We start from the raw sequence: 144,179 nt of genomic DNA on the forward strand, positions 1-144,179 counted from the left end.
GTTTTTTTTTACCAGGGAGGATCTGGAGCCTTGAGCTGCCCATTGAGCCCTGATAATTTCTATATTTTACTACCCCAGCAGCAGTGCTCTTTCAAGTCACAGTAATTGTTTCTAACATGACTCTGTTTAGGTTAGTCTTCTTATGTAACCAGTTATACTTTTTATTAATTAATAATAAACAACTAGTATTCTTATCAGCATGAGGCTCTGTATATTTCAGTGCATTCATTGTGCCGGAGTTCTTATTTAAAGCAGAGTTCAGAATACATCATTGTGATGATTGTACCAAAGCTTTTTTTCTTACTTTAGCTTTTAAGGAAGCATCTTGTAAATTTCTATGGCAAATGTACCTCTAAGTATCCACCCAGTTTCTCAAAATGTTCCTGTTAACACATGGGTAAAAGACATTGTCATTTACAATGCCAATAGCTCTAACTGAAACAATTGTGAGACCTATTGCATTTTTAATGTTTGTTTTCCTTGCCACCAGATATGGATGTAAGGCTACCCTTGCCTCTCAGAGACTTTAGTTGCCACATACCCTCCCAAAATGTTCCAGTGTGCATAAAATGTCACACCCTAAGATGACCAGTTTAAACCCTGTAAGTACTAATCGCAATTAGATGTCTGTGACAGAGCCCCACCACGTTTTCCTGTGCTGTATGGGGTCAGGCCATAACTCCTGTTGGAAAGTGGGTTATTAGTAGTGGCAAATACGCATTTACCACTGGCAACAAGATCACTAACACAATATAGGGCTTAGTACAGGTCTTAATAAATTATTCCCATGCTGAACCCTCGGTAGCTTGGCTGCGAGCAGGCAGGCTTAACTTCAAAGACAGGTATGTAAAGCATTAAAAAACACAAATTCAGTGAATATTTAAGACATCATACACAATAAAAATCCAACACCAATTTATAAAAATAGGAAATAGTTTTATCTTTAAAATAACACCAAAACAAAAACAATCCAATGTCGGCAACTGAATTATTAAAGATTTAGCACTATATAAACCTTATAGCGCCTATTTAGACATTTGGTCGCACTAGGCCAGGACAAAGTCAAAGTTTCAGGCCAACTGCGATGGACCCCTGCGCAGCTACCTCTTGTTGTAGGTTCGGTCAAAGTTTTTACCTTTAGACTTTTCTGGAGCTTTTCTTCCCGGGGTCCCTCGAAGCTCTCGGCCAGTCCGGATTTGGTAAGGGTTCGCCGGCTTGCCTTGTGATGAGTCCCCAGTCAAACATGTGGAATTCGACCTTTGGAGCTTTCAAGGGTGACGAACCAGGGATCCAGACCAGCTCACGGTTGAAGGTGGGCGGCTTAACTCTCCCGGTTGGTCCCAGTCACCTCCTACGTTTAGACTCAGAAACTTTTACGGAGCTTTTTCTTCAGGAGTCCCTCGCTGCTCTTCATCAGGCCAGATTTGATGAGGGTTTGCCAGCTTGGGTTTCAGCTTACTCCTGGTCAAACTCTGGAAGTTGGACCTCTGGTGTTTTTCAGCGGGACGAACCTGGACGGCAGGCTGGCTCACGGTTGAGGGTTGCCGGCTAGGCTAGCCAGGTTGAGTCGGTCCACTTAGGAAACTTTTTTCCAAAGTTGCTCCAAACGTCTGGAACTTCTTCCTGAAGTTCAATGTTTCTGCGCAGGGTTTTTAATAATATCAGGAAGAATGGCGCTCCGACAATGTGTAAACTATTTCGAATGTTTACGGTGCTGCCAGGTCAGGGGAAATACCCTATAAACCCTGTGTGTGTGGGGGTTGGAACCCCCACAGGTAAATTGAAGTAAAGTCCTGGGCACACGTTCTGGAGTCACATGAATGATTTGCAAGTCTCATAAGTATAGAGCATGAATTATCTGTGGTCGACCCCAGTAAGTTTCCTTGTTAAGTTTAATCCATAATACAAAAGAAACAACCAGCCAACACGTGTTTAGTCACAATGGGAAGAATCCCGTGACTTCTTCAGGGCTGTCAGTCAGGGTTTTGAATCCTTGCGTAATCGCGATGCCGTGATAATTACAACCCGGCCAGAATGGGTTAAAAACCGAGGCATCTATCTAACGGTGATCAGTATTGTACAGTGAGGGGATGAACCAGGTAATGGTGATCCCCAGGAGTCCAGTGTCTTACACGAAAAAAAGGGCAGATAAGCTGCCCTTACGTGTTGCCCTCGACCTGGGTCTTAGGACGGAGTAATGACACTGGTTCCGTCTTCCTTTCCAGATGCGGGCATTACCTGGTTCATCCCCTCACTGTACAATTCTGATCACCGTTAGATAGACGCTCCGGTTTTTAACTCATTCTGTCCGGGTTGGAATTATCTCCGGCATTGCGATTAAGCAAGGACTCGAAACCCTGACTGACAGCCCTGAAGAAGTCACAGGATTCTTCCCATTGTGATGAAACATGTGTTGGCTGGTTGTTTCTTTTGTATTATGGAATAAACTTACCAAGGGAACTTACTGGTGTCGTCATGCTCTGTACTTATGAGACTTGCAAATCATCCATCTGACACCAGAACGTGTGCCCATTAGTTTGGTTTCTTCGTGAAGTTCCTTTGAAGGTCCCAAAGTGTCCAAAACATACTCCAAGGGTTTGGAAACTCCAAGATGGTCCTCGAAAGATTGTGACTTCAATTCCCACAAAATTCACTTGGATAAAACCCTTACAAACCCACTGGTAGTACTCCAGGCTGGGCTTTCTTGGTGGTGATATTCCAGGTGAGCTTAGTTAACCTATAGCTTGCAGTGAGTCCACTTTTTAGTCCTTTTGAAGCAAGGTAGATCCACAGGGCTGCAGTTCCAGATTGTGCAACAGGTGCAGTCAGTCAGAGTGCAGGGCCTAGTTGGTGCAAATCCAACTTCCAGTATGGATCCTTCTTTTTCCTTAAGTTTCAAGCAGCTGATCTGAGAGGCTCTGCCCCTCTTAGATACATATTCCAAGTTCTCTGGGTCAAGCAGGAGGGCACTCCTGTCCAATGAGGTGCAGGGCAACATCCCAGGGTATGGCCACATCCTCCAAAGTGTGGTTCTATATTCTCCCAGAGAGCACCATTCCTCAAAAAATCATCATGGCTGATTTTCCAGCAGAAAGAGAAGAGCTGACTAAACCAGCCCACAGGATGCTCATCTACATTTGCTCCCTCCTCTTTGCATCTGCATTTGCATCTGGAAATTCCTGCCTTAAGCCTGCCATCAGGCTGGGTTCAGAGGGTAGGGCTGTAACTGGACCTGACTGTCTGTCCCCTCCTCTCTTTGAAGAAGATGTTTTACGACCCCTACCCCATCTATAGCATTCCTATGTAGCAGAACCCAGTATGGATCCCTGACCCCCTGGGCTACTTATCACCTTATCAAAGGCGCCTGGCTGATCCGCTTAACTCTGACCATCAGGACAGACCACTCTAAGACTGAATTTTGGCTTACAGACAAGAAAGTCTTATAACTTCTTGTCTCTACATTTTAGGATACATTCAACAATAGCATATTGTTGGAATTATCAATACCATTCTAGGCAGTCCGTGAATGATATTTTTATGACCTCCTGATTGTTAGTTATTATTTAGTAACTTCTTGCCATGTTAACCAATGTGGCTGGGAATTTGCAATGGGAACTTTGTAATACCCTGGCTTATAAAACATATTTTATAAGGACCCTGCCTATGTCTACAGGGCCCCATACCCCTGGGATACCTAGGGGAGACTTTAGGTTCTGAATATGTACAAATATGAAAGATCCTCACTCCACAGTGTTCCTAGCGCAAAAGTTGATTTTGGGAAGCACTTTAACACAATGAGGGGAGTGAAATGTGCAATTTCACCGAACCCACGGCATGTAAAAACCATTTTAAGAGGACCATCCTTATAAATACCTGAGCCCTCACCCCAGACCCTGGGGGTACCTAATATGCCCAAACATTGTAGCTTAATGCTTTTTAAGTGTCCCAAACACCAAAGTCGAGTTTGGGCACGATTTGCATTTTAAAAGCAGTCCTGCAACACAGGGCTGCTTTTAAACTGACCTCAGCCTTCGGCAGTGCACACATGCAAGTGCAGAAAGGGCTGCTGGCCTCTAAACTGCAATGCCCTATTATATACTAGGGGCTTAAAGGCCGTTTTTACCCTCTGCCCTATTATGCACTAGGGCCTTATAGGGGAGGTCATGCCAATCATAGGGGTACCCTAACCTATAGAGTATGAATGTTTTTTCACTGAATTCTAAATGGCTTTTTCAGCATAACACTGGCCCTGGTGCCCAAGGTCAGTCCGAGTCAGTTGCCACCAGTACCAGTCAGCAAAAAATGTTGGGGGTGCCCAGCGCACAGGATGACTCCTAAGACCTGTGATAACTGCACGTCAATGAACCCGAAGGCCATTAGGGAGTGCAAGGCAAAACGTTGTCACAAAGCATATGAAGATACAGCATCAAGACCGCTCCAAGTCCCACTCCAAATCCAAAGCTTGATCCTGCTGCCATTCCCAGAGTCGACTGAGCAGCTCTAGAGGCCTGTCTTCGTCACACTCCATGTCTTCGGGTAAGCACAAAAAGCACACTAGAAGCCAAAGCAGAGTTCACTCCTTTGCACCATTTCCTCTCTTCTGACAGTGTTTGGTGGTGCCAACCATCTCTCACCCGCTCTTGAAGTTGGTCAAATTCAGAGCCAATTTCGCAGCTGGTTCCTGCAGAATCCTAGTTTTCTGGGCTTTCAGCCATACTGTGCTAGATCAAAGAGTTAAGCCCAATTCTGCTCCAACTCTTCGGATCTCTGCCAACTCCCCACAGAGCCAAGAGGCATTCCACCTCAACTAATGCTGGTGGGTTTGTCTTCAGTGCCAGCTGGACACTCTGATCCACTTCTGCCCTTGGTGCCAGTTCTAACGTAGACCCTGGTGCCCACAACTATGCCAAGCCCGAGTACTTCAACACTGATACTGACTTCACTGCCCAAAGAGGGGGCACAAATTGGACTCTCCGATGCCAGTCCTACTTTGACCGACGTCACACCCGACTCTGACAGAGGCACCAATTTCTGCTCTTGTATTGCTGCAAGGCAAGCAACATTCTCGGCATTCCCTTTTTGGGACCAACTCCCATAACCACTATGATGAGTTCGCTCACTCCTATGCTGAAACTGAGGCTATGAGGACTTGCAGAACTCTAGTGAGCTAGATACCTCCCCAAAGACAGCCCCTTTTTCTCTTCCCAGCCCTGCCACAGATGAATCTTCCTCCTATGTATGGTTATGTGTAAGACAGCTGAAGTTCTTGACCTCCGCCTCTCAACCTTTGAGGTGAAAATCAGCCTACTGTCCAAGTTTCGACAACCTGGCCAGACTGCTTCTAAGCGCCTTCTCCCTTTTTTATGTGACCCGGACAGATATCCTACCTGGGCCTTCAGCCAAGCCTTGCACTGGTCCTCCAGTTAACACACAAATCTCCAGGTGCCATCGTCCTGCTCCAGGTGATCCGACCTTTTTGTCACAGAACCCTTCACCAGAGAGCCTCATGGTTCAGGCCTCCACCAGCTGAACTGACCCCAACAGTTTCCCCCAATATGTCCCCTCACAGGGAATCAAAGTGTGTGAAGATATTTGGAGAGCACCTCCTATCAGCCAGCTTGGTCCCGCGATGGATCAACACCTCCTGTATATTGGGCTGTCCTTTCGCAGGCAATACAAGAGGGTTGTGATGTGTCCATGTTCACAATTCATTGTGATTTAGATGCCACAACTCTGTTGTCGAGCAATAGGCACTGCCATTTGTCGCTACAGTGTCTTTGATTGAAGGAGTTCTTGGGCGGATGTGCAGTCCACGCTGATGGACATGCCCATTGATGGGACTCACCTGTTCGTGGACAATGCTGACTCTGCCCATGAACATTTTAAGGAGAGTACGGCTACTGCTTGCTCTCTGGGCCTCTCTGTCCAGCATTACCAGCTATAACAATTCTACTGTTTCTTTTGTGGCTTTGGCCGAGGCATCTCTTATCGCCACCTTGTTCTGCCCAGCACACACAAGGAGATGATGGACGGAGCATAGAAACTTTTGAGACACTCACCTCCAATGACAAATCTGGGTTGAATCCATCATCATTCTTTAGTTCACTTCGCCACCCCAGTTCAGACCCAGCCATATGTTAGATTATTTTTATTTGTTATGTTACATTATTTATAAAGCACATGGCTGCTCCAGCATCGGGGCGTACCATCGGGGCGTACCAGCGCTAAAGTTGAACACAGAGTGATAGAACAAAGCAAGAGAGGATTAACAGTGGGAGAAAAGGTAGGTCTTCACCAGCTTTCTGAAGATCAGGTGATCAGGGCTGCTGAGGATGAGAGGAGGGAGGGAGTTCCAAAGGGCAGGAGGCAACAGCTTGAAGGATCGGCCACACTCTATGCAAATCAGTTTCTTCATGGGAACAGTCCAGCCTGAACTGCCAAGCCAGGTCTTCCCTAGACTGGAAACAAGCATCCTGGGACCGGTTTCGGGATAACACCCCTCATCAGCCAGGCTAGCTTGAATCCAGTGGCACAGTGAGCAAAGGACCCATGTCTGGGCATACCCTACCAACTTAGGGCGAGCAAAGCAAACACAAAGAGATGATGGACGGAGTGCTGATACATTACAGGCACTCACCCCTAGTCACAGATCTGGTATGAATCCATCATCATTCTGTAGCTCACTTCGCCACACCAGTTCAGACCCAGCCATATGTTAGATTATTTTTATTTTGTTGCAGGGATTGTGCTCATGCACAGAACTATGCGCAGGAAACCAGAACCTCTGTGTATTGTGGTGTACCAAAAACCCACCTCTGTGCCCCGAACTCCAATCCGACTAGCATTAGTGTCTCATTCGTTCTCCGTACTACAGCAAAGCTACCAATGATTAGACAACCCGGAACAAGCAACTTAGGAACCTCTCAGGAATAGTGGGAATCAAGAACATTCTTTCTCATAAATGTCCACAACGTGAGTAATCAGAGATACGATATAGTTTAAAATGTTTATTTCAACTACGTGCTCTAAGATGCAGTATCTTTGCTAACATAAGTAAGAAGATGCATAAAATCAATACAATCAGCATTGTTACAATTCCATAAAATACGAAAGGAGAAATCATATTATAATGACAGTGGAACCAGGTCTATAGTGCCTCGTGTACCACCCTCCTTTGCTAGGTGCTATGTATTATAATAATAAAAGATCTCTAGGCTAAAACGGGGATTCCCATACCTCCAAGATCAGGTGAAGTGAATCACATCCCAGATCAGCACAGCTCTTCGTCGATGGAAAGATGTTCTTCCAAAGATGCCTCTCTAAAGCATGCAGTGCAATATTAAAAGCATCTGAGTTTCAGAAATGAGCAGCTGTGTGAATGTTGTGTCTAGAGCGTGGGCCGATCACCCTGCATCAACAGCATACATTATTATTTAACCTTGAACACTTTGTGCAGACTTGAGGTCACAGTGTGAGTCTAGCAATGTGAAAAACAGACTGTTCTCATGTGAAGGAAAGCAAGCAGTTTGACTTTATAAAAAATGAGACATTTAGTGTTATGTGCAAAAGCGGCAAAAAGGCGTTTGAGCAACTAACTCACTTATGCTAACATAGCAATGTGAACCGTATCTTCACCACACCCTCCTTTGATCGGCCCAATGCACAAAAGAAAACATAAGAACGCAGAGTTTGTGAAGGACAGAAGTAAGTTCAGTATTGTTACAAGGGGTCACGAGGAGATGAGAGGGACAAAAAGGAAATAACGTCTTTAAAAAGGAAAAAATGCAAGTGGAAAAACTAATTCACTATGGGGAGATGAGAGAGAAAAAAAAACTTGAGTGATGCAAGCAGCGCATGCTGGACCGCTGCCAATTTTAATCCATCAGCGTGTATGCACAGTATGTCGCAACAGCCTCCAAAAGGAAGTCATTGTTATTGTCAGCAAAGAGTTCCGTCATCCAGTTTAGTAACGGAAATGAACATACACGGTCTTCAATAGCAGGAGCCTCTAGCACGATCAGAGGACAACTTGCGTTTTCTTCAAGATAACTTCATGCCATGAAGTCGTGCGCAGCCGACCATATGTCCCAATTCGCCAAAACTCTGTTCGCCGCAGCGCAGGCCATAATCCCGGATCTAGAACAAGCCAACTCATGAGCCACTAAGGGACTCATCAGATGATCAAAATCTGAAGCAGGAGACACTGTATTTGAGAGACAGAGTTCTAATGCCCATTCGAAATGGCAATCCAGGCAATGGAACACGGGCTGTACGCAAGTAAAATGTGAAAAGCAGAAGGATAATTCGTATGCCATGCTCAATGTGGCCAATGGCAGGACTCTATAGTGTTCAAGCATTCGATCACAAAGCTGGGCCAGCCGGGGCCGGTTGTCTCTGGACACAGAAATTGCAGCCATTTCGGAGCAAGCAAAACAGCAGCAGCACACCGGCAGCCAAGGCGAGAATTAGCGGGAAACCACCAAAGATGCTTGAAAAAATAGATTGAAAAAATGCCGGTATCACACCAAATATAGTTTCGAATGAGATCACATGGCCGGAGCTAACAGTTTAAAAAAAATGTGCCAGGCCTGTAGTAGTTAAGGCATTAAAGATAGTATGGATCAAAGCGCCAAAAGAAAGTGGGAGATCCGTATTCAAAAGAGCATGTACTTCGCGTGTTAGCAACGTAAACGACAAATATTTCACGAGAAGAAGTGAGAGGGACTTCTTTTTGGGACAATAAAGCCCTTATTCTGTTTAACTTGTTGAACTCTGCTCTCAGGGATGGAATGGAAGGCCAAATAGAAATATCAAGCCTCCCATGCGGGGGCGAGAAAAGCAAATTAGTACAGCAAACTACTCACTGTGAAACAATGACAATGTATGGATTTCTAGCCAACATCCCGCAACATGCTTCATTATTTAAAAGTAAATAATTACAGTTAGCTAAGAGTGTGAATGTTGGTACGATAGCTGGCACTGGAATTCACTTCAAAATGCAAGCCAAATTCGGAGCCTGTATGTTACAGGCGCCGTGTAACTGAACATTCTTGCATACGAGTGAATGATCAGTTGTGGAAGTGTACTCTTCCCCATTTAAGAAAACCTCCTTGCCATCCCTTAGACATCTGAGAAAGGCAGAGACCAAACTTCATGGAGAAAAGTGGTACCAAGTGGTTCATATCTACCTAGGGCATAGTGTTTCATACATGAACTAAACTTAAACAGATGAAAAGGCAATGTTATTAAACCATGGATGAGCGACACAGCTGAATTCGATTCGGCTACAGAAAACGGTAACGGTTCGAACTTTTCAATATGGAATAGAGAATATGTTGCATCCTTCATGGACATGAATTGTTGTTTTTCTGTTAAATTAAACGGTAAAAACACTGTATAAATATTCATGTAGTCCCAAGGCACTTTCCCTGATTTTAAAGTCTGTAAGGTCCATGCAAACTCCATTATGGACCGCAATTGATTTTTACCATGGAACAAAACAGAAACATCATCTTGCACAATATCCACAACAGATGAAACAATATTATTTAACCCGTTGCATGCTGATGACGGAACCGCTCCGTCATCAGCTGCGGGTGCGCTGTGCTGATGACACAGCGGTTCAGTCATGGCCCGCTCGCCGCTCATGCGCGGCGCGAATTCCGTGCCTGCGCTGAGCGTTCTATTGAGCGGGGCGGGCCATGACGGAACCGCTCCGTCACAAGCACAGCGCAACCGACGCTGGTGACGGAGCGGTTCCGTCACCAGCATGCGCCCGCCGTATTGCCGCCCCGCCCTCTTAGCACTGCGGCGGAATAGCCGCCGCAGTGAAGGGGATAAGGTATAAATCCTGGAGGAGAGTGTGTTAATGCTATTATCAATGACAGCAATCACTTTCTCTAAATTTGCTTGGTCTATTGCTCTTAAACGAGAAGCAGCCTCAACTTGTGACTGTTTCCAAACTTCATTGTAAATAGCATATATATATCTTTTAGATCTGCCACCCACAGGACCTTTAACAAAATCAGTCAAGTCAACATCGTCGTTTAACAAAGATAAATGATGTTTAACGGAAGCAAGGGTGGAATGTTTCAGCCAATTTTGACATAATTTCCCCACAAAATAGGTGGTAAATGAATGGAAATTTTTGAAACGGGGATCGGGTCTGTACCGGGTGAGGCCAGGAGCTAAACCCAGAAAGGGATGTTGACAAGAATCAGAACTAGTTGGCCACACTAGCCAGCTTTCAGGATCCAGGGATGAAATGTTAAATGAGGAGTTCAAAATTAATGATTGTAATTCGTCAAGGGACATATTGGTATGATTGTTCCAGTTAGGGTATGCATATAAATTAGGAATTTTAGGGATATTCATGTGCTTTGAAGTGGTCAAACCAATAAATGTTGTTTGTGAAATCGTACTATTCAAAAACAACATGTGTCCCGGAATAAGACATGCACGGTGCAAAGCTTCAGTGCCGTGTACCTGCCAAGGCTTAGAACCCCAAACAGATTTAAGATCTATTGTATCTTTCCATAGCTCATAGCCATCCACTGCTAACTGATCCATAAAGGATTTGGAGTATAGCAATTTTGTGTGAGTAAGCCTCATTTTCGAATTCGATTTAGAATTTAATTTAAAATAAAATGAGCTCGGGTTAGACCGATCAAAGTCAGTGAAATATGTGAATTTTTTCAATAGGGTAACAGAGCTGCCTTCTATGGGATAAGGACAATGTTCCCATAGGGTGTAATTAACCACATTTCTAAATGTATTAGCCATGTGCAGAGCATAGTTTGCAGAGTCTAAATATAAATCCTCAGCATCAAAAGTAGCATAATATTTCAAATCAGAATACAGAATTTCAGTGGCTTGGACATCCCAATCATCAGAGCATATGTTTTGTTTTATAACATCCCCCATTGAAATACGAAGTACATTTGGAACATTAACCACCTCTGTGGGTCCATGAATTTGAAATGTTACAGCATCCCATACAATCCCATCTAACACAGGCCAGGCTGTGATATTGACAAACGCCTGTTTGCTTTTCATGATGTGTGATGATGAGTATGCGGCCAAAGTTCCATCAATTAACCTGATTTTTAATTGTTCAATTATATAGTGTCCATTTACTAGACAAAAAAATACAATCACAAATCCAATCGTCATGAACAAAAAAATGGAGATGAGAACCAACCAGCTGTACTTACAGCAGTTCCAAGGTGGAACTAAAAAATGCCTTTTAAACCAAGTAACAAAAATAGAAAACCTTGATGGTACACTCGATGTTATGGAGTCAAAGTCAAATGAAAAACGTGACTGGTCAGCTGGACTTGTCTGCACACCAGACAATGACACAACTATGGGATAGGTATTCTCAGTATCTTCATGTGGATCGTCAGCCGGCGGATTTAATAACGGATTAGTAACTGTGGACATCTCTATGGCAATGTCAGGCCTTTTGGTGTTAGCCGAAGCGAAAACAGAATTTCTCAGCATTGCTGGACAAGAGACAGCAGGAGTCATACTAAGAAGAATCGACGACTTTGTAGTTTGACATTGTCAACGATATGTACCTGTTTTCCTTGCGACCAGGAAGTGGTGGTAAAATGACTGTTCTTGTGCCCTGCACACCAAGCACTGGAACTGGTGCACGATAAGAGAGGCCAAACCCCTTCTTGCTTTCCACCTTCTCACAGACCTTGTGGTAGCCAGCCAACTACCGGAATCTGTAGAGCTCCAGATGTGGAGGGCAAGTGTTCCTTTGCAAGACTATCTCGAGTCTCTTGTAGGTTCTGTAACACAGCAGAATGATTATCTACGTCACAGGGAACAGCTGTCGCCGCCCATCTAGACCATCAAGGTCCGGGACAAACATTTTTATGCCAAAGAGCATTTTGTATGGGGTCTGCCCACCCAGAGATCTTCTAGGGAGATTATTAAATGCACGTTGTACGCTATACAAATGGGCGAACCAGTTCCTGCCAGTACCTAAAACCCTAGCTGTCAAGGACTGCTTTAAGTCACAGTTCATTCACTCTACAATAGAATTGCCCTCAGGCCGGTATAGAGTAAAAATGCTCTCCCAAAGACCCCATGGCTTCCTTGTACGCCTTATAGGCGAACTCTGGACCCTGTTCAGAATGGAAGGTGCCACATGAAAAAATTCCCACAAAGACACGCAAATCCCCCATGACAGTTCGAGCATCAGCACTTCTTTGTGGCAAAATCCATAAAAAACGTGTGCACGAATCCACTGCAACTAAGATCTACTTATACGCAGTATCAGAAGAAAAAGGACTACAGTGATCTAAATAAACACAACCAAGTGGTCTATTAGATATTTACAGCTGAGTTTGTGGTGGCCGTGCAGCAGTCGAAGGTTTAATCTGCTGACATACATCACAAGAAAGGACATATTCACGAGTTTGTTTATACAATCCACACCACCAATAATGCTGCTGTAAGATAGATACAGTCGCTGAAACACCGGCATGAGCTGAGGCCATGCCCTTGTGAGCGGCTTTTATCAAGGATAGCCTGCTGTCCGCGTTGGGAATCAGCCTGTCACCAATGTCATTAACTCTCACATAGGGAACTTTATCAAGACTTAAATGATAAGAGTATTCAGAAGAGAAACCTCTAGGGTAATTATCATTCATCTCTGTAACAGCACTAGCTGCCAAGATGTCATCACCATTCTTGACTTTGGACCTCGTAACTGCTACTACTACATATGTTGCTACTGCTGTACTCCTACATGCTGGTGACCAAGAGTATAAATTACATTTACGAGAGGCAGACACTCTTTAAGTTTTGCGACTCAAATCCATAGCATTTTGTGCTTAATTGTGCTACCCTTGGAATCACAATGGTCATTTTGAATCCAAAAGAATAAATTGTCGTTGAAAGACTGGGCACAGTAGTAAGAGTCACTCACTATTAAAGTAGTTACACGAGGGTCAGCAAATTCCTATGCAAGCACAAGAGTCCGTAGCTCTGCCAACTGGGCGGTACAGTCCCCTAATGTCTGTGTGTGCACAACATCGGACTTGAATTCACCATTCACCATGGGACCAGCCACTATTGCGCAGACCGCTGAATAAGAATGCTGAGATTCTATAGCCGGTTGCGCCGATCCGTTGTGTAAATGATACAATGGTAATCCTCAAGTGGACGCATGGACAGAGGGGCAGGATGAACATATTAATACTGTAAAAACTCCTGTGTTTGCAAAGAGGGATCAAAAGTAAATGTGACATCCGGGGATGTCAGCGAAGTGGCCCATTGTATCCAACGAGGCTATAAAGCTTTAGAATTTTGAACTTTCGTCACTGCTTCAAGTGCAGGATAAGGTGCAACAACCAACATGCATTTTCCCTGTGACAGCACTCTCTCTTTAAGAATCGCCATCTGTACAGCTGTCAAAACCTTTTCGACAGAAGATAATCGCATTTCAGCCGAAGTGTACAAGTGTGACTTGTAAGCAATAGGTACTGTGTCTCCTTCATTAAACGTCAAGTATGTGAAACCCACGGCACCTGGAACAATTCTTATCACCAGGGTAGTGTGGTTATCACGAGTCAATAAGTACTTAGATTCTAGAAGATCAGACTGCAAAGTTTGCAGAATAGCTGAATGTTCAGGCAGCCAGCATGACTTGCCAAAAGTTGGTTGTATCAAGGCATATAGCGGCTTGATACGCTGGGCATAATTGGGAATGTAAGTACGCCCAGAAACTCAAAAAGCCCAGCAAAGATTGTAATTGTTTCAGAGTTATGAGAGATCGCAAACGTGTGCATTTCTCCAGGAAGTGAGGTGCAAGACCTCGACCTTCATTGTTGAGCTCATAGCCCAGGAACAACACTGTGTACTTAACAATGTGTGATTTTGCAAAGTTAAACTTGTAACCAAAGTCCGCAAACCTAACAATGATGCGGTCAACACGATAGAGATGCAACCATAATTCGTCGTCCGTGAAATAAATATCATCAACGTACGAGTATGCATCAGGGTGAAAGCCGTCTAACAAAGAGACGTATTTTAGGAAAACAGTGGTTCTAGGTGGCCTAATTAGGTCCTGAAAAGCGTAAGGAGTTACTTAAATTTGATATTGAATCAGTCTGGGAGCAAAACATGTAGGGCAACATGTGAAATTTTAATCATTTCATATTTTCAACATGTACATATACATTCAGGTGCTCATATGAGTGACGGAGTGCATATCGTGACGAGTGAAAAAGTGGAAATGTCACACAAACAACAAGGGGTAAACCACAGAGATATATACAATGGGGTGCGAGATTTTCTTGAGGGGGTCGACGACGTTTCGATCTTTAGTTAGTCAAGTTCATCATCAGGACAGGGTGAGCATCCTGAAACTGGAGTAAGGTAAGTTAAATTAGCACTTAGCTCTATTCAGTATATTCTTAACATAGTGACTTTGTGCTCCCAGTGGCATGATGGGCATAGTTAGCAAGCACATTGTTCACATATTTAAATATTTAATTTAAATGATAACCTGGCAATCGTGTCTGGGGCGCGCAGGGTGCCTTCTCAAAGCTAGGTACTGTGAGCCGAGGGGCGCGCTTTTAGAGTTCATAGATGTTTTAGAACTTACTCTTTTAGAGGCCCAGTTAATGGGGAGTGTAGGAGACACTCAGTTCGGAGAAGTAGTAGCTATTGCTTGGCTTGGATTCAGTCATGGGATAGATCTGTTATGTGGGAGAATGAGGTTAGTCATGTTTGTTCTCCTGGTTAATGCTTGCTAAACTGGTTTTTAAGAAAAAAGGGGGAGTGTTTCTTACATAAAGAGAGACCAGAACAGTTAGGTCTCATCTATACCGCTTTTGTAGTTAAAAGATTATTCGTTCTCTGTGATCTGAGAAAGGGAGATCAATTAGTGTCTGCTTACTGGAGACAATTGATTTAATCAAAAAGGGACTAGCTCGTGATTTATAGTAACAAAGAGGAAAGACTCAAGTATGTTTCGTCATGGGGTGGGAACACCTGGTGAGTGTGTTCATAAAGCCCTCACCCACCAACCTAGTTGGTGGCATGCTTCATCATCGGACCCACCCAGTGACACCTAGCGTGCCCCGGGTGTGCTTCGACGCCTGATTACAGCGGAGCTGGTATATTGCTGAGTGTGCAGTGAAGGGTGTTAAGGAAGTGATGTTAAAACGGCTTGGCGGGGGTCCCAGTACCCGAGGGTAAATTAGACTTTAATACCTGGGCCTCCGTCAGCGGTTAAAAATAAGGCAGTTGGATGTTAGAGGCGAGTTACGACCTCCCACGTCCGATGGGTCAACATGTTTCAGCCAGAGCCTTATGTATATGCTGGCTTTCTTCAGGACCTATATTAAAAAGTGAGTGTAATTAAACTAGTGGGTGTGTGATTCAGACTATGTGTCTACACGCCCTAAAGTGTTCATCTATGTGTGAGAGGGGGCATTCCCTTCTCAAGAACACCTGTACATGTAACATATATGGACAAAGACAAAACATACAGGAAAAAAGAGAGTCACTTGGATGCATGGCATTTATACACATCTAGTAGCCGTCACTACAGCGGTTGGGGTGTAGGCTATAGGCGGCTAGGGTGTAATGGTATTGGTGGTACCATTAGGTGAGAATCGCACATACAATTCGGGAGTGGAGTGGCTAAAACACGGAAATCACATATACAGTGCATATGTGTAGAGCGGCGCAAGAACTCATTCTTACGCTAGTTTTAGCAGGGTCGGGCCTCAAGGTTGAGAGGTGGCAGGGGGTTGACCCTAAGGGGGAATAAAATGTTTGACCACACCGATTAGGGAGACCTGTAGGGAAGAAAGATAGCGCTTACCAGAGGTAGTGGCGGTTGTTTCTCATACTCACAGCTTTTCTGGGCAGAGCCTGCTCTGGACCTGTAGTGCCTCCTTCGCATACCGGTAAGGAATGGCTGTTTTCGCTGGGTGTTAAATACTATGGTTAATTGGATAACCATGTGCACCTGCAAGTTGGAGGTGAGATTAGAAAGACTCGGATAGCCGAGTCATGGTGCCCGGGGGTAGCCCTTGCGTGATGTTTGCGCATGCGCAGTACCCGTGGGTTTGAGTACGCATGCGCGGGTAAATAGTGTCTCAGCCGCGCATGTGCGTCATGGTCCGTAGTGTTTCAGCCGCGCATGCGCGTCATGGTGCGTCTGCTGGGCTCAGCGGTCCATGCGCGGAGCGAGAGTGTTCTGATCGCGCGCACGTGTCTTTGTTTGATTGTGGTGCTAGGGTTACCATGACCACAATGAATGGGGCATTAATAAAGTTGTATGCATGCGCTATGGGAAGGACCCAAGAGAGTGTGACTATAGTGCCTTGTATGGCAATGGTACAGGTTAGAGGGGACAATCATCTTCAAAATACTCAGAACTTAAAGGCTCTACCTCGGGGGAGGGATAGGTGACCGGTTCAGTTGGGTATGACACATAGAGATGGGTCATTGATATGTCAAGGAGTTCCATGGGATGGCATCGTTAAGGCCCTGGGTCGCTGTAGAAAGGCGGTATATCCATCGCTGTTCTTTATTCAGTAGTTTTTTGTCATTGTCCATTGCACTTTCTGGAACTTGCTCAATGACCGTCCAGGTTAGGTCATTGGGTTTGTGACAATGGGTAATGAAGTGGTTGGTCAGTCTGCTGATGTTTTTCTTGCATCTTATGGTGCTTCTATGTTCTGTTATTCTTGTCTTGATTTTCCGTGTCGTCATTCCGACATAGAATAACAGAACATAGAAGCACCATCATTACCCATTGTCACACACCCAATCCAGAAAGTGCAATGGACAATGACAAAAAAGTACTGAATAAAGAACAGCGATGGATATACCGCCTTTCTACAGCGACCCAGGGCCTTAACGATGCCATCCCATGGAACTCGAGGTAGAGCCTTTAAGTTCTGAGTATTTTGAAGATGATTGTCCCCTCTAACCTGTACCATTGCCATACAAGGCACTATAGTCACACTCTCTTGGGTCCTTCCCATAGCGCATGCATACAACTTTATTAATGCCCCATTCATTGTGTTCATGGTAACCCTAGCACCACAATCAAACAAAGACACGTGCGCGCGATCAGAACACTCTCGCTCCGCGCATGGACCGCTGAGCCCAGCAGACGCACCATGACGCGCATGCGCGGCTGAAACACTACGGACCATGACGCACATGCGCGGCTGAGACACTACTTACCCGCGCATGCGTACTCAAACCCACGGGTACTGCGCATGCGCAAACATCACGCAAGGGCTACCCCCGGGCACCATGACTCGGCTATCCGAGTCTTTCTACTCTTTTTTTTTTTTATTAAACAGATCTTTATTGATAGGCAAGCCATCGACAACACCAGCATTATCACATGAGCAGCAGTGAACATCGCACGTGGCACCAGATACACAGAGTCGAATACATGACAATAGTACACAGCCTTAGTGCCAGCATCCCGGAGGCCTGGCGGCAAAGTAGAAAGGAAGTAGTGCACCAGTGTTAAGCAAGCGCCTCCAATGCAAGTAGTATTCTGCGGTGGTGTGTCAACTGGCAATCCGTTTGTCCATTAGCGGAAGTACGATCCAACGTCCAGTTTACCCTAACAAGAAATTGAAACAATCCCAACAAACCCCCCCCTCGCCCGCGTGTGTGTGACTGTGTGCCTGTTTAATCCATCCCGACTATGCTACCACCCAATTGTCCCCACCCCGTGACCCCACCTCGTCCCCTCCACAGACCTACACTAGTGTGGCTACCCATCGGCAGCTCGTCAACATGCACTTACAGCTACCCTCAGACAGCAAGAGACCTCCCCCTACCCACCACCCCCGCGTCCCCGATTTCAGTATGGGCTTCGATCTCAACTACCCTGTCTTGCAGCTCCACCTCCTCAGCGGAGTCAGAGTCTACCTCTTCACTTCTCTGCTTGTACTCTTTGTAGAGAACCCAAAAATTCCTAGGCCTGCTTCTGGGCGGAAGGAGGTCGCTATACAGTTCCGACTGGGTACAACAGTACTGCAGGTCCCTGAGCCATGCAGCTGTGGTGGGGAGGGGCCCCCTCATCCAGCATGTCGCCACCACTCGTCTGGCCAGGAGCAGCGCCAGGTCCACCAATCGACGCAGTCCCGGGGCTAGCGGCTTCGAGTAACCGAGTAGCGCCAGGGCAGGGGCTCGAGTCAATGGCTCCCCTAGCATTCGCCCAAGTTCCGTGAAGACCTCAGCCCAGAATGCCTGTACTCCAGGGCACAGCCAAGCTAGATGGAAAAAATCAGCTGTCGGAGTCCGGCAGCGCTCGCACTCGGCCGATGTGCGAAGGCCATAGCGGTGAAGGCGAGCAGGGGTGTAATACACTCGTTGAAGATATTTGAAATGCACCAGGCGATGCCGACCGTTCAGGGAAATCTTGCGCGTGCTTGTGCAGCAGTAGCGCCACATTCCGTCGTCTATGGGAGTTTGTAGGTCTACCTGCCAGGCCTCCCTGGCCTTCGACGGTTGCAGACACTGCTGTGTCACACCGAGCTTGTTAAGCCGCGTGATGAGTTTCGCTGCAGAGGTGGACTTCAGTATATAAGTCAGTTCCGGGATCTCTTCAGGTTCCTCCAACCCTGGCCCCAGTAGTTCACGAAAGGCCGAGCGGAGCCTATGGTATTGGAATTTTTGTAAAAGAGCGTGTCCCGCCCCGGCGACTGGCAGCTGGTCCCAGGTTCTGAGTACGCCTCCCTCAAATAAGTGTTCCATCTTGGTAACGCCAAGTGAGCACAGCGCTTTGATTACTCCCTTCTCGCCGAGCGGATCGAGCCAAAGGGCCCACTCCACCGGTAACAGTGGGGAGTAAAGTAGTGTACAGCCCCGCGCACGCACCAGGCAATTCCAGGCGTGGTTGGTCGCTTTCAGCGAGACCATCCGGCCAGTCGCGCGGTCCGTAGGCAAGCAGACTGTGGCAGGTAGAGGGAGCGGAGCTGCGAACAGCCGTTCCAGCAGAAGGTGCGGGATCCGCGAGTCACCGTGTACCCAGGAATATAAGTGCGACGCCTGGGCGACTCTGTAATACCGTTCTAGGTCCGGCGCTCCCAGTCCCCCCATTTCACAGGGTAGGGTCAGAGTTTTCCAACTAACCCGAGGCTGTTTCCCCCCCCAAGCCAGTTTCACCAGTACCGAGGTGAGTTGTCGAAAGAAGGCCCTAGTTAAAACCACCGGCAAGTTCAGAAAGAGGAATAAGAACCGGGGGAGCACCACCATTTTCATCAGTGCAACCCTACCCGAGAGGGAGAGTGGGAGACGAATCCACTGATCAACATCGTCCACTAATTTGGTATAGGCAACTCCGTAATTATCTCGAACAAGGACTTCCGGGTCCGAGTGAAGTTGGATGCCCAGGTAGCGAACTGAGTCAGTCGACCATTGCAGTGGGTAGTCCATGTCGAATTGCCGCGTCACCGGAGTGAGCGGGAACGCGATCGACTTGTCCCAGTTCACTTTCAGTCCCGATAGTGAGCCAAATCGGACCACTTCTCGGAGGACCGCAGGCAAATTGACTTCCGGTTCTCTAACATACAGCAGCGTGTCGTCTGCGTAGGTTGAAATCCCTATCTTGTAAGTGGGGAAGCTAACCCCCTTCAGGCTGTGGTACTCCCGCATGGCGCACGCCAGGGGTTCCGCCACCAGAGCGTAGAGTAGCGGCGACAAAGGGCAGCCCTGCCGGGTGCCTCTGCTTATGTCTATCGGGTCCGTTACCCTGTCTCCCATGCGGAGCCTAGCGAAGGGACGATGGTACAGCGCACCAACCTGCTGAAGGAACTGTTCGCCCAGCCCCAACTTGCGCAACACCCGTACCAGGAAGGGCCATTCGACCGAGTCGAACGCCTTCTCCATATCTAAAAATATCGCCAATGCGCTGTTCTCCTGTTTTATATGCTGCATCACGCCCAACACTGTTCTGATATTATAGGTCAGATTCCTGCTTGGGACAAACCCGGACTGCTCCGGGGCGACCAGTCCAGGTACCAATAGGGCCAGACGAGTAGCTAGTACTTTTGCATAGATTTTGGCGTCCACATTTAGTAGACTAAGGGGCCTGTACGAGCCGCAGAGATCGGGGGGTTTACCGGGCTTGGGGATGGTGATAAGCAGCGCCTCGCGCATGGTGGTCGGCATTTCCCCGTTCTCGCATATGGCATCAAACAATGTGATAAAGTGTGGCAACAGTAGGTCCTTAAATGTCTTATAGAACTCGACCGTAAGGCCGTCCGAACCCGGCGCGCTACATGAGCGCATGCTCGCCAGCGCCTCTAATATCTCATCCTGTTGGAAGGGCGCCATTAAGAATTCCCTGTCCGAATCCTTGAGGAACGGCATGGCTAAATGGTCTAGGTAGTCCTCCATCTCACCCTCCACACCCCGAGTTTTCGTACGGTATAGTTCCGCATAGTAACTCCTGAATGTTTGGAGGATCTGCTCCTCGTCCGTCACCGTGTCCCCTTCCGGAGTCTTCAGGCCCTCCACTACCAGTGGCCGTCTGGTGTTACGAGCCATACGTGCGAGGAGCGCTCCAGGCCTCTCACCCTCCCCATATTGCCTCGCCGTGGCGTATTTGCCCATATGAAGGACCTCTCTATCCGCTAGCGCTTGAAACTCAGTCAGGAGTTGGGACAGGGCTCCGGCTCCGGTCGTGCAGCCCGACCGTAGCTGTTCCGCCTCCAGAGCAGCCATCTTCGCCTCCAGGGTGGTGAGGTCCCTACGTATGGATTTCAACACACCAGAATGTTTCGATATGGCCACCCCCCTGATGTACACCTTGAATGCCTCCCACACAGTGAAGAAATCCTCCACTGTGCCTACATTTTCAGTAAAGAACTGTTCTATGGCCTCCGCCAGCTCCCCCCTGAAGGCCCCATCTAGCAGTGCAAAAGGCGGGAACCGCCATGTGAAGGCAGGGATCCCCTTCCTGGGAGTTGTGAGGTGGAGGAGGATAGGAGCGTGATCAGAAAGCGTGCGAGGGAGGACTGTGCATGTGTGTATATTATTTAGGACCAGGGGAGTTGCCAGCCAGTAATCTATCCTAGTATGGATATCGTGGAATGCAGAGTAGTGCGTAAACCCACCCGCCCTCGGACGTTTTTCCCTCCAGACGTCCAATAAGTCAGACTTGACCATCTCAGCTGCCATGGACATAGCCGAGGCAACAGGCCTGCGGACAGGGCCCGCAGAGCGGTCTAGCGACGGATCAAACACAAAGTTAAAGTCCCCGCCCCAGAGTACCCAAGGCTGTGTATGTGTTCTTGCAATAGCTGCCAGGGTCTTGTAGAATTCAGGGAGGTCATAGTTCGGGCCGTAGACGTTCACCAGCAGCATGTCCAACCCCTTACCCACACATCTCGCCAGTACAAATCTACCGTCCGGATCCGAGTGTACCGGAGTGAGCTGCAGCTGTGACTTCGGGTTAACCCAAATTAACACCCCTCGGGCATGTGTCGTGTAGCCCGCCGCCACAGTGTTCCCCGAGAGCCCCCTGTACCCGAACATTCTGCTGGAGAGTGGTAGGTGTGTCTCCTGCAGTAGAGCTACGTCAACATGGTGTCTGTGAAGGTAGTGGAGAACCTTCCGCACCTTGCGGAAGTCATTCAGTCCCCGCACATTCCACGTCATTAAATTCAGCCCATTGCGGGCATGTGCATGCAAAATCGGTGTGGTATCAGCCATTGTCAGGTGAGATCAAAGCGTGAACCAAGGAATAGGATAAAGCTGGACTCAGTGGGACACCCCCACCCAGGCTCGAGTTTCGGCACTCGCAGACAAGAACAGCAAGGCATGTCAGTACACACACATCATCGGCAAACCCCACCACCAACCCCAACCAAACAACCCCTCTCCCCTCCCCAAGAACGTTACCCACCCCAAGAACAGTGACCCACCCACAGCCGACCTCCCCCAACCTGGCCAGACAGAACCCACACACCCCCCTCATGAATCCCCGATCAGTGTGGTGTCAAATAGTCCTACACCCACCTCACAGTGAACCAAAAAAAAAACCAACCAAAAGCTCGGGGGCAGAGCGCACCAATGCAGAGCACCCCTAACTGTGTCAAAAGTTTGCAAGTTCTGCTCCCCCTCAGCTCCATGCAAATGTCAGTGCCCAAGGCCGAATTAAAAGTGTCACTCAGCACCCCGGTGTCCAACTACCCCGGCGCAGTGCACATCGCCGCGTGGTACATACCCCCTTACCAGCACCATAAGGTAACCAGGTTGTCCGTCCCAACTGCGTGGATCAGGAGCAATCTCTAGGTCGGGGTGTCCCCAATGTCCGGGACCGTGACCTGGTCCACATGGGTAGGGTCGATCCCATCCTCTGTCGCCTTTCAGTCCTGTTCCGCCAGGGATACCTCCTCCTCGTCCTCCCGGCTACTCCGGTTCTCTTTCCTCTCCCGCATCCAGTTTTTAAGGGACTTGTGCAGTTCCTTCGGGTCCGTGAAGAAGTACGACTTCCCCCCAGTGTTGATCCGAAGCTTGGCGGGGTACAACATGGCATAGTCCAGGTCTAGCGCTCTGAGTTGCTTCTTGTACGGCGCGAACCGACGCCGTTCCTCTTGCACTTTGGCTGTAAAGTCCGGGTAGAGGGAGATATTCATGCCCTCATGTTGGAGATTGCCCTTCTCACGCGCCACCCTCAGGGCCGTGTCGCGATCGCGGTAGTTGAGCAATTTCGCGATTATGGGGCGAGGTGGCAAGCCAGGCTGGGGCTGCGGGCCTAGCGTGCGGTGGGCGCGTTCCACGATGAACATGGGGGAAAAAACTTCCTCTCCCAGGAGTGCTTTCAGGAGTTTCTCCACATACAGTTCCATGTTCCCCGTTTGCGTGGATTCCGCCACTCCCGTAATTCGTAGGTTGGATCTGCGGGAACGTGCTTCCAGATCCTCCGTCTTGTCCTTGATGACGGTCAGGAGTCTGTCGAATTGCTTGCGCTCCTTGTCCCATACCATCTGGGCTTCCTCCGCCTCCGTGAGGCGACGCTCCGCCATGTCAAGGCGCTCCGCATGTTTGTCCACGCGCTCTGCCATACGGTCCATTCTGTACGACAGAGCGTCTATTTTGGTGCCCACCGCAGCAATACTGTCCTGAATCCCTTTCTCCATGGCTGCCAACATGTCCTTGAGCTCCGTCGGAGCCTGGGTCGGCGCTGCTGCAGCGCCCCTCGGTGATGAGACCGGTGCCGAAGCCTCCGAACCTTTCGGACGGCGCCGTTCAAAGGAGAGCTTCCCCTGGGCCGCGTCATTTTTCCCCATCGTATGCACAGCTCGTGGCAAGACCGTGCCTGGAAGTGCGCCGCACAGGCCGAGCAGGAATCCACCTCCGCACCCGGAACCTCGGCGCTTGCAGTCAGTTGGCCGAGGCGAAGAAAATGGCGGCTACAATGGCCGACAGCGCCTCACCGCCAGCAGTCCCCAGAGCGGCTCAGTGCCAATCGGGAGCCAGTCCTGTTCAATCGTTCCCAATGCTCAGTCTCTCCGCAGAAGGCGAAATCTCCCGTGGTCTGTGCAGGCGAGCAAGGCAGCTACGCTGGGTCCGGTGTCGCCGCACCACGTGGTAAGGCTCCGCAGTGTAGGTGCTCCGCTGCTCCACCGCTTCTCCAGTCCCTCACTCACCAGGGCAGCGCCGTGTAGGAAGGTAGAGGGCTTCACCAACCAGTGCCCGTGCCAGATATGACCCTGCTCGCACAGCGTGCGGTGATCGCCAACGTTGTGGCCGCACGTACAGTGACGTCGCCCGGCCTCCTTACTAGGATAGTCCGCTGCTCACGGCCTAGTCCGCTCCGAGCAAGTCCCCAGTCACTACGCACCAGGATGTATAGGAATTTGCGCTCCGTACCCAGTCGACGGGACCTTCAAAAGCCGCCCGGGGTGCCAGCCGATAGTCCCTAGCCAGTTATAGCCAAAGCGAGCTCATTAAGGATATTTAAGCAGGATAATTCTGGAGCTTTGCGAGGAGCCGAGGGCTCACGCGTCCGCCATCGACGCCGGCTAGCTCCGCCCCCCGAGTCTTTCTACTCTTACCTCCAACTTGCAGGTGCACATGGTTATCCAATTAACCATAGTATTTAACACCCAGCGAAAACAGCCATTCCTTACCGGTATGCGAAGGAGGCACTACAGGTCCAGAGCAGGCTCTGCCCAGAAAAGCTGTGAGTATGAGAAACAACCGCCACTACCTCTGGTAAGCGCTATCTTTCTTCCCTACAGGTCTCCCCAATCGGTGTGGTCAAACATTTTATTCCCCCTTAGGGTCAACCCCCTGCCACCTCTCAACCTTGAGGCCCGACCCTGCTAAAACTAGCGTAAGAATGAGTTCTTGCGCCGCTCTACACATATGCACTGTATATGTGATTTCCGTGTTTTAGCCACTCCACTCCCGAATTGTATGTGCGATTCTCACCTAATGGTACCACCAATACCATTACACCGTAGCCGCCTATAGCCTACACCCCAACCGCTGTAGTGACGGCTACTAGATGTGTATAAATGCCATGCATCCAAGTGACTCTCTTTTTTCCTGTATGTTTTGTCTTTTTCCATATATGTTACATGTACAGGTGTTCTTGAGAAGGGAATCCCCCCTCTCACACATAGATGAACACTTTAGGGCGTGTAGACACATAGTCTGAATCACACACCCACTAGTTTAATTACACTCACTTTTTAATTTAGGTCCTGAAGAAAGCCAGCATATACATAAGGCTCTGGCTGAAACATGTTGACCCATCGGACGTGGGAGATTGTAACTCGCCTCTAACATCCAACTGCCTTATTTTTAACCGCTGACGGAGGCCCAGGTATTAAAGTCTAATTTACCCTCGGGTACTGGGACCCCCGCCAAGCCGTTTTAACATCACTTCCTTAACACCCTTCACTGCACACTCAGCAATATACCAGCTCCGCTGTAATCAGGCGTCGAAGCACACCCGGGACACGCTAGGTGTCACTGGGTGGGCCCGATGATGAAGCATGCCACCAACTAGGTTGGTGGGTGAGGGCTTTATGAACACACTCACCAGGTGTTCCCACCCCATGACGAAACATACTTGAGTCTTTACTCTTTGTTACTATAAATCACGAGCTAGTCCCTTTTTGATTAAATCATATATAACCCCGGGGATAAGGACTAGCTATCTGGTCCTCTCTCTCTCTCTTGATTACGTATTTTTACTGGAGACAATTATCAGGCTTAAAAGTCTCTACAGTGCTTACTTGTGATTCAAGGTAATTATTTCCATGGTGGTCGGGTTAATTAAGGGGATCTTGCTGAGCGCCTCGACTTGTGATTAAAAAACATAATTTAGGCACACTCAACAGCTTCACGAGCGTTTACCATAAAAGTGAGTATTAATTAGGAGCACAATACAATTACCAATGTGCCACACGGAGTCCTGCCGGGAGCTGGGAAAAAGTGGAAAAACGAACTTAGAAGGCAGGGAGAGTCGAGCATTATCTCGCATGGGGCAGAGTACACTTACTTAATCGCGCGGTCCGCGGCCATGATTAGTATCCTGCCTTTCCTCGCTTTACTCGTCTGTTGCTTGGTTAGAGGAAGCCGAGTAGCGTTAGGCAGTGTTTAATTCACTTCCTGTTACGGTGGCGCATGCGCAGGGGACGTGTTTCCCGTGCATGCGCTGTGAGGGCACCCGGTAAAGCTGGTCAGGCAAAACCAGATAGACAGTATTTTTCCTGCGCATGCTCAATATTCAGTGCATGGGCGATGACTCTGGAGTCCATATAGAGAAGGGATGAGCAAGGGGTGATTTCTATCGGTCATATGCACATATGCTATGCTAAGCGTTCCCTGTGCATAATAGTATTAACAACCTAATATATAATTTGGGCCATCAATAAGGGTCGGCATGTAAAGGGGCGCATTTAAAGCAGACTAAAGGGTGTGGCACTTGCTTCGCATATCTTGATTCATACAGAGCCAATTGTTTACAATTCTAAAACATTTACCGGAGATAGTGTGCACATTATTGGGGGCCACCTAATACACAGTATTCATTAGGAGGCGCATTTTAGAGGTCACATTTAAAGAAAAAAGCTCATTATGGCTGTGGCTTTGCATAACATGATTCATACATAGGGTCTGAAGTCCATCGTCGGGTGTTAACAGATATAGCACAACCAATTATTTTACATAGTGTCAAATGCATGTGTTCCACACATCATGAGTGATGAGTCCTCTCTCAATGGTTTTACAGTTATAAATCCATTTGCATTCCAAACGATTCAGTGTGGTTTGTTGGTTGCCGCCCCTTGTGCTGGGCAGCAGCTTGTCTATCACCTGCCACGTTAGATAGTTTTCTGAGTGTCCATGTTCGAGAAAATCTTCCACAAGTGGTGCTGTGACAACCTTGCAGCGGATTCTGCTTCTGTGTTGGGAGATCTGGGTTTTAATCTGCTGGGTTGTCTGGCCAATGTAGAGTAGCTTACTGGGGCATTCAATGCAGTAGATTACGTTTTTAGAATTGCAGTTGGTGAATGATTTTAACACATGTTTACAATTGTCATATTCAAATACTTTGGTATTGGTTGTGAAGTCACATGCCATGCAGTGATTACATTTATAATGCCCAAGAATAGGTGGTAGATTGAAACATGCCTGAATCGTGTTGTTCTTGTTAGTCACAGTGGACGCCCTCACTAGGTGATCTTTTAGGTTGCGCCCTCTCTTGAATGAGAACGGTGGGGTTCCTGTGTTGAGCTACAATGGGCCCAGCACTGACCAATGTCTTTTTATTAACTTGGACAGTTTGTTGCTAACTGTGCTGAATGTAGTGACACAAGTAATCCTAGTTAATGGTTTCTTCTCTTGTGGTTTGAGTAGGTCTCCCAACCAACAAAACACACTGAATCCTTTGGAATGCAAATGGATTTATAATTGCAAAACCATTGAGAGAGGACTCAACACTCTTGATGAGTGGAACACATGCATTTCACACTATGTAGAATAATTGGTTGTGCTATATCTGTTAACACCTGACAATGGACTTCAGACCCTATGTATGAATCACATTATGCGATGCCACAGCCATAATGAGCTTTTTGCTTTAAATGTGACCTTTAACATGCACCTCCTAAGGAATATTATGTATTAGGTGGCCCCCAATAATGTGCACACTCCTGTAAATGTTTCATAATTGTAAACAATTGACTCTGTATGAATCAAGATATGCGAAGCAAGTGCCACAACCCTTTAGTCTTCTTTAAATGTGCCCCTTTAGCATGCCGATCCTTATTGATGGCCCAAAATGTATATTCGGTTATTAATACTATTATGCACAGGGAGCGCTTAGCAATTCATAAGTGCGCTCAGTAGACACAGGTATCTGTGAAGCAGGACGCGACCCTTGTTTCTGTTGCTGCTTCCCCTGTTTTTTATTTTTCCAATTCAGTTTTGGAAATTTTGGTCGGTCGTCTTTTGCAGACTTCGCCATCTGAAGTTGCGACTGAACTGCCGATTTAGCAAAAGGCTTAACACCCAAACTATTGCGGCCAATGTTCTTAAAAGCCTCCATAATAATTTTTGGTTATGCGCGGGGTGTCTCATTGTCGGGTACCACGCACAGAGCATTAGACACCTGAAAGTTAACTGCATCTCCCTTCACATGCGAAAGGATGAGCTTAGCAACTACGTCTAACAGTCCGACAAGCCTCATTCCCAACTCGACAGCTGCCTCTGGACCGTTCTCATCCTGAACACGCTTGATCAATGCAGGACAGTCATAGACGGAGTGCCGAAGCACTTCGCATATATTGCTGCAAATACTTTACCCCAATTCTCACAATCTGTTACCTCTGGCACTAAGTCTTTCTGCAAACTAATTGTGAGGATCCTGTGTTTTTCCACAGGTGTTGTATTAGGAAATACTGCTTACAATTGGTCACATTTCTCGGCAAACCAATAAAGCATATCATCCTTAATCTGGGGGCGCTTGCCCTTTACCGAATTAACCATGACGGGACTAATTGTCATCCCGGCCGGTCCACCTGGTTGCGGCGCAACTCCAGGTACCCCCACTGGGATGTTGCGAGAAACGTATTGTACTAAAGCTCTATGTACCCCAACTAAGGAGGTATAAAGTTGATGCAAATCGTCAGCCGGGACATTAAGATAACGTGGATGTGGTGTGAACCCGGCTAAGACTGGCCAAGTGGCCCCAGGAAAAGACAAGGGACCTAACTGAACTGGAGTTAGGGTGTGGGGGAGGGCGCCATTAAACCAAATATGATGCTGCCATGCCGAAATCGGAATCTCTTGTGTCCTATACAGAGTATAGTTCACAGGTATCACAGTGGGAGTATATGTATGAAATGTATCATCATCCGCATTAACTGCAGGAAACGTCACCCAAGAGTAGAAAAGCTCAAAGGGGAATGCTGCATCAGCACTCGCCAAAAAGATTACTGACATACCATCGCCAGGCACTCCAAGTTGCGTCAGATGATGCCAGAGCGCTGCACGACTATGCTGAGCTATATCAATATCACCCATAATGACAGAGAAGAATTTTTTTAATATTTATTGTAGCACAAAAAGGATAGTAATTCAAAACGTTAACCTTTAAATAAATCTCAAGCTTGAAAGAACCTATAACACATTCATATAGGTAGGTTAATCCGTCACACGTTATGCAGAAACAGCAGTGAGGGTATTGTGGACAAATATAAGAACTAATTAAGTGTCTCAAATATAAGACCAAACGTTAGGTGCACCATGTTGCGGGGATTCTGCTCATGCACAGAACTATGCGTGGGAAACCAGGACCTTTGTGTATTGTAGTGTAAAAAAAAACCCACTTCAGTGCCCAGAACCCCAATCTGACTAGCCTCAGTGTCTCATTCGTTCTCCGTACTACAGCGAAGCTATCAATGATTAGTCAACCCAGAACAAGCGACCTAGGAACCTCTCAGGAATAGTGGAAATCAAGAACACTTTTTGGTTATTATTCTCATAAATGTCCACAACGAAAGTAATCAGAGACACAATATAGTTTAAAATGTTTATTTCAACTACGTGCTCTAAGATGCAGCATCTTTGCTACCATAAGTAAGAAGATGCATAAAATCAATACAATCAGAATTGTTACAATTCGATAAAATACAAAAGGAGAAATCATATTATAATGATAGTGGAACCAGGTCTACAGTGCCTTGTGTACCACCCTCCCTTGATATGTTATGTTATGTTATTTGTATTTATTAAGCGCTAACTAATACCCGAAAGTGCCCTGGCGCTATGGAGCTATGTATTATAATAATAGAAGATCTCTAGGCTAAAACGGGGAACCCCATATCTCCAAGATCAGGTGAAGTGAATCACATCCCAGATCAGCACAGCTCTTCGTCGATCAAACGATGTTCTCCCAAAGATGCCTCTCTAAAGCATGCAGTGCAATAGTAAAAAGCACTGAGTTTCAGAAATGAGCAGCTGTGTGAATGTTGTGTCTAGAGCATGGGCCAATCACCCTGCATCAACAGCATACATTGTGTTTTATAACCTTGAACACTTTATGAAGACTTGAGGTCACAGTGTGAGTCTAGAGATGTGAAAAACAGACCGTTCTCGTGTGAAGGAAAGCAAGGACTTTGACTTGATAAAAAGTGAGACATTTAGTGTTGTGTGCAAAAGCAGCAAATGGAGTTTGAGCAACAAACTCACTTATGCTAACATAGCAATGTGTGCAGGCAGAACTGTATCTTCACCACAATTTGTTATGCTAGAATATTTATGAAGCGCAGTTCAGATGGGTATGCCCAGACGTGCGTTCTGTGCTCTCCATGCCACTGGAGTCAAGCTAGCCTAGTTGATGAGGGGTGATACCCCAAAACCGGTCCTAGGATGCTTGTTTCCAATCCAGGGAGGACCTGGCCTGGCAGTTCGGGTTGGGCTATACCCATGGGGAACAGGGTCAAGACTGATATGCATATGGCTAGCTCTAAACTGGATTGGCATGGGGAGCAAAACAACGATGGATTTAGATCCAGATCTCTGTACTGGGGTGAATGTATGACATTGTTCAGCATTTTGTCCATCAATTATTTTTTTTGCATTTCTCAACCAGAGTGGGACGGGTATGCCCAGACGTGGGTCCCGTGCTCTCCATGCCACTGGAGTCAAGCTAGCCTGGCTGAGAAGGGGTGATATCCCAAAACCGGTCTTAGGATGCATGTTTCCAATCCAGGGAGGACCTGGCCTGGCAGTTCTGGCTGGACTGTACCCCTGGGGAACAAGGTCAAGACTGATTTGCATATGGCTGGGTCTAAACTGGAATTGCATGGAGAGCAAAACACAATGGATTTAGGCCCAGACCTCTCTACTGGGGTGAATGTATGACATTGTTCAGCATTCGGTCCATCAACTTTTCTTTTTGCATTTGTCACTCCGAGTGGGACGGATATGCCAAAACGTGTGTCCCTGTTCTCCTTGCTACTGGAGCCAAGTTCGCCTAGCAGATGTGGGGTGATACCACAAAACCAGTCCTAGGATGCTTGTTTCCAGTCCAGGGAAGACCTGCCCTGGCAGTTCGGGCTGGACTGTTACCATCAGGAACAGGGTCTAGTCTGATTTGCAATTGCTGGGTTTAAAACTGGTATGGCATAGGGTTTAAAACACAGTGAATTTATGCCAAGAGCGCTGTAATAGGGTTAGTGTATGACATTGTTCAGCATTCTGTCCATCAATTGTTATTTTTGCATTTGTCACTCTGAGCGGGACGGATATTCCCAGACGTGTGTCCAGTGTTCTCCATCCCCCTGGAGCCAAGCTAGCCTAGCAGATATAGGGTGATACCGCAAGACGGGTCCTAGGATGTTTGTTTCCAGTCCAGGGTGGAACCTTGCCTGGCAGTTCAGGCTGGACCGTTCCCATGGGGAACAGAGTCAAGTCTGATTTCCATATGGCTGGGTCTAAACTGGAATGGAATGGGGTGCAAAAAACCTATGGATATAGGCCCAGATCTCTGTACTGGGGTGAATGTATGACATTGTTCAGTATTCTGTCCATCAATTGTTTTTTTGACGATGTCACCCCAAGTTGTGTGAGTATGCCCAGATGTGGGTCCCGTGCTCTCCATGTCATTGGAGTCAAGTTAGCCTTGCTGATGAGGGGTGAAACCCTGAAACAGTCCTAGGATGCTTGTTTCCAGTCCAGGGAGGACCTGGCCTGGCAGTTTGGGCTGGACTGTTCCCAAGGGGAACAGGGTCAAGACTGATTTGCATATGGCTGGGTCTAAACTGGAATGGAATGGGGAGCAAATAAAAAGATGGATTTAGGCCCAGATCTCTGTACTGGGGTGAATGTATGATATTGTTCAGCATTCTGTCCATCAATTGTATTTTTTTACTTTGTCACCCCGAGTGAGACGTGTATGCCCAGACATGGGCCCCCTGCTCTCCATGCCACTGGAGTCAAGCAAGCCTGGCTGATAAGGGGTGATACCCCGAAACCGGTCCTTGGATGCTTGTTTCCACTACTGTGAGGACCTGGCCTGGCAGTTAGGCTGGACTGTTCCCATGGGGAACAGGGTCAAGACTGATTTGCATATAGTTGGGTCTAAACTGAAATGGCATGGGTGGCAAAAAAAACTATGGATTTAGGCCCAGATCTCTGTACTGGGGTGAATGTATGTCATTGTTCAGCATTCTGTTCATCAATTGTTATTTTTGCATTTGTCACCCCGAGTGGGACTGATATGCCCAGACGTATGTCCAGTGTTCTCCGTACCCCTGGAGCCAAGCTAGCCTAGCAGATATGGGGTGATACCCCAAGACCGGTCCTAGGATGCTTGTTTCCTGTCCAGGGTGGACCTGGCGTGGCAGTTTGGGCTGGGCCGTTCCCATGGGAACAGGGTCAAGTTTGATTTCCATATGGCTGGGTCTAAACTGGAATGGAATGGGGAGCAAAAAACCTATGGATGTAGGCTCACATCTCTGTACTGGGGTGAATGCATGACATTGTTTAGCTTTCTGTCCATCAATTGTTTTTTTGACGTTGTCACCCCAAGTGGGACGGGTCTGGCTAGTCATCGGTCCCGTCTTACCCATGCCATTGGAGTCAAGTTAGCCTTGCTGATGAGGGGTGATAACCTAAACCTGGTCCTAGGATACTTGCTTCCAGTCCAGAGAGGACCTGGCCTGGCAGTTTGGGCTGGACTGTTCCCAAGGGTAACAGGGTCAAGACTGATTTGCATATGGCGTGGTCTAAACTGAAATGGAATAGGGAGCAAAAAAACTATAGATTTAGGCCCAGATCTCTTTTCTGGTGTGAATGTATGACATTGTTCAGCATTCTGTTCATCAACTGTCCTTTTTGCATTTGTCACCTGAGTGGGACGGGTATCATCAGACGTGGGTCCCGTGCTCTCCATGCCACTGGAGGCAAGCTAGACTGGCTGCTGAGGGGGTGATACCATGAAACCGGTCCTAGGATGCTTGTTTCCAGTTCAGGGAGGACCTTGCCAGGCAGTTTGGGCTGGACTCTTCACAAAACCCTATTTCTGGTGTAGCACTCTAAATTCAATATTGTATACATAAAAACTAGTAAGCTTGGAATACAAGGCCATCTATACAGTGAAACAAAATTCAAACTTTAGTAACATAATGAATCAATACAGATTGGTCTAAGAAACACAGTAAATGGTGCCTTGCATTGATTTCAACCAAGTAAGAAATGCACTATATTTCCTGCTTTCACAATAAAAGACCAATATTAAGAGCAGTCTTGACCAGAGCTTCTATGTTTACAGATTCTGACATGGTTCTTCCTTTTCCAGACAACAAGGTAAGATGCAAATGCTGAGAGAGTGGGACAGATGATGGAGGTGTTTTATAGATTACATGAAGTAAGAAAGTCTTTGTGTTTTGTCTTTCAGAAAAATGTTGGTCCTGAGGAGAATCCCCCTATCGTGGGAGATTCGAAACGTGTAGACCACTGTGTTTCTGTATTGATTTATTTTGTTACTAAAGTTTGAATTTTGTTTCACTGTATAGATGGCCTTGCATTCCAAGCTTACTAGTTTTTGTGTATACAATATTGAATTGAGAGTGCTACACCAGAAATAGGGCTTTGTGAAGCTATCCCAGTGTGGGCATTGTTTGTTTTTATGGTGTGAGAATGCATGGATGGATGTGAGGAATATTGCAATAGGTGTATGATTCTGACACGGTATATATGTTGTATATAAAGTTTGTTTTTTAGAGAATGAATGCGAATTTCAATTCTTAAAGGGGCTCAGAAAAAAGAAAAAAGAAAATCAGATCATATTGTTTTGTAATTGAGAGAAATTCCAACAAAGATTGTGGAAATATGAAAATAAATGGTTTCAGATAGATGCAAATAAAGGTTTTTTGATTAAATTCAAACTGAAAGAGTGGTTTTGGGAGGGCAATTGTTTCATTCATTGTCGCTTGAATTGATGGTCAAATAACAGTGCAGTATTGGCATTTTGCTTTGTTTATTCAGATTTTGGACTCGCCTTGCTGCGCTTAAGCCAACCCCTTGTTGTTTTTTCTATTGGAGCCAAGCTAGCCTGGCTGATGAGGGGTGATACCCTGAAATCGGTCCTAAGATGCATGTGTCCAGTCCAGGGAGGACCTGGGGTGGCAGTTCGGGGTGAGTCAATACTCACTTGCATATGGTTGGGTCTAAACTGGAATGGCATGGGGAGCAAGGCACTGTGGATTTAGACCAGATCTCTGTATTGAGGTGAATGTATGACATTGTTCAGCATTCTGTCCATCAATTGTTATTTTTGCATTTGTCACCCCGACTGGGACGGATATGTCCAGACATGTGTCCAGTGTGCACCATGCCTCTGGAGCCAAACTAGCCTAGCAGATATAAGGTGATTCCGCAAAACCAGTCCTAGGATGCTTGTTTCCAGTCCAGAGAGGACCTAGCCTTGCAGTTCGGCCTGGACTGTTCCCATGGGGAACAGGCTCAAGGCTGATTTGCAAATGGCTGGGTCTAAACTGGAATGGCACGGGGAGCAAAACACAGTGGATTTAGGCCCAGATCTCTGTACTGGGGTGAATGTATGACATTGTTCAGCATTCTGTCCATCAATTGTTATTGTGCATTTGTCAACCCAAGCGGGACGGATATGCCCAGACATGTGTCGCTTGGTCTCCATGTCCCTGGAGCCAAGCTAACCTAGCAGATAAGGGGTGATACCGCGAAACCGTTCCTAGGATGTTTGTTTCCAGTCCAGGGAGGACCTGGCCTGGCAGTTTGGGCTGGACTGTTCTCATGGGGAATAGGGTCAATTCTGATTTGCATATGGCTGGGTCTAAACTGGAATGGAATGGGGAGCAAAAGAATGATGAATTTAGGCACATGTGTCTGTACTGGGGTGAATGTATGACATTGTTCAGCATTCTGTCCATCAATTATTTTTTTTTTACATTTGTCATCCCGAGTGGGACAGGTATTCCCATACGTGGGTCCTGTGCTCTCCATGTCACTTGAGTCAAGCTAGCCTGGCTGGTGAGGGATGTTACCATGAAACTGGTCCTAGGATGCTTGTTTCCAGTCCAGAGTGGACCTGGCCAGGCAGCTTGGGCTGGACTGTTTCCATGGGGAATAGGGTCAAGACTGATTTGCATAAGGTTGGGTCTAAAATAGAATGGCATGGGGAGCAAAACAACAATGGATTTAGATCCAGATCCCTGTACTTGGGTGAATTTATAACATTGCTCAGCATTTTGTCCATTCTTTTTGCACCTTGTCCCACCAGGCAGGGATCCCAGAAGTTTTGTGGGAGAGACCATGGTGCCCACCACCCCTAAGTTTGGAGTGCCTCTAAGTCCACTGCCCCTTCACAGTCTCACCCACCAAACCTCATTAGTGTACCCACTCGGGGTCACAACCACCCGGTCGGAGGCAGAATCCACCGATTTTGTTCGTATTTGCAAGCAATCACATCGAATAGGTGGGTTCTGCAGATTGTTCTACCTTTCCTTTATTCGACGCTGCACCTTCAAATGTTCATCAAGCGACTGACATAGGTCAATCTCTCCATTTTGTGGCAGGAACTGCAATCCCTTTTGTCTAAAGGGGTCTCAGCGCCAGAAGTTGGACATGTTTGTTCTTTCTGTACTTTCTGGTGCCCAAAAGGATGGAGGATTTCAACTTATTCTAGATCTCCGGCCTCTCAACTCCTTCCTCCAGAAAGAGAAATGTAAAATTCTACTCCTGGCCCAGGTCTTGTCTGCTGTCAACCCTGGAGACTGGATGGTGGTGTTTAAACTACAGGAAGCCTATTGCCATATTCCCATCCTTCCGGCCCATTGGTGGTACCTGCAAATTGTGGTGGGAGAGGAGCATTTTCAGTTCACTGTGCTCCCCTTTGGTCTCACCAATGCCCCATAGGTGCACACGAAGGTGATGGCGGTGGTGGCAGTGCGTCTCTGGAGGTCTCGGGTGCCAGTCTTCCCCTACTTAGATGACTGGCTGTTGAGGCAGTCTTGCCCCAGGCAGTCGTCAGCCACTCCAAAACTGCAGTAAACCTGTCATCTTTGGGGTTTGCTATAAATTTGCCGAATTCACAACTGACTCCTTCTCAGACGCTCCCCTTCTTTGGAGCCATGCTAGACATGGTTTTATTTTGCGCCTTTTCCCTGGGTTAAGAATGTCCAGAACATTCAGCCACTGTTTCCCATCTTTCAGCCTCGGTCTTTGATTTCAGCAAGGTTGACTCTGAGGCTGCTGGGCCTGATGGCATCCTGCATTGATCCTTTCACAGCCAACCTCCTATTAGGTACTGCTTTGGTCTATATTCAGAAGGTGAGGAATCCACGGCTAGACGTCTGTCAGAAGAACAAGTTACTTACCTTCAGTAACTCTCTTTCTGGTAGACACTATCTAGCTACAGATTCCTCATCCGCCCTCCCAGTTCTGTGATTGGACTCTACCCCTTAATACGATCCCATGTCTAGGATTCTGTGTACTACTCTATCAATTTGTTGTTGGGGCTCCACGTCTGGGTTTGCGGCCACTCTTGAAAGCAACTGACGTCAGTGCGCCGGAGTAGCGCCTATAAAGGCCCGCACATCACTTACGAAGAGAGTGGCGGCAGTGCGTAGCCGCTTGTTGCCACCTTCAGGTATGAAGAGGTACTATTGAAAACTTTTCTGGATCTAGTCTGACACCTGGGGAATATTCGAAATGCAAACATTTGCAGTTAGATAGTCTCTTGCAGAAAGGTCATTACCAAATGGAAGCAACGTGTTCTTTTGAGCAGAGAGCATCTGAAAACGGGCAGGGGCTAAGATATATTGAATTGCTTCGCAAGGTCATGGCAGCCTGGCTTATTTTCATGCTCTCCTCAGTCCATTTTATTTGACAAAATGTTTGTAGTAAGTGCTAGCAGCTTGTACTAAAGCTATGCATTGCATACATCCTCAACCTTCCTGCAACCATTTACTTTAAGCTTTCATCTGTTTTCTATCACATTTTTAAATACGCCTCTGTTAGGTTTCGATCTGTTCATAACAGTTGCTTATCTACACGTCACAGACATGTTTACGGATTTGAGTTTCTTTATTTATAATAGATGTGATTGTAAATGCGCTCGATACCTGTTCCCAAATTGTGGTGGACGCTGCCATCTGTTGACGAGAAACGGTAATTCATTGTACAGATTCAGGGATTTTTGATCTAGCAAAGTGCGAATGGGGCAAGGTACTTTACTTACCCCATTCAGTATATACGTTTTGCTATTTTTAGGTCTGTATTAGTTAAATGCCAGCCACGTAATAAAAAAATAAATAAATATTGCATACATATATACATAAAGGAGCTTTTAGTTAGGGGTGTGTCAAATTATTCATACTATTTTCTTACATGTAATTTACGGTAAATTACGTGTAAATACTTGAAATTGATAATTTTTGACGTAAGAACTCATTTCGCTCTAAAAACATGGGGCCAGATTTACAAGCCTCTTGTGCCACTTTTGCGTCATTTTTCCCATGTTAAAAATTACGCAAAAGTGGCGCAAGGGGCTTGTAAATCTGCCCTATACTGCCAAAGATAAACGCACTGCAAACCACAACCGCTCACAATCTGCTGTTCCTGTGCGTTTGTGGTAAAATGTGTTATCACAAATGGCGCTTTCGTAGTGAATTTTACAGCGAAACGCAACATGCCTGAAATTATCATTTTCATTTCGCCCAGGCCTACTCTTGGTTAACCCCTTGTCATCTATTGGTCTTTTTGACTGTCATTCACATTTTGATTCGCTCACCACAGCATACGCATAAGGCAGTTGGTCAGCCCATTTTAGTCAGGCGCTCTTACACTGCGAGTGATAGCGTTTCGCTTGATCACATGGACATCCACCTAAAATGAAGTGCACTTCAATGCTAGAATACTGCTTTATTCGTACACTTTTTTGTCATCCTTGTGCGTTTGTACTATATCTTCATGTGATAGTAATTCAAAGCCAATAATACATTTGTCTTTGCATCAGTAAAAATCATTTTTCTCTATGATGTCCACTAAAACTAAAAAAGTTTTCTAAACACCTTTCTTTGTAAGGAAGCACTTTACAATCCCATTAAAATTGTATGCAATTTTTTATATCTTTTTAATTTGCAGTCGTTATAGGAGGCACATGGCGACCACATTTAGAAATCAGCATGGATTTTTTTTGGGTGCCATATGGGTGCAATAAAAATGCAATAAAAACTGACCTCCAAAACAAATGACCGGGGTCAAACCTGTTGACTTTGCAAGTGCTTGTTTTCTGTTTGCTGCAAATGCTTTGCATTCACTTTTGTTTAATAGTCATGCTTACTATTTTTTTAGGGTACCTTTAAATCAGTTATGATCTATGCTGATGCTTATTGCATAGAGCAGGACAAAGGAGTTAAGGCAGTGGTTCCCAGATGTTTTACACCCGCGGCTCCCTTGACCTAGTAGCCATGGCTCCTCAGTATGTTAATTTATTTTGGCAGGTTGGGAGAGGGAGGTGTAAGCTCAACCTCGGGAGTACTTACATTTTTCTCCCTGAAAATAATTGGGATGAAACTGAAGAAAATATTATAATAATAGTTGTAGCAAAATAAAAATATAACAGTTGTTTCATAAAAAAACTTTAATTGGTTACGTCTGAAGCAATACTCTTCACCACTGGGGTCTGCATCTTCGGCTTTGAAGATGACTGAAACATGCAGACCACAAAAGAGATGCTTGAGCAATTGTAGCTGGAAGGCATCATCTCTTGATTTGAATCTTCGGGAAACATCCTTTACGACGCAACATTCACTACGCAGTACCTTTACAACGCAGGTTTTACAACGAAAGTCATTACAACGAATTGCACTGGGGGGCACTGTAGGATAGGGAATAGTTTAATTTACTATCCAAAACCTTTCCTACTATCCACGGGGACTGGAGTTGGAATAGTAAATTAAACTATTCCACTATCCAGCGCCCCCCCCAACGCAAGTCATTGTAACGACTTGCGTTGTAAAACCTGCGTTGTAAAGGCATTCGTAGTAAAAGCATGCATTATGATGACATACATCCGAATCTTCCCATACAGCTTCGTATTAAAGATAAAGACCAGCCCCACCCATTACGCTAGTGCTCCCTCGAGATTTGAGGTAAGAAGCATGCCCCTGATACAGTTTGTATCAGGGAGAGCTCTAGGATGAAGCATACCCCTGTATTGACAGTTGGTGAGAGTTCTTTTACACAAAGGGAGATCTTTTCATGGGTGCATTTGGAAGATTTTCATTGCCTAAACTAGTGGATTTGCTCATTTTTGATTTGTCATGCTAACTCATGGCTAACAATTTGTTTCAGGTAATATTACAGGACATCTCAAAATATGCCAATTAATGAAAGCAGGTGCCTCCCCATCAATAATTTCACCAACAATGTTGTAAATTCAGGAATTTTTGTACTTCAACTGCACATACTAAAATCCAGCAGCTTTGACAAATTCATTAACCTCACCAGACATTTTGGCTTGTATTAGTCAGAATTGCTGTCAGAGGCAGGCAGTTACAGATCTCAACTTCAGAACCTCTTTGATGGACTGACCATGGCATCTCTGTTGGGCACAGGGTATTGCATCTCATGTTGAAATAAGGAGACACTATTTGGACCCAGCAGCGGCCCTTGTGCGTAAGAGCGGTGCAGCCAGAGGGGTGGGGGGCGGGAGAGGGGGAGGAAAAAGAGATTTCTACAGACGATGACGAAAGAAAATTAATTCTTTATTTAACTTCCCCCCCACATCGTCCATTGAAATTCCCCTCTCCCACCCGGCTCAACCACCCCATTGCTCTTACCTGCATGGGCCGGGACTGCTTGGACCCCTGCAATAACCCCTTTGATTTTTCCCTCAACCATCCTCATACATTTAGTATGTTGAGTTTAGGATTTCTGGTAGTACTCACTAAACTTTACTGAATTATTTTCAAACTTGTAGAATTTAAAGAAGGGATGTTTTTGTTTCTAATTTTGAGAAATTGGGTTATTAGTTGAGAGGGATTAGAGCTTCACTTCACATAATAAACATAATCCTTGTCAGAGTGCACCACTAAAGTCGCTAAGTAAACATGCTTGACCCTCTGCAAATTTGTCAGAAAAACAGTCAGGTTTAACTTAGAGGCAATGCGTAAAGTATTTGTGCTGCACTCAAACAGTAATAAAGTTAAAAACATCACAAGAAAAATCCCAACCAAATTCAGAAAAGTGGAGAATATTTTAATAAATAAAATGTCTCCAACACAACAAAATCCAATAAGTATAAACTAGGATTAAAAAGAAACCACCACAACAAAAATCCAATTAATAGAACCAGAGATATGAATTATTAAGGTTTTCAGTAGAAAACATAAAGCACAAATCACGGTGATGGGGTTGCACTGGACTGTGCCAAAGGCAAAAGTTAAGAATGACTGCAGTGGAGCAACGATCATATACAGGGACCAGGTTTATCCCAGTGGAAAGTTTACCATTAGTCCACTTTCGCTCAAGAAGCGCTCATGGACAAGGTTGTCAGGCTGCAGCTGGATCCAGAGAGGGGATCATGATGGTAAGTTGTTGATATCCCAGGCATTGGCAGTGTGGTCATTGTTGTCACAAAAAGTTGGCTGACAATCAGAACTTCACATTCGTGGGAAACTGGGGTTTGTATCCAGGAAGGTCGCATTGGCAGTCGGAAGCAAGTCCTGCATTGGCCTCAACGGAGCCTGCTATTGTTTGATGGAAGACTGAGGACGGTTCATTTGGATGCAAAAAGCCCAGAACCACAGTTTTTTCTCTTGGAGTCCAGCTCTTGCTGTTTTCAAGGTTGGAAGACTACACTCTAACACCAGCCAAGGGTCCAAGACCCTCGGGGGGCACCTCATGGGGTTTAGGACTCATGCTAGCAGAGGCCATTCGCAGGGTTTAGGCAGGTCCAGTTGGTACTGGTCAGCTAGAGAGTTGAAGGAGAAGGCCTCTGGAAGCTTCCCTGTAGCTCAAACTGGAGGTTTGTCAATGGACCCCTGGAGTCACTTCTGGGGTCCTGGGTTCAAGGCAAGCAGGTCCAGGGTACCTACAGGCTTCAGACAGCAGGGCAGTCATCTTTCTGAGTCTACACAGGTCCAGGAGTGCTCTAATGAGAGGTTCTGATGGTGCCACTTTCATACCAGGTGCCAGCTTATGTGTGTGGGGAATGGAGGGAGTGACACCACCTTTGTCTAACCCTAAACTGGTTCTGGGCAGTTCTTCCCTTTTCCCTGAGGCTGGCCGTAATCTGTCTAGGAAAACAAAGAGAAGGCAGGTCCAGGTATAGGCTGCATTTACCAGTGGCAGGCCAGGCATCTTCAGAAGTCAGGAAAGGGCTGAGTACAACCCTCAGGTTACCCTTTGAAGCATAGGATGGGCTGAATAGAATCCATGGACTATCCTGCTTAGGTGAGGAACACTCTTCCCCACACCCAAGGCCTTTTTGTCCCATTTGGAAAGAATATGCGTCACACCGTAGGAGAGCTATTAACAGCCATGTGACCCTGGACACTGGCAGAAAGGCACACATGGCTGAGGTAGAAAAATGGCAACTTTCTAAAAGTGACATTTTTAGAATACTTTTTAAATCTGCAACTGCGCCACACATGAAAAAGGAGCCATCCTTGACCCACTCATCTCTAAAGCAGATTCCATTCAGCTAGATACGATCCATCCATGTGATTGGTCCGACCATCATATCATCACCTTCTTCATCAATGAAACAGTGAAACTTAATTTGGCTCAACCCACAAAATCTAAAGTATGGAAGAGAGATCTGAGAAACATTGCTTCTAACATAATCACAACCTCTAGTTCCAACATCCTTCTTCCCCCAGAAGGGTTATCGGGTGTTCAAGACCTCACCAACCACTACTTCAAATCAAATCAAATCAAAATAAGCTTTATTCGGTTTTTAAATTTAAAACCATAAAAGCAACAAAAAAAATATATACATACATTAATAATATTAAGACAAGTCCCCATCCTTCCCAAAGGAGCAGGTTTGAGTCCTTTCCACAGCAAATCTAAATTCGTACCGTTAATGCCAAAAGACGCAATTGACGTTTTTCATGACTGCGTCACAAATGACATCAAGAAACTGTATACCGAAACCAACAACAAACGATGCAAAAAAGAGACTTACAGAAAAATTGCCTATGATAAGTTAATGAAGAAACTTGACAGCAACCCTGATATAGTGATCAAGAAATCGGACAAGGGGGGTAACCTGGTGATTTGGCCTAAAAAAGATTACATCGCAGAAGCCATGCGCCAACTTGACGACCCCCTTTGTTATGCCAAAAGTACACAAAAAGAATACGAAAAAGCAACATCTCAGCTATACCAGTCTTTAGGCCAATGGAAAAGGGAAGGACTCATATCATCTGAGGAATACAAATTTATGAATGTCAATTTTCCCATCTTGCCTTCCCTTTACCTCATTCCGAAGGTACACAAGGCCGTGCAACCACTTCCAGGCAGGCCAATTGTGTCTGCCATTGGCAGTGCAGGGGAGAAAGTGGGAGAGTACATTGACTTTTTCCTCCAAGACTTTGTTAAACAACTCCCCAGTTTTATCCGTGATACTAGTGATTTCTTAACCAAAATAACTGGTATAGTATGGGAAAGTGACATGTGGCTTATATCGCTTGATGTTGAATCGCTGTACACCAGCATAGATCACGCTAATGGTTTATCAGCTGTACAACACTACCTTTCTGGCAGACCCATCCAATACTATGAACATAATAAGGTGATTGTAGGCCTTATAAAATGGTGCCTTAATAATAATTTCTTTTCCTTCGGCAAGGAGATCTACAGGCAACTAAGGGGTGTAGCGATGGGGGCCTGCTTCTCTCCCAGCTATGCGTGCTTGCACGTTGGTTGGTGGGAGGAGCAGGTCCTCAAAGTACGCCACAAAGCATGGATGGAGATCCATGTTAGGTGTTTTTTAAGGTACATTGATGATGTCTTCATCGTCTGGAAGGGTAGCAAAGAAGAAGCATTGTCGTTTATTCATGATATCAACGACAATGCGCTGAATCTTAACTTTACGGCCCACATCCAGAAAAATCGTATTCAATTTTTGGATGTTGAGGTATATGTCTCCAATGGAATTCTTAATACTACCCTCCACCGGAAACAAACTGCAGGCAATGCTACATTGCATGCAACCAGTATGCATCCTAGGCATACAATCTCTGGAATCCCCTATGGGGAAATCCTCAGGTTAAAGAGAATTTGCAGTTCCCCCTCTGACTTTGATGCCTGCTTAGCAGAACTTTTGGGCAGATTGAGAGCCAGAGGTTATTCTGAGCAGATACTAAATGCAGCGGTTACTAAATCCCTTTCGAGATCTAGGGAGAGTCTTTTTCCAGAGTTTACCTCTACAACTGAACCATCTGTGAACTCAGCATCCCAAACAGAGTGCCCACGTCTCATTACTACTTTCAGTAGGGAAGATAGGAAGATCAGGTCTATACTGAACAAACATTGGCCGGTTGTTCTCAGTGACCATATTCTAAATACCAGATTACCCTCCTCACCCACTGTGACTTTTAGACGGGCTAAAACCACGGGCAGTTATTTGGATAAAGCTGCGCCTGAACTTAAAACTAAAATTCCATGGCTACGCCCGAATATGGGATTCTTCAAATGTTCCAGTTGTAGGGCCTGCAAGTTTGGGGTTTCCACCACCCACTATTCTACCCCGTTTAGCACAGTTGCCAAGACCATTAATGGCAACTTTAATTGCAAATCTGATCATGCCGTGTATGTTCTGGCGTGCACCTGTGGGCTTAGATATGTTGGCAGCACTAAGCTCCAGGTGCACGTCCGAATATTACAACACTTGCGGGCTATCCTCCATAGTGATCCCTCTTACCCGGTCGCCCGACATTTTAAGCGGGTTCACAACAAAGATTTGAACTGCCTCAGTTACTTTGTGATTGGAGCAGTTTCTAGATCTAGAAGAGGAGGTGACCGTGAGGCAGAACTCAGAAAATTGGAATCCAGATTCATACTGGAACTTGACAGCCGTTGGCCTAACGGGCTTAACAATATTGAGGAAATGCATCATTTTCTGTAATTGCATATTAATATAGGTTGCCTTAAAAACCATCACCCCCCTTCCTCCCTTCTCCCTTTTTTTCCCCTTAACAAAAATATATGTGCTTTTAGTTAGGGTCCCTATTAGAAGCACCGTGCGTTGGGGGTATTCCTTGTCTCATGATCTGCCTTTACAACTAGGGACATTTTAATCAATATTCCCTCATGGTGACGTATATGATGCACTTTACTATTATACATAATGATCTACATCCAATTTTCACGTATATTCATACAATTCTATTCCAGGTCTTATTGCAAGAATTTTAGATAATCAGTTATATGACAATTTTTAGAGTGTATAGTGATTGAAATATGAAGATATAATTTGAGTGTTTGTATATATTGACATTGTGCTGAACATCTACATATATGGAATAATTAAGGGGAGATATATAGAATTGATACATATATCTTTGTATATATAGGGTAGATCTGAACTTATATCCGCATGTGTGTATTTATGTATGTTCGCACATATATCTCCATATGTGTGCGTGTGTATATATGTACATAGGTGTAGATATTAGGGTTTAAATTGGGGGTGATTCTCTGTATGTGATCGTTATAACAGTGGGGTTTTCTTTATGATAATCTTATGTTGTTGTTGGTAATTTGTGGGGGTGGGTTTATAAAGGTGGTGGGGGGGTGTGTGTGTATATATATGAAATATGGTCTAATTTATACATATTGTCATTTTTAGCTTCTTGGACAACAATGTCATAACCTACCTGGAACACTTCAAGAGAATTTAGTATAAAACAGGATTGTTTGATGAATTTAATCTTGCATTTCATTGGTTATTGCACATTTGCACATTACTGGTCTATGGGTAGTGGAGTATGTTCCCGCAGCTCTTTTGCACTTCATTTTATCTTTATCACTTATGCACTTTCCAGACTATGCACTTTATAACTTTCGCTGCTACATATAAGAATTGGCATATTTGCACAGGATTGGTTTACATGTCATTTGAACTTCTAATTGATAAACAGAAATTGCTATTGAATGCTTTTTAATATTTTTTACTTATAAATTGTATTATCTGTAGGAATTAGTATTTATTCTGGATTCAACCAGCAATAATTTCTTGTACATATGTCAGTATTTGGAAAAGCAGATTGGCGATAGTGTGTCTTCACTGTTTATTACCACGTGATTATGGTGGACGCCACCAGGGGGTGGTGTCAACATCACTGCATTAAACTATAAAATAGCATAATGATTTGAAACATGTTGCAGCGTGACCAAGGGCTTTTTGGCCCGAAACGCGTCGCTGGTTCTGTTGTTGTTTTAAAATAAATTACCATCTTGCTGACTCTGCTGGTCCGGTCCTCATTCTTTGCTGGCGTGGAGGCGGTGTCTGCGAGCGCAGAGCGAGCTGAGGAGGAGCTTTGTCTTCATACATTAATAACTCAACAATTCATTACAGAATTAAAAGAAGACCAACTATTTAAAACAAACTCAAGCTAAAAACGAGTCAAGTTGTCAGAATAATAACACAGAGTACACACAGTCCCCTTTCACCATGTATTTTGAGCCAGTGGTTGGGGGCTAGGATAAAAGTCATGTAAGTCCCAGATACAAATGGGACCATCTCCAATTTTGGGCTGGGAAGATCGCAAATAAGGGACAATGTTCCTGTGTTTGAATTTAATTAATATCAAGTCCCCCGGGATATCTTTAGGCAACAAGCCTAGCCACCCCACCCTCCTGACGCTCAAGATTCCGCCATCTAGAGTAGGTGGTAACGGTCTGTTGTTTTGGAGCCAAAAGATGGTTTTGTTCAGCAGGTCCTGTTGGGTTTCAAGTTTTCCCTGTTTAAGTGCAGAGACCCCAGAGAGGACAGTCACATATGGGGCGGCCTCAGGGGGTAGATTTATTTGATGCCTTCTTTCTTGAATAATTCTAGGAGCTGTGTGAGGGACATATACAGGGTTAGAAATAACAATGCGGCCACTAGGAGTGGGTTTGGTAAGAAGAGAGTCAAGAGAATGAACTTTGCTGCTTTCGACGGACTTAGCCTTTTCGAGGTTAGTAAGGAGAGTAGGACATGTAGGTATGGCAATATTTTCAGATAATGGATGAATCCTATTTACTGTTTTTTCAATACTGGACAACCTGTCCCCCAGGTCGTTGATTTTAGTGACCAGCGGTAATAATGCAGAGTTTAACAATCGTTCGATTTGAGCCAATAGGGTCAATTGGAGAGGCGACACAAAATCATTTGTTCTAATCTCAACCTTATCCGTCATTAATAAGGTTGGGTTAGGGGATAACGAGGGGCTACAGCACATTTGGTCGTTATTAGGCTCGTCATGGTTCCTTTTACTGTTAGAGCCCCGTGTCAGTGTGTTGGCCTGAGGAAGGATTTTTTCGATGGCTAAAGGTACATCATGGGGGGTGCAGTTTATTTGGTCTGTGTCTCTTCCCTTTTTAGGGGGGGTTAATAACTCTGGTTGATAGTTGATGCCACACAGGGCATTCAAATCCTCCCAGATAGACATGATTATTAAACAACAGAAGTCCAGAAAAGATAATAGGCAACTCAAAAACGAAACAATACGATAAATTTAAAGTCTCTATACCTCCTCCTTCGTTACGGCCAAGTGGGGTGGCCCGTCCCGTCCTCCTCGTGCCTCTGAGGGCCACAGAGGGCCCGCCCTTTGCCCGGGCTTCGCCCGGCGTCCCGCGAAGTGAAGCAGAGCGCTGTTTGTAGGCGCCTCCTGGCGCTTGGTATGCGTGGGAATGCAGCGCCGCCGCTGAGGCAGCCGGGAGTTGGAGTCCCGGGGCGGCGGCGCTGTTTCTGCGGTGAATGGACTCCTGGTGGTGGCGGCAGCAGGTAAGGACTCCCCTCGTCCCCCCTGGTCAGGTATGTGCAGCTCCCCAATGAGAAACATTGCTTCTAACATAATCACAACCTCCAGTTCCAACATCCTTCTTCCCCCAGAAGGGTTATCGGGTGTTCAAGACCTCACCAACCACTACTTCAATTCCATGAACATGATATTAAACAAGGTCGCCCCCCTTCAACTAAAGAGAGTCTCCATAAAAGACTCAAAATCCTGGAATGATGGAAGTCTCAATGAGGACAGATGATCCTTAAGACTAATTGAACGTAGATGGCGATCGGCTCCATCCGCCAACCACCTCAAGATGCTAAGAAGGAAGAGAAACACCTACTACAGAAAGATCAGACGATCTAAAGCAGACTTTTTCATTCATCAATTAGACCAAAAACTTTTCGAGCTAATCAAAACACAATCAAAGGATTCACCTCACCTCCCTCAATCTAACTTAAGCTAACTACCCAACTGTGAAGAGTTTGCCTCCTTCTTCAATCTGAAGACCGAAAACCTAAAGAAGGACCTACTCAATGATTTAATCACACATACTGACACACATATTGACTCTTCATCATCCCTTCTAGGAACCCCGCACCGGAGCTCACCAAAGTTTGACCTACAAAATAATGCATCTTGGTCATTCTTCAATATTTATAATGAAGAAACTATACTCAAAATGCTCACGACTCTGAATCCTTCCAATTACTTCACTGACCCTCTCCCAGCAAACTGCATAAAAGACTTAATTCAGCTGCTACTGCCTTTTTGGACCTCCTTCAAGGAACCATCTCTGATATCCTCAAATCCGAGCAGGTATCCCCCATCCTAAAGAAGCCAACGGTTGACCCCGCAGACTTAAATAACTACCGCCCAATATCCAACATCCATACCCTGGCCAAACTCTTAGAAAAATGTGTAGACCTCCATCTTGTAAGACAAATAAACCATTTCAACCTGCTCAACAAATTCCAATCAGGTTTCCGTGCAAGACACTGCACTGAATCAGCCATGACCCACATTATTGACAATGCGCTACAAATCCTAGACCAGAACGAGCCTGCTTACTTATCCTGCTCGACCTTTCCTCTGCTTTTGATATTGTCAAACACGACAACCTGCTATACCTTCTGAAACACAGAATGGGACTATGCATATTAGTTCTAAACTGGTTTACCTCATTCCTCCAAAACAGATCGCAACAATTTAAGGTTAACCATTCTCTGTCCAAACCCATCCCAGTCACCTTAGGAGTCCCACAAGGATATTCCCTCTCCCACACTTTTTAATCTATTCATGAAACCACTCACAAAAAATTCTTAACTCTTCTAACGTACAATACCATATGTAATGAGACGATACACAACTATACCTAAATATCCATTCAATAAAAGACATCAAATCTCTCAACACAACTCTTGGAAAAACTCAGACCTGGCTGGCCGAAAAGCATCTAAAACTGAATTCCCTCAAAACCGAATTCCTCCTAATCGCTCCTTGCACCTAAGTACCCATAATTCAAGACTGGATCAAACACCTAACAGCACTCAACTGCCAACATCTTATCGCTGACCCAGCGAAATCGCTGGGGGTAACGCTGGACAGAAATCTCAATATGCAGAAACACATCAGATGAATACTTTGAGAAAACTTAAACCTTTCCTGCCTGAAAAGGACTTCAAACTGGCAGTACAAGCTCTAGTTATCCCAAGATTGGAATATGGGAGTGTCTCTCTCTCTCTGCGGCCTTCCCAGATCCTCAACGGCCCCTCTTAGAGGTTCAATCAATGCAGCAGCTAGACTTATTGCTGGCTCCAAAAGAAACTCCACATATCCCCGGACATAAGATCCCTTAACTGGTTACCTTTTGAAGCCAGAATTCAACTAAAAATTACATGCATGACACATAAAGCCATTCATCACAACACTCCCAGCTATCTGGCACAGACACCAGTGCCTTCATGTGGCAACAGAGCTTCCAGAAGTGCCAATAACCTGTTATTGAAACCACAAAGATACAAGAAGAAGAAAACATACAACCGAGTCTTCTCGGGGATGGCGCCCAGGATCTGGAATGCTTTGCCCCCAGAAACTAGACTTAATCACTCTACTGCATACTTAAAAAAAGAAGTGAAATCCCTTCTCATGGCTAAGTTCATTTGAGCATGGGTTACTGTGATTATACGACACTATTCTTGATCTATACGGAACTATATATTATTTACTACTTCTCTGTGTGTCTTTGATACTGTGATTATACCATGCTTGATTTGTATAGAATTATATATCATTTACCATATGCCTATGTATCTTCGATATGTTGATTCTACTATCTGTGATTTTTATGGAACTATATGTTATTTACCATATGCCTATGTATCTGAGATATTTACCTTTTAAAGCGTTCTGATACCCGCAAGGTAAAACCTTCAAATAAATAAATAAATAAATAAATAAAATAAGTCCAACTTTCTGATTATTGAGGATTTTAAAATAAAATTCAAATGAGTGGAAGAAGTATTTCTCTAGCCCAGTGTTAGCCTATGGGAGAGTTAGCTTTGCTGTGGTGAAAAATGAATTAGGACGTTTTCACTGCCATGACATTTAAAACTTAAGTGCACATGTCCTACGTTTTAAAAACCATGCAGTCTACCCTATGGGCTTCCAGGGCCTACATTAAGGTTGACTTATAATATTAAAAAGGAAGTTTTAGGACTGGCAAAAGTTTTATTTTGTCTGGTCAAAATAGCAGTTTAAAACTGCACTATAGTATAGATTTGCAGGCCTGAGACATGTTTTACAGGGCTACTTTAGTGGGTGCCACAATGAGTGCTGCAACTCACTTGTCGAGTTTAATTTATAGACCTTGGGTACATGCAGTATACTTTATTGGTGACTTATAAGTACTTTAGATTTGCCAATCAGGGGTATACCACTTTTACCATGTTTGGAAAGGAGAGCACAAGCACTCTACCACTGGTTAGCAGGAATGAAGTGTGCAGAAACCTAATGCCAACAAAAGCAGGTTCAGCAAAAATTAGGATGGTGAAGGCAAATATCTGGGGGGATACCATGTAAAATATGGTAATTTCCAGCACTAAAGATACTTGATTGTATAGAAATTAAGTAAAATTACAGCTGGTCAGGATGTTGATCTTATACATTGACTAGATACAAATACTACCCAAAGTGACATTGGGGAACTTGCTGGATGTCTATAGGCCAATGCCCAACTTCTTTGTTTCTCTTACACTACACTGCACGATGTTTATGCCTTGCGAAAACTCTTGGCCTAAAGAGTGAAATATAAATCAGCTGTAATTTGTGCTTCTATACAAGTCTGATTTGAGACACATGGTAATTAACCGTGAGAAATTGAGTTGTTGTGTGTGGGGTGTTAACCCTGCTCAACCAACAGCCACAATCCCTGTCAGGGCGAACCACAAAAGTCACCAAATTAATCTGTGCTTAACCCTGAGCTAACTTGGCATAAAAGCAGTCAGGCTTAACTTAGAGGCAATGTGTTAAGTCTTTATACAGCACACAATCAGTGTTAAAGTGAAAACATAAGCATAAAACAAGAACAATTCCACACCAATTTAAAAAATGAAGTAAATATTAATAAAATATTTGATACTAAAATGAAAAAATTCAATTAGTAGAATCAGAGTAATGAATTTTTAAAGTTTAAGGTAAAAATTAGCACCTAAAAGAAAAAAGTGCCTACTGTGTACATCTAGTAGCGTGAGACCAAGTCAAAGTCGATAAATATGGCTGACCGTGATGAAGTGCGAGTCAGATACAAAAAGTGGACTGGGACCGGTTGGTGCCTTTGAACTTTGAAGAAATTTGAAGTAAAAGTCTCTGAAAAGGTAGAATTTCAGGCAAGGCTACAAGCGGTGTCCAAGCAGGAGGAGTCCTCATCGAGGAGCTGTTGGACGAAGCCACTGTGAAGATTTCTACATTTGGACTTGGTGCCTGATTTAGATCTTGGTGGACAGGTTACTCCATCACAACGATGATAGATATTCCATCTGCCAAAATATAAATCCAACAGGATATAATGGGATTTATATTTCAGTGGACGGGATATCCTTCACCATTGTGATGGAGTAACTCATCTGCCAAGATCTAAATCAGGCCCGAAGTCTCTTTTTTGAAAGTCAAAAATCTCCAGCGGGATGAAGGTGAAGGATGTAGTCGATTATAGTTCCACAAGGCCTGTTATCCCCTTGGTGAAGGACCGCTGAACAGGATTTGCTGCTGTGGAGAAGAACATTGCAGGAGCTGCCGCATAGTCAGGCCGACCGACGATGCACCTTGGACAGATAGATGAGCAGGTTGGTCTCGGTCTCCTCTCGCTTCTCAGTGCAGTATTTAGAAAAAACATTTTCAAGTCCCAAGTTTGGGAATTTGAGTATCTGGGCACCTCTAAAACCACCACCATGGATCCAGGACTGAAGGGGCACCACTTGAAGAGTTAGGATGCACTCAGGTTGGGTCCAGGTGCACGTTCAGGATTGTTGGAGCAATTTCTGTCCCAGAGTTTCTGATCAGAGTCCAGCCAAGTAGCCCTGGGAGTCACTCTGGAAGTCTTGGGTTCAAGAAGTGAAACAGGGCTCAAAGGACAGGGCCTGCCACTGAGGGTTCAAGGCAGACCTGCGGCAGCAAAGCAGTCTTCCCAGGTGTAGCAATGTAGTCTAATGAAATACACAGCAGGCCACTGCAGCAGATAGTCCTCTGAGAGTCCTTTTGAGGTCCAGAAAGTGAACTGAAGTGTGAGTATGAGGATCCTATTTTCATACCCAGTGTTGTCTTTAAAATAGGAGACGTTTCTAGAGAATCTCCTTTGAAGGGCATGAAGTTTCCTGCTTCCTCTGCCCTGTCGCCAAGCTGCCTGCATGAACAATGCAGGGGTGACAAGGCCTTTGTATGATGGCTGAGCAAAGCCTAATTTTTGAAAGTAGAGCTCCACTCCTCACCAATGTTCCCTCTATTTTTTTCCTCTGTGTGAGGCAGTGTAGGGTCTCTGTGCGCTGCAGCCATGGCTGTGTGTGCCAGGAACCAGACCGTGCTTGTGCTCAGCGCCAAATATCACTTCAAACTTTTGCTTTAAAAAACTGAAAAGACGGTGAATTTCCACACATACAACCCACGTTAAGGGGCGTAAGGCAGATTTGCAATTTGGATACACATGCCATGACATGAATTGGTTACAAAGGCAAGTACACTTCAGGTTGTAGAAAAGCACAAGACTCCAACGGCTGAGGGTCCATAGACTGCCTGAAGTACTTGCAGTTCTTCAGCTGATGGTTAGAGAGAGAAGGCATTAAACAACTTCCCTAGAATTTAGAAAAGAGCATGGAAGAAAGAGCAGGTAGAGAATTAAATTGAAAACAAGCATTTACAGTGCAACGGTTTCGCATTTGCAAAAGTTAGAGCTATTGGCATTGTAAATGACAACATTTTTATTTATGTGTTGGTTTTGAAAACAGATAAATAAATGGCATTGTCATTTACAATGCCAATAGCTTAATCTCTCGCAAATGCCACACACACACACCCACAGAGAGCCCCCCACACAGAGCCCCCCCACACACACACCCACACAGAGCCCCCCACACAGAGCCCCCCCACACACCCACACAGAGCCCCCCACACACCCACACAGAGCCTCCCCACACACCCACACAGAGCACCCCCACATACCCACACAGAGCAACCCCACACACTGCGAGCCCCCCCAAACACCCACACAGAGCCCCCCAAACACCCACACAGAGCCCCCCCACACAGTGCGAGCCCCCCCCACACCAGATACGTTTCCGCTCTCAGACTTATCATATGAAAGAACAGAAGGGAAGGTTTAATTTGCCCCTGTAATTACCGGCATAATTATAGTCGTACGAGGCTGCGGGGCGGCCGGCGGTGCAGGTTCGGGCTGTTCCCGAGCCAAAAACTGAAGGCTGGTCCCAGAATCCAGATACACAGTGGGAGGAGCAACACGAGCAACAGGCTTCAAGGTGCTATAGCATAGCGATTTTGCTCCGGTTCACCGCGGGATGGACCGGTCTCAGCCGTCTGTGCTGTTGAGCCATCCGAGAGCGGAAGAGCTTCAGAAGTTCTATTTGGCCCGCGGGGACTTCAAGGCGCTGCAGCAAGCGCCTTGTGTTCTGTAGGCAGGCAGTGTCTGCTACAAAGTGCTGCCGCGGCCTGCATTTATTCACAGGGAGGAGTGGAAGAGCTGGAGCGGCCTACCTTCATTGTGTGGCAGCAGCTTCAATGAGATGCGGCGGCCTGAAGCGCTCTAGGCCGCAGGGGGTTCAATGAGCTACGGGGCCTGAGTTTAGAAGGCGGCAACAGGTGTCAATGAGCAGCACAGGGATCAAGGAGCTGCTGCAGCCGGTGCTCACTAGGCCGCTGGGCCTTCAAAGACAGCAGATGGCCTGTGTGCTCTAAGCTACTCGTTGTCCAGCAGCGCTATGTTCTCTAGGCATTCTGGTTTCAAGGAGCTGCAGCATCTTGTACGCTTTGGGCCGCCTTTGCTTCCTTTGCAGCGCGGCTTTAAAGTGTCACAGAGGCCGCTGCTGTTTCTGGCATAAGGTCTAGAAGGGGGTTCAGACCAAAAATTATCTAGGCAGGCAGGACTACAATGAGCTGTTATCGTGTGTGCCCTCCTGGTAGGCTTCAAGGAGCTGCATGGCCTGCGCGGTCCGGCCGGGGCGGGCGATTTCTAGGCGGTAAAGCACTTTAGACAGCAAGGGCTTCAATGAGCTGTAGTGGTTTGTGCTCTCCTGGTCGCAAGAGCTTCAGGGGGCTTCAGCGACCTGTGCTGCCCGGCGGCGGCAGGTGATTTGATTTCTAAGCAGTAATGGATTCAATGAGTAGTAGCTGCCTGTGTTCTCTGTCTGACTTCAAGGCGCTGTACTGTCTGTGCCCTCGGTTAGCATAGGCGTGAATGAGCTGAACGGCCTGTGCACGATCTTCGAGGAGCCTCAGTAGCCTGGGCTATTTCTGCAGCACCGGCTTGAAGGAGCTGCGTGGTATTCGCCCACTAGGAAGAAAGCGCTTCAAGGAGCTTTAGTGGCGCTAGCCACAGTCGGCCTTTGCTTGGATAGGGAGGGCCCTGGGATGATAGAAATGTGTCGCTCTCGTGACTGCTGGTGAATAAAACGAGGCAGAAGGCGGTGTGTTCACAGGTCAGTTATACATCTCGGCAGTGACTGACTGGCCTCTAAGCACAAACTTCTCACCACAAATATCCGTATACATTCGCAGCATAGCTCGATCACACTCATGCCAAGTTGTTAGTGATGTGACTGGCCAGTTTTGGTGTGTCTGGCCACAGGGATGAAATGGAGATGGGAGGGGAAGGAAGGGGGTAATCGGGTATAAAACGGCACCTGCTGCAACTAAAAATGACGAAAAGCAGATTAGTCGGAATAATTTGAGTCTAGTCAGAGGACGCTGCTGTCTACAGGACCTTGTCGCAGACCGTGCGCCCCTCTGAAGATTGGCGCCCTGGGCCTGGACTCAACTCGCCCACCACAAAAGCCGGCCCTGCCTCTCGCCCGCAAGGGCTTCAAGAAGCTTCCACGGCTTATGTTTTATAAGCTGCGAGGGCTTCAAGGAGCTGCAGCGTCTCGTGCTCCCTACTTAAAGTGAGCTCTAGGCATCAAGTGCTTCAAAGCGCTAGCTGCGGCGGCCACTGCTTCCCGAGCCACGTCCTCTTCTGGTTGTCCTCCCAAGGGCTTCAAGGCGCTGCACACTCTCATGGTGCCTCCAAACCTCGGAGATCAACCATTTTAGCTGAATCGAAGGCTGGGGGAATAGGAGAGTCCCAGCAGGTGAGGAGGTATCACTCAGAACTAAGGGGTGGATGTGTGTGTGTGTGGGGGGGGTCGAAACATACATATTCACAAGCCAAGGAAACGTAGTCTCCCACTGTCCCACTACTCGGAGTAACGGGGAGGGAGCGGCCAGGGGAGAAACAGAGAGGCCGGCACCGAGACTGCTACGCGATGAACAAAGCCGGCAGGAAGGAAGGAAGTGTACCCAGCAGCGAAGACTCCTCTCTGACCAGTGTGCCTTGCGGATAGACGGAAAGAAGCCACGGAGATGACAATCGCGCTGATACAGATGCAGTTTGTAAAACACAAGTCGTAAGGGGAGCATGTACGCCACTGGAGAGGGTGAACTGCTGGCTGCCCTAAGAGCCGTGAAGCCACTGCTAGAATCAGTAAAGGCGTCACTGCTACGCGATGAACAAAGCCGGCAGGAAGGAAGGAAGTGTACCCAGCAGCGAAGACTCCTCTCTGACCAGTGTGCCTTGCGGATAGACGGAGAGAAGCCACGGAGACGACAATGGCGCAGCCCACTCCTGCAAAAGACACTTAGAAAAAGACCAAAACATGCCGTAAAAAAAAAAAAAAACATCAGCCCACCACTGCATGACGTTCTAAAAGGGGCGGAATGAGAAAAAAATCTACGGAACGCCCACTAATCTGCTCGGAGAATAACGGACAGATCTCTCTTCCAATGGCTAGCCTCCATTTATGGAGCTAGCCAATGGAAGAGACAGGCGGGACAAAGCCCCGTACTGCTAAACAAAAGATTTCGCCTGCGCGAACACTGCTGCGCAGTGGATGCCAGGCGAAACCTAAAAAGAAGGCACAAGTGGACGATGTGCTCATTCTGAATAACCATCCACGAATATTCCACCTCTTTGTCAAACACTTAGGCTCCGGGGGTTTCAAACACATTCAGCAGTGTGCGTCTCTCTCTGAGTGTGTGCCTATAAAGAAACACATACATACAAACATCCACACAGCCTCCCAGTCAATCCCTTCCTAGCTCTAGGTACATTATTACCATTAACCTCAAACTAGTACCCATCATCTCACCCTCTTCTACTACTACCACTAAAACATTCCTTAAATGCTCGTTACTCAATTGTGGCTCAGCTGTGAAGCATGCGGCTGATAAAGCTGTTCTAATTCTCAACCTCTACCTTGACATCTTTATACTCACTGAAACTTGGCTGAACTAATCCTCATCCCTAAATCTTGACATACTAGTCCTGCCTAGTCATGACATCATCACACTAGACTGTTCAGACTGCTCCGGGTGGCCCAGCTTGTATACACAAGTCCAAGCTATCCATGAAGCAAACACTCTATCACTGCCCTCTTGTGAATATCTTAGTGTTGGACTTGGCCCTTTTTGCAGGGTCATCCCTGAACTTTTTGCCTTCCTCCTGTATTTTTTCTGACCTGTTGCTGGCTGTTTCATGACTCTGAGCACTTTACCACTGCTGATCAGTGCTAAAGTGCATATGCTCTCCCTGTGGTAAATTGATGTATGGATCAGTGATTCCATGATTGGCTGGTTTGGTTAACTTGTCAGATCCTAGTACAGTGCACTGAGTGTGCCAGGGCTTGTAAACCAAATGCTGCTGGTGGGCTTGCCAACTAACACCACTGGGTTTGGGCTCCCAACAGTAGGCCAAGCCACTGACCAAATAGAAAACTAAACAATCGCCAGTACTGTTGAAATCAATCCTGCTCTTTCAACTACGGCACATTGGAATCAAACACAACGTGGGTGTGAGACTTACAGTTCAGTCTGAGTTAATCAATATATTTATTTTTTCTTTGAGTGCATTTGTTGGTCAAATTTCACCAAATTTACATGTTTAAACATCTACAATGAACAAACAAAACTTTTTCACTTTAGATAAAACATTACACTGTACATATTCACAATCACTCAATACTCACAGTCACTCATTAAATCAAACATTCCACCAATTCACACTCACATACACAACCAGCATTCACTATTTACAATTGAATCATAAATACAATAATATACAAAAGCCATAGACAATAATTGTGTTCAAATCACATCAATTTGAAACTATGTTAGAAATTTGAAGATCTTATGGCTGAACAGAATGGTCTACGCGTTTCGAACTCCTATTATCTAGGGAGTTCTGGACTGGGTACAGGACACTCTGCCTTCAGAAGACAAAGGATTTGCTGGTATAAATATTGGGACCCAGCCCAGATCACTTTTAAGTAACAAGAAGAACCTTTGCTGAGGGGAGGAACCAGAGAAACTGAGGAGGAGACTATCCCTAAGCTGAGTGCTGTTTGGGGGATTGGCCTGCAGTGTTTGCCTGACTGCCAAAGAAAGGAGAAAGGACTTTGTGCTACTTTCAAATAAACTTGTAAAGGATTTCCAAGGGCTCGAGATAGAGCTTGCCTTCTGCTGAAGTCTCAGGAACAACAGACTTCACCAACCAGCTCCCCTGCCTTCCCTTGCTGGGAATTAAAGTGCCTGCTGTTGAGCTGGGCCTTCTGAGAGACTGCGTGTCACTGGGATCTGGAAGCGCAACTCAAGACGAAGAAGCATGTCACCGCCGCAGCCGGTGTCATCGCATCACTGGAAAATAGTGTTGCGGTCACAGCAGATGCCGTTGCATCACCGGAGAGGCGTGCCGCCACTGCCCTTGTCGCCATCGCATCACCCGAAGCGCCTCGCATCACTGGAGAAGAGTGTCGCCGTTGCATCAGATGCCGTCGCAACACCGGAGAAGCGTGTCACAGGGCCTGTTGCAGCTCAGAAGAATTGCACGGCCGCCGGGCATGCACGCATCTATGTCGCATCAAGAAGAAGATGCCATTTTGTGTCATTGGACCGGATCTTCAGCAAATCATGACGCTGCTGGTCGCATCGCCATGGAAGCGCAGTAAGAAACCGACGCCTCACCTCCCCACACAGAGAAGAACCGAACCATCCCCTATGCAGCAGTGGGGACCTGACGCATCACGTTCTTGCGTATAAGGAACCGACGCATCACCTTCCCTGCAACACTTCCGTTGTATAGCGTTCGCATTCAAAGTTACATTGAACTCAAAGTGTCACATTTTACATCTAAAGATAACTAAGCGATTTCTATCATTTTTAAGTACAGTATTGTGGATTTTTGTCATTTGTGTCCTTGTGTTAAGTCTATATAAAAATACTTATTTTTACTCTACAACTTGTGTGGTGTCCATCTGTAGTGTTATCACTGGGTTACTGTATGTGTTCACAAATGCTTTACACTCTACCTCTGAGAAAAGCCTATCTGCTCGGGCCAAGCTACCAAGGGGGTGAGCAGGGGTTATTTTAGGTGTGTACCCCCTTACCCTTACCCTGACTAGACGCAAGGGTCCCTATTTGGTCAAAGGTACCTACCTCTGCCAACTTGAAATCTCCAAATCTAACATTGGTGGCAGCAGTGGGATTCTGGACGTGCATTTGTGACTCATATACAGTGATTGGTGAACACTACTAGTGAGTGCAGACCAAACGCGACCACAAACATTTTGGTAGATTGTTTTTCCTGGGATTTTCTATTTTTGCCAAGAACTGCCAAGTTTAACCACCATGGATAAAGCAGCATCCATCGCATCTGTTGATTTTGAATGAGAAGAGGAGAAACTAGAATGCTACTCTTGTGTTGCGTTTTCGGCTCCGATTTCCTTTTCCCCGATTCATGCCCTTATATAGGTACAATTCTCGTTTCCCTTATATAGGCATAGAAATCAAGTCCTTAATTAGGCATAGCCCATGCTATTCAAATACAGGCATGGCTACTTCCATCCGTTCACCAAACGTCACAACGATTTCTTAGAAAACCGGCTTAAGCAGTTAAAGAACTTCCCCTTGCTTGAATATTGATTTCTCCAAGAACTCAGTTACTTTACAATGAACAACTATTCCCCAGGGGTTCATTTATGACTCTCATATGCCTGACTTTACGTCAACTATGGCATTCCTAAACACCTTCAGGGTATAATTATACCATCACTTGCTATAGCAAGATACGGTGGTTCGGAGCAGTTCGAATACCTACTTGCCCAACGCAGCTCGGTACAGCAAGTGCCGAAGGAAGCCGTCTCTCCAGCTGACGCACTGATCAGGAAGCTGCCTTTTTTCCTGCTGAGAATCCAGCTCCAGTGTTTCCGGCTCCCCTTGCGGGGTGTTGAGAAATCAAGTCCCGAGACAGAGATACCAGACCTCCTTCATTCTAACAAGGTATGTAGTTGATAAGAACCTAGAGAAATCTTTGGTATATTCTTGGCAAAACTAAACCTATGCTAAACAACACTTACTTCTTCCTTTGTACTAGACAGGTTAGGTACATTGGGGTAGGCGTATTTTAGAAGCAACATTTGAGTATTTTATTCTTGTTATTTATGTATGTATTTTTATATGGCTTAGGTACCATACAATGCACTTACAGTATTATTTCATATTACTGTTTACGCTGTACGCATTATACTTTGCATTCTGCATAACGATTGTAGCAGTTCACCTCTCTTGCATGAGAAAGAAGACGGTTCAATAAACCCTTTTTATTGAAAACGCCCGTCTCTCTATTTCTCTGCAACTCTGTTGAAATGAAGCATTCACGATTGACTGAGTGAAATACTTATCTATTGTTTACGCGACTTGGAGAGATATATTCTTATTCTTGGAAAACAAAGTTGTCATGTTTATGCGGTTGTCAGAAACTAATCCATTCTTGTGAATTCAAGAAAGTTTCTAGTGACCACTGAGTTAGCTGGCACACACACAATTAAGTTTAGTATATTCGATAGAGACCTAGTTGATGTAAGTCCTATGTCTAATTTATAGGATATATTATTCCAATGCGCAGAGCCTATTGGGAATATAAGAACTACAAAACACTACAATGTGAAACAGCTGAAGCACTTCTGCAGGAGATTTAAAGTTGCTATGACCGGTCTCTCCAAGAAGGAGGAGTTTTAAAAGGTGTTGAGGGCCTGGGTCGAAGCAAGAAATACTCCTGAAAATGAGGAGGGGGCTGACAATGCAGAGGAGCAGCTGGAAGGGCTATTGGGTCCAGGGGGAGGAGAGCACCTTCCCCAGCAGGTAGAAGTGTTTCTGCCAAGGGCCTGTCCCCAGAACAGCTGGAGGACAGGGAGAAGAGTAGGATGCATGAGATGGAGCTTACCAAGCTGAAGTTGCATAGGCAGTTAGAATTGGAGTTGCAAACTAGGAAATTGGCCCTAGAGGAAAAGAGGATGCAGTTTGATCATGAGTTTAGAATGAGGGATCTTGATTAGGAGCTCGAGAGGCTTGAGGCCATGAGTGTCTCAGCCCAGAAAAAAGAAATGTGTGTAGCTCAGGAAGTGAGCTTTGCTGACTGGGGGGTGGAATCCAGCTCAGATGGTGGCAGCAAAATTAGGTTATCTAGTGCTGAGGGAGCAGTACATACACCTAGAGATGTGGCGTCTGACTTAAAAGAGGGGGTTAACATACACCAGGAGGTTCAAGGACATAAGGTAGCTCCAGTAGTGCGCAGTGTCCCTGAGGAGAATGGGGAAACTGACGCAGGGGTTCATGGTCCTAGCGGTGGGAGGGACACTCTACTGACTCTAGATGAGAGGTGCGGGGGTAGGGGTTCCCTCAAGGTTGAAGTCCTGGTATTTGTGTGTGGAGACCGCCCAGAAGAGTGTGGGTTGAGTGACAGAGAGAGTCAGATACTGTCTTGCCAATCTCAAGAGAGTGGTGTGGTGTACGTGTGCAAGGCACTGGATGGAGAGGTGAAGGTTAATTTGGTTAACCCCTGTAGGGGGCTGTGTGATCCAATGGTGGGAGAGCATATTGTAAGTCCCTGTTTTCCAGAGCTATGCCAATACCTGTTGGAGAGTGAGTTCTCTGACCGCAGAAAACTCACATTGGAGGCAGACCCTTTGGTGGATTCCAGAGGGTCTGGAGAGGCATTAGGGAGTGATCCTAAGAGGAGTGTCTCAGTTAACTTCCACACCAGAATGGTGGAAGTGGTTCAGAGTAGCCCAGCTAGGTCCCAGTGTTGTAGGATGGGTATAGGGGCTCACCCCTTGTCTCAGTGGAGACGGAGTGTGTGTGGGGCTGCGTGTCTCAAGGTGCCCAAAACCCAGTCTCAGGGCCTGGATGGTTCTTTAAGGGAACACTAGGTGGGGAGCCTAGTCAGTCCGGATGGGCCACCCGTTGAGGGGAATCCCCTAGTATCTGGTGAACTGGGAGTATCTGTAAGCAGGCCTCCATCAGTTCTAGTGTCTGGCAGTACGACTCTTAAGTGGAGGGTGTGGAAGTCCAGAGTGGGGGCGAGAGGGGGAAAGAGTCCCCAGTGGAAGCACCAGTGGGTCAGGGGCCAGCCAGAAGGGCTGAGTCACCAAGGAGTGATCATGGTGACATCACTTCTGTCCTGGGGGATCTTCACGCACTGTCAGATGGACAGGGGTCGGGAGATCTGCACCAGGCAGACTGTCACGCAACACATGAGTTATGTGTCACCCCTGGGGGGGCATATGTGCTCCAATAAAGTCCTGATGCGCTGGGCAAGTGTTCAACTACAGGGGTTGGTCCCTGGGTTAGGAAGCCAGGTTCAGGTGTTGTCTGACCTGGAGGGTGGGACCACTGTAAACAGTGTCCTGACCGGTTGGTCTTCTAAGCGTACCACTCCTAATGGGAGGGTGCCATACTCTGGTAGGGGGTGCAGAGGGAGGGAGTCCTCGGCTCTGACCCCAGTTCAACTGGAGGGTTTAGACCCTAGGGTGGAGTGCCATGTTCAGGGTATCCCCCCTGACCTGGAAGCCCAGTTGCAGGATAGAACTACTGAACTGGTGGGCGAATTGTGCAGGACACTTGCCACAGGCAACCTGACAATTCTGGAAGGGGGTACCACTCCAAGTGGGAGGGTGCAGAGCCCCGAGGAGGAGGACCTGGTGTGGGAGAGGCCACCCCAGTCTCTTGTCCAGCCACTGGGTACAGGCCCGGGGCTGATGGGTCAGTGTCAGGATGTCATACCTGACCTGACCTGACAGGAAGGAGAGTGGACAAAGGGTGCCAAGCACATGGGGCAACTGCCCCCCGCTCTCTGATGCCACAGAAGCTTGAGAGCCCTGAGAGGCATAAGGCCTGGGTCTCATCACTGACTACTGTCAGTGGCCTATGTGGCTTGCTGTCTATCTGTTGGGACACACCTGTGAGCAAGCTAATGTTAATTGCTGCACAGATGGTGCAAACAGGTGAGGAGAAGGGTTCCCCATGGGTTATCATGGTGGGCCCTCAGAGTATGGACAGAGGGATACAAAAAGGTTCAGATTGGCGTAGAACTGGAATATGCCCCGGCTGTTGTGGGCCAGGGTCCATGTTCTATCGCCCAAAGCAGAGAAGCCCATTAGGGTAGTGATTGGTCTCCTCTGCGTTTTGGCTGGGAGGGGGTTGTGTTGGACTTGGCCCTTTTTGCAGGGTCATCCCTGAACTTTTTGCCTTCCTCCTGTATTTTTTCTCACCTGTTGTTGGCTGTTTTATGACTCTGGACATTTTACCTTTGCTGATCAGTGCTAAAGTGCATATGCTCTCCCTATGGTAAATTGATGTATGGATTAGTGATTCCATGATTGGCTGTTTTAGTTAACTTGTCTAAGCATAGTACAGTGCACTGAGTGTGCCCATGGCTTGTAAATCAAATGCAACTGGTGGGCTTGCAGCACTGGTTGTGTCACCCACAGAAGCATCTTAGGTCTGCCATCGCGGAGCCTATGTGTACTCTGGTACTGCCATTTTGACTGGGCGAGTGCACCCACTTGCCAGTCCCTAAACCTTCCCTTTTCTGCTTATTAGTCACCCCTATGGTAGGCCCAAGGGCACGGTGCATTGTAGGTAAAAGGTAGGACATGCCACACACACCAGGACGTGCCCTGGTGTGTGTGGCATGTTCTAATAGTGAATTACAGCCATTTTCGTTTTTCACTACTGCAAGGCTACCTGTTCCCCCTAAGGCCAGAATGGGCAGTTTGATTATAACATCCTATAATCCTAACTGACTCAGGGAACCAGGTAGAAATTCGAGTTCAGTATGCCTGAACTCAGAATGATCAAATTCATCTTTTAGTGAAGATGCTTTTAACATTCTGTGTTTGAAAATACCACTTTTAGAAAGTAGGTATTTTCTTGCATAACTGTCCAAGCCTGCCTCTGCCAGGTTGTGAATTCCTTGTCTGGAGTTTGAGTGACAGGGAATGGGGGATTCTAGGAGACAGGGTAAGTCAGCACAGGGCTGAATAGACCCATCTGGATGTAGATTGAGGGAGGGGAGGACCTGCGACCTGAATAGGGCTGTGCCTGCCTTCCACTATGCTGGCTCTACCTCCTGTGGTGTTTTTGATGTCCCGGGCCCACACTGTCAAAGGAAAGAAGGAGTCTTGTCAACAAAGTGCTCCAGGCTGCACAGAACTGGTTTGGACTGGGTAGAGGACCCTCTGCCTTCAAAGGACAATGCATTTGCTAGTATAAATATTGGGACCCAGACCCAAGAACTTTTGATCAATTTTGGGAAAAAGAAGAACCTTTGGTGAGGAGAGGAACCAGAGAAACTGAGGAGGAGACTATCCCAAATCTGAGTGCTGTTTCGGGGATTGGCCTGCAGTGGTAGCCTGACTGACAAAGCAAGGAGAAAGGACTTTGTGCTACTTTCACATCAACTTCTAAAGGATCTCCAAGGGCTCGAGATAGAGCTTGCCTCCTGCTGAAGTCTCAGGGACAACAGACTCCACCAACCAGCTCCCCTTCCCTTCCCTTGCTGGGAAATGAAGTGCCTGCTGTTGAGCTTGGCCTTCTGAGAGACTGCGTGTTGCTGGGAGCTGGAAGCGTGACTCAAGACAAAGAAGCATGTCGCAGCTGCAGCCGTTGTCATCGCATCACCGGCGAAGAGTGTCGCCGTCACAGCAGGCGCCGTCGCATCACCGGAAAACCACATCGCAGGGCCTGTTGGGGCTCAGAAGAATCATTGAGCCGCTGCACGGCCGTCGGGCATGCACGCATCGTTGTCGCATCAAAAAGAATATGACATTTTGTTTCATTGCACCGGATCTTCATCATATCACGGCGCTGCTATTCGCATCGCAACAGAAGCGCAGTAAGAAACCGACGCCTCACCGCCCCACGCAGGAAGAACCGACGCATCCCCTACGTAGCAGTAGGGACCCGATGCATCACTGTTCTTAGGTTTAAGGAACCTATGCATCACCGTCCCTGCAACACTTTCGTTGTATAGCGTTACACATTCAAAGGTACATTGAACTCATAGTGTCGCATTTTACATCTAAAGAGAACTAAGTTATTTCTACCATTTTTAAGTACAGTATTGTGGATGTTTGTCGTTTGTCGTCTTGTGTTAAGTCTATATAACAATACTTACTTTTACACTACAAATTGTGTGGTGTCCATCTGTAGTGTTGTCACTGGGTTATTGTATGTGTTCACAAATGCTTTGCACACTTCCTCTGAGATAAGCCTGTCTGCTTGTGCCAAGCTACCAAGAGGGTGAGCAGGGGCAATTTTAGGAGTGTACCCCCTTACCCTGACTAGACGTAAGGGTTCCTATTTGGACAAAAGTAGCTACCTCTGCCAACTAGAGACCCGCAAATCTAACACTTAGGATCAACTTCTCCACCAATTATAAAACTATGTGCTCTCTTCACATGATTTACCACCCTCCTGGAGATAGCTACGCATTAATTGAACACATGATGGAGACCATCTCCTCTATTAATCATGAGAAAAATATCTAGATTTTTCTTGGCAACTTTAACATTCATTGGAGCAATTCCATCGACCCTCTGGTTAACAGTTCTAAATCTTTCCTCCACGACCTCAAACTTATCCAAGCATGCAACAGCCTTATCCATAACAAAGGTGATTTAAACATTGCAAAGAAAACACCATTCAAATCGTATCCATCTTAGCTTGCTACTGGACTGCCCACCCCTGCATCACCTTCTTTATTTCAGAAACAGCAGTTAGTTCTAGGGGCCAACCTATGAAAGCCAAATAATGCGTCAGAGACACCCTCAACATCGAACCATTTATGTTGTAAGCTATCAGTAACCACTACTTTCTCTCCCCTCTAACATGCATGACGCTCATTACCTCACTGATCACTAAATCAACTTGACAAAAATCATGGATATCATTTCTCCCAAACAACTAAAGAGAATCCCATCCAAAAGATCTAACCCTTGGTTCAACTGCAACCTTAACGAGGAACGCTGATCCTCAGGCTTGCTGAAAGACCTTGGAGACATACCCTTTCTCTGACTAACCTTAAACTTCTAAGACAAGGACGGAATGCTTAGACCGGACACATTAGAAGCGCCAAAGCAACATTCTTTCAAGATCAACTTTGTATCAGCACATAATCGTCCCAAAAACAGTTTTAGCTTACCAAAAACCAAATGATCAGAGAAATCAATGCCCCATCCTCTGACACTACCCTTTGATGAAAATGACATTTATAAACTTCTAACTTCCCTAAAATATTCCAACTTCTTCAGTGATCCCCTCCCCTCCAAATTTATCAATGACTCCATTCACCTCTTACTACCGTTATTAAGAAGGACCTATAATGCTTCCGTTACTCAAGGGTCCATACCTGACAGCCTATAAAGTGGTCAGGTCACTTCTATGTTAAAAAAAAAAAAACTACTGCTAGGTGTCCAACATTCCAACTGTGGGCAAACTATTAGAAAAATGTGTGCACCTACTAATTCAGAATCACATTGAGCAAGTCCAATTCCTTGACCAATGTCAATCAGGTTTCAGACCGTCCACAGCATCGAAACTGCCCTGGTACACATTGTTGATGATGCACTGAATCCTCTCGATCAGAGTGAATCATGCTTATTAATACTACTCGACTTGTCAGTGGTGTTTAAAACTGTTAATCATGAAACACTTTTGAACCTATAAAAACTTAGGGCGGTTCTCACCAGCACTGTGTTAAAATGGTTTTCCTATTACTTCACAACAGATCTCAGGGGGTTCTAATTAACCACTCCTTTTCCGATCAGTCACCAGTTATGTTAGGCTTCCCCTTAGGTTCCACTCTCTCTCCAACACTTTTCAGTCTATACATGCATGGAGCCATTGATCAAAATCATCATACTCTCTCACATCCCCTACCATATGTATGCAGATGATAATCAACTCTACATACAAATTGCCTCTCCTGATGACATCAGAACACCTTGACTAAAACACAACATTGGCTGACAAGCAAACACCTCAAATGTAACGCCCTTAAAACAGAATTACTTCTGATCTCTCCACCCAGTAACAACCCTAGTATCAAAGACTGGCTTCCACATCTCACTGCCTTGAACTGTACCCCACACATCATCGATTCAGCTAAATTACTATAAATTATCTTGAATAATGACATATCCATGCAACAGCACCCCTGGTTAACCATTGGAGACTAAATATTCATGCCGAAAAAGACCTGAAATGGATTGTGATTTCAAAAGTTGAACTAGACACTAGAGGTGGAGATTTGGAGTTGAAATTGACCCGCATAGAAGCTCTATTAATTGTCAAATTTAACTCAGCAGTCACTGGATTAAACAAATTATCTGAAATCTATAAGCTAGGATGAGGACTGTTTTCACCCTAATTTGTGTTGCACCCAGTAATTGGCAACCCATTAAGCCACACTGCCATACCAATCCAGAATAGGTAAAAAACAGTTTTTTCTAAAAAGAATCTATACAATCTATGGTCAGCTGTGATCATATAATGTGCTGCACCATGAGCAGTATAATCAAAACATGACTTTCCCAAGCTTTGAGGGAGTGCATGTAAAGATTGGTGCCCAGAAACTATGTTTGAAAGTGTTTTCACTAAACGTTCGTTTCATGTCACAAACTATTTCTAATATTGACTACAAAGCCCAGAATTCCCAGTATGTAAGTCTTTCCACCTTGAAAGAGAACGCGATCACGTGTTGTCTCTGGAGAGTTAGAAAAAGAGCTCCGTCTGTTTATTAACCCGGAAGCAGTTGCCCGCATTGTTTGTTGCGATTCCAGTCGATGAAAGAAAGGATCACCGCCCACCTAAAACGAAGGTATGCTGGGAGAATGGCAAATTGAACACAAAAGGCACGTATTACCTTTCGAACGCTGCAAATGACAGATGTTTTTCTGCCATTTTCTTTGTTACAGTGCGGTGAGGAAGTGATTGATTTCACTGTCTTCAAGGGGCTGCGGCGTGGTTGTGAATATCCCGCAGAGAACCTCTCAAAGTAAGTTTGGTATCTGTTCGTTTAATTATAAGGTGTTTTTGGTGCATCACCTAGATGGGTTTATTCAAAAGCGTTTTTTATTTGTTTTTGGCACAGAGTAAACTACATGTATACAGGCTCCCCGGCGTCATGCTGAAGTTCGTATGGCTATGAGTAAGTGTTATCAAAGAGATACATATTTTATGGTTGGCGGAAGTGGCCAAGTGGAATGGTTTTCTAAGTTTGTCCAATATAATTTGTTATTGCAGATCTTGGATCATGTTCTCAGTAGCTAAAAATAGATCGGCTGATCTATTAAAAGAGAGTTGGGTAAGCCTGAGACCCCTGGTTGGGATGATCGAGGGAGGCAGGAGGGTACACTTTGTCACAAAGAGTAATTCTGAGTTTTGTTCTGTTTGTGTCATTACAGCTTGTCGGTCCTGAGGAGAACACCATTTATTCAGGGTGTGCGAAACGCGTCGACCTGCCAGTTGTGACCTATTGAGTGTTTTTGAATTATTTTTGATGTTTATAATAACTATGCAATTTATGCACCATCGGTCTTGCTATTGCTTTCAACAAGTATGTTTATGTTGAACAAAAAATTGTAATGTTTTGGGTAGTGTGAAAGGATTAATGTGTGTTTTTGCTGTTAAGAGTGGGTAATTTTGAGGGTGAATTCAATATTGAAAGTGTGATTGGGATTTTATGAGAGGTTTTATATGTAAGGATGCAGGATTTATTGTGGAATGTATTTTGTAATGCACAAATTATGGTAAATTTTGTCAAATAATCCATTCAAATGAAATTATGGATCAATACATTTTGAAAAAATAAAAAACTGAGAATCAAAAAGGTTAGGTGGTCACCTCTGTTCAGGTCTATGTGGCTTGTTTGGAAATAAGGTAAACGTAGTTATCAGTAGTGGTGTTCAATTGTTTGTTACTATCCATGCAAAAGCACAGAGGAGCTAACCATCAACTCCATGCTTTAAGTAAACTGTTGTGTAGTTCCTATATACCTTATACAGGATCTGCAAGTTTGGATAACATAAACTGTGGGATTGGTGGCAGACTGGTTCCGTGCACCCCCACCGGGTATGTTAGCCTGTCTGTATCAGCTAGCTCACAGTGCCTCTAGAATCTCCTCTTATCGGGGAGAGAATACTGTTTGGCAACCTCAGAACATAACAACCCTGATCCCTCAGAATCGTGAAAAACAGTATACTACCTTTCGCTCAGTCACTCCTGCTCACTTATTTGGTCTCAGAGATACAAACAATAAACATACTGGGCGTTCTGTCAATAAGAATTTATTGAACAGTTGTTATTCTAGTGTAGAATAAATGATCTGTAACAACCATTAGACAGTAGTAGAGAGATATGATTAGCAGTACTACGAAAGTGAAGGGATGGCACAGTTCTACCATTTTGCAGTAATCATGAATATATACAAGTACATAAAATGATAACAAGTGTGTACTCTTACGATGCCTCCCTAACTAGATGTACCTAAATGTACCTAGCATCTATGTAGGTGTTATGCCAAGAATCCCTCTAGGATCTAGTCAATCCGATTACCTGAGAATGAGAGAATATGGGACCCCATCCTGGTCTCGAGTTGGACACCGCGCGAGGGATGGTATACCACTGCGAGCTGGAGTGTCTGCATGCAGGAACCTCAGCGACTCTGGTTAGTGTGTCAGCCGGGAAGTCACGGTCTCCTCTGTCTTTCTAAGCAAGAACCGATGTATATATACCCAGAGGTCTCCCCAGGGGTCCTACCCTGCTGTTACTGGGTCGGCCTATAGGATGACGTCAGACCTGAACTTTATACAGAGATATTATACAGGAGATTGTAGTCCTGCTGTGCTTCCAAGAAACCACATGCATAATGTATGAGATATGAACCAGGGAAAACCTGCGTTCTGAATGCAGTATAAAAGGTCAGTCTGTAAGAACCTGTTATGTATGTAATGTAGGGAAGAATATAGGTGAAAGGTTGCAATGTTACCTGCGCCTATATAGGGTACCTATATGGAATATAACACCCACTCCTCTTCCGACTGGATGACATATGTAACTTATTAACGTACTACTAGCCTAACTAGATTCAGGGATGTTCAAAAGTTCATAAAACATCAAAAAAAATTCTAAAAAACTTCAAAATGTTCAAAGAAAAATGTTTTGCGAGCCATAGATCTAAATGTCTGTAGTTATTGTCCGAACCACTATAAGCATTAGAAAGCCATGTATGCCCAATAAATGAAAGGAATGTCATTGTTTTTGAGTTCCAAATTTGAGATCGTTTAAAAAAGGGCGAATTTCTTCCAGCACACAATGAGCCTAATGAGTCAATTGTTTATGTGTCCTGGCTGGCAGACGCAACATTTTCATTGCTTGCTTCCATAGTAGACGGCCCCTGTAGCACCTCGCAGAGTACGCAGTTCTGCGGCAGCATGTGGCCCGTCCAAATTCTGGGTGTCTGTGGAGGACCGGTGTCCACACCAACAGGTGCACTTACTACCTGTGGTGGCTCAAGGAATGCTGCCATCAACATTGGAATACGCTGAGGACACTGTGGAGCATTCATGACCAGTTGCGCACATGATGGGAGTGTCAAACAAAGGTCTAACACGCATTTAAAACAGGCATCTGAGGACTGGCAAGATGCAGTCCATCCAGACTGGTCGAAATGACAAGAACCAAGATGCACTCAGTCCTCTTAGGCGAGGCATGCCTAGATGTTGTACCATGCGGTCACGGTATTCACGCTCCAGGAGTGCTTTTTCCATCTCCTTGGTGAATGGGACGTCCATTGCGTAGGAGATAGAAGATAATCAGGATACCAGCTATTAGAAACAAGATTAGCGGAAGTCCTCCAAAGATGCTTCCGAATACGGAGCGTATAAAGTTTGGTATAACTCCAAGTATTTTCTGAAAGGTGCCTAGAGGTCCAGAACCTTTGGTCTTAAATATGTAGACTATGCCTGTCGTATCAGACATGTTAAAGATACGATTTACCATTTCTATGAAATGGAAAGGGCAGTTTGTATGGATAAGCGCCTGTATCTCTGCAGAAGACCTTACAATCTGGAGATCAAAAGTCTCTTGAGCGGAGGTTCAGGGCACAGACTTCTGTAAAAGCATGTCTTTCATTTTGCTTAGAGTATCAAATCATATTAAAGCAACATTAATTGAAGGCCATATGGGCACCTCCCTGACTGTATGTGCAGGTGGAAACAATACTTGCATACAACAAGTAACCCTGGTGTTATGTTTCATATAGGTACCCTAATATAGGCCTGGGTAACATCATACCCCTTCACCTACATTACCTTCCCTACACTACACGGTAAACAAGCCTTTTTAGGATTAAACCTTTCACCTAGTTCTAGTCCTAGGTGCAGAAGGAGGGTTTCTCCAAAACAAGAGATTCCTATAACTCCATCAATAGACTCACACAGTATGAATGAATATTTATAGAGGTTCCTAGAAACCAGGCTGGGGCTACACCACCTTCCTCCCCATATCTACATACACGGGTCATCCCATACATCATCCTCAAATCCAACAATGGCTAATACATGCAACAAGATACAAAGAAGCCCTAGATATTTTCTGTATAAATATAGCACCTCTTGCTAGTGTTACTTAGAGGGAACCAAGACTTCCAGGCCAATACATTGACCAGAGACGCTGAGCCTCCTGCTTGCAGACGCTCCAGCTGACAGTGGTCTGAACATCCCTCGCGGGGTCTCCAGCTCGAGACCTAGAGGGGCTCCTACATTCTCACATTTCAGATAATGGGGTTCGACTAAATCCTAGAGAGATTCTTGGGTTCACACCTACTCACATGCTACGTACACTTAGGTACATATAGATAGGCATCATAGGAGTACACGCACTTTTATCATACATTTCATATTCATGTATTTATTCATGCTTATTGCAAGATGGTAGAACGGTACTATCCTTTTATATTCTCTGTACTGCTAATCATATATCTCTGCTACTGCCTAATGGTTGTTGCAGCTCATATTTTTTACACGAGAATAACAACTGTTCATAAACCCTTATTGAAACTCCAAGACTGTTTATTCTGTGTATCTCTAAGATAAACAAAAATGAGCACGAGTGACTGAGCGAAAAGTAGTACGTTGTTTCCACGATCTTGAGGGATCAGAGTTGTCATGTTCTAAGGTTGCCAGAAACTAATCTCTCCCTGATAAGAGGAGACACTAGTGGCACTGTGAGCTAGCTAAATGCAAATAAGCTAACATTTCTTGGTGGGGTTGTATGGAACCAGTCTGCCATCAATCCCACAGTTTGTTATCCAAACCCACAGGTCCTGCATGGGTACTAAAGGAACTACATGACACTGGAGCTCACAGTTACTAGATATGCGATGCCTGGGAGCATTCCGCAGCAGCCTTAACTGTTCAGCATCAATTAACTCCCATTTGAAAGTAGCTCAAATGCTGGAGTAATCACTGTAGCTGGTGCACCCCTCAGATGACAGGACAAGTTCGCTACAGACTTTTTCAAAAGAGTCACTTTGGCAAAGTGGATAAAAACATATCACAGGCACATCCTATAGAAAGCATATTACTTGTCACAAACACATTTTGGACATCAAGCAATCTACTTAGAACGACCCTATGTTAACCATTTTCAAAAACATGACAACCTTGTATCAAAAATAGTTGCTTTTATTTTCTTATTTACTTTTTTCTTGTTTTCAAATATTCTTTTTGTATTCAATGTAATAGCATTATTCACATGTATACAAAACAAGAATCACAGTTCATAAAGATCAATATTTGTTTTGCTCATGAACAATTCCTTTAAAACAGGTCGTCTTAATACATATTTTTGCAACAACATATATTATTCTCACTTGTCTTCATACATCTGTTGGTCTGATTTTATTTATAATACAACATCTCTCTTAATAAATGTAAACATTAATTTTATCTCCTTTTTCTCAATGATACAACTGGCGTTTTATGTTCTGGCCAGAACATAAACCGCTTTTGGCTGTGTTGGACAATGTTCCCACTGATGGTATGTGAACACATTTCTAGGATTAACAGATTTATGCAAAAGGTGATGACCATAATGTTGAAAACAATACAAAGTTTCATAATCTGCTGTGCTTTCCAATGTTTCACTATTAGAAAATGCAGCAGATTTTTCTAAATCAGACAACATGTTATTTGTAGTTTCAAAGTCCCAATTACCGGAAATGTAAATCCATGGAGGGAGGGGGGGCTACAGAGGCTGCTAAACGCCAACAACAGATCAAAAAGAAGAAAGCAAAGAGAGCGCCTAACCATGCTGGGTTGAACTGCATAATCGATAACATTGACACTATCATTGAGGACTGCCAAGACATTTTATCTGCTGACGTGGGGCTTCCTCAAACTGATGAGGTGGCAAGGGTGGCAGGGGATACAAATTTTAACGCACAAGAGGCGGCTGGTCCAGCTATCGTAATCCCCGAAATGTTTAGAGCGAGTGCTAAGCAAAAGGTGGCTGCTCTCGATCAGTTTGGCCAAGACAGCCGGCCAAAGGGGCGAAGGGGAGACTCGCTCCCAAGTGAAGGGAGTGAGGTGAGTGTGGTTAACCCACAGGTTGTATCCGTTATCTCCATCGATCCAATAGTGTGTGCCAATAGGTTTGCAGTTTTGGCTGAAATCCAGCAGGAGCCAGAAGGAGAAACCATTAACAATGGAATGATGATTCCCAGCCACAAGCTGTAAACCTTAGCGCTATTGGCGATCTGGCCAACTTGGTCTCCCTATTAAGAGATGAGATAGAGGGTATGAAAAAATTAATTCTAAATCTAACTACCATTCCAAATGGCAATTTATATGCCACTTGTCAACAACACTTGCCCTCCCCACACAACCACACTGCATATCCAACCAAATCCCAGGGTACTAAACAAGTAGATAGGAAAAATGGCACTACAAACACTAAGCTGCCCCAGCCTGCTCAGGTTGAAGGGGGAGCAATCATCACAAGCACTGCCCCTACTTCGACTTTGACTGCAAACACCTTGAAGTCCCGGCGAGGGAATCCAAGGTGGCAAGCAGGTACAATGATAGCGCCCAGAGGACCCAGGGGGACCCATAGGGAGGAGAGGGCCCCCCAGGGCTGCAACCACGGAATGGGCCAGGAATACCACCTGGGGCTCTGCTCAATGCTACTCTAACTCCCCTCAAAAGACCAAGAAGTCATAGTATGGAACCATCTGAGCACCATTTACACGCAACGGGTACTTTTGAAACGAACATCATATATATGACTAATGTGCCCAAGTGCCAAATACGAACCAATGGAATGAGGGAGGGGATAGATTCCTTGACGAATAAGGCCATCCATTGGCTAAGGCATGTTCGAGGGTGCCGGTCGATTATTAGAGAAGACATTGTTAGAGCTAGGAGAGTCAGCCACTCCGGGGCCGCGCATGATGTTATCGAACTAACCCTGGTGTCTGATAATTTAGCAGAGAACTTATTCAAGATGGAGTATAGATCAAGTCCCCCAGCCAATTCAGGCATCCAGTTGAGGAAAATCCCCCCATTACCTTTCTCATTAGCAATAGCTATGCCTGTAAGAGAGAATGGGAATGGGCCACTTAGATCCAGGCTTAATTCCATTGATTGACTACCCCTTAGCGGGACAGGAGAGCTGCCAATTGTCCAACAGGGGCCCAAGGGTAGGAATCATCTAAAGACATGTAGAAGGGTAGAGGGGGCTGAACATCCAGGCTCGATAGGCTCTCCCTTGGCAGAAGTCGATGTGGCCACCCTAGATGGGAGGAATGAACTTGGCGTAGCCAATAAGGAGCCAGTAGGAGGTTGTGACCCGCGAAGCGTATGTGGCCCAGGGGTCCAGCCGCTAGCCACCGCAGCATCGGGGGGTGATTCTAGCGGGGTTGGGGGTAGAATAGTCTCGTGGAATGTTGTGGGACTGGCCTCCAGACTGCACTCACCAGAATGGGCGTTGTTTATTAATGGCTTTGACGTCTGTATCTTCCAAGAGACGTGGGCCTGTGAGCCTTTGTATCTCTTGGGTCTCCTTAATTTTTTTGTCCCGGCCGTTAAAGGCCCTAAGGGAAGACCGAAAGGGGGTCTAACCATTTGGGCTCGGCAGGCACTCTTTGACAAGATAGCAGAGCTTCCTACAGGCAATAATGACATTCAGCTCATTAGGCTTAGTATGTCTTCGGGGGAACCCCTAGACATTTATAACCTGTATAGAAGAGGTCCTGATGGGGGGAAATCCCAGGTCTTGGCTGCACTTGACCAACTGATCGGTGCTCAGCCAAGCGTGAACAGCATATTAATTGCCGGGGACATGAATATGACCTTTGAGCCCCTCTCTGTAGAAGATTGGCAATCAGGAGAAGATGCAGATACCCAATGGGGGATTCCTAAGTTGGATCTAAAAGCTGTGAGTAAATGGTCAACAGAAATAATACAGATGAACGCCCTATGTAGCAAAAGGGGGCTTAGAGCTTTGAATGGTAGGACACCGAGTGATTGCCAATCATTGCTGTGGCAATTGCTAAATTCCTGGGTTGGGCATGGGCTATCAGAAGGAAATCTCTTGTACAATAGCAGGCTCGATGAAATGAACATAGGCCATTGTCTGCTCTCCCAGCTAATGAGAACCTGATCTTTTTTTTAGTGTTTATACTGGCTAAATAACTGTATGAATTTTAGGTTTTACTGATGAATCTTAACCTTACTGATGTCATGATGCTTTATCATTTAAAAAAATTTTCTTGAGGTTGTAAATATGTTTTAAAAACTTGTTACTGTGGATGTAATGGTTTTAAATGTTTTATGCTTTTATGAGTTTTTTACCTCGAATAAAGCAAATTTGACGTAAATGAGTTAATGATATCACTCAACAATATTTTAAATAAGTGTGGAAATTTTAAAAATTCTGTAGGGCCAAATATATAGAAATAAACCTTGTCCCAAACGATACCACCCGGTATAGGTACTGCCGTAATGTTTACTGATGACAAGTCTGTTTGTTCTCGATGAGATGATTGATGTGGTTTTAAAATTAAACTCACCTTTTGGGCTGCAGAGCTTTGTCAAAGGTATTTGCCATTAACAAGCATACTAAAAACTATTACTTAGCCTACCCAGAAAAGTATCCCGGTTATTACCCATAGTTCTACCAAAGGTGATACTAAGTACGTTTTTTTAAGAAAGTTCAGAAAGTCTTTAACTTGCTACTCACGTGATTTTTGGGCTGGCATCATTTCATGTTCAATTGGATCAAAAGTTCATGAAGTAGCCAGAAGCAGTTTGATCAATTGTTGGTATTGTATCCGGATTTGTAGAAATTGTAGCTTGCTCTTGTTGAGAGATTTGTCTTTCATTTTGATTCTGAATTTGAACTTCAGTTTCAAGGGAAACTAGTTTCATAGCATATATGCATAGTCCTTCATTCTGTGCAGGGGACTCTTCGAACATTATGAGTCTTTCCGGTTTGAACCTCTTGAATTGTAGCGAGAGGAGGGCGTCTGCCACTTTGGAGTCCACGTGGCCTACTACTCAATATCGGCTACATAGTGTGGTTTGATTTGGTCGATTGAGACAAATCTTTTCTATTTTTTTCCAGCAAGAGGCAGTAGAAGTACAGTTCGTGTTCCTTCAACAGCATGTTTTTTGTAGGATGGCCCAAACTCCTTCTTGTCCACTATTTTCTCTCTGACCAGATCCCCGACTTTTGGGATCCAGACAGGTCTTGCCGTGACTGATTTGACTTCCCCAGTGGCGGTCTGCTTCAGATGGACATTAATTATTTTGTTGTGTCCTGGATTCATTTAGATCCTGTAAAACAGCAAAACGATCATGGATGTCAAAAGGTTTTTCATGTGCAACGGCGTCTTCACAATCAAGATCAGGTACCCACATTCCTGTCCCAAATTGGACCTCATATGGAGTGACCCCCCCCCTAGAGAACTTCTTGGCATATTGTTCACAGCTTGCTGCACTCCATACAGATGTTTTACCCAACTCCCAGACATGCCTAATACTTTAGCTGTTAAAGACTGCTTTAAGTCTGCTTTAAGTCTAGGTTTGTCCTTTGCGCGACCGAATATCTCTCGGGATGGTACGGAGAGGAGTACTGCAATGCTACACCCAATTCTCGCATGGCCTCCTTGTAGGCCCGAGAGCAAAACGCAGGGCCCTGGTCAGAATGTAATGTGGCAATTGCGTATGTCCCTATGAAGACTCACAAATCTTTTATAACAGTAAGAGTGTCAGCTGAGCGTTGAGGTGACACCCATAGGAATCTTGAGCAGGAATCCACCTCAACCATGATATACCTGTAAGCCCCATCTCTTTTCAAGGGGCCACAGTGGTCCAAGTAAACACACGCTAGTGGTATGTCAGATATTAACAATGGTGTTTGCACTGGACGTGTTACGGTGGAACCTTTTGTCTGTTGGCAGATGTCGCATTTCAAGACATAGTCCTTAGGAGAGACAACCATTACAATGCGGAATTAACAACGCGATACCTTTACGACGCGGTCATCACAACGCAAGTCGTTACAATGACTTGCGCTGGATGGCGCTATAGTAAGGAATAGTATGATTTACTATTTCAACACCTTCCCTACTGTTACGTAGGCTGGGGTTGGAATAGTAAAATATACTATTCTTAAGTCCAGTGTCTCTAGCGCAAGTTGTTGTACCGACTTGCGTTGTGATGACCACGTCGTAAAGGTATCGCGGTGTAAAGAAAGCGTTGTAATCGCATACATCCGTCCTTAGTCTGCTTTATTAATCCAGGCCACCAATAGCATTGTTTCAATGAAGAAACTGTCACCGTTACTCCTGCATGTGCAGAACCTATCCCCTCATGTGCTGCTAGAATTAAACCTTACTTACAATCCATGTTTGGAATTACTCTATCTCCCACTCCAGGAAACTGAGCAAATGGAATGTTATTGACATCTAACTTGTAGGAGTATTTGAGTTGAAATCTTTTTGGTACTGCACCACTGTTTTTGTGTGAAGCAATAACAACTACCATATTCTCATAGTCTATTTTCGTTTTAGAACGAGTGATTGCAGCTACGGGAGCCGTGCGTACAGCCCCCTTTGCGGCTTCATCAGCCAATGAATTCCCTTCAACGTGAACGCCATCATGCTGATGACTCAGTGTATGTATCATTTGAGCCATTGGTAGTTCGATTTTCAACTCCACTACCTGTTCCCATAGCATTTTATGCTGAATTTTGCCACCTTGAGCATCTTTGAACCCGTTTTGAATCCAGTGTTGCAAATATTCATTATATGACTGTACACAGTAAAAGGAATTGCACACAATTAGTGTGGGGAATTCTCGAACCATATTTACCAGTGCCAATATCAAGGCTTTTAACTCTGCCAACTGCGCCCTGCAGTCTCCTAGAGATTGCGTTTTCATGCAACTTGGATGGAACTTTCCATCTCGCATGCGACCTTTAACAATTGCACATGCCGCGCTATATTGTTGCTTACTTCCTTTGGCCGGTTGAGCAGATCCATCAGTGTAAATTATATATTCATACTGATCCAGAGGTATTATTTCATTTGGTAGAGAATATTCTTGTTCGTATTGCAGGAATGCTTGTGTCTTTAAATTTGGGTCGTACCTATATTCTACATCTGTTGAAGTGAGAGAATTAGCCCATTGTATCCACCTCGGATGTAAGGCTTTAGCGTTAGGAACGCTTGCCTTTGTTGCAGCCACTAAGGCTGGAACCAGAGTGACTGATATTATTAGTTTCCCCTGTGCCAGTGCTCTTTCTCTTACTACAACAGTCTGTGCTGCTGTCAGAAACTTTTCTGTAGATGCGAAGCGCATCTCAGCACCCTGTTCAAGTGCTCCTTAAGGTCATTGTCATCCACATAGGACAATACCTCTTCATCCACATTTTGAAGTAACTCAGTTACTCTGGCTGAAAACAAAAAAGGTGCTGAGAATGCTGTTAGATGTCTGCTTTCAGGCGCTTTATTTTTGCAGAAAAATCCATTTGAGATATCAAGTGTTTTTTTTTTTCCGTACAATGTTGTTCAATAATGCGGCACTGTGTGCATTTTAGACTGCAAATATCTTAGTGCAAGTGTTTAAATGTCTGTGATCTAAAACTAGACGATATGAATTGTCAGGTTTCATGACTGGAAATAAAGGATTATTCATTGATGAGTTGCAATTTTCGATCACACTTTGGTTTTCAAGTTATTCTAAGATATCCCTGATCCCTGACCTGTTTTTTAGCTTCTTGCTTTATTGGATACTGCCTCTGTGCAGTAGGAGTGTTTTTTTAAAGGGATTATGTGGTGGGTTGAATCCTCATCCTATCCAACATGGTTTTTGTATAATGCTGAATCCTGGGCTACTGCCTACTCCTGCGCATTTGTGTGTTGCAACAGCCTGGGAATATGGTCTGAGAATGCCAGTAGAATTACCGTTTCTCCTTTAGGGCAATCTATGACAAATGCTGGAGGCCAATCTCGTTCAGCTAAAAAAATATCATAGCCAAACATAAGGTTCTTCCAAAAGGGATCTCTCACTGTTCTACATTTGTCCCCCTACATTTGGAGCAGTATTTTATATACTTTAGGTGGGACACTTACCCTAGTATTGGGTGTTTCTACTGTGATATAATCATTCAAGTCCGCTATCACCAGAAATTCCATCAGGTTCTGGCGAACTATTGTAACTTCTGCGCACTGATGAGCATCATCAGAGCCCATTCCAAAGGAAGTGTCCTTTTCAGAACTGCCCATCCGTTGTGGTTTTAAAGCTTTCCCACCCAAACTGTCTCTGCCTAATTCTGCATATGCAGTTTTAATTATTTTTGGTAGTTCATGTTCCTTCTCTAAAGGACTGAACTCCCTTAGGCGTTGGCGGATAGCCACCGATGCTGCTTCTCATTTAATATTAGCTAAAATTATGGCTGATACCTGGGCATTTGTTACCTAGTTACTTCATGCCTAAGTTCAGGGCATGTTCTGCCCACTTACTACCTGTGTTGGCTCAAGGAATGCTGCCATCAACATTGGAAAACGCTGAGGACACTGTAACACATGGGCCGTTATCGGGACCAGTAGAGCATTCACGTCCGGTTGCGCACATGATGGGAGTGTCAAACAAAGATCTAACAGGCATTCAAAACAGGCATCGGAGGACCGGCAAGATGCAATCCATTGGTGGACCCAGTCCGATCGGGACCTCGCTGCCTTCGAGCACTGGCTACTTTTGAACGGGCCTCCGGCTTGCGGCTTAACCCGGCCAAATCCGTCCTTGTTCCCTTACACTTATCGCGCACGTTTTGACTGGCAGTCGTCGATTCTGCTTCGGCGGCTGTTTTTCAAGTATCTGGGGATCTGGGTTTCCCTCTTCCCTGACCTTGCATGGGAACTCAATGTTACCCCGCTGGTTAGACGGGTCCGCGCTGACCTCCTTAAATGGCGCACGTTACCTCTCAACCCTCTAGGCAGTATTGCTCTGTACAAAATGATGATCTTGCCCCGTTTTTTGTACATGCTCCAGAACACTCACCTCTCCTTTGCCAGATCTTGGTTCCGGGACATGGACGGTATGGCCATTAAATTCCTTTGGGGGGGTCGGAGGTCCAGGCTGGCCCTGGCCCAATGCCAAATCCCACCTTTTGATAGAGGTCTCGGAATGACGAACCTTTACCTCTACTACCTAGCGACTCGTCTCCTCGCGATTCATGACTGGTTCAATGGCGGCTGGTCCGACCCGGCGTATCGCTTGGAACTTCACATCTTGGACTTTTCCTCTAGCCAAGGGATGCTTTATGGGACCACAATTCACCAAACTCTTCCCTAGGTCACACGCGGCGTATTCCTGGCCTGGCGTGCATTACTTCGTCATACTCAATGGGCGGGCAGGCTGACTAGCTACACTCCCTTGTGGTGTGGCACTAGGCTTTGTGAAGCCGCTGCCCTGTCAGGGTGCCGGCAGTGGGATCTCATTGGGGTAACCTTGTTGGGCGAAGTCTGGCGTGGTACTCACATCCGATCCTTTCAGGACTTACAGACCAGAAACTCACTCCATCCCTCTCAATTCTTTCGATATTTGCAACTACGTCACGCCCTTCACTCCCACATTACGGATGGCACGTCCTTGCCCGACTATAGCTCCCCCGAGGCGCAAGTTCTGACTGGGGATTTGGGGAGGGGTGGAGTCTCTCGGATTTATCGTTCCCTCACTAACAATACCCCTAATTCCCTTTCCCTACTCCACGAGAAGTGGGAGGGTTGGATTGTGGCTCTGGAGGATGAAGACTGGCAGGATGCCCCGATGGCCCCAAGGATGATTGCGGTATCGGCGAGACTTCGCCTGGTACAAGTCTATTTCCTGCATGCTGCATACCTTACACCACTGCGTATCCACCGCGATGGACTTTGGCCTGACTCCCACTGCCCCCACTGCTCACAACCCCATGCAGATTTTTACCATATGGTTTGGTCGTGTGCTGTGAATCAGAGATATTGGGAATCCTTAACGCAATAGCTGACGGGGGTCCTGGGCTGGGAGGTGCCTCTTGACCCCATCCATGTTCTGCTGGGCGTCTCCGATGGATCGGACGGTTCCAGGGCTGAGACGCTCTTCCTCAATACGGCATTGGTGGTCGCCAAGAGGGACATTGCCGCGCATTGCCTGGTCACAGCTTCTCCCACTCTAGGACGCTGGCGTCGGGGGGGGCGGTGTGGATTGGTGTGCTGCGCAGGAGCGGCCTTTATATGTAGCCAGGAGGTGGCCTGAGAAATTTTGCCACATGTGGGGTAGATGGGTCGGGGTACTTGATGATTGAGATGGCGTGGTCTGCTGTTCGGATTATGTGGATAAGCTATTATTGATTTCTTTATGCAATCTTGCTGTCACTGTGATGTGTTTTCTCCCTATTCTGAAAATGTACAATGTGGCTCTGAATGGTGCTGTTGGTTGTTACATCCAAAACTCAATAAAATTGGTTGTAAAAAAAAAAAAGATGCAGTCCATCTAGACTGGTCAAAATGACAAGAATTAAGATGCACTTAGTCCTCTTAGGCGAGGCATGCCTTGATGTTGTACCATGAGGTCACGGTATTCACACTCCATGAGTGATTTTTCCATCTCCTTGGTGACTGGGACGTCCATTGCGTAGCAGATAGAAGATTTTCAGGATACCTGCTATTAGAAACAGGATTAGCGGAAGTCTTCCAAAGATGCTTCTGAATACGTAGTGTATGAAGTTTGGTATAACTCCAAGTATTGTCTGAAAGGTGCCTAGAGGTCCAGAACCTATGGTCTTAAAAAGGGGGACTATGCCTGTCGTATCAGAAATGTTAAAGATACGATTTACCATTTCTACGAAATGGAAAGGGCAGTTTGTATGGATAAGCGCCTGTATCTCTGCCAAAGACCTTGCGATCTGGAAATCCAAAGTTTCTTGAGCGGAGGTTAAGGGCACAGACGTCTGTAAAAGCATGTCTTTCAATTTGCTTAGAGTATCAAACCGTATTAGGGAAACATTCATGGAAGGCCATATTGGCGCCTCCCTGACTGTATGTGCCGGTGGAAACAATACTTGCATATAACAAGTAACCCTGGTGTTATGTTTCATATAGGTACCCTAATATAGGCCTGGGTAACATCATACCCCTTCGCCTACATTACTTCCCCTACACTACACTGTAAACAAGCCATTTTAGGATTGAACCTTTCACCTAATTCTAGTCCTAGGTGCAGAAGGAGGGTTTCTCCTAAACAATAGAGTCCTATAACTCCATCAATAGGCTCACACAGTATGAATGAATATTCATAGGGGTTCCTAGAAACCAGGCTGGGGCTGCACCACCTTCCTCCCCATATCTACATACACGGTTCTTCGCATACGTCATCCTCAAATCCAACAATGGCTAATACATGCAACAAGATACAAAGGAGCCCTAGATGCTTTCTGTATAAATATAGCACCTCTTGCTAGTGTTACTTAGAGGGAACTGAGACTTCCAGGCCAACCCATTGACCAGAGACTCTGAGTCTCCTGCATGCAGATGCTCCAGCTGACAGTGGTCTGAACATCCCTTGCGGGGTGTCCAGCTCGAGACCAAGAGGGGCTCCTACATTCTCACATTTCAGGTAATGGGGTTCGACTAAATCTTAGAGAGATTCTTGGGTTCACACCTATTCATATGCTACGTACACTTAGGTATCTCTAGATAGGCATCGTACGAGTACACACACTTTTATCATGCATTTCGTATTCATGTATTTATTCATGCTTATTGCAAGATGGTAGAACGGTACTATCCTTTTATATTCATTGTACTGCTAATCATATATCTCTGCTACTGCCTAAGGGTTGTTGCAGCTCATATGTTTTACACAAGAATAACAACTGTTCATAAACCCTTATTGAAAGTCACAGACTGTTTATTCTGTGTATCGCTGAGATAAACAAAAATGAGCACGAGTGACTGAGCGAAAAGTAGTACATTGTTTCCACGATCTTGAGGGAGTTGTCATGTTCTAAGATTTACAGAAACTAATCTCTCCCTGATAAGAGGAGACACTAGTGGCATTGTGAGCTAGCTAAATGCAAATAGACTAACATTTCTCGGTGGGGGTGTACAGAACCAGTCTGCCATCAATCCCATAGTTTGTGTTATCCAAACGCGCAGGTCCTGCATGGGTCCTGAAGGAACTACATGATACTGGAGCTCACAGTTACTAGGTATGCAATGCCTGGGAGCATTCCGCAGCAGCCGTAACTGTTCAGCATCAAGTAACTCCCATTTGAAAGTAGCCCAAATGCTGGAGTAATCACTGCAGCTGGGGCACCCCTCAGATGACAGGACAAGTTCGCTACAGAACCATTACAAGCCTGTGTAGCATTATATGGTGACATATAATTGATCCACTTAAAGCGTTCTCACAGTTTGTCCCGCTTAGAAACACTTCTCGATCCCCACTCCGGCATCGAAAGCTGTATAGTAATTCCCATGTTTCCTTAATGCGAACGCGCATGAGAGAGGCTCACACTACTTCGTTGTGAATTTCAAGAGCACCTGAGGAAGGGCTCCTGATTGCTCCAGTCTGTGTCACTTAGGGCTTTTATTTCTTATTTAATTTGGCGCATTGTTTCTTGTTTGTGAGCCTTTTTAAAATAAAATCGCTGCTACTTGCTTTTAACGCACTATCTGCCTACCTGCACGGAGTCCCCTGTCCACTGCCGATTCTTCGGTTTGTGTGGAGGGACGGTCATGTGCTAGAGGAAGGGGCTGTCACTTCCGGTGCACGCTCCAATCAGCTGCTACCAGCTGATTATCCAGCATCTTTAAAAATAGATGCATAGCGCTACGCGCAGCGGACGTGCATGAGAGAGGCTGACACTACTTCGTTGTGAATTTCAAGAGCGCCTGGATAAGGGCTCCTGATCGCTCCAGTCTGTGTCACTTAGGGCTTTGTTTTCCTATTTAATTTGGCACATTGTTTCTTGTTTATGAGCCTTTTTAAAATAAAATCGTTGCTACTTGCTTTTAACGCACTTTCTGCCTACCTGCACGGAGTCCCCGGTCCACCGCCGATTCTTCTGATGCACACTCCAATCAGCTGCTACCAGCTGATTAGCCAGCATCTTTAAAAATAGATGCATAGCAATACGCGCAGCGGGCGTGCTGGTGGCGCGCCAAAGGCAAACCCGTCTGCGCCCATCCGCACCAGTTCGTCGCCAGATGCCGGACATGCTGCCATTTTCAATAAAGAGGGGCTGCCCTACACTAAGAGAGTTGCTAGCATATGGGAGGGGGGCGAGTTACTGTAGACAGTGCTGTGAGGTTAGGTTGAAGGGGCCTTTTTGCTGCTTGAGTTGTGGATTCAGTACTACTTCCACGCTAACTACAAGCGGTAACCATCTACTGTCCAAGAAGTCCATAAAGATTTTTAACCTCAGTAGTCGATCGTTAGCCAAACACTATGCTGACATTTATGATTTATTGGAGGACTCCTCGCCGGACGCCCTCTTTCTTACCGAGACATGGCTCTCGGAAGACATGACTGAACCTGGTCTCCCATTAGGTTGTAGCATTCTCACCCTCAATAGGGCGACCAGGGGAGGAGGTATTGCGTGATCTATAAATCGGTATACCCCTTTACTTTTACTAGCCAATCTATACCTGGCTGTGAATGTGCCCTTTTTAAGGATACATCCAGTCCTAACTACACAATGTCCAGGCTTTTGATCTATAGGCCCCCTGGTCCATCTGCTGTATTTAGGGCTGCACTTGTGGAGGCGGTCAGCACGCTTGCTGGGAATACTGCCAACTTTACAATCACGGGGGACTTGAATATCCACTTAGTGAAAAGTGACGACCCCGAGGTGGCTAATTTCATTGCAGATGTGGCAGCTTGCCAACTAATACAACTGGTGTCTGGCCCCACCAAGTAGCTGGTCATCTGCTGGATCCAGTCTTCACCAATATACCCTCACTCATTTCCCTGACCACTATGCCCATGGGATGGTCTGATCACTTTTTGGTCCCCATGTCCCTACAGGAGATAACATGTTCACAGAGCCTGGACCAGACATCCTCACTCAAACGCCCTTGGCATAAGCTTGACTGGGACGATTTCCAGGCCCAATTGTCAACTACACGTCCGAGCCTCTCTAATGACTTTCTTTAGGCTTATAGGGACCTAATAGATTGGATAAGTCAGCCCCCAACTGTCCCTGAACTGTAAGACTCGATCTAATCCTTGGTATAATAGCGAGTTGGCTGAACTGCGCAGAGAGCGTAAAAGGCTGGAACGCATTTTGAGAAGAGATTTTAACACCAATGCGAAAGACTTCTATCGTACGGCAGTAAAAGGCTACCACAAGGCCATCCAATCATCACGTGCATCGTTCTATGCCAACCTAATCGGCAATAGCAATAACCCGGCAAAAAGCATATTTTCGATACTTTCCAGCCTTAAACAACAGCAGATTAATGTAGGGCAGAAAGTACAGTCCAATGAGCAATGTGAGGACCTTGCCTCCTTCTTTGTTAAGAAGGTAGATGACATCCTTAAAGGTCCTTCTCTGCCACAGCTACCAACCTACTCGGGGCAGGGGGCGATCGACTTGTTAATACCTTGAAGTTGCTGGCACCCATCTCCACAGATCAACTGCAAGTTCTCTGCAGGAAAAATAAATCTGGCTCACCTGCGGATCCTCTGAAACCAGAGCAATTTAGAAAGGTGCTGCCCATGAACTTGCCCTCCTTGATGCAGATAATTAATAGGTCGCTTTCTACCGCCACCTTGCCCAAGGTGTGGAAACATGCCAAGGTGCTACCCTTACTTAAACAGCCCTCGCTGGACCCAAGCAAGCGGAAAATTATCGGCCCATCTCCCTACTCCCATGGGTAGCTAAGATGACGGAGGCGCACGATAAGTCTCTTCTTTCTGATTTTCTGGCCAAGAATGACCTGTTGGACCCCTCCCAGAATGGTTTTCGACCAAGTCACAGCACAGAGTCAGCTCTCCTGGCTGTGACAGTACACCTCTGGTCTGCTCTGGACGCTGGGCAAACGTCAGCGTTGATCCTTCTGGATCTCAGCGCTGCGTTTGACACAGTGTCCCATGAAGTTTTGCTTCAACGTCTGGCGCAGGCCGGGATTGTCAGCTCAGCATTGAAGTGGTTCACTTCAATCCTCAGCGAGAGGTCGTTTATGGTTAGTGTTTCTCCATTTGTCTCGGGCATCCACCCCATTAAAAAAGGCGTGCTACAAGGTTCCTCCCTCAGTCCACTCTTATTCAATCTCTATGTCTAACCGCTGGCTACGGTGGCAAGAAACGGGACTGACCATGGCTTCCTATGCTGACGACACCCAGCTGGTGGTGGCACTCTAGTAACACCAAAAGCGGCGCCCTGAAATTTCAGGGTGATTTGGCGGTGATCGCTGAATGGATGACCACCAACTGCCTCCAGCTGAATGCCATTAAACCTGAAGTGTTGTTGGTGGGAAAGGACCATGGTCTATGGAGTGACCTTTGGTGGCCAAAAAGCCTGGGTAGTGCAACTTCTCCTAAGCTAGCCGTTAAAAACTTGGGGGTGTGGCTGGACTCTTTGTTCAGCTATCAAGTAGAAACAAAAAAGGTAGCAGGGACCTGCTTTGGCCTTCTACGGGGACTTAGACCCCTATTGGGGTTCTTTGATCCCCCCACGCGCCAGACTATTGTTCAGGCAGCCATCATGTCCGGACTTAATTATGCCTGCTCTCTGTATCTAGGGGCTAATAAGGTCAAGATTGCTCAGCTCCAGCGGGTACAGAACGCAGCAGCCAGATTGTTGATCGGCTTGTGCAGGTCTTGCTCGGTGTCAGCCACCATCCATCGGCTACACTGGCTACTGGTGGCTAGGAGAATTGAATTTAAGACACTTTGCATCACTTTAAAGCCCTGAAGCTCAACACCCCAGGGATTCTGGCTAACTTAGTCATCACCTACGTCTCCACCCGCCAGCTTCGCTCACTGAGCCAGCACTTGGTGAGGGTCCCAAGGTTCCGAAGAGTGAGGGCAGGAGGTCGTTCCTTCCGTAGCAAGGCAGCTCATCTTTGGAATTCACTGCCCGGCCACATTCAAAGCCATACTAACTATCTGGCCATAAAAACATATCTTTTTCCCACAGTGTAGTTTCTGCCTTCTCTCTATGCTTGTGGTTCTGCTCACAGCGCCGGGACGCCCCTGTGCTGGGGCAGCTGTTGCGCTATACAAATGGCAGCAACATAATATAACATATTCCTTACCCATTTTTTCATATCTGCCTGCTTGCTTTTGTTTTAGGCAATACTGGAACTGAAAAGTAGTGACCATAGCGTTCTGTGGCCATGGATTAGCCATTCCGTGGACGGTGATTCAGCCACTGTAAATGGTAATCTATCCAGTTTTTCGATACACAACATTGTATATTTTGCTCACCTTTGTGCCATTTCTATCTGTTAGATTGTATTCAGAAAACAGAGACGTACTGTTGATAAAATGCCAAGGCACGTAGCCTGCATGCAAAGATTGCAGCATCCAGCGTAACAACATAATAGAACATAATTAAGATTGCCCATGTTGTAATATGGCCAAATCTTGTTCTAGTATGTCTATCGCAGAAAATACAATGTTGCTTAAGGAATATATCCTGGAGGTCAATGTTGTTAACCCATTGCCTACCACTGCTAGAAGTATTTCTAGATATATACGGTCTATCTCCCGTAATCTCTCTGAGGCCTCTTGTTGGGATATTTTCCATATTTCATTTGTAGGCAGCATAAATGCCAGCATATATGAAACATTTCTGACGTGGCATCCTGGGACCTAGTAAAAAATCCCTCAGATCCACATCCTTTGACAGTAAGGATAAGTGTTGTTTCACCTGTTTGAGTGTTGATGTTTTTAGCCAATCAAGACACAACTTCCAAACACTGTAGGATGTCACTACCCCTGGATGTTCTCTCTGTACATAGCGTCGATCTGGCATATGGACAGCGAACCCCTCGGTTTTACCCATGAATCTTGCCTGACATCTATTGCTGTCTGTGGGGCAAATCAACCATTTCTTCCAATCAGGGTCTGATCTATTGTATTGTATGATGTCACCTAATGTAACCTCTTTTTGTGATGTGTTGTTACCCTCGGTAAGTGATGGTGTTGGCAGCCGAGGTGTGTTCAAGTCTTTGTTCTTGGCTAGTCCAAGGCAAAATGTCTCTTGCACTGTCTCATTCAAAAACATGATCTGTTGAAGGATAAGGCATGCTCTAAACAAAGCTTCAGTTCCCTGAACTTGCCATTCTCTAGTGTCTATGGTATCGTTCCATAAGTCGTAGCCTTGTTCAGACAACTGGGCAATAAAGGATGCAGAGTAAATCTGTTTAGTGTTTGTTAACATGTGTTTCTGTGCTGTTGTTAGGGAAACTTATAAAAATATGATGCTGGGTAAGACATATTAAACCCTGAATAATATGGAAACTGTTGTGTAAAGGTTTTTGAGCTGCCTTTTGGCTGTGTTGGACAATCTTCCCACTGATGGTATGTGAACACCAATTTCTTGGATTATCAGATTTATGGAAAAGATGATGACCATAATGTTGAAAACAATACATAGTTTTGTAATCTGCTGTGCTTTCCAATGTTTCACTATTAGAAAATGCAGCAGATTTCTCTAAATCAGACAACATGTTACTTATAGTTTCAAAGTCCCAAATATCGGTAAATGTACTTGAGGTAATGATATCACTCAACAATATTTTAAATAAGTGTAGAATTTTTAAAGTTTCTGTTGGGCCAAATATATCGAAATCAACCTTGTCCCAAACTATACCACCTGGTATAGGAACTGCTGTAAAGTTCACTGATGACAAGTCTCTTTGTTCTCGATGAGATGATTGATGTGGTTTTAAAATTCAATTAATCTTTTGGGCTGCAGAGCTTTGTCAAAGGTATTTGCCATTAACAAGCATGCTAAAAACTATTACTAAGCCTACCCAGAAAAGAAAGAAAAGTATCCCGTTTATTACCCATAGTTCTACCCAAGATGATACCAGGTAAGTTTTTTTAAGAAAGTTCAGAAAATCTTTAACTTGTGATTTTTCTGCTGGCATCGTTTCAGGTTCACTTAGATCCAAAAAAAACGTATCAAAGTTTATGAAGTAGCCAGAAGCAGTTCGATCAATTGTTGATATTGTATCCGGATTTGTAGAAATTGTAGCTTGCTCTTGTTGAGAGATTTGTCTTTCATTTTGATTCTGCATTTGAACTTCAGGGTCAAGGGAAACTAGTTCCATAGCATTACTGCATAGTCCTTCATTCCGTGCAGGGAACGCTTCGAATGTGATGAGTCTTTCGGTTTGAACCTCTTGAATTGTAGTAAGATGAGGGCGTCTGCCACTATGGAGTCCACGTGGTCTACTACTCAATATTGGCCACATAGTGTGGTTTGATTTGGTCGATTTGGACAAATCTTTTCTCCTTTTTTCCAGCAAGAGGCGGTAGAAGTACAGTTTGTGTTCCTTCAACTGCTAGGACCTGTACCTGTTTTCTGTAGGATGGCCCAAATTCTTTCTTGTCTGCTATTTTCTCTCTGTCCAGATCCCTGACTTTTGGGATCCAGACAGATCTTGCCATGACTGATTATTCCCCAGTGGCGGTCTGCTTCAGATGGACATTACTTCGTTGTGTCTTGGATTCATTTAGATCCTGTAAAACAGCCAAACGATCATGGATGTCAACAAGTTTTTCATCCGCCACTGCGCCTTCACAATCAAGATCACGTACCCACATTCTTGTCCCAAATAGGACCTCATATGGAGTGACCCCCCTAGAGAATTTCTTGGCATATTGTTCAGAGCTCGCTGCACTCCATACATATGTTTAACCCAACTCTCACACATGCCTAATACTCTAGCAGTTAAAGACTGCTTTAAGTCTCAGTTTGTCCTCTTCGTGACCGAATTTCCCTCATCATGGTACGGAGAGGAGTACCGCAATGCTACACCTAATCCTCGCATGGTCTCCTTGTAGGCCCGAGAACTAAACGCAGGACCCTGGTCAGAATGTAATGTACGAATTGCGTATGTCCCTATGAAGATTCGCAAATCTTTTATAACAGTAAGAGCGTCAGCCGAGAAATGGGGCCACACCCATAGGAATGTTGAGCAGGAATCCACTTCAACCATGATTTAACTGTAAGCCTCATCTCTTTACAAGGGGCCACAGTGGTCCAAGTAGACACACGCTGGTGGTTTGTCAGATATTAACTATGGTGTCTGTGCTGGACGTGTTACGGTGCAACCTTTCATCTGCTGGCAGATGTCGCATTTCAAGACATAGTCCTTAGTCTGCTTTGTTATTCCGAGCCACCAATAGCATTGTTTCAATAAAGAAACTGTCGCCGTAACTCCTGCACGTGCAAAACCTATCCCCTTGTGTGCCGCTATAATTAAACCTAACCTACAATCCATGTTTGGAATTACTCTATCCCCACTCCAGGAATCTGAGCAAATGGAATGCTATTGACATCTAACTTGTAGGAGTACTTGAGTTGCAATCTTTTTGGTACTGCACCGCTGTTTTTGTGTGAAGCCAATAACAACTACCATAATCTCACAGTCTATTTTTGTTTTAGAACGAGTGATTGTAGATACGAAGCTCTGCGTACAGCCCCCTTTGCGGCTTCATCAGCCAATGAATTCCCTTCAAAGTGAACGCCATCATGCTGATGACTCAGTGTATGTATCATTTGAGCCCTTGGTAGTTTGATTTTCAACTCCACTCCCTGTTCCCATAGCATTTTATGCTTAATGGTGCCACCTTCAGCATCTTTGAACCTGTTTTGAATCCAGTGTTGCAAATATTCATTATATGACTGTACACAGTAAAAGAAATTGCACACAATTAGTATGGAGAATTCTCTATCCGTATTTACCAGTGCCAGTATCAAGGCTTTTAACCTGACCCTCCGGGATTTCGCGATTTCGCGATTTCGCGATTTGCAAAATCGGCAGTTTTGTCAAAATGCAGCGATTTTTACAAAACTGCACGTGAAATTTTTCAACCCAGCATGGCAACATTTTGCACTTCCCCGGTCGCTATTTTTCTCTTTACACCACACCCTCCTGTTCAATTTTGTGCAGTTAGAGCTACTAGGCCCGAGTCCGCACAGCCCCCCCCTCATCCCCTTTCCCTTCTATTGACACCCTTTCACACCTCCACTTGCATTTAATTAGCGTCTTTCCATCATCATTAGTTTCAGCCCGTTTGCCAGACCACCCATCCTCCCTCCACCCCACCCCTTAAATCGTGCTCCTTCTGCCCTTATAGGCCATCTGCAGCTTTAGAGACACTGTGTGCAGAACACGAGTCTCTCCCTCCTACGGGCTCCAACTGATATTCAGACGTCCGTTGGTGTATCATGACACGCTGCACACGGTGGTACAATTTAATTTCCTATCTACTCTCTGTCAAAGATCAGCATTCAGGGGTCACGTGTCTGCCCATGCTGGCTTTGCCTAATGATACTACAGAAGTATTCTCTTCCACCTACGGATCACGGTGTAGAAATATTCTCCGCCGTCCACGTTCCTGGATACTTCAGATAAGGACACAGTAGTCAGTTTGAGCACTTTGCCAAGACTTCCAGGGACAATACAGATTTGCCTACGCATAAGGGAGGGCAGCACTTCGTTTCCACTGATGTATCATGGTTTCTGATATTCGAGTTACCTTTAGCATCACCTGTCCTAGATTTCCATGGATGTCACTACAGTCCGGGCAATGCCACAAGCATTACATACCAGAACACTTTCATTTGGTGTCTTAAAAAGCAAGAATACTGCCCACACAAGTCAAAGCAGCTCCTTCTCATAGACTCCTAGTCATACAACTCAATATTGCAAAGCTGCCATGTTGTTGTAAGGGAGATTTCTCACTCCATCATCTAAGAAATATCTCTGAAAAGGGTATTAATTACTTTTTCCCCCCAACTCAAGATGTGATACAGCCCACAGCATGGGCAATAATGGCAACTTGTCCAAGAAATATTTCACATTAAGACGCATAAATAATCTCAGCCCCTTCTTTCAGAATCCTGGGATATTAAAGATTTGGGCACAGGAGACAACTTAAACCATCATCCAGGCAGGGTCGAACTGGGACATAAGTAGGCCCGAACACCAAAATCAAAGTGGCCCCCATTAGCGATGCATATAGCTAAAAAAGTGGTAACATCGGAGAAATCAACAGTGAAAACTGGCTCCCACTTGGTCATGAAATCGGCCCACACCTAAAAAAGGACCACACACTGATCTGTCAGATCATCCTGGCAATGCCTGATTGCCCTAGAGGACAGGACGAACCTGCACCCAGGCTGCCTTTGAGGTGTCAGTTATGACCCTCGAGCATTTCGTGATTTGGCTATTCACGAAAAAATCACGAAATCAGCTGACAAGCATGATAGCCACGATATTTAGAATTTGTCCACAATATTTACGAAAAAGTGTCTACAAAACAAACAATGCCCTTTTATTGGCTGTGCGCACATGTCACTACGTGGCGCCGTCCAATATTTGCTTCCTCCTGGCCAAGATGTGAGAGGCGCAGGGTTGGGTTAGACATGCACAGCCCCACCATCAATACAGGAGGTGGTGGTGGGGGCTGGCTCTTTAAAACTCAGATCTCTGTACTGTGGTGAATGTATGACATTGTTCTGCATTCTGTCCATCAATTGTTCTTTTTGCATAAACTCGACACAAAGGCGTATAACTGGGTCTCAAGGGGGGGGGTGATCGTGCCTTGACTTAGGTAAACAGGGGCATGTGCTGCATCACCATTTAGTCGCTGGGTTGCACCTTAACTATACTGTGTTCATATGATGCACTAATAGCACTCTGAGGTGTATGTCCCTTTTAGCTTTTGCAGCACCCCAGGTGTTTTGCTGCATCGGGAACAGCACAGATGGGGGCAGTCTCACTGCGCAGACACTTTAAACATGCATATTTCACAGTGGAATACTCTCCTAAATCAGTTTACATTGATCTAAGACTGAAAAGAAATGATTACAAGTACACTAAAGTTGCGCAATATTGCCGCTAAATTTCTGTTTTTGTGTCGCTAAATTTGCAAATCTATGCCGCAAAATCCTAGGGGGTCTGTTTAACTCTGCCAACTGTGCCTTGCAGTCGCCTAGAGATTGCGTTTTCATGCAACTTGGATGAAACTTTCCATCTTACATGTGACCTTTAAAGATTGCACATGCCGTGCTATATCGTTGCTTACTTCCTATTGCCGGTTGAGCAGATCGTCAGTGTAAATTATATATTCATACTTATCCAGAGGTATTATTTCATTTGGTAGAGGATATTCTTGTTCGTATTGCAGGAATGCTTGTGTCTTTAAATTTGGGTTGTACCTATATTCTACATCTGTTGAAGTGAGAGAACTAGCCCATTGTAGCCACCTCGGATGTAAGGCTTTAGCGTTAGGAACGCTTGCCTTTGTTGCAGTCTCTAAGGCTGGAACCGGACTCACTACTATTATTCGTTCACCTGTGCCAGTGCTCCTCCTCTTACTACACCAATCTGTGCTCCTTCTCTTACTACACCAATCTGTGCTCCTGTCAGAATCTTTTCTGTAGGTGCGAAGCGCATCTCAGCATTTGTGTACAAATGTGATTGGTATGCAATTGGTATTGTTTCACCTTCATTGCATTTCAAATAAGTGTATCCAGATTGACCTGCGATTATACAGATCACCATATTGTGTATGTTTATGCATGTCTTTAAGTGTTTGGAAGCCATCATGTCAGCTTGTAAGGAACGAAGTGTATCTGTGTGTTCCTGTGTCCATTGTCTTACTGAAAACTTAGGGTTTATTAGGTTGTAGAAAGGTTTTACTCTTTCTGCGTAATCCAAAATGGATATTCTACCAAAATGTAAGAATCCGAGCATTGATTGTAAATTTTTTTAATGCTTTTGGAGGTTGAAGCAGTGTGCATTTTTCACAAAAAAATTCTACCACACTTTTCCCTTCACTTGAAAGCTCATATCCTAAAAATAGGACACAAAGGTGGGCAATTTCTGATTTTTTTAAAGTTGAACTTGTAGCCCTCAGATGCGAATCCCAAAATTATGGTATTCACCCTGTTCAAGTGTTCCTATAGGTCATCGTCATCCACATAGGACAATACCTCTTCATCCACATTTTGAAGCAACTCAGTTACTCCGGCTGAAAACAACCCCGGGCTGTTCTTATACCCTTGGGGTAGTCGTCAAAATTGCTGCTGGGACCTTAGTGCTGAGAATGCTGTTAGATGTCTGTTTTCAGGCACTTTATTTTGGCAGAAAAATCCATTTGAGATATTAAGTGTTGTTTTGTATTTTTTCCGTACAACGTTATTCATTAATATGGCACTGTGTGAATTTTGGACTGCAAATATCTTACTGCAAGTGTTTAAATGTCTGTGATCTAAAACTAGACAATATGAATTGTCAGGTTTCATGACTGGAAACTAAGGATTGTACATTGATGAGGTGCAATTTTCTATCACCCCTTGGTATTCAAGTTGTTCTAAGATCTCCCTGACCTGTTTTTTAGCTACTTGCTTTATTTGATACTGCCTCTGTGCAGTAGGAGTGTTTTTTAAAGGGATTATGTGGTGAGTTGAATCCTAATCCAATCCAACTTGGTTTTTGTATAATGCTGGAGCCTGGGCTACTACCCACTCCTGCGCATATGTGTGTAGCAAGTGCCTGGGAATATGGTCTGAGAATGCTGGTAGAATTACAGTTTCTCCTTTATGGCAATCAATGACAAATGCTGGCGGCCAATCTCGATCAGCTAACAAAATGTCATAGCCAAACGTAAGGTTCTCCCAAAAGAGACCTCTCACTGTTCTGCATTTATCCTCCTCCTTTTGGAGCGTTATTTCATATACTTTAGGTGGGACACTTACCCTATTATCGGGTGTTTCTACTGTGATATAATCATTCAAGTCCGATATCAACAGAAATTCCATCAGGTTCTGGCGATTTTTTGTAACTTCTGCGCACTGCCTGACATCATCAGAGCCCATTCCAAAGGAAGTGTCCTTTTCAGAACTGCCCATCAGTTGTGGTTTTAAAGCATTCCCACCCAAACTGTCTCTGCCTAATTCTGCATATGCAGTTTTAGTTATTTTTGGTAGTTCGTGTTGCTGCTCTAAAGGACTGAACTCTTGTAGGCATTGGTAGATAGCCACCGAAGCTGCTTCTCCTTTAATATTAGCTAAAATTAGGGCTGATACCGGGGCTTACTTACCTAGTAACTTCATGCCTAAGTTCAGGGCAGGTTCTGCTCCGTACTCATTTTGTATTTGACTTATTACAACTAGTATCACTACTAATGATGGAATACCATGAGTCCTGGTATAAATGGCAGCAAAGACTTTGTCCCCAGCGGTACAGTCTTCTATTTGTGGTGTTATCCCCATGGGGAAGCAGATTATTAGCATTCTATGTTTTTCATATGGGGTAATATTCGGGAATACTGCCTCTAGTTGGGTTATTTTCTGAGCTACCCAGAATGGCATTTGTTCACGTTTTGTGGGCATTTTGCCCATCACTGCTTGTAATGTTTGTGGTGTGATCTTAGTTGCTGTACCCTGAGTCTAAGTTCCATTTGTCGCAGCTATTGCTGGTTGGACTGTAAGTGTCCTCATGACGAATTGTGTCAAGTTTCTGTAGATTTTTATCACTTCTTTGTGTTGTGGGAGTAAGTCTCTTACTGGCATTGTTTCAAATTCAGGATGTGGTGTATAGGCCGCTAATATTGGCCAAGTTGCCCCTTCTCTTCCGAGCGGGCCAAGTCTCACTCTTTTTCTTATGTGAGGTAGGGCGCCTTTAAACCAGTATAAGTGTTCCTGGTACCTGAGCGGAACCTTAATGTCCTCAAACGGACAGGATTCCGCTGTTGCATCTCCTTCTGAATAGTAGTGAAATGTCTTTGTTCTTGCATTTGCCCCTGGGAATGTAACCCACAAATAAAATACCTCTGTTTTGTATTATTCGTTTGCCTCAATCACCACAGTTACTATGCCACCCCTCGCCATGTGCCAGTAATTTCATGGTGACAGTGTGTCTTAAGTTTGGCGCAATCTGTATCAGATCTAATTCCTCACTAGTCAATGCGTATAGAACACAGAATAACTTTTCAAGGAAACCAAGATAAGGTGTTTATGCACAATTTTAAGAACACTGTTTCCTTCAAGCTTGATTAACCAACAGCTGACAAATAGGATTTTTCGCCTACTTAGCTATGGCGGAGTTTGTGCCCATCCACTCCAGACGTCTCTGGTTTTTGTGAGTAGGGGTCTCTGACAATAGCACGACTGAACTACTCAGATTCTACTGTTAAATAAGTACCCAACTAACAGGATCTGCACGCTTGGATAACAGAAACTGTGGGATTGGTGTCAGACTAGTTCCATGCACCCCCACCGGGTATGTTAGCCTGTCTGTATCAGCTAGCTCGCAGTGCCACTAGGATCTCCTCTCATCGGGGAGAGAATCATTTTTGGCAACCTCCGAAAATGACAAACCTGATCCCTTATTATCGTGAAAACAATATTCTACCTTTCGCTCAGTCACTCGTGCTCACTTAGTTGGTCTCAGAGATACACAGAATAAACATACTGGGCGTTTTGTCAATAAGAATTTATTGAACAGTTGTTGTTCTAGTGTAGAATAGATGAGCTGTAATGACCATTAGACAGTAGCAGAGATATATGAGTAGAAGTACTACGAAAGTGATGGGATGGTACAGTTCTACCATTTTGAGATAATCATGAATATATACAAGTACATAAAATACATGATAAAAAGTGCGTACTCCTACGATGCCTCCCTAGCTAGAAGTGCCAAATTGTACCTGGCATCTATGTAGGTGTTATGCCAAGAGTCCCTGTAGAATCTAGTCAACCTGAGAATGAGAGAATATGGGACCCCGTCCTGGTCTCTAGTTGGACACCCAGCAAGGAATTTTAGACCACTCTGAGTTGGAGTGTCTGCATGCAGGAACCTCAGCATCTCTGGTCAGTGTGTAAGCCGGGAAGTCACGGTCTCCTCTGTCTTTCTAAGCACGACATGATGCATATATACCCAGAGGTCTCCCCAGGTGTCCTACCTTGCTTCGTTACTGTGTCAGCCTAAAGGATGACATCATACCTGAACTTTATACAGCGATGCTAGTCCTGCTATGCTTCCAAGAAACCTCATGCATAATGTATGAGATTTGAACCAGGGAAAACCTGCGTTCTGAATGCGCTGTCTTATCTAGGTAAAAGATCAGCCCCTTAGAACCGTTATGTATGTAATGTAGGGAAGAATGTAGGTGAAAGGTTGCAATATTACCAGTGCCTATATAACAACACTAAAACATTTCCTTCCCACAGTATATCTCAAAACAGAGGTTTTAGCTCTGTTAATATATACAGTAGGCTATAGTAGTGCTACCCTTATAGGTCTTCTGAAAAGCAAACTTGCTCCTTGAAAGCTACTTTGAACACTACAGCAAGGATTATAACTGCGTAAAAAAACCCAGATCATATCACCCCAACCTTTAGTTGTGCAAATAGCTACCCTGTTAGATATGGACCCATCTCAAAACGTATGTATGACACACAAAGCGATACACCCCAACATCCCCTCTAACTTGTCTCAGAAACTGACCCTATCTGGCGGAAACAGACCTTCTAGAAGTTCAAGCTACCTTCTACTTAAGCTACATAAATAAAAAAAGATAAAACCTACAATCGATCCTTTTCCAGTATTGCACCTACAATTTGGAACTCACTTCCTCTGGAGACCAAGTGCAAACCTTCCAATTCCATCTTCAGGAAAGAAGTAAAACTGCTGGTAACCAAGAGATTCCTCTCACACTGAGGTCATAGCTCCCTTTCCTCTATCGCAAGGGCTACCTGCCTGTCTGATGTTCGATTTTCCCCACGCCTTCATCCACATCATTGAGATCCGAGCTGTCTTTTCTTTCCCAAACGCTACTCACTGTCTCAACAATAATTGCACTCCGCCCATGCCAGTATTCACAACAGATTATGAGATTGTGTCTCTCTGTCTACTACGTGCTTATGTATCTATACCAATTAATTTTTTTATGTATGTACTTTTATGCAAAAATACTTTTTGTTTGTATAATTTCTACATTTGTTATAATTTTAAAGCGCTCTGTCACCCATAAGGGTCTTTTTTGTGCTATTTAGAACTTTTACACTTAAAATAAATAAAAATTAATCCACCTTGTTAAGCGAGTGCTACAAACCAAGAGTAACCCTTGGATAGTCAACATAGTTATGGACAAAAGGATCTCTCCCTGTGTACAAGAACTTCTATTACTGAACAGCACAACCTACAAATGCGTATAGAGGGAAGTGTCAGGCTATTTCCTGCATCCAACCCAATTTCTTTTCTACATTTTTCCCTCAGTGTTTTTAAAATTACTTTCTACAAGAAAAGCATATTTACATATGACTCCTTGCTGAATATTGCAAATGCAAGTTGGCAGATAATGTTAGATGGTACTCCTACTCTAGGATGATTTCAGAATTGTGCCAAATGTTGTTGATCACTCATTCTTTTCAAGGGCTTGTTTCTATACTATTTTTAGTTGGCCATATCATAAACAATACATTTCAATTCATACAGGATAAAACATCAGAAACAAAAACGATAGAGCATCCGTAGAAAATTGTTCAAGTAAGGGCAAATATACCCAATTAATTCCATTCATTAATTCATGACAGATAAATTAATTAATTACTAAACTGACTAAAATTATGATAGATATATTATATATTACAGGGACATGACCAGATAGGAGGTTAAACAGTTACTAAATCTAAATAATCATTATTGGCAGTGATAAAATCCTGTCTAAAATGTTTCCAAATCTTATCAAATTTTAGCAGCGAGGAAAAACCTCTTGCTTTACCCAAAGCAAATTCAAATTTATATATTTGATAAAGAAGAGTGCACCATTCTGAATCTTTAGGGGCATTCTCAGAGATCCACGCTCGAGCGATACAGATTCGGGCAGATGTTAGCATAATTGTGACCAGTTTCTGTAAACCTCCTTTAAATTCGTATTTAACACTGATCCTTATCTCTTTGAAAGAAAATTGTATGGGAAGGCCCAAGCTTAATGACATAAAGTTTATCACCCCTTCCCAAAATTTTGTCAACAGGGACAGAGCGCGAACATGTGCAGGACGTCGGCTGCAAAGAGGTTACACTTAGGGCATCTGGTTCTATCTGTATATCTATAGAATGAGTTGCTCCCCATTTTAGAATTACATCCGGGGTATAATATAAAAGACACACTGTATGCCACTGTTGTAACTTAAGATTCACAGAGTGCACAGAGCAGTCCACCAGATTTAAACTCATCTGAACCTCCCATCTGAAACTTCAGATGTGAGAAGTCTGCTCCATTTTGCTGCTAATGGCGGAGTATCATGTATAACAAACTGTGAGAGTGCCTGATACATCATACTTATAGTAGGTTTAATATCAAGCTTGAAATTATATGAAGAAAACTCTGAACTGTCGATACCCCTCACATGTACATGACCCGTCCACATATCATCCCTAACTGATGATATTTAAAGAAAGAATAATGAGGCAGTTTATAGGCATCTTGTAATTCATAAAAGGATCTAAAACCATTTAAATCAAATAATTGGCCCATTATTGTAATCTGACCACACTTTATAAGTTAAATCGCGAGAAATAAAAGGAAAAGTAGGATTATCCCATATAAGGGTATCTTTTTTAATAAAATCTAGAGAATATTTCTTTCAGACCCCCTTCCGAATATAAATGATATCTTTGAGTATTTTGAAGCCTACTCTCTTGTGATAGTTGGGATCATCTAACCGATAAAAGAAAATCCTAGCTTCTGCTACTAGAGCCAGCTGATAGTTTAGTGGTGTTAACTTTGGTTCACCATAGGTCAGTAAGCTATGCACAGGACCACTAAAAGCAGCCCAAAAGTAGAGCTTAAAGTCCGGAAGTGAGAGCCCTCCTGTTCTATAGGGATATTTCAAAAGTCAGCCAGCACGTCTAGCACACCTATAGCCCCAGATAAAACTACTGATAGCACCTTCCAGCCATCTGAAAAAAGAATCCAGGACCCTCATTGCCCTGAACAGATACAGAAATTTAGTGAGGATATTCATTTTAATAATATTTACTCGTCCGATAATGGTTAGTGGTAGCTAATTCCATGATTTTAATTTAATGATCGTTGTAGATAGTAACGTTTTATAATTTAATTTAACAATATTAAAAATCATGGAGCACAGCCTAATACCTAAATAAACTGTTAAGGTGGTAGCCCCTGAACTGGATAATTAGGAATAAAATTCAGAAGAACCTGTCTTTTAACGAAGTTTAGCTTATAGCTAGAGAATTCCCCAAAAGTATGTGCTTAGCTGTTGCAGGACTGGAAGAAAAGATTGCCACATCGAATGCGTATGTGTTACGTTTGAGTTGCCGATCAGCAAAGGCCCACGGGTGAACTTCTATGTTCCTAAGAAGGGACTGTAAGTAAAGGTCAATTTAAAGAGGAAAGAGGAGGGGCGTGAGTGGACACCCCTGTCAAGTCCGGCAATAAATGCGAAAGAACTCAGAGTAACTCGCAGCATACGCAACTCGGACTTGTGGAGTCATATAAAGAGCCTGAATCAATTTACCAGAATGGTCCGTATACCAAAAGCAAATAGCGTGACCCATAGGCAGTCCCAAACCACCCGGTCGAATACCTTCTCTGAGTCAAGTAGTATCATACCCATAATCATATTAAATTTTTCAGCAATCTCAAATGCCTTAATTGCTGTGTTGGTGTGCTCTGTAGTATCTCTGCCTGGGACAAATCTATGTTACTGTGGGGATACTAGAACTGAGATCAATAGAGCAAGACAACGGGCTAAAATTTTACAAACCATTTAGCGTCTGCGTTAATCAGTGAGATAGGTCTGTAAGAACCCAAGTCGACAGCCGGTTTATCCTTTTTTTTTAAAAACACAATATTAGTTGAGTTCCAGCTGCCTGGAATAGTCCCTCCTGCCTGAACATATTAAACAATGATAGGCCATTAGTGCACCCTCAATTTCCAGGCTTGAAATTTCTGACACTAGATCATATGCCTGTTCTTCCGCAAGAAAGGGTAAGTGACACTGTTGAATATATTCCCAGCACTTCACCTAATCAAACTTCTGTGACTGGCTGTAAAGCTTACTATAAAACCTAGAAAATTGTTCCAGAATACATTTAGATTTCGGATAAAACTTACCATCCTGTCCCTTAATGGCCGGAATTTTACCCATCTGCAATTTGGTATGCTAAAACTCGGCCGACCCTTTCCCCATATTCATATTGGAGCTGTCTAAGTTTTACAAATCTAGCCGCTACCTGTTCTTTCAATCTACGTCCAACACGAGATTGTATTGCTAACAGTTGGCAAATTATTTGGCGTTCGTCTATAGCGCCTTGAGTAACTTTAAAGGCGTGTTGTATCTCGAGCTGATGAACAGTTTGCCGAAGAGTATTTGCCTCTTCGGTAATAGCTCTATTTTGTTTGATCACGTATTGTAACGTTATGCCATGGACATATGCTTTTATAGTGTCCCATGCTGCTGTAGGAGAAGCCGATCCTCTATTTCTAGAGAAAGATTCCCTAAGCAAGCCTGAGCTAGATTGTATATATATTCAGTTTTAGTTAATGAGTGCTGAGGAAAGGTAAACCTAGGATTATCAGGCTTATGCCACTACAGAGCAAGTGAAAAATGAAAATAAATTGGGTTGTGGCCTGAGACTACCCTTGGGTATGTGGTCATCTTCATGTTATCTAACAATATGCACTTAGTAAAAACCATGTCAAGCCTTAAATAGTGCTGATGTGGATGAGAGTAGTACAGATAGCTAGAGTCTGATGGATGAAAAGCACATAGGAACACGTCTATCCATAACAATTGTGAGGCGAGCAGGTTCTTGTAGAACAACGTGTGCACCAGCGGCCTAGAATGGGTTGTATAAGTTTCCATCTCCGGTCCATTGTGGATCTAAATAGATCTGACCGGGCGACAATTGACATGCTATATACTGTAACCGGGGATGTTGGTCGGGCAGTCGTAGAGATAGCCTGCCTTAAGAGGAAGTTCACAATATATATCAGTATAGGTCGGGGCTGTGAACCCTTAGAGCCAAAGGCGTTAAGGGGGAACTGGTGGGCATATTGTATTTGTGAATCCCCGTCCCAATCACTCAGATCCGGTAAAACCCTTTTAAATAATTATACCATGTACTGTTGAGGATCAGAGCCTTCCTTACCCTCTGGTATCCCGAAAATCCTTCGGTTTTTCCTCCTATGCCGGTTTTCGATGTCCTCAATCTTAGTTTGGATTTATTTGAGCTGGCCCTCATGGCTCTAAAGAGACTTAACTGTTGTCGCCACTGTCTCCTCATTAGGGGCCACTCTGTGCTGCAGATCACTCTCATCTGTTGTAAGATTATTGATCTGACCGGAAACCTCCTCCAGCGATATTTGCATCTGCTTAGTGTCCGCTCTTGCCTGAGTATAGTAGGTCAGCGCCTTGGCCCGATAAGCTTGCAAGGCTAACATAATTGATCATAAGGATGGTTCCTGCATAGCCTCTTCCCTTCCTCCTGCAGACACCTTGATTGTAAGTGAGGGAGAGAGGTCCTATAGTGTGCCTGATGACATATAAGAGGGAGGACCAATATTCGGGATAGAGCATATATGCGGAGCCTGAATCTCTGTTGCTGATTCCCACCTACAGTCTGCGGAACTGTGGCAGATAAATGAGAAATACTTGATTTAACTTCTCCTTTAGAGGGCATCCATTTTCTGAGTAGACTGCTCTTAGCCCCCTGGCTACTTGCCTTGCCAAACTGCTGCTGCTTTGCAGGCTTGGATAAAGGGTGAGGCATACCTTGATCTATTAGCTTTCTCTGCTTGGGTTGTCCTACTGTATTTCGTTTTTTGGGGGGCACACCCCTTTGAGTAGAGATAGTGTTTGCCAGTGAGACCTGTGGCATACAATCCAATCTCCCTGGGGAAGATAGATGATTACTTTCACTTTGAACAGTTACATGTACATCTCTTCTGTTGAAAAACAATGCCTACAGGCTCCCAGCTTTCCCCCATGTAGTAAGCCCTCATCATGCTCTATATCCTCCCTTAGTGCAATGCATGAATGACCAACAACATCAGCACCCCTCCCGGGCGGATGGGGAATGCCAAGAGCAGTACTTATGTCTGTTGGTTGTGTGATACCCCACAGAGCCTCTAATGGTGCTCCAGCAACCCCGGATGAGAGCCCTTTTGGGGTGGGGGGGCTTTTTAGAGAGGCGTTAATGAGCCAGGGATAAACGATCGCAGGAGATTCACAGTTGACTTGGAACCACTGTGGTCTTGCCCATGATCCAGGTCCTGGTCCACATCCTGATTCTGGCCTTGGCCTCGTACCTGGCGCGGAGAACAAAATGTGATCACCGGTGCAATTCCTGCCGCCATTAAAGTCTCTACCAAATGAGATGCTTCACCTGGTACCGGCTCCTTAGATGCAGCCTCAATAATTTCTTGTGCTGCCCCGGTCTTTAGCAGTTTCAAAATATGGCGCCCCACTTGTGGCGATGTAGTAGCCAGGGGCGTGTCTGCCGGGTTAAATCCTGGATCCTCCTTCAGCTGCATCACAACAGCTTCACCCCAATTTCTGTCAGTCCCTCGTGTACCACAGGCTACCTTGAGAGACATTAGCTTTCTGTAGGGTCATCACTGCATCCTGAAAGATAGCTCTGTGCAGGTACAGCCAGGAACATACAGCCAGGAATACTTGGGTGTATGCTTAATGCCCACAAAGCTGCAGCATCCGCAGAGCGAGAGAAAAATCCAAGAGAAGCCACAGGACGGGCTTCACACTGACTACAAGCCAGGGCTTGCCGGGGAAACACTCCCTCCGGAATCAGGAATCTTTGGCCTCACTGTGATGTTTGTAAGCAGAAAACCATACCTCTGTGTCAGCCAATGACCTCTGCCTCTGTATCAGCTGATGCAGCTGTGGCAGCCGATGCCCCTCTGCAACAATGCCAGCCGATGCTTCTCCACACTGGTGTCATCTGATGCCCCTGCAAGCGATAGCCCGCCATGGAAACGCCAAGCAAGAGACAGTGTCCTGCATGCTGCCTCAGCAATCACAAGCCTCCCAGTGATGGCGGCGAGCAGGAAATCATGGAGTGGAATGGGGTTCTTGGCCGAGTCAACCCACCATCTCCCTTCCTCCAGGCATGTTTCCATACAAAGGGTTGGTAAACTAAATAAAGAGGTGAAGAGAGGTAGAAAGTAAAAGAACTCATGCATTCAAGAGAACCCTTTGACACAGGACATTAACACAGACTGCAGAAAGAAACAGCAGAACTCTCTTAGAGGTTTTGTCATCCCTTAGTTGGGAGGCTTCTATTTTACAGTTTCATTGTGAGTGCCAACCTGATTTAAAAAAGCTTTCAACGGCACATTTGTGCAGTTGAAAACTTCACCTTCCAACCCATATTTTTCTGTGCCATGTTTTCCTTTTCCAATAGTTTATATTGGAGAACCCATTTTGTATAGGAGCAAGAATTTTATTTGGAGTGTTCCCTTTTGACTGTGATGTTTATTTCTGGGACAGGTCTACTTTAGAGTGTTATCAGATTGAAATTCGGATTATCATTTGGTTTGTCAAGCAAAAGGCAATGGCATTTATCTTGGAAAAGAATACAGCTCACAGTCATTTGGTGTAATACATTTTAAAACAGTACAGATATTTTCAATTAGTTCATCTAGTTTCTTCAAGCCCTCGTTTATTATTATTTTATTCCTAACAGATAAATTAGATTGCAGGTATGCCAATTCTCATTCACTTTGCAAGGCGTGTCTACTTTTAATAGGAAGTCATTTGTCCATCTAAAATTTGTGATTAGTTTTTTAAAAATTCAACATTTCCAATTCACTTAACATAAAAATCCAAATGTTAACATTAGAGCTATATATATGTACTAGCAGCCCATCCCGACGTTGTCCGGGTATGAAACAGAATGTGTGCAATGTGTGTAACAGGCAAGGGAAATTTATTTTAAAATCTTGCGGTAGAGAACATTTTTTGCATGAAAATGTTGTAAACGTATCTAGGACCCTATTTAAATATTCCCGATTTATGCCCTTATGCGGTTATATCAAATCATATCCTTATAAAGGCATAAGAATCATACCCATATTAAGTCATAGCCAATGCAGTCCAAATACGGCAAGGCTACTCCCATAGACTCCTAGAAAGCACAACGCGTTCTTAAGCAAACCAAGCCTCCAGCAGCCTGGGAATTCCCCCTGCTTCTGTATTGATTTGTCCTAGAACTCCTGGAGTCCTGAAAGAACTGCAAGTTCTTAGTGACGTCTTATGTCCAACCTTACGTCAAACTCGGCACCTTCCAGGTATAAATATACCAGCATCTGCCCTAGCAAAACACACGGTGGTTTGGAGCAGATCGGCTATCTACTTGCCCGACGCCCTGCTGTAGCGAGTGCCGAAGGAAGCCGACCCTCCCATTGACGCACTGAGAGAGACGCTGTCTTTTCTCCTCCCGAGAAATCCAGCTCCAGTGTTTCCCTGTCACCCTTGCGGGTTGCTGGGAGATCGAGTCCTGAGAGAGAGATACAAGACCTCCTTCATTCTATAACCAGGGTAGGGAGCTGATTAGACCCTTAGAGAATTCTTGATTCAGATTCTTGGCAGAAACTATCTTAACTTAAACTGCAGCTCACTTACTACTTCCCACGTACTAGGCTTAGGTTAGGTACACCGGGGTAGGCGTATCTTAGAAGCATCAGTTGAGTACGTTTAGTCATGATTTTATCAATGTATATATTTGATCTATTTTAAACACCGCATGGCTTAGAAACCATACCATGCTTTTACAGTATTATTTCATAATACTCCTTTTACTGTACGCACTTTACTTTATGACAAGTATTGCAATCGTGGCAACTCACTTCTCTTGCATGAGAAAGAAGACTGTTCAATAAATAACCTCTTTTATTGAAAACGCCCGTCTCTCTGTTTCTCTGCACTTCTGGTGAAACTAAGCATGCACGATTGACTGAGTAAAATAGTTATCTATTGTTTCCGCGACTCTGGAGGTATACTCCTTATTCTGGAGGGAGCAAAGTTGTCATGTTTATGCGGTTGTCAGAAACTAATCCCTTCTTGTCTATTCGGGAAAGTTAACACCTTCTTGTTTACTCAAGAAAGTTTCTAGTGACCTCTGAGCTAGCTGGCATTCACAATTAAGTCTAACATATTCAATAGAGACCTAGTCGACCTCAGTCCTACGTCTAAACTATCGTTGATGTTATTCCAATGCGCAGAGCCTATTGGGAATATAGGAACTACACTACATGGTGCCCAACGTTTGGTAAGGCGATAATTTAACGCTAGATACTAGAGTAACTCAGTCGTGCTTTACACACAGACCCCTTTTTCCCGTAAAAACTCCAATAGACGTCTGGAGTGGGTGAAAGGTTAATATCCGCCAAAACTTAGTAGGATGAGAATCCTATGTATTAGTTTTTGGTTTAGTCAACGTTGAAGGATACAGTGTTCCAAAATATTGTGCACCTAATCTTTGTTTCCTTGAAACTTGCTCTGCAAACTTTCTATCAGCAAAATGACGGAAAGTGAAGAGGAAAGAGAAAGAGAAGCGTTAGCAACTCAACTATTAGCTGAGGACACAAGTCTTCAACATAATAATCCGGATGCTATAATCATCCCAGTCAATGTAAGTAAGTGTGTAACTTACAAACATATAAATAATGGAGTATCATCAAGAGGTGGTACAGTCATATTTGTGGTAGAGGCCCATGAATATCGGCAGACAGAGGTATTCTATTCATGGATACATTTTCCGGCAGCAAATGCTGTGACACACAATTTCCACTACTACAAAGCAGAGGAATCTCCAGCGGAATATGTTCCTTTCGAGGACGTTGAAATTCCACTAACTTACCAAGAGCATCAGCTCTTGTTTAATGGCGCCCAAAACATCAAAATCACATTACCAGGCTCGGTCCACTAGGTAGACCAGGAGCCACATGGCCGGTTCTAGCCAGCTATACACCACATTCTGACATTGAAAAAATGTCGAACAGAGAACTTTTAGTTCAGCTAAAACAATTAATCAAAATACATAGACAATTGGTCCAATATGTCATGCAGATTTTAACAATCCAACCAGCAATAAAAATTGCACAGCACACCCCTCACCAGGGGAACACAAATAAAATTACACCACAGACTATACAATCAGTCATTGGTAAATTACCCGCAAAACGGGAGCAAATTCCGTTCTGTTTAGCTCAAAAAATTACTCAAATAGAGGCAGTATTTCCTGATACTACACCTCATGAAAAACACAGAATTCTGACAATCTGCCTACCAATGGGGATCGCACCACATATGGAGGACTGTGACACTTGGGGAACAGTCTTTGCTTCAATATACACAAAACACATGGTGTTCCGTCTATGGCGGTTATACCAGACGTACTGAGACAGATTCAAAATGAATACGGTCCGGAGCCTGCTTTAAATCTAGGTATGAAAATACTGAAAGACTTTAAGCAAGTCTCGGCTATAATATTAGCCAACATAAAAGGAGAAGCAGCATCTGTAGCGATCCGCCAAAAATTGAAAGAAACAGATATAGCAGAACAACCTTTTGAACTTGCCAGAATAATTGAAATATCCTATGAAGAATTAGGTAGAGATAGTTTGGGTGAGAAACCACTCAACCACAACTAACTGAAAATCCTGAAAAAACCTTTATTAAGAATAATCTCATTACTCCAAAAAAGAAGTGGGAGGGTAATAAACAAACCACTCCCAGAGAAAAACAGTTTCAGTCCAGAGGAAGGTCTCCCCAACGGAGAAATAAATCTCCTGGACGAGGGGACAGGTCTCCACAACGGGAGCCCTCTGAAAAAAGATACAACCTTAGAAATAGGGATAATTTAAGAAAACCTGACAGATATCAAGATAATGATACACGTCCCTCTCGATCTTTTCAGACTTCCGCACAGAAATCGGAAAGAAGAGGACGGTCAGAACATAAAGAAGAGCGCGTCAAGTCCAAAGACAAGGAACCTGCTCATCAAAGTAAAAAATTACAGTTTCCCAAAAAGAAGGTAGCCAGTATTAAAATAAAACATGCAGAGGATTCTGAGGACACAACTCAACAACGGAGAATGGGCCCAGACAATGCTTGACAGCGCAGCAGAAGTGACCATAGCTTGCAAGATCCTGATGAATCTTCTGGAGACAGTGGACACAAATGAATACATTCAGGTGGAAACTGCAGACACCAGAGTTAGTGTACCCCATAAATTATATGAAATAACATTACGTATAGAAGGGGACAAAACTAGGAAAATAAGAGGTGTCTTCTGGGAGAATCTTTCTAAAAGCTATGATATCCTTCTAGCAGAAAAAGACTGGCCATCAGAGTTTGTCAGGGAGTGCCCACATGGCGAAGAAATGATTATGCCTGCCTTCTCAAATCACATTCCAATTCATAAAAAATACACATATGCTAGAAAATGGGCAGTGGCCCAAGCCCCTGCATTATATAAAAATCATGTAGGATGGGATGAGGATTCTCCTCACCATAAAATTCAGTTAAAAGTCAACCTACTGCTCAGAGGCAGTATCCTGTTAAGCAAGAAGCTAAAAATCAAGTCAGGGAGATCTTAGAACAACTTGAATACCAGGGGGTGATTGAAACATGCACCTCACAAATGAACAACCCTTTGTTTCCTGTCTCCAAACCAGACGATTCATATCGTCTAGTTTTGGATTACAGACACCTAAACTCTTGTTGCAAAACATGTGCAGTACAAAACTCACACAATGCAGCACTAATGAATAACATTGTGCGCAAAAAATATAAAACGACATTAGATATTTCAAATGTTTTTTTCTGTCAAAACATTGCACCAGAAAGCAGGTACTTGACCGCTTTCTCCAGTATGGGGGCGCAAAGGCAATTCTGTTGTCTCCCCCAGGGATTCAAGAACAGCCCAGGATTATGTTCAGCCAGGGTAACAGAAATACTACAAATGTATGATGATGAGGCATTATCATATGTCGATGATATCTATCTTACAGACGATGACCTGGAGGCACACTTGAAAAGAGTGAACACCATAATACTTTAAAAAGTCTCGAATTGCCCACCTCACTCTCCTATTTTTAGGATACGAGTTATCAAGTGAAGGCAAAAGCCTAGCAGACCACTTCTTAGAAAAATGTGCAGTACTCCAAGCTCCAAAAACGCTGAAAAACTTACAATCAATTCTAGGTTTACTGAATTTCGGAAGAACTTACATTCTAAACTATGCAGAGAGGGTTAAACCTCTCTACGAATTAATAAAACCTGATTTTCAACCAATTAATTGGACTCAGAAACACACAAACAGACATGTTAACTAAAACAAAACTGCAAACACGCGCAAACGAACGCATCCTTGTAATCCGAGTCATTCCAGGAAGATGCGGATTTACGAACCTGACCTCTAATGAGGGAGAAACGGTACCAATAGCTTATAAATCACATTTCTACACACAGAATCAACTGCAATGGATCGCACACCGCTAGCCCCTCCTCTGGCTCGCCCCTGAGGATTCTGGTACGTGAAGTTCAAGAGTGGTTCACCTCAGTAGGTGCAAGTAAGTACTTGTTGTTGTGAAGATCTCTAGACCCGAGACATGGCCCGGGTTTCGGGATATCTTCCCTCATCAGTAGAGAACGTATTTGGGGTGGAAAAGAAGGCCGCCATGCAACCGTCACAGGCCTCGATGCCTAACCGGCACGCAGGTGCGTCATCCAGAAGCTTGTCCGCTTAAAGGCTCAAGGGAGCCCATTTGTAGAATCAACCGCAATGGATCGCACACCGCTAGCCCCTCCTCCGGAACGCCCCTGAGGATTCTGGTACGTGAAGTTCAAGAGTGGTTCACCTCAGTAGGTGCAAGTAAGAACTTGTTGTTGTGAAGATCTCTAGACCCGAGACATGGCCCGGGTTTCGGGATATCTTCCCTCATCAGTAGAGAACGTATTTGGGGTGGAAAAGAAGGCCGCCAAGCAACTGTCACAGGCCTCGATGCCTAATCGGCACGCAGGTGCGTCATCCAGTAGCTCGTCAGCTTAAAGGCTCAAGGGAGCCCATTCGTAGAATCAACCGCAATGGATCGCACACCGCTAGCCCCTCCTCTGGATCGCCCCTGAGGATTCTGGTACGTGAAGTTCAAGAGTGGTTCACCTCAGTAGGTGCAAGTAAGTACTTGTTGTTGTGAAGATCTCTAGACCCGAGACATGGCCCGGGTTTCGGGATATCTTCCCTCATCAGTAGAGAACGTATTTGGGGTGGAAAAGAAGGCCGCCAAGCAACCGTCACAGGCCTCGATGCCTAACCGGCACGCAGGTGCGTCATCCAGAAGCTCGTCAGCTTAAAGGCTCAAGGGAGCCCATTCGTAGAATCAACCGCAATGGATCGCACACCGCTAGCCCCTCCTCTGGATCGCCCCTGAGGATTCTGGTACGTGAAGTTCAAGAGTGGTTCACCTCAGTAGGTGCAAGTAAGTACTTGTTGTTGTGAAGATCTCTAGACCCGAGACATGGCCCGGGTTTCGGGATATCTTCCCTCATCAGTAGAGAACGTATTTGGGGTGGAAAAGAAGGCTGCCAAGCAACCGTCACAGGCCTCGATGCCTAACCGGCACGCAGGTGCGTCATCCAGAAGCTCGTCAGCTTAAAGGCTCAAGGGAGCCCATTTGTAGAATCAACCGCAATGGATCGCACACCGCTAGCCCCTCCTCCAGATCGCCCCTGAGGATTCTAGTACGTGAAGTTCAAGAGTGGTTCACCTCAGTAGGTGCAAGTAAGTACTTGTTGTTGTGAAGATCTCTAGACCCGAGACATGGCCCGGGTTTCGGGATATCTTCCCTCATCAGTAGAGAACGTATTTGGGGTGGAACAGAAGGCCACCAAGCACCCGTCACAGGCCTCGATGCCTAACCGGCACGTTCACATGTACCAGAATCCTTAGGGCGATCCGGAGGAGGGGCTAGCGGTGTGCGATCCATTGCGGTTGATTTCACACTTGTACACACAAGCTGAAATGAAAATCAGTTCTACTGAAAAAATTCTGACTGCGGTCCAAACTGCTGTAGCAAAAGAAAGAGCCCTAGCCCAAGGGAAGAGCATATCTGTTTTAACATCAGTATCAGCCCTTGAGGCGGTAACAAGACCGAGCATTCCGAATGCTATGGCATTAGATCCAAAATGGATACAATGGGTTAGTTCTCTTACTGCAACAAACGTGATTGACGCATTTGATCCCAAAATATAAAAGCTAGAACATCTAGAATACGAACATGAATGTCCTCTGTCAATCGAAATTCTGCCTCTCGAACAGTACACCTGTGTAACCTACACAGACGTATCTTCACAACACTACGTTGTGGATAAACAAGTTTACAATGCAGCATGCGCGATGGTTAAAGGTCGCTGGTGCATAGGTAAATTCAGACCAATGGTCACTAAAACTGAATCACTCAAAAACTGTACAGCTCAGCGAGCTGAACTACGAGCTTTAAAGATGGCGCTCGAAAATGCTGATCCCGAATTCCCCACATTATTAGTGTGCGATTCGTATTACTGCGTCCATTCATATAATATTTTCATGCAGACCTGGATTGAAAACGATTACAAAGATGAGACAGGTGTCACAATAAAGCATAAAAAACTATGGGAACAAGTAGTTCTTTTACAGAAAGAACTACAAAAGATTCACGTGATACATACACTGAGTCATCAACGTGATGGCGTTCACGTTGCAAGGAATTCATTGGCTAACAAAGCCACAAAGACAGCTGTTCAACCGGCTTCCATAGCTACAAAAAAGCGTTCTAAAAAACAAATAGATGGAGAAACCATGCTGGCAGTAAAAGCCTCATTAAAAGGCGACTATGCGGCATTACCGCTCAACTATCCACTCAACAATACATACATAATGATGATGAATGTACTTTATTCGATAAAAACATTTTATCATAAAAGTCTGTACATCCCTATACAATCGTAATTAGAAATCTATCAATCCATTGTACATACAAGCATACGTAAACCATTTAAAAGACAGATAAAAATATATATATACAAAAACACGTAGAAAATCTCATAGAAAATCTTATATAAGTATACAACTTTTAACAGTCCACAGCCAAGGTGGGGGCTGCTTTTAACAGCCTTAAACGTGTCTGCCAAGCGCTACCCAAAAACGTTGCTACCCCGCATACTACCATCAGGGATGACGTGTCGATGGACAAGACACGTAAAGCCATCTTATGGCATCTGAGGCCCAACTCCTTACAGATTGGTTTTATCCAAGTTTTCCTAGCGGCCTTGTAAGCAGGGCAAGCAAAGAGAAAATGGGCCACCGACTCATTAGGGGCAAAGCAACTGGGGCAAGAAGAGACGGGGGAGCCTGACTTTTTCCAACCGGCAGTGATTGCATACCCCGGGAGGGACCCAACCCTCAACTTTAAGTAGAGAGATCTGTCCCTGGGTTTTTCTATAAAATCCAGGAAAGGTTCCCAACTCCTCACAGGTTTATGTGACAAAAATTTCTCTGTGAGGGACCCCCATTTACAATTACATAGTTCTTCCTGCTGTACCCTGTTCCAATATATCCTCTTTAGTATTTGTTTCGAGGGAGGGCATTGGCTACCCCAGGCTTCACCCAGCCCAAATTTCACGACCAACTGCCTGAGGTTGCCCAACCACTTGATGTTATTTCCGGTGTTGAATTTGATTAAATCATCAAGAACAGTTGCGTAGTTAGCCAACTCAGGTGTTCGTCTGAGGCGAGCCCAAAAGAGTAGCGGACGCAGGCAGACTATATCTTTTAATGCTCGCTTCCCCATATCATGGAGCAAAGGTTTTACAGAAGTAGAAGCGGGAGTGAAACCAAGTCTCTTAGAAATTTATTTTCAGATCTTACTAGATCGACAGTGTTCTCCGACCCCCATAGCTCTGATCCGTAGATTGCCGATGACAGTGCCTTCCCTGCATACATCTCAAGGGCCGGGGCTATGGGTTTGCTCATAGACTCTCTATGTACTCTTAAAATTGCACCTGATGCTCTCTTATGATTTAACAACATTTTGGCCATATGATCTTTCCAGTTCATCCGGCTATTCACCCTTACCCCCAAGTAATCGAAAGAATCTACCGTCTCCAATGGAGCGCCATTGAGGGATATGTTGTTCCTGAACCTCTTTGAGGGTGACAGGGCCATCAGCTTCGTTTTAGAGATGTTAATAGTAAGGCCATTCTCATCGCAGAATGAGCTGAAACGATCTAACAACTTTTGGAGGTCTGCTGGGGTTTTTGATAACAGGAGGGTGTCGTCTGCAAAGAGCAGGGTGGGCATTTTCTCCCCCGCCAGGACTGGGGGGTCGGCCGAGATCTCCCTCAGATGGTCCACCACCCCGTTTACAAATAGGGAGAACAAGGTCGGTGCCATCACACAGCCCTGGCGGACCCCCCTGCTCACGGCTACCCTCTCTGTCAGCTGCCCATTATCCCCCCATCTAATCCTAGCATAATTACCCTCATGCAATTTCACTATGAACTCAAGAAGGGCGGTGAGGAAGCCAAGTTTTTGCAATACCTGGCATAGTTTATGGCGTGGCACCAGGTCAAAAGCCATTCTGAGGTCTATAAATGCCAAGTAGAGGCTACCTTTACCTATCTTAACGGTCTTTCAGTACACAGCAAAAACTCTGAATACTTGGTCCATTGTACCCACCTTTTTTCTAAAACCCGCTTGGAAATGGGAAAGAATACTCTTTTCTTCTAGCCATAACCCCACCCTAGTCATAATGACCCTGCCAGCCACCTTTTGGATCACGTCAACCAAGCTGATCGGCCTGTAGTTGGCAGGGTCATTTCTCTCCCTCTTTTTAAATACTGTCACAACCTCTGCTCCCTTCCACGAATCCGGGACTGGGTAGCCCCTTGTAATTAAGTTCATTATCATCCGTTCCCTTTGCTCGAATCCCTGGAGTGGGGGACAGAGTAATTCCAAACACGAACCGGAGGGCTTACTTGAGTCAAGAAGCACACATGGGAATGGGTCTGAGGCACCAAGAGATCTTAAAATCTCTAATAGAATTGCAATCACAATACTGGTGGCCGGGGATGAGCGTGCAAATTTATAATTTTGCAAAGGATTGTCAGGACTGCAATAGAGATCGCAGTTGTGAACCGGACCAGATACCAGCCCAGACACCTCTATTAGATAGCATTAGGCTATCTACACGCAGACATCCACACGGAAAAATGCGATCCCATAAATATTAAGACGAGATTCATTTGGATGTGGCCCCAGCGCTCGGCTGACGCCAGAACTGTTATAAAAGATTTGCGAGTCTTTATCGGCACATACGCAATTGGCATGCTAAATTCTGACCAAGGTCCTGGGTTTAGCTCTCAAGCATACAAGGAGGCCATGGCCAGCTTGGACATTGCATTGCAGTACTCTAGTCCATTCCATCCTGAGGGAAATGCGGTAGTGGAGAGAAAAAAACGGGACATAAAGCAATCTATAACAGCAAGGGTATTCGGTTCGGGTGATGGGTGGGTCAAACATCTAAGTGCCCAACGTAGTCTTAATAATCTGCCAAGACATTCTCTGGGTGGAATCACTCCGTATGAACTTTTGTTTGGTACAAGAATGATAATCGAACATCTCGATAGTCAGACTTCAGTGGTGGAACAAAAAGCTTTGATATCAAAGATCGTTTGGCTGTTTTACAGGACTTAAATGAAACCAGAAGAAGTCTAAGTAACACAAAGCTAAAGCCAACGGCCACTGAAGAAAAACCACCTGTCCCAGCAAGACCTGTCTGGATTCCAAAGATTGGGGACCTGGTCAGAGAAAAGATCGCGGTGAAGAAGGAATTTGGACCTTCTTACAGAAAAGCAGTACCTGTCTTAGCTATCAGCGCAACATGATCAGTAGTACTACCGCCCCTTGCTGGTAAAAAGGAGAACAGAGTTGTATCAATCGACCTGGTAAAACCACAATCTTGTGGCCAATAATAAGTAGTAGGCCCAGTGGACTCCCAAGAAGTAGCAGAAGACCAAACCTTGCTACAATTCAAGAGGTTCAAACTGAGAGACTAATGACATTTGATAAACCTGCAGTGAATAAAAAAGGACTATGCAACAAAGCCATGGAACTTGTGCCTCTTGAAACCCAAATTGCAACAGTTCGTCAAGAAACACCAATCTACAATGATGTAGCCTCTGACTATACAAATTCAAAGATTAATGAAAATCCGGATACTATTCCAACAATTGACAGAACTGCATCTGGCTACTTCATCAATTTCAATGTCTTTTCTGAAGATCCAAGTGAACATGATGAAAAGCCAGCAAATAAAACTTTCAAAGAAAAAATAACTAAACTCTTTCATCAACTTGGAGAAACATATCTGATTTCACCATGGATTGAATTGTGGATTGTGTTAGGTGTACTTTTCCTCCTACTCTGGCACATTTTGGTTTTAAGCTTGGGAAGATTTATTGATGGAAAATATAGTACAATGGACACAGCAAGTCAGAACATCAACTTGGTTCTAAAGCCTCACAGATCTTCTCACATGGAAAAGAGAGAACTACCATCAGTAAACATCACAGCCATTCCTATACCTGGTGGTGTAGCATGGGACACTACTGATTACGACATCTATGGCCCGGTTGAACTCTTGAAATATCCACACCAGTTCAAAGTTTCATTAAGTGACTTTGTATCACCTAGTACTTTCTCTGATGATTGGGACTTTGAAAATATTAATAATATGATGTCAGATTTAGAAATGTCAGCAACATTTACAGAACATGATTATTTAGAAAGTTCATCAGATTATGAAGAAATGTATTGCTTTAATCATTATGGGCATCACTATTTGCATAAATCTGCTAATCCTAGAAATGTTTTCACTTATAATCAATGGGAACATTGTCCAACACCGCCAAAAGGCAGCTCGAATTTTTTTTATGAGAAATTCCCATACTTCTCAGGGTTTAATACAACTGATCCAGAAACGTTTTATTTTAAAATGATGAATAAGACAGGAATGAAAAACATGTTGACAAATACTAAATTGATATATTCTACAAAATGTTATGAAAAAATGTCTACATTTGGTTTTGAATTTTGGAAAAACAACATTGAGACAAAAACTTTCTGGGATACAAAAGACTGGCAGGTACAAGGTTTAGAATCAGTATTCAGAGCCTGCATGATCCCAGAACAAATAATGTTCCTGAATGACACGAATCAACAAACAACCTGTCTTGGCCTAGCCAGGATAAAGGACTTAAACAAACCGTCTATACCAAAGCCCATACCTGATAGTAATAGCTCTACAGATGCAGAAATAGACGTATCCCATATTTTACACCAAAACAAAACTAATCCTGATTGGAAACAATGGTTGATCTGGCCCACAGACACTAATAACTGTCAAGATTGATTCCTGAACAACAAACAGGGGTTCAAACAAAACAGGCCAGACCCAAGATATTCCCAGAGACAACATCCAGGGATAATAACAACATACAGTGTAGGAAAACTATGCCTCGAATGGCTAAAGAAATCTACACTACCTGAGATTAAGCAACACTTGACTTTACTTAAAGAAGGTGCTGACTTGTGAGATTTCTTATTGGGACCTCGCAAACAGCGTCAAAAACGTTTCATATACCCCGTTATATACGCTGCTTACAACGAAGCTTGGAAAGTAATGCAAATTGAAACTGCTGAAAAAATACGAGAAATTGATCGTATTCATTTGGAAAAATCACTGTCTGTAGTGGACAATGGGTTAATGACTCTGTCCTCCAGAATTTATTCACTGGACAGCTTTGTATCATCTGCTATTGATATAATAGAACAGGATATGCTAATGTTACAACATGGCCAGTCCCAATTACGTTCTATTGTACAGTTAGGCTGGACGTTACAAAACCTCCGTTCAGGCTACGTGCCATGGCGTCTAATTAACACAGCGTCATTATTTTCTATCTTTAACCTTACAGATAAACAAATCTCTTTGGCACAAAAAGGAGCAGACTATACAGTGCTGAGCATTGAAAAACTAGAAAGATTGCCATTGACAGTCTCCGAAAGACCTGTCATTGAATGGATTATACATGGCACCATTACAATTCCGATAACAACTTTTAAGTTTCAATATTGCCAAAAGCACATACCAGCGGGCCTGTATGAAAGGTTGGGTAAAGGTTACATCAAGTCAACCTGGAATCTACCTTATACACATAGATGTTACAGTGAGGGGAAAAAGAGGTGTTTCTTGGTGGTAACAACTGTAAAAATTCACTGAGCGGCACACTTCTGTGTCAAGGAATTAACTTGCATGAAGCCTGCGAAGGTTCATCAAATAACCTTTCATGCCACCTGCACAGCACCCCGACTACACAAATAGAGCCTTTTTTCAGACAACTTTTCAACGGCAGTCACGTTATGATAAGTGACCGCAGCTGTTGTGGCATGGTGCCAGGAAGGGCCTATCTCGTCAGTGTAACTTCCATGGTCACTTGCTGTATGCAAGTATTGTATCCAAACAGCAAACCAGACAAGGAGGCAACTATATGGCCTTCTCTGAATATCTCTTCTATTCAAATTGATACTTTAAGCAGAATGAAATCCATTCTTTTACAAACAACTGTGCCTTTAACCTCGTCTAGAGAAACGTATGATCTGCAAGTTGCAAGGACAGCAGCAGAGATACATGCATTATTATCAACAAATTGCCCCGTACATTTCGTAGAAATGTTAAGTCAAATCCTGCCTCTCATCTTGGGACTCATAGCAGGAATCTTTTTTTTGTTCCTTCTGCTCCGATATGGCAAGACTAACCCTGGGCGCCCGATTCGGCTACGCCCACAGAGTAGGCGTAGTGTTGCCTTCTACGCATTTTGCGTAGACAGCGTAGCCGGCAACACTACGCCCACTCCGTGTGCGTAGCCGAGTCGGCCGCCACCCGCCTCCCTCCCGCCCTCCCCTAGATACATTATTTGAGCAATTAGCCTTATTAAAACAATATTAAAGCACTTACCTTGTCCGGGGCTCGTCCGGGGCTCCCTCTTGAATAGCGTCCTTTTCCTGGATACCAATGCGCATGCGCGGGCGGCCGCGCATGCGCATTGGTATCCAGGAAAAGGACGCTATTCAAGAGGGAGCCCCGGACGAGCCCCGGACAAGGTAGGTGCTTTAATATTGTTTTAATAAGGCTAATTGCTTAAATAATGTATGCGGGGGAGAGCGGGAGGGAGGTGCGTAGTGGGGCTATGCGGAGTGCGGGAGTGGGCGTAGCTTCTCGCCCTCTCCGCGTAGCTCCGCGGAGCCCAACTACGCCCACTACGCCCACCCTTAGGCAAGACCAATCACAGAAAAAACTCAGGCAACAATGGAAGAAACGCTCCTAGCAATGAGATACCGAGACCAGATTACTAAAGTCCTCGGTTTGGCTCGGCTAAGGGATCTGAATACTACCTTGTTTCTTTCATTCAGACCAATCTGGCAAGATTGCATCCTACCTGTTCTACGATGCCTGCTCTGCGGAGAAGAATGCGTGTTAGACGTCTGTCTCACACTCCCATCAGCAGTACCTATGGATATCGATACTTTGCTTGGTTCGGTAATGGCTCATGCAACGTGTTGTCCCCAGCGGCTACCTATTCTGATGACGCCATTTGTTGAGACCTCACCATTACGATTAGGTGGCGGTGAGGTACGAGATGAAAGTGGCACACAGGTACAGCCTTCTGTGACCATTGCTGATCTAGACACCGATGATGGCAATGCATCTCACATAAGCACTATTTCTACTTTTTCGGACATGGTCCAACTTTCACTTACTGTTGTAGACGAATTCTTTGCCAGCCTATCTGATTTAATGTTCTCTCCTAACAACGAGAATAACTTTTGAAAACACAAGCATGCAGCGTTCCCTGAACTCTGAATTTGACCTTCAGTTATGATAAACAGAACTTCTAAAAAGACTGTGAAACTATTTTTTCCCTGTAAGCGAAAAATATTTTTTCCCCGTTCCCAAAATATTTACCATTTTGGCACATGGTACTCTGCTTAAAGTAGAACTATTCTTAGAGAACAAGATTTCTATTTTTTTTTAAAACTCTAGAGACAATATTTTGACTTAGCCTTCAGCACATGTACAGTCTTGTATAAATATGTGATGAAATGGTCTCGACCTTCTCTTCTGTATTTAGAGTCTTTTCATAAATGTAATTTTCGTGATTCCTTCAGTCAATTCAGACTCCTAGAAAGCACAACGCGTTCTTAAACAAACCAAGCCTCCAGCAGCCCGGGAATTCCCCCTGCTTCTGTATTGATTTGTCCTAGAACTCCTGGAGTCCTGCAAGAACTGCGAGTTCTTAGTGACGTCTTATGTCCAACCTTACGTCAAACTCAGCACCTTCCAGGTATAAATATACCAGCATCTGCCCTAGCAAAACAGACGGTGGTTTGGAGCAGATTGGCTATCTACTTGCCCGACTCCCTGCTGTAGCGAGTGCTGAAGGAAGCCGACCCTCCCATTGACGCACTGAGAGAGACGCTGTCTCCTGCCGAGAAATCCAGCTCCAGTGTTTCCCTGTCACCCTTGCGGGTTGCTGGGAGATCGAGTCCTGAGAGAGAGATACAAGACCTCCTTCATTCTATAACCAAGGTACGGAGCTGATTAGACCCTTAGAGAATTCTTGATTCAGATTCTTGGCAGAAACTATCATAACTTAAACTGCAGCTCACTTACTCCTTCCCACGTACTAGGCTTAGGTTAGGTACACCGGGGTAGGCGTATCTTAGAAGCACCAGTTTAGTACGTTTAGTCATGATTTTATCAATGTATATATTTTATCTATTTTAAACACCGCATGGCTTAGAAACCATACCATGCTTTTACATTATTATTTTATAATACTCCTTTTACTGTACGCACTTTACTTATTGCAATTGTGGGAACTCACTTCTCTTGCATGAGAAAGAAGACTGTTCAATAAATAACCTCTTTTATTGAAAACGCCTGTCTCTCTGTTTCTCTGCACTTCTGGTCAAACTAAGCATGCACGATTGTCTGAGTAAAATAGTTATCTATTGTTTCCGCGACTCTGGAGGTATACTCCTTATTCTGGAGGGAGCAAAGTTGTCATGTTTATGCGGTTGTCAGTAACTAATCCCTTCTTGTCTATTCAGGAAAGTTAACACCTTCTTGTTTACTCGAGAAAGTTTCCAGTGACCTCTGAGCTAGCTGGCATTCACAATTAAGTCTAACATATTCAATAGAGACCTAGTCGACCTCAGTCCTACGTCTAAACTATCGTTTATGTTATTCCAATGCGCAGAGCCTATTGGGAATATAGGAACTACACTACAAAGTGTCACAATAGTTAGGCATGTGTGTGCAGATACTGTGTGTACCTCGGAGTAAGAAGTATTAGCAGATGTCTCTAGTGTGTATGTACTCCACTTCCGTAGGTAAGCGTGTGTGAAAGTGCATTCAGTTGTAAATTTCGTGTCCCCGCAGGCACGCTGAATCGCGTCATCCCCCGCTTGAGGCCCGGCCCCAGTTTTGTTTGATGTTGTGCTTGTGGTGTAAAGTCGTTGATGCAGTGAGTTGAGTGGGTGACAGCACGCGCTGGAGATGCTGCGCGTGTGGGAAAGTGCAGTCAGTTAAAAGGTTAGTGTCCCAGCAGGTGCGCTTAGTCGCGTCATCCGCCGCCTGAGCCCGGCTCCAGCCCTGGTTGATGTTGTGCGCCTGGTGTCAATTGGTTTATGCAGCGAGTTGAGTGTGTGACAGCGCGCAGGAGACGCTGCAGTTAGTGTCCCCGCAGGCACGGTCCTTTGTGCAGAGAGTTGACTGGCTGACAGCACGCAGGATACTGTGCAGTTATTGTCCCCGCAGGCACGATCAGTCGCGTCTGCCCCCGCCTAAGCCCCGGCAATTGCCGCGCCCATTGGCCAGGCCACAAGGCACGCTTTTTTTTGGGATGTGCTGCGCGATTGTTGCCGCGCCCATTGGCCACACCAATTGCTGCAGCGCAATTGCAATTGCCGCGCCCATTGGCCTTGTTCACGCCCCCAGCACAACGCACACGTTTAAGGAACACTTTTTTTTTGTCGTCATGCCGCAGCCCGCCCCCGCCCGCTAGGGACTTCTTTGCTGGTAGGGTTCATTTACCTTTCAAATGTATATGGTGGGCATCTGTATAGCCGATGTCCTTCTGCTGCAACTGCCCTTTCCAATGCTGTATTGGGTGTTGTGATTGGTGCTGTTGTTCCTGAGATTACCCGCCTCAAAGGTTTGGGCTCTCTCCTTATAATATTAGTATTGATATATTTCTATTTTCGTTCAAAGTACAATACAGTAGTGATGCTATTGAGCATGGTTGAATCCTCATTATCTGTTTGTTGTATTTAAAATACTATTGTGCTCGTACTTTGCCTATGACATGATATGAATTGACATGCAGTGATCTTAAAAGTTTCGTTTTAATTTCACATCTGCAAAATATATTAATTCTATGTCTTTCTATATTGCTGTGTTGTGTATAGTGTCAACTAAACTACATGTTATTGTAACACTATATTAGGGTTAGGCCTTACCAGAGAATTCATTTCAAAGAACAACTGTTTGATTGTTACCCATATTAAATTTTGTATTTTATCAACTTTAAAGAAGTCATTTTTTCTCTACCTTGGCTGTGGTATCTTTTTAGGCCTGTGGTGATCTTTGATATGCTCAGGTGAAAAGTCAGGCAAGGGCATGCACAATGTGAAATTAAGGATAATACAGCCTGACATGTCTGAGAAGAAAGCATTTGCTCATGAGAAACGTTCTCCACCTTTACTAGACTCATAAAGAAATGCAAAGGCCTGAAAATTCACCTGCCGGCCTTCTGCACCAGATAAAAAACAACTCAGTGATATCAGCTGCTGCCCAGTGAAGATCCAGAAACACAGCCTCATCCTCAACGTGTTACATGAGTACAAAGGAAGTAAAACAAATGGTATGGATAAATTAGTAGATTTCTTTGGGTTGTATGTATGACATACGCTGACCACAGTAATATTGTGATGCAAAAGTATTGTCACAAAAAAATTGCAAACCCTAATACAAACTTTTTAAAGCCCAATGTAAAAAAGAGAAAAATATCGGCAATAGAAATATAGTAAAATAGTCAATATTGTATATATACAGAAAACAAATATATCAACAACACAACAAAACATATGGAACACAGTCTAAATATTAAAAACAAGAAATCCTCGTTTTTCCGCTATGCGCTGGACAGCGCACAAAATAGACCCAGAGAGCTCTATAGCATCATCAGGCAACAAACCTCCAAGCCCGTGACCTCCTCAATTCAGGCGTCCAATGAACTCTGTGACAACTCTGCCAACTTCTTTAACGACAAGATTACTAAGATCGAACACTCACTGGACACCATCAACACTCGACCCACTAAGAGCACCACGCCCGGGGCAGTCGTTGTCGCTTATTGCCCCTCCTCCAATTCTTGGCTAATCTTCCGCCCCATTCAGGAACATAAGATAATCACGCTGATCTCCACCTTCAAATGCTCTTCTCATGTCCTTGAACCCCATTTCACCCCTACTAACTAAAAAGCTGAAGCACTCCCTAGCACCGCTTTGGTGCACGATAATAAACAGCTCCATGAAAAATGGAGACGTTCCAGACTGCCTTAAAGTAGGTCAAGGCACACCCCTGCTGAAAAAACCTGGCCTTGACACAGGATCTGAATAACTTTAGACCTGTATCTAACCTTCCCCTTCTGTCCAAAATCCTAGAAAAGTGCGTACTCCAACAGCTAACCCAACACCTGGATAACATCAACCTCTTGGACTCCCACCAATCTGGCTTCAGAAAAGGCTGTAGCACGGAAACCGCGATCCTCAACATCATCGATGATATCCACAATTCACTAGACTCTGACCGATGCTGCCTCCTTATTCTCCTTGACCTATTGGCAGCATTCAACACAGTAGACCACAAACTCCTCATTAGGGCTCTCCAAGAAAGAGCCGGTCTTGGTGAGGATGTCCTCCAATGGTTTTCCTCCTTCCTGCACAATCGCACTCAAAAAATAAAAATTAAAAATTTTGCTTCTGACTCTCACCTTGTCAACAATGGAGTTAAGACTCAGTGCTCTCCCAGCAATGCTTTAACATCTACATGGAACTTCTCACCAAACTACTCAAAGCAGCCAACATCCGTTTTCACCTTTACGCAGACGATACTCAGATATATCTGGAAACCACCTCCCTCAGTGACATTCAAAGACTCAATGACGTACTCAGAAATGTCCAACACTGGCTGTCATCAAATCACCTTAAACTAAACTAAACCCCGACAAAGCTGAGATACTTCTCATTTCAAACAAGGAGGAGAACCCTCACATTGTTGAATGGCTAAAGGCCGTGGATGCGCTCGACAGGAATCTCACCCTAGCTGACTCTGTCAAATCACTAGGCATCACACTAGACCCGAAACTAAACATGATCAGACACATCAAGAATTCGGCCAACAGTGCTTTACTTAACCTTAAACTGCTGAACAAAATAAAACCTTTCATTCCGCCCAGTGATCTCAAACAGGCCACTCAAACACTGGTACTGTCAAGACTGGACTATGGGAATGCAGTCCTCTCAGGAATTGCAAAGTCACACCTAGCTCCCATCAAAACAACTCTGATTGCGGCCGCCAGAATGGTCACCGGACTCAAGAAATTCAACCACATGTCCCCTACACTCAGAGAACTTAAGTGGCTCCCAGTTGATATGCGGATCGGCTTCAGAACAGCCTACCTCACTCATTAAGGCCTACATACTGGCAAACCCAAATACCTGGCGGCCAAACTCAAAAAATCCAATCAGGCCAGAAACCTCTGAAGCTCAAACTCCCTCCTTCTCATCCCACCAAAAACTCAAAAACGAAAAACTGCGGCTCGATCCTTCGCCGGAAGCGCACCCAAAATCTGAAACTCCATTCCCCCTCACATCAGAACAATTTCCTCTTTTGTAAAATTCAAAAGCAGACTCAAAATCCTATTCCTCAATCACGCCCTAAGGAGTCGATAGGAGCACTCTGAGTGGGGTAACAGACACCCGCACTGCTCCAACATCATGCCCTCGAGACTACGAAACAGATGTTCCCATGACTACGAAGCAGACCCCTCAACCATTTCCTGCAATGTTATTGTGTCGTTCTCTTGTCTTGTTTTTTGTGAATCTCTGCTATGTATCTTCTGTAAAGCGCACAGATACTCTCGGGCCAGGCCAGCGCTATATAAAACTTCTAAAAAAAAAAAATAATAAAAAAAAAAAAATATATTGATATTAAAACTATTTACCCCTACTACACAAAGCAATTCAACAGAAAAAAATAATAAACTAGAATAGCACGACTCATGTTGCCATATCTCCAAAAACAGTTTTCATAGGTTAGTCAACAAATACCCAATTTGCCTATGAAATAAAAACATTAGTAGCCATTGCCTGCGTACCACCTACAGAAGTGGCCAAACAATTGACCTCCTAATAAAGTCACTATTTTACAGGGGCAATAAACAAACTATGTTCCCTACTAGATTTTTAAAATTATTATTTTTTCATTAATTTCATTCGAAAAAACAGTACAGTAACAATACCCCTGCACACTCATAAGCACATATCCCACATCAACCCTGTCGTTCTGCGCCCACCCGACTCTCTTCTCAAAGTGGACACCACTTCTCTACCACAGATTAATCCGTCAAGGTATGATAAGATCTCCACATCCCCCACACTTTATCAAATTTCCAGGGGCTCCCTCAACTTTCATACACCATCTGCTCTGTCTCCTTAAATCCATTCATCCCCACTCTCCATTCTGCCCTCCTGGGGCCCTTATCCCATCCCCATGCCCTAGCTACATCCTTTTTTGCCACCACAAACCCCAACTTACAGAACAACAACTGCTTGGGAGGTCCACATCATTTGATATACCCAGGAGCTTCAGTTGGGATGTCTTAGGGACCAAATTCAATTCAGTGACAATATCACCCCAGTGAGAACTCATCCTGGGACAGTCCCTAACTGAATGCAAATCGGTACCAAACGCCACACCGCACCGAAGGCACATGAGGCTTTCCGCTCTCCCCATTCTATGAAATCGGGACCTAAGAAGGATGTTGAACTGTATTAGCCTCAGCTTATCTGGGATAGCTACTTCCCTAGGGCACACCAATGCCACCTCCCAGTCAATATCCTCTAAGGGCCCACAATCGGACTCCAATCATGCCCTGAGTTTCCCAAGATTGGCCGGGGTATTAGTCAGGATAACTGGGTGCATCCAGGATACCACATTATGAGTAATCTCCCCATCCAGACCGCAGGACTCCAAGGGACTACCCGCCCACAGGACATTCCCTAGAATCCTCTCCGCCTTCAATGCATGAGTGAGCTGTGCGGTAGCAGAACCATTGAGTAGGGGCCAAGGCATATTCTTGCTGCAGTGCCTCGAGTGTCTTAAGCTCACCCCCGACAACAACTCATCCTCTACCATTTCTATCCCAATTTGCTCCCAGCAATGGAAGTCAGTGAGATTGCCCACCTTGGGCAATAATGTGCTCCCACAAAGTTTAGCCAGCGTATGTCTCCCCGGGTCTTTCTTAGCCTCATCCCATGCCCTCACCGTCACCCGGGTGAGACCCGGCAGGGGTGGCAAGTCCCTTTTCCCATAAATGTAGTGGATGAAGCTCTCCATCCCCATCAGTCTCTACATGGTACACCAGCTCATCATATGGCTATGCACCCACACATGAATAATCTGAAGCTGCATAGCCCTATGATACACCTCCCTCTCAGGCAATGCCAATCCTAAATTTCGGTACAATATCGGAAGAGCCACTCTGCAGGTGCCCCCATCCCAGAGTAACTTCCAGAGAATTTTATAAAGGCTTAGAAAGTAGCTCACAGGGACCACAAAGGTGTGTTCTGGAGTACATAAAACAGCTTGGGTAGAGTGATCATCTTTAGCTCTACTCATTAAGGGCCATGGGAAGCGCCTGTCACCGCCCCATGTCCACTCAGAAATCTCTGAGGACTCTCCCCGAATTACGTTCCAGGAAGGGCCTGGCCTCAGTTGTGACCTCTCTACCCAGTTAATGGAAACACAACCTGGTCAGTTAAGGGGCTGCCGGTGGGGCCCGTCGGCCCACCCAATCCCCTAGCTGATAAATCATGGACTTGTCCTAGTTAATGCGGTACCCTGAATATGCCTTAAGGATACGGAACACTTACAGTACTGCCGGAAGTGACAGTGACCACTTTGGAACCGCCACATACACCAGCACACAGTTAACCTATAGAGACAATTTCTCTGGGACATCTGTCACCTGACGGAAACCCACTATGTCAGTTCAACATAGTGTGTAATCCAAGTGTGTCAGTGTTCTATGGACCCAGGACAGGAAGGAATATTGTCTATTGGTAGGGTGAAAGTATCTCCACACATCTCCCAGTGCATGGGCAGAGCCCGCCAACATAGACAGTGCCCCTGGTTGCGATGGGTGGGTATCTAGATCCCAATCCATAACTGTATTAAAGTCACCCCTTATTAAATGCAAATCACAGGGATCGTCCAAAAGGATGGGGACCAGAGCCTCCAATAGCTATGACTGGAGACATGGCATGGCATATACATTAATAAGAAGGAGGGATTTCCTGCCCCACTCTCCTCACAGCACCACATAATAACCTCCTGGGTCCTCCCTCTGACTCTCAACCACAAAGGGTGGAGATCTCTTAGCCAGGATCGCCACTTCATGGGAACCATTTTGTGAACCCTGCATGCTCTAATACTGTATTTATCCTCTGAAGACGAGGGCATGAGTTCCCCAGTAAGTGTGTTTGGGAGAATGCCTGCATATCTATTGAATAACCACACCCTTACCTTGCAGGCTAACCAATGGACATTCCACAAGAGGACCGCCAATTCATCGCTAGAGGACTTGATCATTCAATGTGCAAGTGTCTTTTTCGCACTCTACCGGTGGCAGGCGTCCCTTCCGAGATTTCCCTCCATCACCCACGGAGGTGGCATCAGGCAATGTGTGTCTTCCTAAACCTAACTGTGTCAATCAGAACAAACCCCCCCAACCACCCCTCGGCCTACATTGCCCTTTCATGGGTTTTGAACTCCCCACTTCCCTAACTTGGGAGAAGTCTGTCGCCTCACACCCGCCCCCCTCATCAATGCCACAAACCGCAATAGAACAAGCAAATAGGTGGAAGAAAGGGAACAAAGTAGTAGTGAATGCCAGAGGGCCTCCTCCAATCCAGTATTACAAGCCAGCCTCTGTCTGAACAGTGAACCACAGCACACGAATACTTAGGTTTCCCCCACAACAGAATCACCACCCTCCTATACAACAGATGAAGGTAACTATCATCATGGTGGGACAGACGGAGGGTCCTGGCGGGGCACCACCATCTCCATTGCACCTGGGGACCCAGCTGCCACCTAATCACGTCCAGCAGCTCCTCGTTCTGCTTTGGAGTCAGAAGAAGCACCACTTGCACAGGCAGCAGCACGGGTCCTCCAAGACCTCAAGCACCTCCTCCACTATGGCCGAGAGCCCTGACAAGGATCCCCCATGGCACCTAAGTCTTTGAGGTCCCAGCTTGCCTCCATCAGTTAAGGCCCCCCCTCTCAGTAGCCCACTCCCATGCCTGTTTGGGAGTGCCAAAAAAGAGCTGTGGGGTTAAAGAGCACCTTCAACTGAGCTGAGAACAAGATATAGAAGAGTATGAGGACCCAGAGCTTCTTCTTAATGTCATCAAAGGAAAATCATGATTCAGGCTTACTGAAAACTTAAGTAAGGGTGTTTTCTGGTCTTCATGGAGGACGGCATATCCATTTTGATAGTTAAACAGGTGAGCAGTCAGTGGGCTCACCAGGGGCCCCCTGAGGGTCTCTCAGGGCCAGTGATCTATGGGCTATCTCCACTGCGACCAGGGTAAAAGCGCAGCAGCTATGATCCAAGACCGCAGATACAGTTTGAGAAACATCTCAGTGTCAGACGCCTCCAAGCCCTCCGCAAATCCCACGAAGTAGACATTGTTCCTCCATGACTTTTTCTATGCGTCCTCTGCACAAGTCTCCTGGACCGCTGTAGAGGAGAGAAGCTTGGAGACCTGTTTCTTAAGTGTTGCCAACTCATCCTCCACTAAAGAGACCCGGGTCTCAGCCTCTGTGACCTGATTAACCATGTTCCAAAGGGTCTGTTGCAGGAGTGAATTTGGACCTCACACACCTTAGATTCCACCACCATTCTAGAGGCCTGAATGACCCTGAGTATAGTAGTAGGGTCAGAGGGATCCTGTCTTCCCTGCACCCCTCTGGGGTGGAGGCCGTGCCACTCGGGTCTGTGGAAGGAAATCTATCCATCTTGGTGTGCATGTGTGCAGGTGGCTTATCCTGTCTCATGATCAGAGGGACCCACCCTTTACCGGGCTCGAGCAGTGTACAGCATCAAGGTGTAGCCTAACAGTTTCTGTATTCACGTTGTAATAATTAACTGCTAGATTACATGTAAAAGCGGTTCTGCTTCATAATCTTAAATGCTATCAAATGCAAAATTAGCCAAAGTTTGATTGTTTGAGAAGTTTAAAAGTCTATAATAATTAAATTAAATTAAATAAAAAATAGAGAACCTGGCACCCAGGGATACATCAGTACACTTAATATTCTCACACCATAGGTCCTAACCCCACTTTAATGTCTGCCCCCAAACTGCTGTTGAGTGCATACATACTTGCATGTGGCCTGTCTGATCACTCTCCATTTGAGCTGTGTACCGGCCAGAAAGATCGAAGTCCCTGGCGTACGTGGCATTTGAATGCCTGCATGATCAATGGTTTGCAGATAGGTTTTGGGAACAAACTGAACTCTGCATCCAATAAAATGCCAGATCGATGCAGCCAGTTCACACTATGTTGGAGGCATACAAGCCAGTTTTCAGGGTGAGGACAATGGTATATTTGGGCAAAACTGGCAAGGATAAGTAGAAATATTTTGCAGAGTTTGAAGACCTCTAGATCTGGAAAACCATATTTTGCTGCCGGTATAAGGGAAGCTGTGATAAGTTTTGAAAGGACCATGCTTGCTAATGCTAACTTTACTGCAGACCATTCTGGTTGAAGGCAGGGTCTGATGGATGGCATTCCTAAAACATTATTCTGAATGTGGGGCTAGAGAGAGAAGCTATTGTACTAGTTGAATAGAAGACTGGAGGACTCACTGCATATTGGGAAGAGGGCATGGATCTGGCTGGTGTGCCCACTGGTATTGACAAAGGTATTTCTAGTAGCTGTGCAGAACACTTCCTTGCCCTGTATGGACCTAGCAACGCGTCAGAATGTGCCAGAGTTTTTGCAAGGCCTTGTAATTAAGGGACTCTTTGGTAGTGGGAAGGACCCACAAAGGGTGCGCTGTCAATCAAGGAGTTGTCTATTGCACTAGGAGTGCCCCTGCTGGTGAACCCCCGGACCAAATGGACTTCCAAAAGTTTTCAAATGACTGTCGCAAGGACATTTTAGGGATTGATTTTTAGGGACTGATCTTCAAATAGTTGAAAAGGGCACGCTGCCACAGACATCCATGACACATCCAGCATTGTGATTCCAAATGCTGTTGTACCTCTGTAGATGTGCCCTAATACAGGCTTATATATTTTACTAACATAGAGCCTAAAATATTGGTGAAAGCGCTGGTGAGCTGCTTGCTTAAGGTTGACAAGTCTTTGGGCCATCAAGACCAGAGTGGCTTAATGCCCAGATGTTCAACTCCTCACAATATTAGATGCCTCCACTACCTACAGGCAATGGCACAATGTCTGTGAGGACCCATTATTGTTGTGTTGGTTTATAGATAGAAAGCATTCAGCATTCTAGAACGGGATTCTCCTCTTGCCATCGTCCTTCACGTGATGAATATCTGCCCAAAATTTTAGAGATATCTTAAGTATCTCTATGCGCAGTCAATGACCATCTTTCTGATGCATTCCTGAGTTGTAGAGGGACTAGAGAGGGATGCATGTGGAACCTGCTATGGCTCACACTGGTGGAAGAGCCATGAGTGGAGTGGATTTGGATGGATTTTCACCAGCTCGGTTTTGTTTTGGTATTGGCACTTAGAGACGCGTGTCTTTCCAAGCAGGTGAATCGCTCCAAAAGCAATTCAGATCCTTCACACTTTCGCAGCTTTGTCTGGTTTGCATGCTAATTGGTCTACATTTAAGATCTTCCCAGTGTGGAAAATAGAGGGCCTGGTGGTCTTGTATAAGAGGCTTCGGAAGGAGACAATGCTGGATGAGGCCATTCAAGTATCAAGTACTTAGCATGTTTGTTGCGAAAATGAATTAGCCTGATGGACAGGCAACATGGTTCCAGTTCTCAGCGATCTAAAGCTTGATCTTAAAGGATAGTCTGTTTTCACATCTAAATACCAGGTCAGAATGCATTATTTGAAGCACTGCCACTTCCAGGAGTTTTGTATTTGTTCCAAAATGACCCATTGTCACATTTCACTCGCGGATGTTACGCACAAGAGGAATGACTGGGAATGAAAGTTGAACTACATCGCCCAGAATGCTTAGGGGCGATGTCCTTTCTCTCTGTCCACTCAATTTCCTTTCTTATACTCCTCCAATCCTTTTGTCCGGTGCTTGTCACCTGAACCGAGGAGTCAGCTGTATGTAACAGCCTGAATCACCGAAGACCAACAGAAGCCTGCCATGGTGATTTTCAACCTGTTTTCGGATTCCTGTAATCTTGTGGAGCCCGATTCTCTTTGTATCACGCCCTGATTAGCTCCGTGCGGTGCCTTTCCTCAATCGCGCATTGAACGCGCTCGGAAGGAGCGCGGCACGGCTTTACAATTCAAGCCGAGACACTCGTTAGTGTATACTCCCATAGGAGGTAAGACGCCCTTGGCGTGACCCAGTATTCCTGAACTTCGTCATAGAGCAGAAGCTCTGCTATTCATTGAATCAAGAAAAGGAGTTTACTCACGTATTTTTGTTGGGGTCTTTTCAATGGCTACAGATTAACCCTGTCACAATGCTTGTTGAATCTCAGGACTTTTTTGTTTGTTACTTATGATTCAGTTGTATGACTATCAATGCAGCTGAGAGACAGGAGAAGTACCATATATTTTTACTTGCATTATTTTTGATTTCTGCGACAACTGCACAGGATTGCAGTGAGGTGCTATCATTTATTGAAAATACTTTGGTCTATGTTCTAGAAAACTTTGATGCCAGTACCAGTGGATTCTTGTGACAATCTGTGCTCTATGTAATATTGAGTGGCATATAGACTTCAAGAGCCCGCAAGTTGCTGCTACTTGAAGGAATAGAGCCTTTTCTTTTATGGTTTATTTTTCAGTTTTTTATGGAGCTTATGTGGCAGCTTAGAATTGTAAGTTACATTACACACATAAGATATTGGTCTATGCATATGGTAAACATGTATGTGTGAGTGACTCCCTCTCTCTCCTACTACAGGGATTCCAGTCAGATACCATTGAGGTTCAAGCTTCATACACGTATCCGAAGGCAACTACCAAATCATTTGAGCTGCTGCAACTTTATTGTTTCCTTTGTCCCTTTTTTCCCCTTCCCTGGTGGTGTTACACTCTGTGGAGTCTACTATATGCTCGCAGGTTGTGCCATTGCTAGAGGATAGGGAGAACTAGCACCATTCATCGCTCCCGCTGTACCCGGATGAACAGGTTAGTGGTAACCTACATGAGATCACGACAGAGTGACAAGCCCACGGTACAGTACAGCCTGAGCGATGGATACAAACACGGTCCTTACCTCGGTACTAGAAACCCTGACTGCCTTGCGTATGGAGGTGGATGCCTTTAGGGGAGAAAATCTGGAACTAAGGAACGAGTTAGGCACTATGAGAAGAGAAGTAGCAGGTCTCTTTCGGGGTAGTCCTACAGGTAAACGTGGGTCTTCCTAAATAAAGAACTGGACTCTCCCTCCTCCCTCTTCCCAAGCCACAACACAGGCACCCGTAGGAGGGTCTGGACCTTCCACCATTCAGGTGATGCAGCCCCTACAACTCCCTTTAGCCCCTCCTGAGCGGTAATTTGGTGATCCAAAGAAGTTTGGTATATTTCTGGGGCAATGCAAACTGCACTTCATGTGCAAACCTGCTGTGTTCCCTGATGATCAAGCAAAGACAGCTTTCGTCATGTCTTACCTGGGAGGGAATGCGGCTAGCTGGTCCTTCACGTTAATAGAGAGGAACGACCCTGTGATACACAACTTTCACAATTTTTGTGAGGAGATGTGAAAGCTCTTTGATAGAAAGGCACACCACTTGTCCCTAGATAGAGAACTCATTACGGTCAAGCAGGGTTCACAAGATCTCTTGACTTACTTCACCACATTCAACAGGTTAGTCAGAGAAACAGAATGGCCAGTGGAGAAGAGAACGTCGTTGTTCTATCAAGGCCTGAGAGGCGAAATAAAAGACGTATTGGCCCAAGTAGTGAACATGCCCTCTACCTGTGACGAATTGATAGATCTGACGGTCCAATTAGATCATCGTCTCCAGAATAGGAAAGGTGATAAACAAAGGTCAGACTCAAGGTTCCTGTTTACTAGAGCTAAACCCACATCAGACGAGCGTCCCTCTGTTTCGGATGGAGCGGAACCTATGCAGGTGGGCGGAATAAGAGGTCCATTGAATTCTGAAGAAAGAAATAGAAGACGTACTCTATGGCTCTGTATGTACTGTGGGAAATCGGGTCACTTCATTAAAGATTGCAAATCCCGCGTCAGAACACCATATAAAGACCCTCAAGGATTACAGAAAGCGTCTGTGGTTGAACACCAGACAGACTCGCCGGAAAACTAACATGAGCAAACAAGAAGGAGACCCCTTGTTTGTTGCTGGATGTTACTGAGGTCTTCCTTACCTTGGCCAACACTGTGCAATCTGCTGTAGCACATATGAATGTGTGTGTGTCCTTAGAAACCCAGGGTTCAGGACCCATTCTAGTCCATGCGTTATTTGTTATGTTATGTTATGTTAGTCTGAACTTTTTATGCGCACGGGCACCCAAGGGCTTCATGGCGCTGACAGTGAGGAAAATTGAAAGCAGTTAACCTATCCAGAAGCTTGCTTGAATAGCCAGGTCTTCAAGGCTCTTGAAACTCCATAAGATTAGTGCATCTCCTGAGCATCAGAGGAAAAGTGCTCCACACCTTTGGGGCAAGAAAAGCAAATCGACACCCACCCTGACGCTTCCGTTTGAAAGAGGGTAGGGTGAGGAGGGACAGGTGGGCTGAACGAAGATTGCGGGTAGGCTCATGCTTGACAATTAGGTTGTTGATAAACATGGGGCTTTTCCCATGAAGGGCGATAAAAGCCAGACATCATACTTTAAATATTACCCGTTGGGCTATGGGTAACCAGTGGAGAGCAGCCAACAGTGGTTTCACCGATCTCCCACTGCGGTGTTTGAAAATCAGTCTGGCCACTTGGTTTTGCACAATTTGTAAGCGTTTAGACAGAAACAAGGGGAGACCTAAGTAAATAGAATTGGAAAAGTCTAATCGGGACAAGACCAGGGCGAGTACCACTTGAATGATCGCAGAGTGGGTGAGCAAATGAGCAATTTTTCTAATTTTGCGCAGTTGATGGAGGCTGGAGGAGATCACAGCTCCCACCTGGCCTTTGAGAGAGAGATCATAGTTGATGGTAATCCCGAGGCTTTTCACCGAGAGAGAGGGAGAGGGAGGAGACCCCATTGTTGATGGCCAGTAGTGGGGGCCCCATCTGGTCGCACTTTTGCCCGGGAGTACTAACTCAGTCTTCCCTGGGTTGAGTTTTAGATGGTTCCACTCCATCCACCGTTGAATGTGCAACATGGTGGCCTGGAATTCCGAGACAGAGTCAGTAGAGTCCAGTGAGAAAATTAGCTGCAGGTCGTCAGCGTAGTTGTAAATAATTACCTTCCTGTTCTTTAAAGAGTGTAAAAGGGGTTTGAGATATAACTTGAACAGGAGGGGGGACAATGACGAACCTTGCGGGACACCACAGGTGGTGACCAATTTGGGCGCGGTAAAGTTCCCGAGTTTAACTGCCTGAGTACGATTGCTCAGGAAAGATTTCACCCAACTGAGAGCCTAGCCCCGCAGACCAGCCTGTTGACACAGTGTAATAAGATGGTGTGATCCACAGTTTCCGGTGCTACTGGAAACTTCATGGATCAAAAGTACGCCTACGAGTTAGGCATCCAGTGCGTCAGAAAGCTAAAACCTGAGCCAGTCAAAGCGGTGGATGGAACTGCCTTGACGTCCGGACCTGTATGTTATCACACTCAGTTGTTGCCCATGCAAGCTGGGTCAACACATTTTGAAGTTATACAATTCGCCCTCATTGACGCCCCCAACTTCAAGCTCATTTTAGGAATGCCATTTCTCACTCTACACGATCCACTGGTGAAATGGGCGGCTCGCACCATAGACTTGAATTCCTCCTTTTGTGCTGAGCATTGCACCCGAGAGATGACTTCTTCAGCCCGAACACAAGACAATCCTGCGGCTCTCCTAGCCTCTAGTTGCAGCACCCCGTCAGTATGTCTTATCATACTCCATACCTAAAGAATACCTAGTGTATAAAGAGGTGTTCAATGAGCAAGAAGCTGGTAAATTGCCTCCCCATAGGGCGTATGATTGTGTCATCGATCTGGAACCCGGAGCATCCATACCCTGCAGTCGGATTTACGCTCTTACAGAGGCTGAAAACACTTACCTGCAAACTTATTTGAAGACACTGTTGAGCTCAGGATTTATCCGCCCTTCCTCCTCTCCTGAGTCATCGCCACTTTTTTTTATCCCGAAACGGGAAGGTGGCCTACGCACGTCCATCGACCTCAGAGCCATCAACAGGATCACCAAAAAGAATAGGTATCCGTTGCCATTGATTCCTGTGTTACTCGACCAACTGAAAGGATCCACCATATTCACAAAACTGGACCTCAGGGGAGCTTACCACTTGGTACGAATGCGGCGGGGAGACGAATGGAAGACGGCATTCCGCACCAAGTATGGATTATATGAGTACCAGGTAATGCCCTTCGGTCTATGCAATGCCCCCGCCGCATTCCAATACTTTATGGGCGATGTGTTGAGGGGATTGCTGGATGTCTGTTGCATTGTCTACATAGACGATATATTGATCTACTCCGTTTCCCTGGATAAGCATGTGCAACACGTAGTAGCAGTATTGGAAAGACTACAGAAGCACTGCTTGTACGCCAAGTTGGAGAAGTGTCTTTTCCACACTAAAGAAGTCGAGTTCTTGGGGTATGTTATAGGGCCAGGAGGTCTCTGTATGGACAAGAAGAAGACTGATGCCATCGTACAGTGGGAGTCGCCCTCAAGTGTGAAGAGCCTCCAGAGCTTTTTGGGCTTCCCTAATTTCTATCGCAGATTCAACAAAGACTTCTCGAAAACCATCCAACCCATGACACTTCTCCTCAGAAAAGGAGTCCAGTCCAGGTGGTCTAATGAGGCGGAACAAGCTTTCCAACATTTAAAGAAGTGTTTTACCAGTGCACCGATTCTGAGGCATCCTGATCCTAGCCAACCCTTTATCGTGGAGACAGATGCTTCTTACCATGCCATAGGAGGAATACTGTCTCAGAGGAATCCCGACACAGGCCAAGTGCATCCCGTTGCCTACTTCTCCAAGAAATTATCTCCATGTGAGACTAATTATAGTATCACCGACAAGGAGTTATTGGCAATAAAAAGGGTCTGCGAAGAATAGAGGCATCATTTGATGGGGGCAAGACATACAGTAGAAATTTATACAGACCATCGTAATCTACTGTTTCTGAAGAGCGCCAGGGCCCTAACACCCAGACAACTTCGTTGGTCCCTGTTCTTTGCAGATTTCCATTTTGTAATCAAATTCAGACCAGGACCCCAGAATGGTAAAGCAGACGCCCTGTCTCGGCCTCCTGGTGGGGTGGAGACTAGCACGGTCACAATGGAAGAAGCTCCTTGCAAATTACAGAACGCATCATTCCAATCTGTGATTCCTGCTGTGACGACAGTTGACGATTTTCTTGATGAGGTAAAGAATCACTATAAGCAGTTGGACGAACAGGAGTGGTTGGATGGAGTCCCACAGCTTAGGTCCAAGTCGAATGCCCTGTTGTTCCACAATAAGAAGCTGTATATCCCTCATGTGTCTCTACAACATAAAATACTACAATGGACTCATGATTCTCCTCTGGGTGGTCATTTGGGACAACAAAAGACACTGCAAACCCTTTCTAGGTACTTCTGGTGGGACAATATGAGAAAAGATACAGAGACTTATGTCCAAGGTTGTTCTATTTGTGCTCAGTCCAAGGCCAGGCAGCAGCCTTCTAGTGGTTTATTAAGGCCCATACCTGTACCTCCAGTGCCGTGGCATACTGTCTCCATGGACTTCATTATGGAAATGCCCCCTAGTTTAGGGTATGATACCATTTTAGTAGTCATAGACCACTTGACTAAAATGGGGCATTTTATAGCATTACCCAAATACCTACTTCTGGGGAGTTTGCCATAACCTTTCTGCATCAGGTTGTAAGATTACACAGTCTTCCTTCTGTTTTAATCACTGACTGAGGAACTCAGTTCACCTCTAGGTTTTGGAAGGCGCTATGCACAGCCATGAAGATTGATGCCAGGTTGTCGACTAGTTATCACCCTCAGACAGATGGCAAAACAGAGAGGCTAAATCAAACATTGGAACAGTACCTTAGATGTTTCACCTTACAGCACTGCGAGGAATGGAGTATGCTTCTCTGGACAGCTGAATTTGCGTACAATAATGCAGACCATTCCTCCTTAGGATGCTCTTCTTTCCATTGTATCAATGGATATCATCCTAACATGATGCCATTTGAGCAGCCTGTTACATCTACGCATCCAACCATACAAGAGCATCACGCACATCTTCAGGCAGTGTTGCAAGAGGCTAGACAACACCTAGAAACATCCAGAGCTAGGGACAAGCACCAGGCAGACAAGAAAAGAACACCCACCTATGTATAAGGTAGGAGATAAGGTGTGGCTAGACACTAAACATTTGCGGTTCAAAGGTAACACTAGGCTGAAGCCTAAATTCGTAGGACCTTTCCCAATCCATAGCATCATCAATCCAGTGGCCATGAAACTCACTCTACCCTCATCTTGGCACATTCACCCTGTATTCCATGTTTCCCTCTTGAAACCTTGCCCCCTTCACACTAGATTGCCAAATATGCCTTCTCCAGTGTTAGTAGAGGGAGAAGACGAGTACGTGGTACAGGCCATCCTAGATTCCAAATGTATGAGAGGGAGAGTACTGTACCTCATTGATTGGAAAGGGTATGGCCCTGAGGAACGATCTTGGGAGCCTTGTGCCAATTTACGTTGCCCTGCCCTTCTGCGGCATTTCCACTCTCGTTTCCCTGTGAAGCCTGGTGGACCGCCGGGACGTTGGTCATGGAGAGGGGGTTCTGTCACATTTCACTCGCGGATGTTACGCACAAGAAGAATGACTGGGAATGAAAGTAGAACTACATCACCCAGTATGCTCAGGGGCGATGTACTTTCTCTCTGTCCACTCAATTTCCTTTCTTGTACTCCTCCAATCCTTTCGTCCGGTGCTTGTCACCTGAACCAAGGAGTCAGCTGTATGTAACAGCCTGAATCACCGAAGACCAGCGGAAGCCTGCCACGGTGATTTTCAACCCGTTTTCGGATTCCTGTTCTCTTGTGGAGCCCGATTCTCTTTGTATCATGCCGTGATTAGCTCCGTGCGGCTCCTTTCCTCGATCGCGTATTGAACGCGCTGGGATCGGAAGGAGCGCGGCACGGCTTTACAATTCAAGCCGAGGCACTCGTTAGTGCATACTCCTGTAGGAGGTAAGGCGCCCTTGACGCGACCCTGTATTCCTGAACTTCGTCATAGAGCAGAAGCTCTGCTATTCATTGAATCAAGAAAAGGAGATTACTCACGTATTTTTGTTGGTGTCTTTTCAATGGCTACAGATTAACCCTGTCGCAATGCTTGTTGAATCTCAGGACTTTTTTGTTTGTTACTTATGATTCAGTTGTATGACTATCAATGCAGCTGAGAGACAGGAGAAGTACCATATATTTTTACTTGCATCATTTTTGATTTCTGCGACAACTGCACAGGATTGCAGTGAGGTGCTATCATTTATTGAAAATACTTTGGTCCATGTTCTAGAAAACTTTGATGCCAGTACCAGTGGATTCTTGTGACAATCTGTGCTCTATGTAATATTGAGTGGCATATAGACTTCAAGAGCCCGCAAGTTGCTGCTACTTGAAGGAATAGTTATTTACAACAAGGGGTGGTGAGGGACAGAGTCTCTGAATTAAGCAGAATACTCTCACCCAGTCAAGAGATCAGGGCTAGATCCAACACCGTTTTTTAGCTCATTGCACCATCCCAGTTTCAGAACTTGGCTGTATGCAAATTAGTCTGTTCCTGTCCCAGTGCATGATGGGAACAGGGCAAACCAAACTACAAAAGCCAATTCTTACACTGGGAAGGAAACAAGCTTCCGGGGACCGGTTTCTGGCATTACAGCCGTCTTCGGCCCGGCTTGCTTGAATCCTGATGGTGCAATGAGCAAGGGACTCATGTCTGAGTATACCCTTCCACGCTTAGGGTGGACAAAATTATTTACAACAAGGGGTGGTGAGGGACAGAGTCTCTGAATTAAGCAGAATACTCTCACCCAGTCAAGAGATCAGGGCTAGATCCAACACCGTTTTTTAGCTCATTGCACCATCCCAGTTTCAGAACCTGGCTGTATGCAAATTAGTCTGTTCCTGTCCCAGTGCATGATGGGAACAGGGCAAACCAAACTACAAAAGCCAATTCTTACACTGGGAAGGAAACAAGCTTCCGGGGACCGGTTTCTGGCATTACAGCCGTCTTCGGCCCGGCTTGCTTGAATCCTGATGGTGCAATGAGCAAGGGACTCATGTCTGAGTATACCCTTCCACGCTTAGGGTGGACAAAATTATTTACAACAAGGGGTGGTGAGGGACAGAGTCTCTGAATTAGGCAGAATACTCTCACCCAGTCAAGAGATCAGGGCTAGATCCAACACCGTTTTTTAGCTCATTGCACCATCCCAGTTTCAGAACCTGGCTGTATGCAAATTAGTCTGTTCCTGTCCCAGTGCATGATGGGAACAGGGCAAACCAAACTACAAAAGCCAATTCTTACACTGGGAAGGAAACAAGCTTCCGGGGACCGGTTTCTGGCATTACAGCCGTCTTCGGCCCGGCTTGCTTGAATCCTGATGGTGCAATGAGCAAGGGACTCATGTCTGAGTATACCCTTCCACGCTTAGGGTGGACAAAATTATTTACAACAAGGGGTGGTGAGGGACAGAGTCCATGAATTAAGCAGAATACTCTCACCCAGTCAAGAGATCAGGGCTAGATCCAACACCGTTTTTTAGCTCATTGCACCATCCCAGTTTCAGAACCTGGCTGTATGCAAATTAGTCTGTTCCTGTCCCAGTGCATGATGGGAACAGGGCAAACCAAACTACAAAAGCCAATTCTTACACTGGGAAGGAAACAAGCTTCCGGGGACCGGTTTCTGGCATTACAGCCGTCTTCGGCCCGGCTTGCTTGAATCCTGATGGTGCAATGAGCAAGGGACTCATGTCTGAGTATACCCTTCCACACTTAGGGTGGACAACATTATTTACAACAAGGGGTGCTGAGGGACAGAGTCTCTGAATTAAGCAGAATACTCTCACCCAGTCAAGAGATCAGGGCTAGATCCAACACCGTTTTTTAGCTCATTGCACCATCCCAGTTTCAGAACCTGGCTGTATGCAAATTAGTCTGTTCCTGTCCCAGTGCATGATGGGAACAGGGCAAACCAAACTACAAAAGCCAATTCTTACACTGGGAAGGAAACAAGCTTCCGGGGACCGGTTTCTGGCATTACAGCCGTCTTTGGCCCGGCTTGCTTGAATCCTGATGGTGCAATGAGCAAGGGACTCATGTCTGAGTATACCCTTCCACACTTAGGGTGGACAAAATTATTTACAACAAGGGGTGGTGAGGGACAGAGTCTCTGAATTAAGCAGAATACTCTCACCCAGTCAAGAGATTAGGGCTAGATCCAACACCGTTTTTTAGCTCATTGCACCATCCCAGTTTCAGAACCTGGCTGTATGCAAATTAGTCTGTTCCTGTCCCAGTGCATGATGGGAACAGGGCAAACCAAACTACAAAAGCCAATTCTTACACTGGGAAGGAAACAAGCTTCCGGGGACCGGTTTCTGGCATTACAGCCGTCTTCGGCCCGGCTTGCTTGAATCCTGATGGTGCAATGAGCAAGGGACTCATGTCTGAGTATACCCTTCCACGCTTAGGGTGGACAAAATTATTTACAAGAAGGGGTGGTGAGGGACAGAGTCTCTGAATTAAGCAGAATACTCTCACCCAGTCAAGAGATCAGGGCTAGATCCAACACCGTTTTTTAGCTCATTGCACCATCCCAGTTTCAGAACCTGGCTGTATGCAAATTAGTCTGTTCCTGTCCCAGTGCATGATGGGAACAGGGCAAACCAAACTACAAAAGCCAATTCTTACACTGGGAAGGAAACAAGCTTCCGGGGACCGGTTTCTGGCATTACAGCCGTCTTCGGCCCGGCTTGCTTGAATCCTGATGGTGCAATGAGCAAGGGACTCATGTCTGAGTATACCCTTCCACGCTTAGGGTGGACAAAATTATTTACAACAAGGGGTGGTGAGGGACAGAGTCTCTGAATTAAGCAGAATACTCTCACCCAGTCAAGAGATCAGGGCTAGATCCAACGCCGTTTTTAGCTCATTGCACCATCCCAGTTTCAGAACCTGGCTGTATGCAAATTAGTCTGTTCCTGTCCCAGTGCATGATGGGAACAGGGCAAACCAAACTACAAAAGCCAATTCTTACACTGGGAAGGAAACAAGCTTCCGGGGACCGGTTTCTGGCATTACAGCCGTCTTCGGCCCGGCTTGCTTGAATCCTGATGGTGCAATGAGCAAGGGACTCATGTCTGAGTATACCCTTCCACGCTTAGGGTGGACAAAATTATTTACAACAAGGGGTGGTGAGGGACAGAGTCTCTGAATTAAGCAGAATACTCTCACCCAGTCAAGAGATCAGGGCTAGATCCAACACCGTTTTTTAGCTCATTGCACCATCCCAGTTTCAGAACCTGGCTGTATGCAAATTAGTCTGTTCCTGTCCCAGTGCATGATGGGAACAGGGCAAACCAAACTACAAAAGCCAATTCTTACACTGGGAAGGAAACAAGCTTCCGGGGACCGGTTTCTGGCATTACAGCCGTCTTCGGCCCAGCTTGCTTGAATCCTGATGGTGCAATGAGCAAGGGACTCATGTCTGAGTATACCCTTCCACGCTTAGGGTGGACAAAATTATTTACAACAAGGGGTGGTGAGGGACAGAGTCTCTGAATTAAGCAGAATACTCTCACCCAGTCAAGAGATCAGGGCTAGATCCAACACCGTTTTTTAGCTCATTGCACCATCCCAGTTTCAGAACCTGGCTGTATGCAAATTAGTCTGTTCCTGTCCCAGTGCATGATGGGAACAGGGCAAACCAAACTACAAAAGCCAATTCTTACACTGGGAAGGAAACAAGCTTCCGGGGACCGGTTTCTGGCATTACAGCCGTCTTCGGCCCGGCTTGCTTGAATCCTGATGGTGCAAGGGTATACTCAGATGTGAGTCCCTTGCTCATTGCACCATCAGGATTCAAGCAAGCCGGGCCGAAGACGGCTGTAATGCCAGAAACCGGTCCCCGGAAGCTTGTTTCCTTCCCAGTGTAAGAATTGGCTTTTGTAGTCTGGTCTGCCCTGTTCCCATGATGCACTGGGCCAGGGACAGACTAATTTGCATACAGCCAGGTTCTGAAATTGGGATGGTGCAATGAGCTAAAAAACGGTGTTGGATCTAGCCCTGATCTCTTGACTGGGTGAGAGTACTCTGCTTAATTCAGAGACTCTGTCCATCACCACCCCTTGTTGTAAATAATTTTGTCCACCCTAAGCGTGGAAGGGTATACTCAGATGTGAGTCCCTTGCTCATTGCACCATCAGGATTCAAGCAAGCCGGGCCGAAGACGGCTGTAATGCCAGAAACCGGTCCCCGGAAGCTTGTTTCCTTCCCAGTGTAAGAATTGGCTTTTGTAGTCTGGTCTGCCCTGTTCCCATGATGCACTGGGCCAGGGACAGACTAATTTGCATACAGCCAGGTTCTGAAACTGGGATGGTGCAATGAGCTAAAAAACGGTGTTGGATCTAGCCCTGATCTCTAGACTGGGTGAGAGTACTCTGCTTAATTCAGAGACTCTGTCCATCACCACCCCTTGTTGTAAATAATTTTGTCCACCCTAAGCGTGGAAGGGTATACTCAGATGTGAGTCCCTTGCTCATTGCACCATCAGGATTCAAGCAAGCCGGGCCGAAGACGGCTGTAATGCCAGAAACCGGTCCCCGGAAGCTTGTTTCCTTCCCAGTGTAAGAATTGGCTTTTGTAGTCTGGTCTGCCCTGTTCCCATGATGCACTGGGCCAGGGACAGACTAATTTGCATACAGCCAGGTTCTGAAACTGGGATGGTGCAATGAGCTAAAAAACGGTGTTGGATCTAGCCCTGATCTCTTGACTGGGTGAGAGTACTCTGCTTAATTCAGAGACTCTGTCCATCACCACCCCTTGTTGTAAATAATTTTGTCCACCCTAAGCGTGGAAGGGTATACTCAGATGTGAGTCCTTTGCTCATTGCACCATCAGGATTCAAGCAAGCCGGGCCGAAGACGGCTGTAATGCCAGAAACCGGTCCCCGGAAGCTTGTTTCCTTCCCAGTGTAAGAATTGGCTTTTGTAGTCTGGTCTGCCCTGTTCCCATGATGCACTGGGCCAGGGACAGACTAATTTGCATGCAGCCAGGTTCTGAAACTGGGATGGTGCAATGAGCTAAAAAACGGTGTTGGATCTAGCCCTGATCTCTTGACTGGGTGAGAGTACTCTGCTTAATTCAGAGACTCTGTCCATCACCACCCCTTGTTGTAAATAATTTTGTCCACCCTAAGCGTGGAAGGGTATACTCAGATGTGAGTCCCTTGCTCATTGCACCATCAGGATTCAAGCAAGCCGGGCCGAAGACGGCTGTAATGCCAGAAACCGGTCTCGGAAGCTTGTTTCCTTCCCAGTGTAAGAATTGGCTTTTGTAGTCTGGTCTGCCCTGTTCCCATGATGCACTGGGCCAGGGACAGACTAATTTGCATACAGCCAGGTTCTGAAACTGGGATGGTGCAATGAGCTAAAAAACGGTGTTGGATCTAGCCCTGATCTCTTGACTGGGTGAGAGTACTCTGCTTAATTCAGAGACTCTGTCCATCACCACCCCTTGTTGTAAATAATTTTGTCCACCCTAAGCGTGGAAGGGTATACTCAGATGTGAGTCCCTTGCTCATTGCACCATCAGGATTCAAGCAAGCCGGGCCGAAGACGGCTGTAATGCCAGAAACCGGTCCCCGGAAGCTTGTTTCCTTCCCAGTGTAAGAATTGGCTTTTGTAGTCTGGTCTGCCCTGTTCCCATGATGCACTGGGCCAGGGACAGACTAATTTGCATACAGCCAGGTTCTGAAACTGGGATGGTGCAATGAGCTAAAAAACGGTGTTGGATCTAGCCCTGATCTCTTGACTGGGTGAGAGTACTCTGCTTAATTCAGAGACTCTGTCCATCACCACCCCTTGTTGTAAATAAACTTGAAGGAATAGAGCCTTTTCTGTTATGGTTTATTTTTCTCTTTTTTCTGTTTTTTATGGAGCTTATATGGCAGCTTAGAATTGTAAGTTAAATTACACACATAGGATATTGATCTATGCATATAGTAAACATGTATGTGGGAGTGACTCCCTCTTTCTCCTACTACAGGGATTTCAGTCAGATACCAGTGAGGTTCAAGCTTCATACACGTATCCGAAGGCAACTACCAGATCATTTGAGTTGCTGCAACATTATTGTTTCCTTTGTCCCTTTTTCCCCTTCCCTGGTGGTGTTACACTCTGTGGAGTCTACTATATGCTCGCAGGTTGTGCCATTGCTAGAGGATAGGGAGAACTAGCACCATTCATCGCTCCCGCTGTACCCGGCTGAACAGGTTAGTGGTAACCTACATGAGATCACGACACCCATTCAAGTTCTTCAGAGTCTTTATTAGGCAGAACATTGCGGTGGTGAACTGCTGCAAATCTGTGTATGATGAGGAATGCGCAGTACTGACATGAAATCTTACTACTGAGCCTCTCACCTGTTTAATGTGAATGACTAGCTGCTTGGTGCAGCCCACCTGGAACTATGGGTTCATGCAGGCAGGCTCCAGATTCATGTTCTGTAATGAGAATGGAGGTTGATCTTCGGCATGTGAAATAAATGCTTAGGGCCAGATATACGACCAGCAAAATTGCGCCTCACAAATTGAGCCTCATTTGCGAGTCGCAATTTGTGAGGTGCGATATGCTATGTACAACAATGTGTTTAACACTGTTTGCGATTCCCAATGGG

This window comes from Lissotriton helveticus, chromosome 1_1 (genome assembly GCF_964261635.1).
Source record: "Lissotriton helveticus chromosome 1_1, aLisHel1.1, whole genome shotgun sequence".
NCBI lineage: Eukaryota > Metazoa > Chordata > Amphibia > Caudata > Salamandridae > Lissotriton > Lissotriton helveticus.